This window comes from Rhinolophus hipposideros (genome assembly GCF_964194185.1).
Source record: "Rhinolophus hipposideros genome assembly, chromosome: 16".
NCBI classification, from domain to species: domain Eukaryota; kingdom Metazoa; phylum Chordata; class Mammalia; order Chiroptera; family Rhinolophidae; genus Rhinolophus; species Rhinolophus hipposideros.
The window spans coordinates 60,731,761-60,844,668 of NC_138062.1; the positions used below are offsets into that span (position 1 = coordinate 60,731,761).

General features: G+C 58.1%; 6 protein-coding genes and 1 pseudogene across 17 annotated transcripts; 4 read left to right on the forward strand and 3 right to left on the reverse strand.

Moving 5' to 3' along the window:
* The first annotated feature begins 3,763 nt into the window (after nt 1-3,763).
* On the forward strand, nt 3,764-11,147 carry NDUFS7 (NADH:ubiquinone oxidoreductase core subunit S7). 2 transcript variants are annotated; one of them, XM_081076441.1, is made up of 8 exons: nt 3,764-4,144; nt 5,443-5,476; nt 6,339-6,407; nt 6,894-7,011; nt 8,281-8,460; nt 8,529-8,575; nt 9,319-9,407; nt 10,988-11,147. In XM_081076441.1, the coding sequence occupies exons 1-8, from the start codon at nt 4,129-4,131 to the stop codon at nt 11,083-11,085; spliced, it is 651 nt and encodes a 216-aa protein (XP_080932567.1). In that variant the 5' UTR covers nt 3,764-4,128; the 3' UTR covers nt 11,086-11,147. The 2 variants fall into 2 exon arrangements, with proteins under 2 accessions (XP_080932567.1, XP_080932568.1); XM_081076442.1 differs by having other exon boundaries at nt 4,036-4,144; nt 10,869-11,147.
* Nucleotides 11,148-11,209: 62 nt separating this feature from the next.
* GAMT (guanidinoacetate N-methyltransferase) lies at nt 11,210-14,671 on the reverse strand. Its single transcript, XM_081076440.1, has 6 exons — nt 14,419-14,671; nt 13,447-13,592; nt 13,219-13,282; nt 12,863-12,930; nt 12,580-12,690; nt 11,210-12,095 (listed from the first exon to the last, which is right to left on the reverse strand). The coding sequence occupies exons 1-6, from the start codon at nt 14,597-14,599 to the stop codon at nt 11,955-11,957; spliced, it is 711 nt and encodes a 236-aa protein (XP_080932566.1). The 5' UTR covers nt 14,600-14,671; the 3' UTR covers nt 11,210-11,954.
* Nucleotides 14,672-24,748: 10,077 nt separating this feature from the next.
* On the forward strand, nt 24,749-72,465 carry SBNO2 (strawberry notch homolog 2). 3 transcript variants are annotated; one of them, XM_081076924.1, is made up of 32 exons: nt 24,749-24,848; nt 37,709-37,892; nt 42,654-42,727; nt 43,368-43,476; nt 56,769-56,930; nt 59,052-59,135; nt 59,441-59,537; nt 59,891-60,045; nt 60,154-60,287; nt 60,369-60,459; nt 60,540-60,683; nt 62,213-62,330; nt 62,735-62,840; nt 63,228-63,381; nt 64,254-64,430; nt 64,973-65,070; nt 65,787-65,869; nt 66,269-66,460; nt 66,711-66,880; nt 67,383-67,514; nt 67,961-68,096; nt 68,216-68,328; nt 68,441-68,512; nt 68,593-68,701; nt 68,885-68,959; nt 69,043-69,186; nt 69,680-69,774; nt 69,855-69,947; nt 70,144-70,275; nt 70,541-70,617; nt 70,968-71,158; nt 71,268-72,465. In XM_081076924.1, exons 2-32 carry the CDS (start codon nt 37,773-37,775, stop codon nt 71,756-71,758), a joined length of 4,128 nt encoding a protein of 1,375 aa, XP_080933050.1. In that variant the 5' UTR covers nt 24,749-24,848; nt 37,709-37,772; the 3' UTR covers nt 71,759-72,465. The 3 variants fall into 3 exon arrangements, with proteins under 3 accessions (XP_080933050.1, XP_080933052.1, XP_080933051.1); XM_081076925.1 differs by lacking the exon at nt 24,749-24,848 and adding an exon at nt 28,078-28,116; XM_081076926.1 differs by lacking the exon at nt 59,052-59,135.
* Nucleotides 72,466-73,686: 1,221 nt separating this feature from the next.
* GPX4 (glutathione peroxidase 4) lies at nt 73,687-76,231 on the reverse strand. 2 transcript variants are annotated; one of them, XM_081075722.1, is made up of 7 exons: nt 76,003-76,231; nt 74,898-74,992; nt 74,671-74,815; nt 74,388-74,539; nt 74,259-74,283; nt 74,015-74,074; nt 73,687-73,938 (listed from the first exon to the last, which is right to left on the reverse strand). In XM_081075722.1, exons 1-7 carry the CDS (start codon nt 76,084-76,086, stop codon nt 73,906-73,908), a joined length of 594 nt encoding a protein of 197 aa, XP_080931848.1. In that variant the 5' UTR covers nt 76,087-76,231; the 3' UTR covers nt 73,687-73,905. The 2 variants fall into 2 exon arrangements, with proteins under 2 accessions (XP_080931848.1, XP_080931847.1); XM_081075721.1 differs by lacking the exon at nt 76,003-76,231 and adding an exon at nt 75,347-75,609.
* A 5,594-nt stretch (nt 76,232-81,825) lies between these two features.
* On the forward strand, nt 81,826-82,683 carry LOC308508673 (large ribosomal subunit protein eL6-like; annotated as a pseudogene). The gene has a single exon. The product of its transcript is annotated as a large ribosomal subunit protein eL6-like (transcript).
* Nucleotides 82,684-86,241: 3,558 nt separating this feature from the next.
* POLR2E (RNA polymerase II, I and III subunit E) lies at nt 86,242-97,168 on the forward strand. 3 transcript variants are annotated; one of them, XM_081075723.1, is made up of 8 exons: nt 86,242-86,565; nt 88,177-88,351; nt 89,957-90,072; nt 90,561-90,641; nt 90,766-90,824; nt 90,928-91,006; nt 91,201-91,277; nt 91,414-91,948. In XM_081075723.1, exons 1-7 carry the CDS (start codon nt 86,509-86,511, stop codon nt 91,264-91,266), a joined length of 633 nt encoding a protein of 210 aa, XP_080931849.1. In that variant the 5' UTR covers nt 86,242-86,508; the 3' UTR covers nt 91,267-91,277; nt 91,414-91,948. The 3 variants fall into 3 exon arrangements, with proteins under 3 accessions (XP_080931849.1, XP_080931851.1, XP_080931850.1); XM_081075725.1 differs by lacking the exon at nt 91,414-91,948 and adding an exon at nt 97,052-97,168 and having other exon boundaries at nt 86,271-86,565; XM_081075724.1 differs by having other exon boundaries at nt 86,271-86,565; nt 91,531-91,948.
* Nucleotides 97,169-100,200: 3,032 nt separating this feature from the next.
* Nucleotides 100,201-112,467, reverse strand: ARHGAP45 (Rho GTPase activating protein 45). Of its 5 annotated transcripts, none has more exons than XM_081075652.1 (23): nt 112,250-112,467; nt 111,070-111,400; nt 107,974-108,117; nt 107,691-107,775; nt 107,539-107,611; nt 107,369-107,435; nt 107,111-107,248; nt 106,920-106,984; nt 106,662-106,772; nt 106,509-106,589; nt 104,753-104,941; nt 104,435-104,572; nt 104,153-104,280; nt 103,929-104,053; nt 103,755-103,838; nt 103,497-103,601; nt 103,215-103,387; nt 102,819-103,007; nt 102,595-102,732; nt 102,095-102,321; nt 101,804-102,014; nt 101,156-101,264; nt 100,201-100,834 (listed from the first exon to the last, which is right to left on the reverse strand). In XM_081075652.1, the coding sequence occupies exons 1-23, from the start codon at nt 112,337-112,339 to the stop codon at nt 100,539-100,541; spliced, it is 3,297 nt and encodes a 1,098-aa protein (XP_080931778.1). In that variant the 5' UTR covers nt 112,340-112,467; the 3' UTR covers nt 100,201-100,538. The 5 variants fall into 5 exon arrangements, 3 of the variants coding, with proteins under 3 accessions (XP_080931778.1, XP_080931777.1, XP_080931776.1); XM_081075651.1 differs by having other exon boundaries at nt 104,153-104,343; XM_081075650.1 differs by having other exon boundaries at nt 104,153-104,343; nt 106,509-106,772.
* Between the last annotated feature and the right edge of the window lie 441 nt (nt 112,468-112,908).

Sequence of the window (112,908 nt, forward strand, 5' to 3'; positions counted from 1 at the left end):
GCGGGACCGAAGACCACCTGCTCTCTTGTGTTCAGCATTTGCTGTGTTGCTCGTGTACCACAGCAGATGGATGGAGACCTTTCTGCCCAGTCTCGTGCGGGGAGTGAGTCTCCGCTCCAGCTGAATGCCACGGCACCCTGTCCTCTTTGGGTTTCCATGCAGCTGTCCCAGGGTTGAGTGTTGTGGTCTCGGTAATGGGCACGGGTAGCTGTGATGATCCATGTGGCCGCTGCTTCCACACGGGGACCAGCTAAGGTTACTGTGTGCACAGCCTGGGCTCACTCCCCTGGCCCTTGATCTGGAAGCCACGGAAGCAGGCTTGCATTCCTACCCGAAACATGAGACATGTCCCAGGGCCCCAAAGGCCCCTGGCTAGGGGCCCCAGCTCTGTGTAGGCCCGTGCCTGTTTTCACTGGCTTGTCCTCGAATGGGTGCCTGTCAGAGCAACACACCAAGTGATTTAATCCAAGCTGGTGCAACACTGTATGTGGCAGTAAACGTTGGTGACATTAACTTTGAGGCCCTGCCCCATCATCAGTACCCTGGCTGTACTGTCACACTTGGGCAGGGTCAGCGCCCCCACCGTAGTGACTGGATGGGGCCCTCTCCTGATGTCCCCCTCACTCGACCAGAGTCACTGCAGAGGGCAATCAGAAGGAGATTCCCATGGAATCCAGGGCGGTTGGAGCCCAAGTAGTAAGGAGCTGCAGAGAGCGTCTCAGGTTGGTTAGCGAGGGGGACATGGCATTGAGACGGCACTTGACGTCGAGGCACCAGAACCCGGCCCGCGATCTTCCTCAGTGGATTTTGCTCAACTCTGAGAGCAGGAAATCCAGGTGCATGGCCCAGGCCCTGCTGTGGTCCCTCCCAAGTTGGCCTGAGGGGCATCTGGCAGGGTCCCAGCTCGGGGATGGCCTGGAGGCCAAGAGCTGACATGCAAGGGGGCCACCTGCCTGTGGTGGAAGGCTCTGGATGCTGCAGAGCCTGGCACTGTCCGGGTCACTCTTCTGGACAAAGCGAGGTTCTGTCCCCACACAGGATGACCCCACCCATGCTGTCAAAATGGGCCTTGGCTCCCTTCCAGAAAAGTCGGACTGCGCCATCTGCCGGCAGACCCTTCTCGAGACCAGTTGGCCTGGAACAGTCTGACGTGCAAATGCATGGCTGCTCTTCGTGGTGACAAACATCTATGTGGCCTTGGTGGAAACCCCACAGCCCTGGGACTATCCCATTATTGGGAAGTGTTATGGTCTCATTTCTTTGTGAACCTTCAGTGTTCCAAGGCTGTTCAGATGGGAAGTCAGGGCCCTCTGAGCCATCTTTGCTTTCCTGGGCCCTGCTCACTGTCTCCCTCCAGTGGGCTCTGGGCCTTGTCCAGGGAGTCTTCTCAATCGTGGTCCTTGCTCCACATCCAGGTCCTGCACCCCAACACATTCAGTGCTCACTGTGTTTTTGTGGATTCCGAAGGTGCTTGTTTTCAATCTTCGTCCTGAGGCCACTGGGGCTGTGGGTGGTGGTGTAGGTGGGGGTCTGTTCTCCCTCCAGTGGTTGGTGGCAGTAGTTAAGGAAGTCACAGCCAGCTGAACTGACTAGCTTGCCAAGTGAACGTTCTAGAAAGCCTGAGGTGGCCAGCTGCCTCTGAAGCACAGAGACCAACTCCACCCAGCACAAGGTGGGGGATAGAGCCGGGGCACCTTCCTGCACTTCCCATTCTCCATGGTGACGGCTTCCCTCCAACCCCTCACTCTGGGCAGCTGAGCCTGTGTCCCTGACAGGGTGCTGTCCCTTTGCCACTGCTGGTACTGGGGCTGGTCATTCTTTGTGGGGGGCTGTCCTGGGCACTGCAGGGTGTGCACCAGCCTCCCTGGCCCTGGCCAGGAGCACGCCCCATAAACCCATGGGTTGTGCGTCTTTCGTCACTGTCACCATGTCCATCACCCTGAAGGCAGTGACTCCTGCCTGCCTGCCTGCCTCCACCCCTTCCCACTGGACTTTGTCCAGCTGTTGTCTCAAAGCCTGCACTCCACTTGTCTTCCCCCCACCCCAGGGCCTCCTGGGGCACTTGCCCCGCCCTTCCTCAGCCGAGCCAGCCTATGCCTTCCCTAAGTGGGTTTACTTTCCCCCAGCTCTAGCCCTGGGAGGTAGCAGCAGCACGTCTCTACAGAACCACTTCCCGGAGCTGGGCTTCTCATTGCTGGCACCTCTTCAAGTCTATTTATCTGGAAAGTGGATTTTCAAAAGACAGTACATGCATAGGGTAAGATCTCAGGCCACAGAGAAGTCTGTCTGCACAGTGAACATGGATCCCCTCCCACCCTGATTCCCAGCCTCTACTGGTGTTTCCTGTGCTTCTGGCCCCCACTGCCCACCTTCCCCTCTGGCCTCTCCCTTCCCTCTTCTTCCTCCTCCACTTCCTCCCCGTCCCGCTTCCCCTTCTCCCTCCCTTCTTCTCTCCCTTTCCAGGGAGGCCCTGGGTTCCTGAGACAGGGAATTATTATCTATCACTGAGTAACAAATTATACCAGATACCCAGCAGTTGGAATCAGTGTTCTCACAGTTTCTGTGGGTCAGAAATTCAGGAGCAGTGTGGCGGGGCGGCTCTGGGGTCCCTTGAGGTCTCATCAGATGTGTCAGAAGTCACAGGACAGGAGCCTCAGCTCTTCGGGTACCTCGATCACGGGGCCAGGTCATTGGGGGAAACAGGAAACCCAGTAAAGCAGAAGGTTAGTTAACTGTCCACATTGGTTCAGGAGTTTTAACAATGTATCACACCAGTGTAACATGATAACCACAGGTGTGGGGTACAGGGGAACTCTACTATTTTCATTTCTTCCTAACTTCTGTAAAGCAGAGTATGCTAAGATACAAAGTTTATTTAAATTTAAAAACCCAAATGCAGAGCATGGCCAGTTGTGGGAACTAAAGGGAAAGGGGGGTTGTGCATGCACCAGAATTTCAGAGTCCCATCAGAAAGCCCTCCCTTTTCCTCTGCTCTTCCCTCCTGTGTGTCCCCCCTTTAGTGGGCAGGCTTGGCCTGGTGACACATCCCATGCCCAACCCATGCCTCTCATTCCCCAGGGAGCTTGAGCTCCCTAAGAACAGAGACCAGGCCTGGCTCAGCACCAGCACAGGGTAGGAGTGTCCCCGCTAGGAGGCCAGCCCTGCCACTCACCCGCATTGGCCTGTTTGGGCCTTAGTTTTCCTACATGTGAAATGGGCACAACAGGTAAGGTGTATTGTCAAAATGAAACGACATACAAGTGGAAAGTGTTTTTGCAAACTTTTTCCAGTTTTGGTGTTCAGTAGTGTTTATTGCAATTACCACGGGTTCTAATGCTACCACTTAAAAAATAATGGGAAATTGGGAGGGAGAGAAGGACGTTTGGGCTGGAATCACAGACAGGAGCTTTGAGTGCCTTGCTCTGTCCGTCCCACGTTGGCATGAATTAGCAGCAATCCTGCCTTTCATCTGCAGTTCAGTTTCCGCGCACCAGCCGAATGGGGTAATATTCTGGGTAAAATATGTCACAAACGACACATTTCTGGGGACGGGAGACGCTGGACCAGCTCGGAGGCTCGCTTAAGGAGCCAAAAAGGGGTTGCCGAAACCCGGGATCGAACCAGGGACCTTTAGATCTTCAGTCTAACGCTCTCCCAACTGAGCTATTTCGGCTGGGCAGGAAGCGTCGCTCTTTCCCCTACTTCCTGCTGTGCAGCCGCACCCACCTTCGACTACAGTTCGTCCTACGTGCAACGACGGCGTGTGCTTCATAGGGCCGCGCCTGGCAGCTCGCCGCAGTGCCGTCTCTGTGGCGCAATCGGTTAGCGCGTTCGGCTGTTAACCGAAAGGTTGGTGGTTCGAGCCCACCCAGGGACGGGGGTGGTGTTTTTGCTTCCCCGGATAAGAAGAAGGTGGGCAGCGCGCCTGCTTTTTCTGGGGCGCTCCGCACGGAACCCCTGTTCTTCTACCCTCGTGGGGCGGGCGGCTGGGGACGTCCACGGCGGCGGAACGTTCCGGGCCTGAGTTCAGTTTCCGCGCACCAGCCGAATCGGTTTGGGCGACGGCCCCTAGCACCCGGAGGGCTAAAGGGGACGGACCTCAGAGGTTGTCTGAAGGCCGAGACCAAGATGGCTGCGCTAGCGGGTGAGCGGGTCTGAGCGCCGGGGTCAGGGGCCACTCGGGAAACTGAGGCCGGGGGAGGGCGCCGGGGCGGGAGCCAGAGGGGCCAAGGCTCGGCACGGGGTACTGCCTTGGAAGTTCCCGGGAGAGAGGCGGCGCGGGGATTGCAGCCCTGACGGGGGGAAACTGAGGCCCAGAGCGGGGCCGGGACTCGCCGGGAAGATCTCGTGCTTCACAGCGCCGGCGTCCCACCCTGCCCTGCTCCCGGGACCTTTCCCCTCAGATTAGTGATTAAACGCATAGCGTGAAATCCGCAGTGTTGCCAAGGAAAGCAGTGCCCCGAGACAGGTGTCGGGATTTTGTCTCGAAACCGGGTGGGTGAGTCCCCATCCAGGCACGTGGCTATTGACGCCCGGAGGGGCGAGGTCCGGGGCAGGTCCAGTTGCTATGGTTTTGAAGGCGGGGTGCACACGTCCCTTTAAGGAGCTGTGTGCAGCCCCTGTGACGCCGTTAGGAAACGTCTGTGGTTTCTGTTGGTGAAAACCAAGGGTTCTGCCCCTACGGGTCCTGTGGTTTGTTGGGGACTCTCAGAATTGAAGAAAGGTCAATTTTCAGTGAGCCGTTGGTGACCACATCGAGGTTGTTTTTCTTTGCCGTGCAAATTCCCGGGTCTACTGATGAAGGGCGTTTACTGGGCTGTGAGCTTATGCAAAACCCTAAGTGTTCAGGCAACTGAGGTTCAAAGAAGGGCAACCCCACAGGGGCTGGGCAATTAGGCTGTCGCCCGTGCTGGTGTCTGGGTTCATTTATTCGACAGACATCAGGCACAGCGAAGGCTGGGGGACACCGGGGAGCCCCAGGAGGAAGCACCACACAAGTATGCACAGGCCACAACAGAACAGGGTGACAGGCTTGAAAGGGCCTGGAGGGGCTGGTGGAGACCCAGGTTTTTGAGTTGAAACCTGCCCATGAGAAGGGCTGGCCACGTGCACATGTGGGGCAGGGTTCTCCCCGTGGATGGAACAGCACGTGTGAAGAGCAGCACTGGCACATGTGAGGACGGAAAGGTGGCCCAGGTGTGGAGCCTGGATCTTCTCCCAGGAGCCGTGGGGTTTTAAGCAGGGGAGTGGCACTGTCTGGTTCATATTCTGAAAAATCAGTCTTGGCCAAACGTTTAAGTGGAATTGAGATACACTGGGGGTAAGAGAGAGGGTGGGCCGGGCGGGGTCCTGATGGGCTATCTGGCCGATCCAGGAGCCTGAATTTGTGGCCTCTGGTGCTGTCCGTAACTCACTGCCCCCACCCTGTGGCTCTCTCTGCAGCTCCCAGCCTGCTCCGCTCGATCCTTGCTCTGCGGTGAGTGCCTGTGTCTCTGACTCTGATCACCCATCATGAGAGCCTGGCAGGGAGGGCTGAGACTGGGAGGGGAGTGGGCGCAGAGTGCGTCAGAGCAGCAACAGATGGGCCGGCCGGCAGAAGATCACGCAGCAAATGGGGCAGCACTGGGGCCAGCAGTCTACTCTCCAGCAGGTGGCATGCGGACCCCTCAGTGGCAACAGTACACATAGTGACAGGGCCTGGGTTCAGACCCTCGTGCTCTAGTGTCCTCAGGACTCGTTACCTGTCACAGGAAGACAGTCGGTGCATTTGCTAAGATGGCATCCCCATGCAGGCCTTCTCAGGATAGGAAGGCAGGTGGCCACCAGGCCCTCTGTGAGGATACAGCCTGGAAATTGCACCCCCAGCGCCACGGACCAGAGACAAGGCAGATCTAAGGAGAGGGCCTTCCTAATGGAGGGGAGTTGGGGGCTTTGAGGAGGACATGGATTAGGGCTGACTGCTTTGTTTTGATGAGGACTTTTTCCTAGGAATAAAATACATATTCACTGTAAGACAAACAGAAAATGAAAAAAAATGAGAGCAGTGTTAATTGAAAACCAGGCGCCAGCAGACTTTTTGTTCTGTGAAGGGCCAGGTGGTAAATGTTTTTGGCTGTGCAGGCCACATGGTCTGTGTCAAGACTACTCAGCTCTGTCTTTGTAAAAAGAGCTGCCAACAGCATGGAAATAGATGGGTGTCGATAAAACTTTATTTACAAAAACAGTCAGAGGGCCAGATTTGGCCCCTGGCTGCAGTTTCCCCGTGCCTGCTCCAGGATAGCTCATCACATCTCGGGGCGCCCCTGGCTCCTCCTCATGTACAGTCTGTCCCCTTACAGCTCCGGTGTGGGTGCCGCTGTGGGGGTGCGCTGTGTCCATGCCAGTTTGGCTGCTGATGGTCCAAGCAGGTGAGGCCTTCCTGGGAGTCCACATACCCTGAAGCCCCCTGTCTTGGCACAGCAGCGCCTGTGATGATTCGAATGTCTTCCCACCACCTGACAGGGATACGTGGTGGGGTCCCTACCCTCAGAGCCCTGCCCAGCCCCATCCTGCAGGTCCAGGCCAGTGGCTGCTCATCCCCAAACAAGAAAGGCCTTTGCTAAAGGGTGCGTCCGCTGAGCTTGTTTTCCAGATGGGGAAACCGAGTCCCCAAAAGCATAGGGGCCTCAGGGTGAGCCGAGGCGTGTCCATGCCATCTTTCATTTCTGTGTTGAGCAGGCATGTCCTGACCCAGGCCTGGCCCCACAGCTCCTCCAAGCACTGACCCCGGGACGAGCTGTGACCATGGCTTTGCTCCAGGCTGGGCCCCAGAGTAGGGGCTGTGGGGGTGGCCAGTGCCCATCCCCCGGGGTCCTGCCTGGCTGACACCTCCCTGTGCCTTGTCCCATGCCCAGCATCCAGCCCGCTGTATCCAAGCCCGGAGCTGTGGTCCCCAAACCCAGCGCCCTTCCCAGCAGCCGGGGCGAGTATGTGGTGGCCAAGCTGGACGACCTCATCAACTGGGCCCGCCGGGTGAGCCCCAGACCTCCTCCTGCTACGTGCTCACACACGTGCCCGCCTGTGACCCAGGAGCTGGCAAGCTCCCCCAGAGGCTTGTGATTCTGTCAGGTCTCCCCACCCCCAGCCCCGCCAACTCCTTACCCTCAGTGTCCCTACCCCACCCTCTCCTCCATGCCTCAGCCCCAGTGAAGATGGCCCACCTCCCTTCTGTAGTGCTGTCTTCTGTTCATCCCTCTTTCTTCTCTTTTAATGTAAAAGTAATTTTTTAAACTGGAAATGTAATGCCTGTTGAAAACAGTAGCTCCTTCCCAGCAAAAACCCTAAAAGCTGGCCCTGCCCCCCAGCATCAGCCATGGAACAGTTTTTGTCATGTGTCCCCTCCCTTAAGTTGTGTGCTCAGCCTGTCTTCCACTGGACACATGTCCTGTCTCCCAGGACACAGGCTCCTTTCATTGCCTGAGGGGTGCTGGGCCAGGACAGGCTGCTGTAACAATCCCCCATTGACGGCCGTGTGCTGTCACTGTCACACACGCCACCTCAGCGAACACCCTCCCAGGGCCTCCAGCTCCAGGACAGAGCTGTCCACTGTGGTCTGGTTTGTGACCGTGAACACCCAGCGATGAGGTCAGGGTCAGCCAGCTCAAGTGCCCATCAGGCAGCCCCGCCATGTTGGGCAGCCCTTGTGTCACCTGCTTTAGCACGTCAATGGGGCCACTTCCAGGTCCCAGGTTAGACACCGCAGCAGAGAAAAGTCTGGCAGAGGAGCCCAGACATGGGGAAATCAGGTACCAAACAGATGGACGAAAGAGTTGGAGGGTGGCTGAGGGCTTCCTGGAGGAGTCGCTGGACACCAGGAGGTGTTGGGGACATGACCCTCAGGGTCGGCCTCTGCCACGTGTGGTGCCGGAGCTCAGAGCACTTGGTAGGATGGGGTTCAGGGGGTATTGTGTTACGGGAATCCTGTTACGAAGTTAAATTTCACATGGGGTTTTATCCTTCAACTTCTTTTTTCCTTTTTTGGTAACGTGGCTACTGGGAAGTGTTGACCCACGGACCTCGTTCACTTGACCTTCCTGTCACAGCCCTGGGCCAGGGTAGCAAGCTCAGGCTGGTGATAGGTGTCCAAGGAGCCTGGAGGTCATGTGGTTGCTATGCAGGGGCATGGCTCAGGTGTCATTCTTCGGCAAAGGCTAGAACGCTAGTGTTTCCCACGTGAAATCACCCACTTTTTTGAAACATGGTGTCCAACCATGTACTCAAGGCCGACTCCCCGGCCCCCAGAGCTCGCTGTGGCCCATGACCTTCGGCCTGGCCTGCTGTGCCGTGGAGATGATGCATATGGCCGCGCCCCGCTATGACATGGACCGCTTCGGCGTGGTCTTTCGAGCCAGCCCTCGCCAGTCCGACGTCATGATCGTGGCCGGGACCCTCACCAACAAGATGGCCCCCGCACTCCGCAAGGTAGGCCTGGCCCCCTGCCCGCCGCCGCCCAGGCCCGAACCGTTCACAGACCCTGCCGTCTCTTCCAGGTCTATGACCAGATGCCTGAGCCACGCTACGTCGTGTCCATGGGAAGGTGAGTGCCAGGCGGGGCCAGGGCGTGCCCGGGACACTGGCGTGTATCCTCCCAGTCTCATATCTGCTGTCCGATCAAGGCTGTCGAGGTGTAACTCACGCTCAGTAAACGCCCACAGCTCCAGGGAGCAGGATGGAGACTGAGGCTTCTGTGTACCCTGCCCCTTCCCCAGGACGTCCCCTCACTTAACGTCGCTCCGCCCCCAACAGCCCACTGAATTCCCTCTGTTTCTTTGCTTCATGAGCATAAATGACGTCCTCCTCTATAGACAGCTAGCATTGTCCTCACCATTTTCGCTTGTAGTCATTTCCCTACATCGTTAAAACCTGTTTAGTCACTTAAGTTGTTTGTTTAGAACATTCCATCACCCCAACAAGAAGTCCTGTCCCCATCAGCAGTCACCCCCACCCCGCCCCAGCCCCTGACAACCATGAACCCACTTCCTGTCTGTGGACGTGCCTGTTCTGGACGTTTCCCATAAGTGGAATCACACACTGTGTGTGGCCTGTGTGTCCGGCTTCTCTCACGAGCACCGTGTGTTCAGGTCCGTCCATTAGCTTCTACTCTTCCTGGTCCTACAAAATGTCTCAGGTGGCTATTGTCATTCCTGTGACTTCATGTTCTGTCTTGCCCTTTTTGACAGCCCGGGCACCTGCTTGCAATCAAAGGTGGGTGGATTGGGGGCAGGGGCCCAAAGAGGGGTCAGGCCAGGGGTGGCCCTCACAGCCCTCCTTCTCCTCCAGCTGTGCCAACGGAGGGGGTTACTACCACTACTCATACTCCGTCGTGAGGGGCTGTGACCGCATCGTGCCCGTGGACATCTATGTCCCAGGTAAGCCCACCACCCACGTCTCTGGGCAGCTGGGCCTTCAGGTCCCCATGAAGGAGCCTATCAAGCCTGTGACCCTGTCACGGGTTCCCCACGTCTCCACAGACACAGTAGGCTCCCCTTGTTTTAAAGATGAGCAGATGCAGGTCTAAGAAGAGTGATACCCAGCATTTCCCTTCCGTCATCCCTTTAGGGGCTCCCCAACTTTATCCAGACATTGGACCAGGCCTGTGACGAAGTGGTTAGGTTGAGCTGTATGGAATTGCTGATATTCAGCCATTTTTTAGCTATGGTTTTATATGATTCCACCTAATAGAAACAAAACCAAAGAAATCCAATTCAAAACCAGGAAAAGGTTCCTGAAGGCCAGGAATAGTGTCCAAGAGTTCTCGTCCTCAGGACAGGCAGGTGAGACCCCCTCCGACCCTGGACTGCCAGGGCAGCCAGGTTCAGCAAATAAAAATGCAGGGCACCCAATTAAATTTGAATGTCAGAAAAATAATGCATAATATCTTTTATATGTAATTATGACCCATATGATATTTGGGATATAGTTATACTGAAAAAGGTATCAGTGGTTTGTCTGGTTTGCAGTAACTAGGTGTTCCTATTGTATCCCACTGCCCTGTGGGACTCCCACACCTCCTCCCAGGGCCCATCTGCAGGGTAGGGGTGGCCTCCCGGTCACGTGCTGACACCTGCCAAAGGCAGAGAAACTGGTTTTGACATCGGATTACAGCTCGTTAGGAAATGGAGTTCATTTGTTTAGCGTTCTGCAAATATTTATTGACTGCTTTTCTAGGCCTGGACCTATCTTGGGCAGGACTAGGCCAGGCCCTAGGGAGTCCCCAGGTTGGTGGGAAGGAGCGTGACACAGATGTGCCCAACCCTGCCTGTCAGGCAGCCGAGGGTACAGTGGGTGGGGCTTCGAGGGAGGTATGAGTCTACCCTGCAGGCTTGTTAACCTTGACCTGGAGCCAGACCCTTGGTCAGTTACTGCTTGTCTGATGCATAACCTCAGACAAGTCTCTCCAAGCCTCAGTTTCCCCATCTATCAAATGGACTTGTAATTATACTGTCAGTCACTGCGCACTGCAGGATCAGCTGGGAATAAATGACTGACAGTTGTTTATCCAGCCACCTGTGGTTGTAGTTGGCCTTCCAGGCCTGTCGGGGACAGGGACCAGGTTCCCTTCTGTGGGCTGCCCTGCCCACCGTACTGGCCCAATCCCAGTGGTGGGCCAGATCCTCAGCCTTTGCAGTGCAGACTCATGTCATGCTGGGGTGAGGGACCATCTCAGCCCTTCCCACCCTGTTAAGTGGCCTGGACGTGGCTGCCCAGCCCTCAGCCCACCCACGGTCCCCTGGTCACTCTCCCAAGGCCCTGAGCCGCCGATCCTTTCCTGCCCCACGTGGCCTCTGCTTACTGCTCCCAGCGGGCCCCTGACCTTTGTTCTGGTGCAGGTGCCCATGGCCAGCAGCCAGGGGAGGGACAGTGGCCCCAGTAGGGCCCAGAACCCAGTCACTGGTCACAAGGCCCTGCCTGCCCAGGGCAGGGACACTGAGGCCAGCCCCGCCCCCAGGCTGCCCACCCACGGCCGAGGCCCTGCTCTATGGCATCCTGCAGCTGCAGAAGAAGATCAAGCGGGAGAAGAGGCTCAGGATCTGGTACCGCAGGTAGTGCCACCCACTGCCGTCGTCGTCATCGTCCCAAGATGGTCAATAAACCTGAGAAATCCAGCTAGACTGACTGCACTGCCTGCGTGTTGTGTGGGCCAGGGGCAGGGGTGGGAGATAGAGAGGTGCCCACCAAGCAGAGAGCCTGCTCTGGGCTGGGCATGGGCAGGGTCACTTCCCAAAGATACTGAGGCCCTGGAGGCAGATGGCTGGGTCCACACTAGCCCCTCCTAGGGGTCCTGCACTGCCCCGCCTTGAAAGAGGGGGAGCCGGGTGGGGGCTGGGCTGCCCCTGCACTGGGGCTGGAGAGGAGGGCACAAAGTCAAAGGTTTTGCTTTGAGGCTCAGCCTGATTGGATGGGACCAGAGACCCTCCTCAGTGGCCTAAGGACCTGGGCCTGGGGGCTGCCACCCTCCATGTGGTCCTGACAGTTCTGTCTGACCCCCTTCTGGACCCCAGCTGCCAACCACAGGGAAGGAGGGGCAGCTGGCCCCTGCAGCCTGGGTTTGGAAAGGGCCATTGGTGATTGATTGGCGATGTCTGCCATGGGCAAGAGTGGCCTCTTGGGCTGGCACACAATGGAGAGCAGTAGCCCACCCACTGACTCCCTGACTATCCATTTAACAGACTTATTTCCCCTTTTCTGGAGGGATAGGAGGAAGAGTGAGCATAGTTTTGCGTCGTGCTAATTGGCCGGTCCAGTGTTTATTTCATCCCCATGACCCAGGAGGGAAGCTGTGCTGGTTCCCTTGCAGAGGTTAGGGAAGGTGGCTGGGGTCACACAGCTGGTGTGGCCTCAACTCCCGGGGACTGAGGCCAGAGCCTGTGCTTTGGGCCACAAGGGCACTGAGTAGGAATGTGGGGGCAGCGGGCTCAGTGCTTGGTGACCAGGGGCATGATCACCCGCGGGAAAGCGTAGTAGCGGCAGTCAGCTGGCGGGACCAGCTCCATCACCTCCACGTGGATGTTGTCTCGCTGGAAGCCGGCCTCCAGCAGTGCCGGCACCTGTGTTTCCTACAAGACGAAGGGGCCAGGTCACCTCCAGGCTCTGGAGCCCCATGACAAACACACACCGGCACTCACCCTTGCTTGCACAGCCTTTGCCAGTGCCAAGGCCCAGAGGCTGTAGCAGTCCCCACCGCACACCCAGCTGCTGAGACAAGGCAGAGGCCCAGGCCTGGGTGGCAGGCTCCAGGTGTCTAAACTCGGGCAGCAGCTTCCTGGCTGTCATGTCACCAGTCTGCGCACCTGCTCATCCTCACAGGGAGAGGGAACAGTGTGATTGAATCAGTAGACACACCAGGGTGGAGGAGGGCACAGCTTGTCAGCCAGGTGGGGACCTTGCCTGATTTCCACACACAGTTCTGAATCCACCCAAGAGAGCAGCCCAGAAGCAGGGGCAAGCAAGGGACCCTCCCAGGTCACAGGTGACTGCAGCTGCCCTGAGTCGCTGGCGGAGGTTGGGGAGGAGTGGGCCCAGGGAGCACTAACTGCCCACCTCAAACATGGTGTTGATGTCGTTGTACTTGGACTTCATCAGCTCCCCCCAGGAGGTGAGGTTGCAATAGGTGAGGAGGCCCCCTGGCTTCAGCAGACGAAAAGCCTGGCCCTGGGAGGGGGACAGCAGTACGGAGGGCGGTCAGAAACGAGTGGAGAGGGTGCCCTGTGTATGGACAACGGCAGACGTCCTCACCCAGCCAGATCCCACGCTGGGGGCAGCTTCAGACCCCCCCCACTCTGATGAAGTTGAGGCAGTATGAGGACCCCCGCTGCAGTCCTACCCTGATGAAGTTGAACTGATGCGTGTGCCACGTCTCCTCGGACAGCGGGTATGTGTCATACAGGATCCCTGCACAGGAGGGCAGAGCCACATGGTCAGGGCCAGCGGCAGCCACATCAAGGTGACGGCTGCACACGAGGTGGGACTCGAATGCAGCCTGGGAACCCCAGCAGCTGTGCCCCAAGTTCACGGTGCCTCTTCTAGGAATTGCATCCAATTCAGGTGTCACCACTCTGTTACCGAGCGCCATCCCCTGCCTGGGCTCTGCCGCCCCAGTGACACATCAGCAAGTGAAGAGGGGGCTAATGGGGGGAGTTCAGGCAGAGGATCCCCTCTCAGCCCCCAGACACCTCTCACCATCAAAGTGACCGTCTGGCAGGGTGGGTGCCACCTCCTCCCACAGGCCTTTCAAGGGAACCACCTTGAGGCAGGGTAGAGAAAAAGAGAAGACTGAGGGTCACAGAGGTCCCCGGGACTTCACTGCGGGGGGTGTGGGGTGGGGGGCAAAGGGACTCCCAAGGGAGGAGACCACCTGCCCCTTCTGCACCCCTCCCCCAGGAGTCAGGCGGAGACCTGTAGGCCGACCTTGTGTGGCTGCCGCGGGGCCCACTCCCGGAGCCGCTGGAAGACACCCTCATTGCACTCGATGATCCAGTGCTCGTCAATGGCAGCCTCCTGCACCTTGGTGGCCGCAATGGCCATGCCAAAGCCCACTTCCAGGACTCGGCCCCCTGGACACACAAAGAAGGGGGCACAGAGAAGCTTTTGAGCCAAGGATGGGAGGGAACAGCGTGGGCAGCTAGGGAGGCAGCAGAGTGGCTTTTGGGACAGATGGGGGGGGCGAAGGGGGCGGTCAGACTATGGACTTTGAGCCCGGTTCCCGTTATGTGCACCGGTGGGGCTTATCTCTTGACTTGGTTACTTTTCGCTCCTCCTCCTCCTACCCACCCCCACGATGAAGCTCGCAAGAGAAGGGCTAGACCAGGATTCCAGGCCAGGGCCTGGAACAATCTGGGGGGCAGCGGGAGAGGTGATCCCCATTGGACTACGGACCGTGGCCCAAGGACCGCTCACCCAGCCCCTGGGGGACGTGGGCACTCCTCGGGCTCTGACACAGGCGCGCAGGGTCACCCCACGACACCTGTCTCTCAGCCTCAGGTTTCCCAGAGCTATTCTCAGCCGGAGTGGGCGGGGCCTCCCGATTCCGCTCAGGAACGTTCCCCACGTGCGCCAGGGCAGCGCCCTGTGCTCGCCGCCACTCTGTCCCCGACCTCAGGCGGGGGGCCGGCGGCTGAGTTCCACCCGAGGTCCCACGGCTGAGGACCCATCCCAGGGTCGGGACCTCATTTCCTCTGGAGAGGAAGTTCCCGGTACTTAGGGGCGCCTACTATGCTGCGTGTCCGCAGCTCCCCCTTTTATTTCCCCGGCGCCCCCCGCTAGCAGCCCCATTTTCCACGCGAGGAAAGAGACACCGAGAGGCTCCAATGCGCATCAGCCGGAGAGCAGGCTGGCCCCGGGCCTGGGCGCCCCCGGTCGCTCGGCCGGGCGGGGGGCTACCTTTGGAGGCGGCGGCGGCCGCCAGCGCGTGCATGTAGGGGGTCTCCCAGCGTTCCATCACTGGCTTGCCCAAGATCTGCAGGTGTGTGTCCGATGCATCGTAGGCCGCGGGCGCCGCCCGCCACGCGGGGCTGCAGTTCTCGCCCGGCGCGAAGATGGGGGTCGCAGTGGGGGCGTTCATACTGCCGGCTGGACTGCGCGCCGGAGAATCGGCTCGCAACACCCCGGGCTGGTCCCTGCAGGGCCTTCTGGGCCGGGGGCGTGGCCAGGGGCTGGCGGGTGCGAGGGGGCGTGATCAGGGGTTGGGCCCTGGACAGGGCGGGACCGAGGCGGGGCGGGGCTAGGGGGGAACCCGCGAGCGGACTAAGCGATGGTTAGAGCGGCCTCTAGCGGCCGCTGAGCAGAAGGCGGCACCACGTGGGTCCGGAACCCCAGCGGAGGACCTCTCCTTGAGCTTCCACCGCCTAGTCTGCGAAACCGGCACAGCAGCAGCGAGCCCTCAGAGTCTGGGGCCTCGCCTTGTCACTCTCCTGCCTCAGTTTCTCATCTGTCACTGCCACAGAAAGCTCCCTTCCTTGCTTAGAGTGGAGGGATCGGGCAATTTTACAGAAGCTCTTAGAAGTACCTTAGGTTTTTAAAAAACATTTTATCTTCAGAGATGCTGCAATGGGTTCTTCACTCATTTCACAGACGGGGAAACAGGCTCCAAGAGGCATAGCCGTCAGTCTCATGGCCACGGGGGTGAGGTGTGGGGGCCCAGGATTAGAACCCTGACAGCCCCACAGTGACCACAGGCTGAGCTGCCCGTCCTCTTTCAGGAGTTCATTTCACTTCCCCATAAGCTTGGAGTCAGCTGAGGCCCCAGGAGCCTGATGGGGGGACTCATGGTGCAGAGGCCTCCAATTCTGGGGACTGACATGTGATCCCAGCACTCTACTGTCCCTCATGCACAGGAAGTCAAGCAGGGCAGCCCCGCAGAGACTCTGGACTCATCCCTGCTGCCTCTTCCCCAGCTCAGGGCAGCATGAGCTCAGCTGCGTCCTCTGCCTTCCTCCCTGGGACCTACCCGCAGGCCGAGCTGCGTTGGCCGCCAGGCTCTGTGGTGTGACTTCCCTTTTCGATCTCGCTGCACATCAGGCCGTCATTCATGAACCCTGAACACTCCATTCCTGCCACCCGGTTGAACACGTGTGGAAACTGAGGCCCAGAGAGGCTGAGGTCAGGATTTGAACCCAGGCAGCCTCCTAAACAGCTCTTGAGTTCGGTGCCACTGTGTCCATCTCTCTGACCAACAGGGCTCCAGACTCCCCACACCCGCCACGCACAGCCCTATCCTGGCCCTGCCCACTGCCTGTAGAGCTCTCGTGTCCCTCTTGCTTCAGGGTCTCAGCACATTCTCTTCCCTCTACTTGGGCAGCTTCTCCTCTCTCCTGGCCTGGATGCCTTCGCTCTCTGCTTCATGCTTGAGCCCACACCTGCTCTCTGGAAGGCCACCAGGTGCCCCGAAGGCTGTTTTATCACTGAGCACCTCTCCTTGCCATTTCACTAACTAAAGGTATTTCTTCGTGGCTCTAATGTGTGTCTGACGGGTTTGGCACATAGAAAGTGCTTGGCAAATCCTGAGTGATTGGGGTCTACTGCGGTGTAGATGTGACAGCCCCAATTTCATGAGATCCTCAGGAGGGGCAGGATGAGTAGATGTCATTGGGCACCTGGGGTGCACTTACGCTGCTTTTCACATCAGATGAGTTCATCCCATCTGGTTTCCCCACTGCCAGCCGCTGTCCTGGGCACTTTGCAGGCCTGCACCCCAGCATCCTGGGGACCCCACCCATGACCCCCCACAGGGGATGCTCCCCTGTGCACTTGCTAAATGTCACCCAACTCAAGGGATACCCTGGGATGGCCGCCCAAGACAGAAGAAGGCAAGCTGTGCTCATTAGCCTTCGCTGTGTAACAAATCATCCCAAATGTAGCCACTAAAATGAGGCACGTTTATTATCTCAGTTTCTGTGGGTCAGGAACCCAGTGCCAGCCCAGCTGGGTCCTCTGCTTCACAACCTCTCACGGGCTGCAGGCAAGGTGCCACCAGTGCTGGAGCCGCCTCTGAAGGCTCAGCCTAGGAAGGGTCTTTTCCAAGCTCACTCACTGGTCATTGGCAGCATTCAGTTCTTTTTGGGCCATGAGTCCCTGGGCCTCAGTTCCTGGCCATGTGGGTCTCCCCAGCGGGACAATGTGCTTCATCAGAGCCAGCAAGAGAGGACCTGCTAGCAAAAGGAGTGGGCACCCTTTATGAATTCATGTGCAATGAACTCCAACAGATGTTAGGTGAAAAGGCAGGGAGGGGCGACAGAGTGTAGAGTGTGCAACAGACTGTGTGACAGGTGTGTGTGTGTGTGCATGCGCACATGCACACGTGCACACAGATAGGCCTGGTATTGTCCCTCAGAGATTGCCCTGTAAGGACACTGAAGATGCTGGTCAAAATGCTCCATAGTGTAGGGGGAGATTTCCATCTGGGGACATTATTTGTGTGTTTGTGTGATACAACACATGTAGCGTAAAATTGACCGTCTTAACCATTTTTAAGTGCACAGCTCAGTGGCATTAAGCACATTCACACTTCTGTGCAGCCATCCCCACCATCCATCTCTAGAACTTTTCATCGCCCCAAACTGACACTCTGTCCCCATTAAACATTAACTCCCCTCCCCTCCCCCAGCCCCTGGTCCCCACCGTCTACTTTTTGTCTCCATGGATTTGACTCCTCGGGGGACCTCCTGTGAGTGCGATCACACAGTATTTGTCCTTCTGTGTCTGGCTTATTTCACTGAGCATCATGTCCTCCAGGATCATCCACAGTGTAGCAGGTGTCAGGATGTCCGTCCTTATTAAGGCTGACACTCCACTGTATGGATGGACCACATTATGTTTATGTGCTCATCCATCCATGGACACTAACTCGGGTTGTGTCTACCTTTGGCTGTTGTGAATTGTGCTGCTATGGACTGTTATGTACAGATAGGTATCTGTTTGAGTCCCCATTTCCAATTCTCTGGGTTTGAAAGGAGTGAAACTGCTGGATCATATGGTGATTCTATACTTAACTTTTTGAGCAACCACCAGACTTTCTGCCCAGGAGTACTCCCCCACTTCCAATCCAGTCCAGAGGCTCCTCATCCTATTGGCTAACTCTATACAATCATGTGATCCCAGTTTGCCCAATCAGGCCTTCCATTACCTGGTCATAACAATTGGTTGAACAAGGACATGTGACTAAGGTTGGACCAATCAGAACCTTCCTTGGAACTTTTGCTGCCTCTTGAGGAAGAGGTGCTGACCTTCTGCTGGAGCTGTTCAGCTGATGGTGGGGGTTGACCTATAGCTGTAGCACCATCTTTGTCCCCACAAGGTGGGGAGACTGTTGAGGAAAAAAGCCAAGCAAGAGAGGATGACAGAGTGGATAGGTGGAAAGATGGATGAATCTTTGTGACATTCTTTGATCGTCCTGAATCCAGCTGAGCCTAAAACCAGCTGGACCAGTGGGTCTCAACCAGCGGCAATCTGTCCCCGAGGGGACACCGGGCCATGTCTGGGGACATCTGTGGTTGTTACAACCGGGGGTGCTCCTGGCATTGAGTGGATGGGAGCTGGGAATGCTGCTCAGCACAAAGAACCACCTGGTCCCAAATGTCAGCCATGCTGAGGGGGACAACCCTGAGTGACATCTATCCCTGGGCCTTTTAGTTTCATGAGCAAAAAATTCCCATTAAAAAACCAAAAGCCAGTTTCAGTTTCTCTGAGTGGCAACCAAAAGATTCTAATCAATTTGGGAGGTAAGACATAGGCAGGGGTTTTTGGGGGTGGAAGCTGCTGATGGTGGCCTTGGGGCTCCACCCCCATGGAGCTGAGCACCTGTGCAGGATCAGTGACAGGCTGGGAGGGCATGGGTCCGGCCCTATACTTTATTTTTAAAAATAGGCTTAGTTTTGATCTATAGAAAAGTTGCAAAGACAGTATGGAGCAATACCCGGCAGCCACTTTCCTCTGGTGTCAGAATCTCACATTAGCATGGGACACCTGTCATTGATACATTATTATTACCTAAAGTCCTCTGTTTTTTCAAACTTCTTTACTTTTCCCTGAATGTCCTTTTTGCCACACGAGGACTCCATCCAGGACCCACATGAAATTTAGTCACCACGTCTCCTTGGGCCCCTCTGGTCTGTGATGGCTTCTCAGACTTTCCTTGTTTTTGATGATCTGGACAGTCTTGAGGGGGACTGGTTGGGTAGTTTGTAGATGTCCCATTGGGGTTTGCCTGGTATTTTTCTCAGGGTTAGACCAGGGTGATGGGTTTTTGGAGGATGACCCCAGAGGTGAGGTGCCCTTCGCATCCCATCAGATTCAGGGTCCTTGCTGTCTACATGGCTGATCACAATCAATAGCCACAGAATCTCTCGAGTGTGGGGCCCACTGCTCAGAGCCGAATCCCTGACCTGAACAGCAGCAGGTCGGCCACCTTAGTGTTGGATGTCAGGAGGCCCAGTTGTGACATCTACCACTTCTTTGATGACCAGGGTTGATTACCTTTCTATTTTAATTTTGGTGAAATTCACATACAATTCAGCATTTTAAAGTGTACAGTTCAGTGGCATTGAGTGCATTCACAATGTTGTGCAGCTGTCACCTCTCTCTAGTTCTAGAACATTCCATCACCACAAAAGGACACCCCATCCCCCTTAGCAGTCACCCCTATGCCCCTTCTCAGCCCCTGACAAGCTCTAACCCACTTCCTGTCCCTGTGGATGTGCCTGTTCTGGACGTTTCACATACATGGAATCACACACTGTGTGGCCTGCGTGGCCGGCTTCTCTCATGAGCACCGTGTGTTCAAGGCCCATCCACATTGCAGCGAGTGTCAGCGCCTCCCTCCTTTTCATGGCCCAGTGACACTCCTGTGTGTGGACGGGCCACTCTGTGTTTGTCCATCACCCGCTGATGGACACTTGGGCTGTGTCCACTTCTTGGCTGTTGTGAATCCTGCTGCTGTGAATTTGTTTTTTTAAACATTTTACCATAAAGCCCTCACCATATCCCAAGCCCTACTTCAAACACTTAACACATACTTAACACCAAATTCTCACAAAAATTCACCAAGGGAGGTGGTATGATTGTCTCCATTTTATCGATGGGTAAACTGAGGCATAGAGACTTTAAGTAACTTGCCTGGGATCGCATGGCTAGTGGGTGGCAGAGCTGGGATTTGAACCCCACAAGTCTTAACCCTGGTGCTCTGCTGCGAAAGCTCCATTCTGCCAGTCAGCTTTGCAGCCCTGGGACAAGAGATGACCAACGCAGGAGGAAGAACAACCCAGACCAGTTCCAGTACCCACCCCCAATTCCTCACCTGTTGGAACCTAAATCCTCACCCTTGCTCTGCAGATTGTACTGGAAATGCCCCACCTGGGGTTGGGGAGTCTGGCTTCTTCCACAGCCACTGGGACCTGGACATGAGTCAGCCCAGCCAGGCTGCCCTGGAATTTCCCTGGGGGGCTGGGCAGATCCAAGGTGAAGGTTCAGGAAGTCCCAGCACAGGTGACATCAGCACTGGGGCAGACAGCCCCAGAGAGGGCAGGGTCTCCATCCACCTCCTTGGACCCTCACCTGGCACTCACGCTGCAGGGACCAGCTCAGGAAAGGCCCACATGTTAGTGCCCTGTCCTGCAGGCTGTCCCACTCCCTTGTGGCCAGGGAGCATTGTGGGGGAGACTCTATCCTCCACTGTGTGCCTGGAGCCTGGCCCCAGAAGCACCAGTAAAAGCTTCTTGGATGGCCATGTGGCCTCCCCCTGCCCCACCTTGCAGCCGATATCTTCTCCCTCCTGCATTCACCTGCACTACCCCCCTGCACCCCCCCTAATAGCATCTCCCCTGACTCACTAAACCCCTCATAGCTCTCCACTGACCCGGGGACAAAACCCACAGAGCCCCCTCCTCCGGTGTGGGGTTGGGGGTGAAGGGGCATCCTGAACATCCTCCCCCCCCCCAGCTCTCCAGCTCTAGCCTGTCTCTTGACAGAAGTTCAAAGTCTGGCTCCTACTCTTGGCTTTCGGCAGCAGCTCAGCCTCCATGGCTTTCTCTTGCCACCAAATCAGTTTCAGCAGTGCAGCCCCTGGGCCTCACCCCGTCCAGCCCATGTAGGCAGAGCCAGTGACCTGCAGCCCTTACCTGACTACACTACCTGATTGCTCCATACCCTTCCATGGCTTCCATGCCCCCAGGATAAAGGCTCCCCCAGCTCTCTGAGGGCCCCATGATCCCAGGCACCCTACCCAGCCTAAGTGCCCTGATGCAATGTGCCTGAGTCCTTCCCCTCTGGGCTCCACTGGTGGACAGCTGAGCTTCCTTCACGTCCCCACAGGGCACCCCAATCTCAGGGCCCAGCCCTGACCCAGCCTGGGGGTGCTCGGCCAGGTGTCACATTTGTCTCTGGCAGCCAGTGCCCCAGCTTCAGCACAGAGGCAGGAAGGCTTGTGGGGGTGGAACCCGTCCAACGGGCTCCCTGTTTCCTGAAGCTGTCCTGCTCAAAGGGAGTCTTGGCCTTGGCAGGGCCTGGAGGGTCCTGCTCTGGGCTAAGGCCAGGCTAGGACGGCGCCAGGGGAGCTGCAAGCTGCCAGCCAGGGCTGCCCAAGGACGCCTCCCGGCAAGTGGCAGGTAGGCCGACGTACAAGGAGGGTGTGGCGGCTGGACCAGGAGGAGGTGGCTCGGCTAGGGGAGGGGGAAGGCGCCGGATAGAGACGGAAATAAAGGTTTGGATAGACTGACAGATGGGGAAAGGGAGAGATACAGAGACAGGAATAGAAAGGGGGGGCAAAGGGAGAAGGGAAGGGACCCGCAGAGAGAAGCCAGGCAGCACAGACATGGCTTGTGTGACCTGGGCAAGCCCTGCCTCTCCTGCCTCAGTTTCCTCTTCTGCACCATGGGAAGGGCTTGATTGGGGCTAGAGGAGAGAAAAGAGGGGCACGTGAGAGGGGACGGGAAAGGGGAGGAGCAGCTGGAAGGGGGCGGGAACTCAGCCGCCGGCCAGGGTTGGGGGGCGGCAAGGGGAAGTGGGTGCGGAAAGGAGAAGTGGTGAGGGACCCAGGCCCGGGAGCGCCCGGGTGGGAGGAGGTGTTCCCGCTGCTGGGAACGCCGGGGCTTTCCAGTTTGTGGAGAAACAGGAAGTGGCTGCGTCCCCGCCCCCGCTCGGGCGGGACCCACCTGCCCCGCCTCACCTGCCCAGGTCTGAGAGTCCCCTCCTTCCTGGGCGCGCCCTCCACCTACCTCGCTCTCCAGGACTGCAAGACGGGCGTAGCCGCGGATTCCTTCCCAGCAGGGAAACTGAGGCTGGTGATCTAATCAGTGGCACCCCCCAAATGGTAGCCCAAGAATCTTCTCGTGGGCTCACAGGGAAGCCCCCAGGGGAGCCGACCTTGGAGTCTGTGAAGTTTTCTGCTGTTTGAAGTAATGAAAACAGCTGGACTGCACTGGAGGAGCTCACTGCACACCCTCTCCTGTCTGTGTGTGGGGTCCTCTTACCACGTCCCTTTTAGCGCAGGTGAGGCACTGAGGCTCAGAGAGAGGCAGCCGTTTCCCAGGCCTCTCCTGGCCAGGCTCTGGGACCCCATTTCTGCCTGCAGTCTCCCCATGTAGGGCTGCCCAATTTCACCAAAAATACAGGACTTCTGGGTAGATGTGAATTTCAGATATGGGAGACTACTTCTTTAGTGTAAATACATCCCAAATATTGCTTGGGAAGTACTTACACTAAAAAAATTACCCTTCGTGTATCTGTAATTAAGATGTAACTGGGTGCCGGGGTTTTATCTGGTGACCCTAATTCTACGAGCCTGGTCACAGACCCTGGGGGGACATTTACGGGGTCCCTGCATGGAACAGGGGCAGTGGGAGGGTTGGGGGATGAGGGTCTTTGACTTCAAACAGCCTCACCAAACAGACCTCTGGCCTCTCCTGAGTGCTGTCCCCACCGCAGAGGGGCTTTGGGCACATGTGACCACTGAATGTTCACTTAGGTGACCCTGAGTTTCAGAAACGTTACCTACAGACATGCTAATGGCTAAATACGAGGCACTGCTCACTTAGCTTTCTGAACGTCCTAGGAGGCAGCTGCTAGTATCACCACCATCTCCATTTTACAGGTGGGGAAACAGAGGCACAGAGAAGTAACTTTCTGGGGTCACACAGCACACAAGCACAGCTGCACCAGGGCCCGGCCTCGAGTTCCAGAACCGTGTCCCTCCTGCTCTCCCAGGCTGCCTCTTGCGATTCCCTGGAAATCCCCGAATCTGACTAATTCCCTAGACATCCCCAGACTTGGCAGATTCCTCCATGCTGAGATGGCTGGACCCACCCCAGCATGGGCAAACTGCCCCTACTTCAGGCGAAATTACCAGTAAAGACCTCGTGGTTTCCTGAGGTGGATGTGGCAGAGGTCGAGTCCACACCTCCCAGGCCGCTTGCAGTGACCTCAGGCCAGCTACTGACCAGTTCTGCACCTCCGTTTCCCCACTGGCGAAATGCAGGTAACAGCAGCCCCTGCCTCCTCCAAGGGCCATGGTGGGAGCAGGGCCGGCCTCTCGGGTGTATGACTCGGACTTTGTCCAGGCCCCGCACTCAGGGCTCAGGGGACCCCTGCTCGGTTTAATTTCTGCTGTCACTGTCTTGAAATTCTGAACCCATTCTGAACAAGGGCCCTGCGTTGTCATTTTTCATTGGTCCCTTTGTGGGTGGTGTGTGGGAGGAACTGAGAAAATGCAACCAGATGCCCTCCATCCCTCAAATCGGCTTGTTCGCCCTTTTGAATCTTCAGTGTCTGTTGCTCAGTTTGATTTCTTTTCATAAGCTCTGAGAAATAGTTTCAAAATCACGGTTATAACCAAAATTGCCAAAAACTATGCATACCAAAGTGAAGCTCACTCTGGATAAATCACATCTCCTCTCTGTGTCTCAGTTTCCTTATCTTCTCCCTTGTGCTTGTGGATTTGGGTACAGGAGGTCCTTGGCCTAAATTTTGTAGGGGAAACAGGTTTTAAACATACTCTTCTCTCTTACCAGACCAGGCCTTTGAACAGGTTTTACACTTTGCCTGGACTGCCTTTCCTACTCTTGTCTGTCTGGTGAACTCCTACTTGAACTTCAAAGCCCCAGTGTCAACATCTCCTCCTCCTTGCAACCCTCCATGATGCCCTGGGCAGAGACTTCACCCCTCCCTGAGTCCCATGCCTGATCTTGCAGATGGGAGTGTTTGGGCCTGGTTCTGTCTCCCCTAGACTGGGGTTTTCCTGAGGGTAGGGCTGAGAACTCAGTCTTCTCTGGGGCCCTGGCTTTGCTTAGCTCAAGGCCAGGTACAGACCAATATCCACAAGAGCACATGGAGAGGTGGCCTCTAACTTCAGGGGGTTGGAATGGGTGTAGGAGGCCTCTGGCTGGTGGGGAGGTGGGTCCAGGGAGAGGGTAGCAGCCTTCATCGCTGCTAACCCTGCTGGGGACGGGGAGGTGCCTCCCGCACTGGATCTGCCTGGACTGGCCCAGCCCCCCCCCATGGTGGGTCCAGTGGGCTCCAGTCACAGGAAGACTGCTGTCTGTGCCAGGACCCGTCCCACCCTCTTCCTGGTAGTGCTGTAAATCCTGGCATCATCTGCATCAGGCCCTGGGAAGCCCTAATAGGGACAGAGCCAGCAGGGAGACACCCAGGTCCCCATGGCCCTGCCCAAGAGGATCCTGCGCTTTCTCGGGGTGGCTCCTGGGATCTAACAGACCCTCTGATGTACCAGGCTGTGTTGGGAGGTCCAGGGTCCAAGAACTCCCGTTTGCGTGAGGAGACAGATTAAAGGGCCGAATACTATTGGTGCAGGGGCAATAAAAGGAGGGAGGATGACTAGAGGGCCAGGGGCAATTTCAGATAATTGGGAGGAAGTCTCTGAGAAAGAGGCTTTAGAGGCAAGATCTGGTTTATACAAGAACCCCAATAGTTTAAAGGTCAGGGGTGAGAGTGTACCAGGGGAGGGCACAGCCAGTGCAAAGTCCTGGAGGTTGGACTGGTTGGTTCTATACTCATGCTACATAGGAGAAAACTGAGGCTCGCAAGGGTAAACCACGAGCTAGGCTACGAACGTTAGTTGGTGGGGTCGGGATTCGAACCTAGGGCCTTTGAGTCCCAGCCCCCTCAAGGGGCTCAGGGGCCAAGGTCCGCCTGGGATGGTCCCGCCCCGGACCACGCCCCGCCCCAGAGGCCCCGCCCCGCGGCATGACCGGAAGTGCGCGGCCACCCCAAGATGGCGCCCGAAACCCGGAAGTGAGCGAGGCCGCGGCGAAGCTCGGTGAGACGGAGGCGCCGCGGGCTCCGAGCCGGCCGGACCCGGGTCCGAGGTGAGGCGCGTCCGGCCTGACCCCAACCGAACTCCGCCGTCCCCGCCCAGCCCGAGCCGGGTTCCCCGGTCCGCGCGCGCGCGGGCACCCCGCGGCGGCCCCTGCCCGTGGCCGAGGGTTCCGGGGTTCCGGGGCTGCGGGCGGGGGGAGCGCGGCGGCGTGTCCCCGCCCTCCTCGGAGAACCCCCTGCACCGCTCTCCGCCGTGCACCTGACCCCTCCCTCGGCCGCGACCCTTTTGCCCGGTTCTCCGCCGTTAACCCTCCCTCGACCCCCCCCGACCCCCGAGCCCGCCGTCTGCGCGACCCCCGCCCCTGCGCGGCTGTCCGAACCCTGTTGGGCGCGTGTCCGCGGCGACGCCCCAGCCTTTCCTTCCCTCTTTCCTTGGTGACCCCCCGCAGCCCCGCTCGTCGGTGATTCCCCGGCCACTTCTTGGTGACCCCCGAACTTGACTTTGGTGACTCTTGACCACGCACTTTTCAGCGACTCTCCGGCACTTTGTGACCCTCACCTCCTAACCTTCGCGAGTCCCTGACCCCTTCCTTCCTGTGACCCCAGCTTCTCCCTTTCTGGGGGTCCCCGATCGCTGCCATCTTGGTGGCCCCTGACCCCAGGTCCTTGGTGATGCTGCTCCTTTCTCAGCGTTCCTCCTCCCAGGACCCCTTCTTTCCTGGCTTTGGTTCCCCTACTCCGGGGGGGCAGACACTCTGGGCTTTGGACTGGGGGCCTTGCTGGTGTCAGCTGACCTGGCTGAGCGTGTTGGAGTGGGAGTGTCACCCGGATCTGGCACTGGGAGCCGGCTGCCAAGGACGGCGGGAGTGGGTGGGATGAGGGCGTGCAGAGATGGCCCCCACCCCAGAGGTGGGTGGACAGGGAGGGCGAGGCTGCCAGTCGGGTCCTGCCCACCAGTTCTGCTTCCCAGCACCCCAGAGCAGGAGGCTGGTGAGGCCTGGAGGGACTGGGCGTGGACTGCCAGGCGGGAGCCCGGGGGGGCAGTGGGGTGTCTCCTGGCATGACATTATTAAGGCTGCGGAGAAGGAAGAAGACTGAGTCTGTGAAATGTGTGTCTGGGACAATTCTGCTTCCCGGAACGCGCCCCGGACCCGCCTGCCCCACCGTTCTTCCTCTCCACCCGCTGCCCCGCCATGCCGGGTTTGGCCATCTGTGTGCACCTAGCATAGGAGGGTCCCCAGTCAGCAGCCAGCCTGTGATGGAGCCTGCCGGCAGTCTGAGGGGTGGGGAGTGTTTCACGGCGCTGCCGAGGGGGCTGCTGTTGGACTGAATCTAGCTGGGAGGCTGCCTGCCTACTGCTGAGGGTCTGTCCCTGTGGTGCTTCAGGAAGCTTCAAGGAAAATGGGACTGGGGCTCGGGGACCACAGACCCCAGAGGGAAGAAAGGCTGCCTGTCACAGGCACTGAAACCCCAGAGATGGTCAGAGGCCAGCCGGTCTTTCCATGTGAGGCCTGGCCCTTCCTCCAGGCCAGGCATCCTAGGGCTGGGCCTGGTCCTGTGCTGGCTTTCCCCCCCCTCGCTCGGGCCCTGCGTGCCTGGCTGCGGGGGGCGCTGTGCTGCTGAGGACTCTGAGCCGAGGAGGGATCCAGTGCCCTGTCTTTGAGGCTGAGCCCTGGGGTCCCATCGGCCAGGGCATCCTTTCTTCCAGGAACCCTAGAATTTCCCAGAGGAGGCCCTGGAGGTGGGTAATGGCTGCTCTGGGCTCTGCTTGGAACCACTGTCCCCACAGCACAGTCCTCGAGTCCTTGTGAGGACACTGAATGTGAAATCTGGGTGGGTGGGCCGGGTGAGGGCAGGCCAGGCAGGGGGGCCCCAGGGGCCCCCCATGGTGGGGGAGGTGTAGGCAGGCACCTGTCAGACCCCAGGGAGCCTGGTGAGCGCTAGCCATTGTCGTCCCCAGGGACAAGCTAGTGCTGGGATGAAGTGGTGGGGGTGGGGAAGGTACGCTGGGATTTTGGAAGGCAGGAGGGCGCTTTTGTTTAACTCTTGAGTGTCTGAGCAGATGTCTGCTCACACCTGCCTGGAGCCCGGATGGCTCAGAGTGTGTGTTGGAGTGTGTGTTGCGGGGAGACGTTTGTGCTGTGGCAGAGGGGTGGGGAAAGCCCGGGGGCCCAGACCAGGGGCTGGGTTTCCAGAGGAGGCAGTTGGCTTTGAAGTTGGGAAGGGCAGGTGGGCTGCAGGTGGCAGGTGGGCCGCCCAGAGCCATGCTCTCCAGCTGTGTGACCTTGGGCCAGTCACCACTTTCTCCTGGGGGGAAACTGAGGCTGGACCCCCACAGCCCACAGCCTTGTCCCCCACCAGGGTGTGACCAACTTGGTCACACTTGGTTCAGCTTGGATCTAGCAAAGTCTCAAACGCCCCTCCAGCAGGGGCCGAGCCGGAAATGCTGACCGGCGCAGGGCTCTGGCCGCAAGCTCTGGCCGCGTGAGCCGGCTTGGTGGGTGAATAAAGAGGCAACTGTGTCCAGTCCCCTGAGGCCACCTCCCCCTAGGACGGCCTCCTGACGAAGCCTTTATGGCCCTGGGCAGGGGTAATGTGATCTCAAAGTGTAAACACAGTGCCAGGCTGACACAGCAGGGTGGGGTGGCAGCCCCCCATGGCACTGCAGTCCCAGGTATGTGTGTGTGTCTCTGCGCGTAGATGTTTGTGGCATGTGCACACGCATGGGTGTGAGAACATATGTGCATGTCATCTGAGAGCATTGTGTGTTTTGTGCTGAATGCACGCATGTTTGTGTCCATGTGAGTGTGCTCTTACATGTGTGGGCATGCATGTGGACACGTGTCATGTGTGAGTATGCACGTGCATGCACGTGCAGTTGTCGTGGGCAGGCTGGGCACGTCTCCAGCCACCGTTTCCCCAGCCAGGGGCGGTGTGGTCAGACTGTAGGCAGGCTGGGCACGTCCGGCCGCCGAGGGGGCTGTAGCGTGCGGTCACCAGACTCGGTCCAGGCCCAGCCTGCCCCCTGCTCAGGCCCAGCTTCCTGGTCTGCCCAGGCCCGTGCTTGTCTTGGAGTCTTGGTGTCCACGGGGCACCCGGCAAGCACGGGTCCCCTCTCCCCTGACTGGAACCCCCAGTTCCTGTTCTTTGGAAGTGCCCTCCCCCTCTCTTGCCGCTGGCAGGTCCCACATGACAAGCCATGGCTGGGGCAGAATGCAGACTTCCTTCAGGGTCCTTCCGATGGTGACAGCCACCCCTCGGTCGCCAGCTTCCATCACTGAGAGGTCTGGCCACACTGCTGGCAGGCGGGTGACTCAGGTGAGGGCCCAGACTGTGGTTTCTGTTGCTGGGGCTCTGTCACCTGCTGCCCTGGGCTGCCCAGGCCAGGTCCCCTGGGGAGGCAAAGACAAGACCTACCATTTGTTTATTTTCTATAATATGGGTGGACCTCAAAAATGATGCTCAGGGAGAGACGCCAGACACGGAGGGCCACAGTGTATGATTCCATGTATGTGAAACGTCCAGAACAGGCACATCCCCAGACAGGACGTGGGTTAGTGGTTGTTGGGGGGGTAGGAGTGACTGCTGATGGGGACGGAGCTTCTTTTGGGGTATGGAATGTTCTGGAACTAAATAGAGGTGCTGGGTGTACGACTCTGTGAATGGACTAACGCCACTGAGGTGTGTGTGCACTGAATGGGTAAGTGTGTGTAAGTGTAAGTCTTGTCTCCATAAAGCAAAGTGTTACAAAAGGCAGAGAAAGGAGAGCCTGTGCTGGCCCCGCCAGTGCCCATGTGTTGTGGCCTGAGCATGGCTCCCACTGGCAGCTCACATGCAGGCACTTCTCACGGCCCCGTGGGGAGGGCAGAGACGGTGCCATTTCCCATTTTTGGGGGGAGAATGAGGCTCCCTGTGTGTTCCTCACCAAGCCCCCGGTTTGCCCCAAACCACTGCTGGGGAGGAGGAAGCGTGCGTCCTGCAGGAGGTGGCCCAGGTCCAGGGGCACCGTGGGTGGGATGTGGGCGGCTGGGAGGGGAGCGGCCCATGGGGGCGGGCCCAAGAGGCAGCTCCTCCCTGAAGTCAGGCCCAGTAGGAGGTGATGGGCTAGGGGCTGGCACTGCCCTGGGTGTCCCATAGGTACCCCTTATGATACCAGGTGACAGAGGGATGGGAGTGACCCCAGGAAGTTGAGTACGTCCTGGGTCAGCTGTGGGGGTTGCTGTTCCTCTGTGCTACCCAAGGGTCAGAAAGAGTGTCCTTAGTGTGGCCGCTAAGGACATGGCCCAGGGAGTCCGAGTCCCCTAGAGGGAGGCGGACCCTGAAGGAAGGTGTGTGTATTTGGCCCTTCGCTGTGTGCTGGGTGGTCTGCCCAGCGTCTCCGAGGGCTCAGGATCTCTGATGTTTCTGTCAGGTGTCCCCTGCGAGCCCAGAACCCAGCTGTTCTCCATGTACAGGGTTCCCCTGCCTCCCAGAACGTGCTCGCCACTAACCTGCAGCCACGCTGCACCCTTCCCTGTGGCTGGGTGGGCATGTAGAGTTGGTTTCCCATCTGATTGGCTTCTGTCCCCGTAGGAGCAAATCCCAAGTGAAACCAAAACAGGCCTCACTCCCCTTGTTCCCAGGTCTGGGGAGTGATGCCTCCGCGCTGGAAGGAGGTCACCACGCATCTGGGGCGTCCACTCCCGGGTCAGAGGTTGTTTGTTGACACAGGAAGCTGGGATGGTCTGAAGGAGCTGGGGTCAGCTGGGGTCCCAGCGGGCAGTAAACTTAGGGCCCTGAGTCATCAGTTGCTGCGGCAGAGGTGGCCCAGAGGCACTGGGAGTCACTGTGTCGCTCCTGGCTGAGTCTGGCCAGAGCAGAACGTATCTTCTTCCTCTGCATAAGAGGGGAGCTGCCAGGGAAGGCTGGTCCCTGGGGGCTGGGACAACGCACGTGTCAGGTGGGGGAGTCGGGGGCTGCTCAGCGGGGCTGCTCCAGTGTCAGGGTGCCGTCCTGGGCGGTTTGGTACACCTGTGCCCTGGAAGTTTTGGAGTTGGGGATGCAGGACCCCTTCCTGCCCCCACCTGGCTTGTGGGTCTGAGCTTGGTCCTGGCGGCACAGAGCCTCTCCTGGTATCACCAGTGAGTATGTGAGCTGGCCTGTCGAGCAGCATTTTTGGGGGTTTCCATCAGATTCTGGCCCACCAGGACCTCGGCCCACTGTTTTGGGGAGACTCAGAGTGAGTGAGCACCCCCCTCAGAGTGAGTGAGTCAGGGACAGCCTTGGGGGTTCTTGGGTGGTAACAGGAGGGCTGGGTGGCTCTGTGGGAACCTGGAGGAAGGCGCCCCAGAGGGCGGGCTGGGTTTGAGGCCTGGACTGCCAGCTTTGAGAAATCAGGGGCTGCCACCCCCAAATCCAGACCTGCCACTTCTCTTGAAAAACCAGCCCGTCTGGAAGCCTGGGTTGCATTCCTGCGCCAACCGGCCCCCCCACAGCCTGGCCCCTCTGCTGGCCCTGGGGAGGCTCCCAGGAGAGGGGCCACCTGGGCTTCACTGCTCCAGGCACCTTCAGGGGGCAGAGCCGGCGTCCCCAGAGCCTGGTACTGTGCAGGGCCTTGCTGCCCGCTGGTCCACTCACTAGCGAGCTGTGTGCTTTTTCAATGACAACCCCAGAACCCTCGCTGTCCCAATCCTGGGACCTGTGGACATGTCACCTCACGGGAGGGGTGATGATGGATTCCCAGGGAGACCAGGGTCCTCATAAGCAGAGAACTGTCTGCCCTGGAGGCTGGAGGGGAGTGGGAGACTTGAGGCTTGAGGAGGCTGCTGCCGGCCGGCTGTGAAGATGGGGTCAGCATGTGGACTGGGGTGTGAGCAGGTGGCCTCCAGAAGCTGAGACCCAGGCCCTGCCAAGCGCCATGCGCTGACTGTCCCTGGCCCTGTGGCAGCTGCCTTCACTGGACTCTCCCCAGAGGGCGCAGCACAGATCCCAGCGTGGGAGCCCGAAGCTGAGGCTGCGGGCTGGCCTGGATTTCCCGCCACAGGCTGAGTGACGGAGGACCCACGTGTGCCGTTTTAAGCTGCCAAGTTGTGGTCACTCATCACAGCAGAAGGAGAAACAGGACCAGTCTCCGTTGGCAGCTCCTGGGGTTCCTGCTACTGCAATTTAGGGGCCTCTGCCTTCTTTCCAGAGAGGGGCACAGGGTTTAGCCCAGCGCAGGTGTCTCTCGAGCAAGGTCACCGTCCCCTAGCCCAGCCTGAAGCCAGGAGGGGCCTGCTCCTCCTTTGGGACACCAGCGCCCTTCAGGCTGGGGCAAAGGTCCATTGTAATGATCTTGGCACCAAGCTGGATCGAAGGAGGCCGAGGCGGGTGCTGACTGATCAGGCCACTCATCTGGGATTAGTGTGACCTGGCTGTGGGCAGCACCAGCTGCTGTCCCCCTCAGGGCACTCCGAGGGGCTGGGGGAAGGGACCTGCCATGCCGGATGGCTCGAGGCACACCTGACATCAGAGGGATGGCAGCAAGTGCCAGGAGGGACAGTCCACCCTCTGCGTGGAGCCTGACACTGTGCACATCAGTGTCGAAGGACCAGGAAGCTGGGGCCCGTGGGATTTGGCTTAACATGTGCTCCGGGGAAGAAGATCTGGGGGTTAGAGAGGACCACAAGCTTGGTGTGCCTAGACCCGCTTAAAGACCACAAGGAAGCCCAGGACCTGAGCAGACAATTCCCGGGAGAGGAAGCCTCACGGAAGACGGCTTCTGCTGGAGGCTGGAGGACTGTGCCGTGTACTTGGGAACTCAGACCCTGACCCTGCTGCCTGAGCTGCTGTGTGGGCCCCCGCCTCACCAGTAGCTGTTAGAGCATCGCCATTCAGCCTCGCCCCTTGTGGGGCCGTCACGAGGGCCACTGCCTGGCCAGCTGATCTGTTCTGGATAAGTAGACGGGTCTGTGAACCTGTGGTCAGTAGATGCAGTGGCCGGAGACAGCCAGCCACAGGCGACTCAGAAACAGTGCCCCTGGAGCCCAACCTGAGGCCTCCTTTTCTGCATAAGTGTTTGTTTCGCCGAATATCACTCCTTAAATATGGGCTCAGTTCTGCTTTCCCAGGTGCAGTTTCTCCTGCTGGCTGGCTGGCTCTTGGGGTGTATGTGTGGCTGAGAGTGGGGGCATAGTGCCAACATCGCTGCATGCTTTGCCCGCTGGGTCTGTCCTCAGGCACATGCTTATCCCTGAGCTGGGCGCCCAGGCCAACAGCAATGTTCTGGGGTGGCATAAGGGGACACTGTGTGTGTGCTGTGTGCCGGCCCCCACGTGGTCAAGTTCTGCTGCTTTTGCTCTTGGGGGTCAGCCTGGGGTGACAGGCTGTGAAGCCACCCCCCTACCAGGGCCTTCTCCGTTCACTGTCTGCTTACTGGTCCTCCATTCAGCCAGGTGTTGACGGTGCCAGGGTGTCAGCTGAGCCACCCCGTGGCTCGGCTCTTCGGAGAAGCTGTGGGATTCCCCCTCTTGCTGGGTAGGGTGGCCACCTGTTGCCTCGGCCTGGAGCATGGGGGATCCATATCCAGCAGTACAGGCTGTGTCAGTTCAGACAACCCCTCTGCGTGAAGCGCCTGAGCTCAGCCCTGTGGGGAATCTGTGGGTGCCATGGTGTCCTGCAGGCCACCTTTCACCACCTTGAGAGCATAGCTGGAGGCTCGGCCCTGGCCTGCACTCTCGGGGGGGCTTTCGAGCCGCCCACCTTGTGCTCCTTGTCCCAGATGGATGGGCTCACCCCCATCCCACCCCACCCGCGTGTGCATGGGGCCAGGCTCCTGCTGTCTTTGGCATGCCAGAGCTGCCGCAGTCCAGACATCTCCTGGGGACTCTGTAGAAATCCGATGTTACATGCTTGATGCCATTCTGGCCCCGTCAACCTTGCTCCCGGCCCCCAGGCATCACTGGGATTCGGGCCGAGGGTCAGAGTGGCTCCAGCTGGGTTTTGCAGCCGCCTCCTGTCCTAGTGTCCTGGGGTAGCCATGCAACTGACCACAGGCAGCTTACACCACAGATTTGTGCTCTCCAGAGACCACACATCTGAGATGAAGGTGTCAGAGGGCTGTGCTCACTCTGAAGGCCCCAGGGAGCGTCCTTCCTGCCTCCTCCAGCTTCTGGGGGCTCCTGTGTCCCTGGGCTTGTGGCCGCAGCACCCCATCTCTGCCTCTGTCTTCACGTGGCTACTCTCTCACCATGTGACTGTGTCCTTTTCCCCCTCTTACAAAGACACCAGGCTGTGCATTAGGCCCACTGTGTTCCAGCATGACCCCATCTTAACCAATTTCATTTGCAAAGACCCTGTTTCCTAATGAGGACCTGTCCACAGGTTCCCAGTGGATATGAGTATGGGAGTATGGTTGCCCCATTACACCTCATCTATCTCACTGCTTCCCCCTGCAGCGTGGGGCTTCCTACAAATCTGCAACTCCATCGTCGTTCACCAGCTGTCATCCAATCCCCTGCTGGCTCTTGGGCGCTGGCGTCTCACCCTGGCCCCATGTTCCCCTTTTCCTGCACAGGAAATACTCAGGATATACTCCTGTGCTTTCTACCCGAGTATATCCTGGCCTCAGTTCAGCATTCAGTAGGTGGGGAATGGGCGCCTGAGACTTTGGGGAGGAAAGAGCCACCACATTCCGCAGACCTCCCCCACTTCCTTTTGTCCTTGGGGTAGCCCACTCACGGAGGTGGCTGTCCAGGGGCACATGCCCCTTGGGGAGTCCTGGGAGAGCTGAGCTGTGCTGTGCGAGCTGTGCCCAGGAGCCCAGGCAGAACGTCATTGTGGGGCGGGTGCCCTCACGACCAGCCAAGGGTCTCACCTCACGCTGAGTGCTGCTGGCTGGGCCCCTCTGCCCAAGCCTGCCCATGTCTGCACCCAACTTCACGTCCAGCTGCATCTGGGCAGCTCCATGTAGGAGCATAGCAGCCTGTCCCTTGTTGGGTCCCTCACTGGGGACTGATCCCAGGTTGCCCCTGGCCCGTGAGGCGAGTGGGAAGCTGCCCACCACAACTCTGCAGACTCCATGATGGCCCTCCTCCCAGATAGTCCCAGGGCCACGCCAGGCCCGGCCAGGCCTCCGGTACCACCAGGGCCTCTGCCCTAATAGCTGAGCCCTGGGAAGCCTCGGCCAGTCCCTGCTCCGCCCCGTCTGGGTCCCAGGGTCGTCACTCAGAGCCTGAGGGAAGGGCGGCTGGAGGGGCTGCCGTCCTGCATCCGGCAGGAGGTCAGCATGTCCCTGTTGCCTGAGCGCTGGTTCTTTGGGGACAGCCTCATCCTGGCTTGGCAGGACCCACATGAGGTGACAGGTGGCCATCGGGGTCCAGGCACCACCAGGTGGGGGGTCTGGGCAGCTGTCTCATGGTGCTTGAGGGCTGAGCCGGTAGCTCAGTGTGTGGTGACACCCTCGGTCTGTCCTGGGGCACCAGCCCCAGGGCCATGCGGGCACAGCGTGGAGGCCAGGGCATGCCCGGGCGTCAGACTTTCCTAGATTTCGGCCTCTCCCCACCTTCCACCCGCAGTGGTCCTGTCTGGGCGACTGCTTCTTGATCTTTGTCTTCTACGATGGTTCATATGAAAACCTGATCTCAGAGGGAAATCCTGGGAGCATGAACCACGGTGGTGACTGCAGGCCCCTCCCTGCGGGCAGCACCCACACTTTACCTGTCATGAGCGGCCGGTCTATAAATACCAGGCCCAATGCTTGGCGCTCTGACCTTTGGCCCTAAGAACCTGCCAGGTGCCTTCTGGGGTCATCCTGGGGCAGCTGGGAGTTCCCAGGGATGAGGCACATTCATGCTTTGGAGCTCGGGGATGGGGGCAGGGTCCAGAGCTTAGGGCTGCGGGGTGTGTCAGCAGAGACCAGAAAGTAAGGGGATGGGACAGGCTGTGTTTGTGGGGCATGGGGGGAGCAGGAAGCCTGCGGAGTAGAGTTTCCAGGGCAGCGACAGTTGATACTTGACCTGGTTATCAGAGGAAGGGGGCACTGTAGGGGTGGCCTCTGGCATGAGGATGGTGGTGGGTAAAGTGTCCACCCCTCCTTTGCAGCCCCCTACCCAGCCCTTAACCCACTTCCTGTCTGTGGACGCGCCTGTTCTGGACGTTTCCCGTAAGTGGAATCACACACTGTGTGGCCTGTGTGTCTGGCTTCTCTCATGAGCACCGTGTGTTCAAGGTTCATCCACGTTGTGGCGAGTGGCAGCGTCTCCTTTTCATGACCGAGAGACACTCCTGTGTGTGGACGGGCCACACTGTGTGTATCCGTTCGTGTAGGTATGGCCACTTTAACAACAACAAAAGGTTGTTTTGTTTAAACAACAAAAGGTTGTTTCCACCTTTTGGCTGTTGTGAATCGTGCTGCTGTGGCCTTCTGGGTACAGGTTTTGTGTGGACACAAGTCTTCATTTCTCCTAGGTGGACACCTAGGAGCAGAATTGCTGGCTCTGTGTTTAGTCCCTTGAGGAACTGCTGCCTTCCAGGCACCCACCCCACTTTACACTCCCGCCTACCACGTGTTTCGTCTGCCCTGAGCCTGGTGGCGGCCTTGTCACATGGCCACATCGCTCCCCTCCCCATACTCCCAGGTCGAGGTCTGAATGCTGTTTGGTCAGAGAAGCCTGGCGTCTCCCTCATGTCTTGACCCCCCCAGGTCTTAGCCCCCAACCAAGTCTGGAGCTCTCCCCACAGGTGACAAACCTCTTGCTCTGAAGGAAAGTGATGGCTGGACAAAAGGTGAGGACACAGTGCCCAAGCCTCGTGGGGCTGCCACTCAGAACGGGTTCCATGGGGTGTTTGTGGATGCAGCTGACCCTGGGTCCTGGAATGGGCCTCCGGGGCTCTGGAGGGGGTGGGGGCGGCCATGCAGGCCAGAGCGATGCATGAGGGGCAAGTGCAGGGCCGGGCCCGCTGCTTGCGGGGTCTCTCGGGCACAGCACACCCTGAGGACTGGCCAGGGGGCTCTGGGAGCCACCTGGTGCCCCTTGTGGTTGTCAGGCCGTGGGCTCTGGATGGTGCTTTCCAACGGAGCAGCTGGGCTCCACAGTCACAGCCGAGAAGTACCCGGTGTGAGACGGGGTTGTCCAAAGAGGGGAGCCGTGGCCGGGAAGGGTGCAGATAGGGATTTTGGGGAGCAGGGATCTCAGGCAAGGACATGTCCCAAGCGCTCACTGTAGAGAAGGGATGAGAGCGAGCCAGCCAGCACCCCTGGTCAGCTCCAGGAGCTTTCTCTGTTGAGTAGAGGTGGTTCCTGCCTGCCTCCTGTCCCAGGTGTTGGGGGCAGAACTCCCTTGAGGGATATTCCCAAATCAAGGTGCTTCCTGGGGCCTTGAGGAAGGCAGCTCTCAGTTAAGTGACCACTGAGTTGCAGAGGCCCAGGCTCTGTGGAGAGCCCGACCAACCCATTCTCCAGATGAGCAAGTAGAGGCCCGAGGAGCTACAGTGCTGTGAGCTGCCCAGTTATCTAGCCGTTAGAATCTCTGACCCTGTCTGCCGGACCCCAGAATCTTTATAAGGACTGGCCAAGACTCCGATCACAGAATAGTCATGCTCTCTCACAGGTGACCCCAGGGCCTCCCACTTTCATCATCTAAGCCTGTGTCTCCCTGGTCCTGGCCTTTGGGAGCCTGGAGGGCACAGGCAGGAGGTGGCTGGCACTTCCGACGGTCCAGGTCTCTGGGGGCTGTGGGAAGTGGCGTCCTGCCAGCAGGCACCAGCCCAAAGGCTGCAGCAGACTGGCAGGCGGGGGCTGCAGTAGAGTCGGGCTGAGGGACGAGGGGTGAAGGCGCTGCCCCCACCTCTCGGGATTGCACAAGCTGCCCCATGGGACTGTGATTACTGGAAGTCCGGAGGATTTCTTCATTCAGGGCTTGGCTGGGAGTGGTGGCCGCCTCCCCTTCCTGCCTCCCTGGGTGATTAATGTCCCTGGACGAACATGCTGGCCTGCCTGCTGTCCCTACTCACAGTCGTGAGAGATGGGGTTCAGGGTAGGGCGGCTTGATCAGAGGCCACAGGGCAGATGGAAGTTGTGGGGGGTTGTAGTCGGCGGGCCCTGTGGCTACAGGCACTTTTCCGAGCGGGGTCTGCACTGTGTGTTCTTTCCCTGAACCAGGTCAGGGGCTCTTCCTGGGTTAGTTTGGGCTTGACCCCTTCAGAGAGACTCTGGCAAGCCTCTCCTGGCTGCTCTGGGGCGGGACTGGTCCATGACCCCAGTGGGCGCCCCCAGCTTGGAGGTGCTGGCCAGTTGGACTCTGTCTCCCAAGCAGATGTGCTGGTCACAAAGCCAGGTGTCCGGGGGTCAACCCTCAGCCCTGCTACTCACACCAGGGGTTCCCGAGCTCATTGCTCTCTTTGTGAGTGTCAGGAGCGCCCCCCCCCGGGAGGCCCACGTTACTCTGTATTTTGTGGGCGAGGTGCCTGAGATGCTGCTGTGACCAGCGGAGGGAAATGAGGTGGGGGGTGGCTGGCCACACTGAAGGGGCTGCCCCCATCTCAGAGGTCCAGGCCCAGTGTCCCCTGGGGGTGTGGTTCGGCAGTAAGCGAGCCTTGTACGGGCTTGGACTGTGGAGGCAGAGTGAGGGTCCTGGCCTGGAGGCTGAGGGATCCCCCTTCCTCAACACAGCCCTGGGAAGAGGGAACCGAGAGGTCCCCAGACAGCACTGTGGTGTGGGGGGGCCTCAGCTCACACCCCCCGTTGAAGTGGGGCAGTCAGGGTTGGAGTGGGTGTGGGGTGTGGCCCCTGGGGTCCTCTCAGCTGAGGCAGAGCCTGGGGGAAGCGCCCTGACTTCACTCCCTCTGTGCAAGCCCTGTCACTGCCCTTCGCCCACTGTGTCTTGTCCCCAAGGAGGGGTTCTTCGCTCGTTGGAGTTAGTGTGACTTCAGGACCTTCCGTGTGTCTCCCCAGGTCATGATGCCGCCACCTCGGAGCAAGAAGCCCAGATAGACGCCCCCAAGGCCCGGAGCCCCCAATGCTGGCAGTGGGGCCTGCCATGGACGGGGAGCTCCCACATCGCGAGGCCCCGCCGGCCGGCAGCGTCCTGTACAGCCCGCCGCCCCTGCAGAGCCCGCTGTGTGGGCCCAGCGTCCAGGTGAGTCCAGTCCGCAGCCCTGGCCTTGGGGTGCGACGCTGCCCGCAGTGGGCCCGTGCCACCGAGGTCCTCAAATGGGAGCCACTAGGTTTCTTTTACAAAGGCCACAACTGGCCCTCCGACAGCTGCCGTGGCCTGGCTGCCACCTTCACCTGTGGGACTTTGAGGGCTGGGATCCCTGTGACGGGTCGTGGTCATTTATTTTCCTTCAATGTTGTTTTCTTTGTAATTTAATTTCTTAAGTAGTTTTGGATTTGTAGGAAAAGGACATGGAGACTTCTCATGCGCCCCACGCCCACTTTCCCATTACCAACATCTTGTGTCACTGAGTGAGCTACATTGTTACAGTAGATGGACCAACTGTGGATATGTTGTTATTAACTCAAGTCCACAGTGCACAGCAGGCCTCTGTCTTGCCTGGGTGGTGGATGGTCTATGGGTTTGGGCAAAGGCACAGTGACACGGATCCACCATCCCAGAGTCATCAGAGTAGTGTCACTGCCCTAACACCCTCTGTGCTCCCCATGTACTCCTCCCCCAGCCCCGGCACCCACGGCTCCTTTTCTTATGTCCGCAGTTTTGCCTTTTCCAGAATGTCCTGTGGTTGGAACCATACAGCGAGTAGCCGTTCAGACCGGCTCCCTTCACAGTAATAAGCACTTAGGGCTCCTCCGTGTCTTCTCGTGGCTCGATCGCCCGTTCTCTTTAGTGCTGAGCAACCTTCCATCATCTGATGGACCACAGTTTGTGCACCACCCTGGAGGGCATCTCGGTGGCGCCCAGGTTTTGACAACTGTAATAAGTCACACGTAACAAAACCACCACAAGTGCCAGCTGGCCCCTCATGTCACAGGCACGAGAGGCCCTACGAAGAGAACGGTCCAGGTGCTCCAGTGAGTCAGGCCTGGTGTCTCCTTTCCTGGACAAAGGTTATCTCTTCTACTGTAAAAAGAAAAACTGTGTTTCTTGGTGGGGAGACCGGAACTGCAGGGGTAGGGGGGACGGGGGAGAGCAGGTGGGGTACTGGGAGCCAGGGAGCAGCCTGGGAGCGTCAGGGATGGGGGGGCAGGAGAAGGGTTGGGCTGAGGGAACGAGCATCAAGCTCAGGGTGCCGAGGAGTCAGGAAATGCGCCCCCGCGTCAGGGTTGAGCTCCCGGAACCACTGGGAGGCCCCCGGCCCATAACCAGCGTGTCAGAACGGGCTGGGAGGGCACGGACCCTGATAACCTCCGTGCCTAATGTGATGGCACGGAATCCCAGCTTCCAGGGTCAGCCTCAAACACGGGGGGGGGGGGGGGGGGGACGACACGACGACAACAGAGAATCAGGACTGTGATACCACCTGTGACTCAAGGCTGGCTGACATCCAGCGCCTTCAGCCAGGGTCCAGGCACTGCCGTGACCAGTCCAGCCTCCTCTCCCCTTCCTGGTGAAGCTGTGTCCACATGTCCTCTGCCTCTTTCTAAGCCTCTGCTTACGGCTGCCACCCTCCCGTCCCCTTGTGGTCCCCACCGCCATCCCTGCGTGGCAGCGTGTGTTTTTCCTGGGGTCCCATTGCAACTGTTTCATAGGCTCAAAGCATGCCTGCTGTTCTGTAGTGAACAGGATTCCTTCTGAGCACCCCATAATTTGCCCACTTATTTCCCTAGTGTTGGGCTCTTGGGGCGTCTCCAGTGTTCCTCTGCTATACATAGCATGCTGTTCTTTCCTCACTGGGCTTTCCTCCCTCTCATGGACTCGTCATCCCTGGGCTGTTTCTGGAATATAATTCCTGGGTCATAACCCACCGGGCGGGTGGCAGAGGATGGAGCCGTTCCGCAGGAAATGTGCTCCTGCCATGTTCCCTGTATGGTGACCTAGGAAGCCAGCCAAGGGCCAGGATGTGAGCTCTGCCTGGATAGCCTGTGGGGACCTTAGGGGCTCAGAAACTGGAATGACAGAGGGATATTGGGCCATAATTGGGACCCTGGTACAAGGGAGCTGCCGGTCAAGCCCTGGCTTTGGCTCTGGGCAGTCGGAGCCTGGCAAAGCGGGCTCCATGGTGCTGACTGAGGCTGGGCTGCCCCTCCCAGGGCCGTGTACCCAGCTTGTTCCTCTTGAGCGACCAATTGTGGAGGTTGCCCCTCAGGCCACACCAGGTCTGGCCCAGGAGTGACCGGCAGACTCTAGCCCTTTCAGGCTGCGGGTACGTGTGGGTTGGTGTGGGTGGCACACTCCTTACCTCTCCTGTGTCCTGGCGGGTGGAACTGAGCTCAGGAGGAGGCGCCAGGGAGCGGGCAGGAGTGCAGCTGGCCTCAGGACTTTTGGTGTCACTAAAGTGGCTAGATTTAGCAAATAAAAACACAGCTGTCCAGTGAAATTTAAGTTTCACATATAATTTTTTAGCATGTGTATCTCCTACAATACTTACAGTAAAAATTCTTTGTTGTTTATCAGAAATTCCAGTTTCACTAGACGCCTTGTATTTTGTTTGCCGCCTTAGCAGGAGTGTCATCTTCCTACATCAGCTTACAGGTAGCCTTGGCAGCTTCCGGCTAGTGAGCCAGGGCCTGGCCCTCTCCAGCTGGAGAATCCCCAGGCAGGCTCTGATTGGCTGGCCAGTCATGTGTCCATCTCTGGGGCCAGTCACCTCCCAGGGGCCTGCCCTCTGAAGGCAGAGCCCCACCCTCTGGCTTCAAATAGAAAGTCCCCCGGAAGCCTCTGATTGATGGTGTGGTGCTGCAGGCCCTCTGTGGGTGGCACTGGGGTGTCCTGGACTGGCCGCCTCACCGTCCTTGATTAGAGCCACGTGCTGGGGGAGGGTGTTGGAGTGCTGGGTAGACAGAGCCACAAGTGACCCCCACCATCCTGCCTCGCCAACTGAGGCCTTGAGGACCTGGGGATCCCCTGGCCTGGGAGCTCCGTGAAGGTTCCCCCAGGCCTGATCTAGGTACATGTGGAGAATGTCAGGTGACTGAAGGACCTCCTCACCCCAGTGCCCCCTCTTGTGGGCCCATAGTGCAAGTACCCACCCTCTGGATCCCCCTGGCCCGAGGCACTATCACATGCCCCCAAGACCATTTATGCTAATTCACCCAATGAAGCCGAGCACAGTCTGGAGTTAGAATGTTCTGGAAGTGCCCGTGGCCTTGGGAAGTTCACATCCTTCTCTGGAGCTGGATTTCTCTTCTCAAATGGGGCTGGAGCAGACAAGTAATCCTGGACCAGGGCCCTGGGGAGACCCCATCCTTCTCCCCAGGCCACAGGGCCGCAGCTTCCTTCCGGAGGCTTCCACAGCAGATTCCTTGTAAGAGTATTCATGCTGCCGCTTTTATGCTGGGGAGAGGCCCCGTGCTTGTTTTTCCCTCTAGCGATTTTGATTTTTTATATTTTGCAGCCTGTGCAAAAACTGATGACAGGCACGGCCCCCCAGGGTCTCCACTAGTCGATAACATCTGGACATGTTTCTCTCTCTCCTTCTTGTGCACTGGTTCTCTGGAGCTGGATATCTGGAGGCTGGCAGGCCCTGTGAGGGGCAGGGGTGGGGCGCAGTGATGGGCAGTCACCACTGGCTCCTCCCCTCTGCACAGAGGGGTCGCAGGAGCAGGACGAGTGAGGCTCCAGCTGGGATATGCTGGAGCATGTGTAGGCTGCTTCCTAGCCAGCTCTGGGTTAGGGTCTGAAAGAGGGAGGATGCAGCAGCCTGGGGAGTCGCACCCCGTGGCCTGACTGAGGGCAGGACCTGCATGGGCTGGGTGGTGCGGGGTGGGGAGTGGCTGCCAGCCTCTGGGCTCCCTTCCCAGACTCGCCGTCCAACTGGGACAAGTGAGGACAGTGAGTGTAGCCAGTAGGCCTCTCCCCAGGGATAGCTGGAGACCTCCCTGATGGGGTCCCGCTGGTGGGGCTGTGGCCTGTTTTAGGGGTGGGGACCCCTGCTGAGTTGGCCTGGTGTCAGGGTGGGACATGCCACCCCCATTCTACAGAGCGGCTTAAGTGTCCACACCCCAAGCTGGTGCTGTCAAATTCCAGTGCAGGCCCCTCATGCCCCCGCTGACTTCAGGCTCACCCTTTCAGCTAACCGCTGGCCTTCCCCAAAGTAGGTTCCCTGGACCCGTTGCCTGTGCTGTGCACTCAGACCAGACAAGGTTGGCTGATGCCAGGAGGCCCCTCGGCCCATGGGAGCTGTAGGAAGTGTGGCCTCCAGACGTGCCTGGGAGGGGTTGGGCCGTGAGGGACTGGCTAATGCAGGGAGCCATCCATGGAGCCCCTGGCCTTGGCCTTAACCTCTGAGAACTCCCCTTTCCCCGGGCAGGCTGCACGTGTCCCTACAGGGACTCACACTGTTTGGATTCGCATTTGGTCCCATCCTGCACTTTGTAGAATGGGGGTTGGGGGGAGGCCTCCAAGTAGGGTCCTGGGTCACCAGCACCTGGGTCCTTGGGAAATGCAGGTTCCTGGGCCCCAGGTCTGGGTGTTAGAACCTCTGGTGGCTGGCTCCCCAGGCCTCTGGGATCACATCCACCTATCCTTTCCCATCCCGTCCCATACCTTCATCTTCACTGCAACCCCCTCAGTGGGTTCTCCCATATACGTGGGGAACTGAGGCACAGAGCCATTGAGTGACTCCCAGGTGACCCAGCTGGGAGCCAGAGGTCGGGTTCATACCTGGACAGTGGAGCCCCTGGCTCTGGACCGCTAGAAGCCTCCCCTCCCCCCTCCCCTCTCCCCTTCTGCTCCCTGCCCACCCAGCCCCTCCCCCTCTGACCGCTTGCTCCATTGCAGAGCGCCGTGCTGCACTACCCGTGGTGGAGTACCTTCCCGCCCACGCCCTATCCAGCCTTCTCCAGCGAAAGCCAGTAAGTGCCTCAACCTGGGCTCCGAGCCAACCCCACCACGTCCTGTGGCCACATCACCCTTGGGGACTTCACTCCACTTCTGGTTCTGCAGTCATGGCCTCAACAAAACTAGGGCTCGCAGCTGCGGGGACTTTAGCATTCTGCTGAGGGGGCTCTGAGCCCAGTCCTAGGCGCTCAGAGGCAGCTGAGACGGACCAGCTGTGGTCTGTCTTAGTGAGAAGCTAGCAGGGTAAAGGGCGGGTAGTGAGGACAGGGGCCACGGAGGGCTGTATTGCAGGGCTGTCACTGGGTGAGGGGGCTCAGAAACTCTGGGGGGGCTGGAGAGGTGAAAGGAGCCAGGAAGGTACCTTCCTACAGAGGGCAGCAGGGAGCTGGATTTTGTGGGGTAAATGGGAGTTTGCAGGGAGCAGGCTTGGAACCAGGCAAAGGAACGGCCTATGCGTGGGGCTTGGAGACACGTGTAGCTGCAGCCTCTTTTTTCCGCAGCACCATGTCCTGAGATCCAGGCCTGTGGTCCCTTCCTCCAAGCTGAGTTTCTGAGAGGTCAGAGTTCCTCCTGTGGGTAGTGACCTGCATGTGGGTAGGAGAGCAATGCCCCTGCCACACCCCACAGCTCACCTTCTTCCCTGTGTCCCTCCAGCCAGTTTATGAACTCCACCTCCTTCCTCCTGGACCAGCCCTGTGCGGACACCAGCTATGGCCACGCGGCTGCCACCCCCAGCTTCCTGCCAAAGAGCGACTTTCCTCAGGTAGGAGACTCAAGCCCCCAGGGCCCAGCGCCTGCCTGCACGCAGGACCCCGCTGTGTCCCAGGGTGGCACTGAGGACCTCAGCTGGCCCACAGATCATGTGGAGACATGGCTTGTTTTGGGTAACCTTGGTTCCCTTCACCCCGCCGGTCTGAATCTTGGCCCTGACCTTCCAATTTGTGGGAGGCCACTTCACTGCAGTGTAACGTTTGGTTGGAGGTCACGTAAGGAAGGATGGGGGCCGTCCCCATGTCCCTGTCTTTCCATCTCACACCGGTGTGTGGTTGGTGGGGTCACTTCTCAGAGCACCTGTTTCACTTTCCTCTCTCTCAGCATCTCCTTCCCGGCAGAGGCCCAAGCTTGCTCGGTCCAGAATCTTAATGTCCCTGGGAGTGTCCCTAGTGTCCATGCCCTCATGCCAGAGCGATGCCCATCAGTGAGAGTCTGTGTCCCCAAACCCAGGGGCCATTTGAAAACATGACCCACACCAGTTGAAGGAAGAGATAACATGTGATCCATTCTCGGGAAACATGGAGTGGCTCAGCCCAGTGGGATCAGGCGGACCCCACCCTCGTGGCCTTACCCTCGGGGTTCTGGCATTGTGCCCGGGTTTCCTCATGGCATTCCTTGAAAACTCAATGCTGACTCCTTCACTCAGTTGCTGGGGGCCCCGCAGTCTCAGCGCTGTTTCCCTCGGAAATTCCAAATACTCGGGCCAAGTGGGTTCTCTGCGTCGGGGTGCCTCAGTGCACAGTTTGGGAACTATCCAGGTGGGATAGCTCCGAGCCCCATCAGGGGGTAAGGGGGTCGCAGGCTCTCAGCTCCCCTGCCGTGGTGTTCCCCTATGAAGTGGGGGCAGTAGGGCCCAGCAGGTAAAGGGCTGTGGAAGGACGTGGCCCAGAGCAGCCAGTTTAAACCCACTGAACTGGCTCGGACCCAGACAGGCGCCCAGCCATCCTCCGCACCGGGGGCCACAGCGGGACCGGCAGAGTGCTAGACCAAGGACTGTGTTCTTGGGTCACCAGTGTCCCCCCAAATCCACACCCACCTGGATCCTCAGAATGGGGCCTGTTTGGAACTAGACTCTTTGCCAAAGCGGCTAAACATGGAGGTGAGAGGGCCCCGGTTATCCCAACCAGCCCTAAACTCAGCGAGTCCCTAGAGAGACAGAAGAGGAGACACAGACATAGGACAAGGCACATCACCGCAGCGGTAGAGACTGGGCCTGTTGCCACAGCCAAGGACGCCGAGAACTGGGAATGGCAGGAAGGACCCTCCCCTGGAGCCTTGGGGAGTGAGGGGTAACACTGTGTCCGGGAGCGTCTACCTTCCAGAGCCGTGGGAGCACGTGGCTGCTGTTTAAGCCCCCCTCAGTGACCCTTTGTGATTACCCAGGAAACAGTGGGGCTGGCTCTCGCAGAGATGGGAACGCTGGGTACAACTGCCTCTTGAGAATCCCATAGATGCTGTCTGGGCCTCTGAGTTCACCAGGGTGAGGGTGGCAGTGTGACAGACATAAGAGGCCCCTGTGGACGTGGCCCACCAGCCTTTTCAGACACATTTGCAAGTTGTCTTGCAAATGTTTGTAAGTTGCTTCCTCCAGCTTACACGGACACCCTGGGACTCTGGTTTGGACGCTGTCATCCCCCAGCCCAGGGAGGCCCAGGTGTCCAGAGAAGAAGGCCCCGTGGTAGTCAGCCTCCCAGGGCACCCTGGCTGTGGACCCGAGACCCTCCCCTGTTTGCCTCATCTCTGGGTGTTGGTTCATCACGCAGGGCCAGTGGCCCCACACCTGGCTCAGCTCCTTGGAGCTCTGATTAAGTTTCTTCTATGTGTCTCAGACTCAACTCCACATCCAGACTTGTTATCTCCTGACACTGTTTCCCCAACTGGGGCATCACGCACCGTCTGGATGGGGAAACTGAGGCACGGGGCCTGCAGAGTCCAGGGCCCACAGAAGCCTCTGGACCTCTGCAGCCAACCTCTAGGGGTCACTCTGTCTCTCTCACTGATGCGTGTGGCTCCCACCTCCTCTCCAGCTCTGCTAAGAATCGTGTGGTTTCTCAGCCACGAGCGCCTTGGGCACGTCTTGCAGCACCCGGAGTCCACGTGTCCACCCAGTTGTTTGAGTGCCTGCTGAACGCACAGTGACCCCCCCCCCCCGGCCCCTTGCTGTGGCACCTTCCATCCAGATTTCCCCTTTAAAGTAGTAGAACCTGCCATTGAAATCTTACCCTGGTGCCGAGTGTGGGATTCGACATGCGTGAGACGAGTTCACTCAAGGGTGGGTGTCCTGAGGCCCTGTCACTCAGGCTCCTGTACTGCCCCTGGGGCCCCTGGGCCTGCAGGCTGAGCCAGGAAGGAGTCCAAACCAAGTCTGGCACCCAGAGCCCTTCACATCCCAGGCCCAGCCCACCGAGCCGACCACAGGCACGCTCGGCTCCCACCATGGTGCCTTTCTCAGGGGCAGCCCCAAAGATGTCCCCATGCTGGCCCCAGGACCTGCAGACGTGTCTCCTCACATGGCAGAGGGCCTTTGCAAATGGGATTAAATCAAGGCCCCTGAGACGGGGATGACCCTGGATTCCCCAGGGGGCCCAGGAGCGTCACCTCTGAGGCACCCTTTCCTCTGTCCTGGCCCCTGGAGGAGGCATAGGGCTGAGGGCTTCTCTGTGTCAGCTCCTGGTTGGGCCAAGTGCTCCCCAGACCCTTCTGGCACCCGGCTCATAAAAACCAGTGCATGTAGTTGGTTTCAGGGCCCCGGACGTGGGATCTGGCAAAGCTCCACAGAAAGGATGTTTGCATTTCACTGAGTGGGTGGGTCAGAGCACAGCCCCAAGGATGTCTCCATCCCAGTCCCGGGATCTGTGGACATGTCACGTCTCGGGGCAGAGGGACTTTCCAGGTAGATTAAGTCAAGGTCCCTGAGAGGGAGACCACCCTGGATTACAGGGGACACAGTGTCATCACCGGGTCCTCATAAGAGGGAGGCAGGAGGCTCAGAGTCAGAGATGGAACACGCTGCACTGCTGGCTGTGACGATGGAGGAGGGGCCACGAGCCAGGGACGCGGTGCCTCTAGAAGCTGGAAAAAGCCGGGAACGGTTCTCCCGGGGCCTCTGGAAGGACTGGCCCTGCCCGCACCTGGGTTTAGCCCCGAGAGGCCCGTATGGGACTCCTGACCTCCAGAATCATAAGGTAATAAATGTGTGTTATTTTAAGCCAGGAAGTTTGCAGTAATTTATTGCAGCCGTGAGAGGAACACTCTAGAAGTGTCCCCTGCTGTTGTATGAATTAAGAGGAATTGTAGTGGAGAATGCCGAGCTGGCCTGGGGACAAGGAGTGAATATAAATCCGTAGGCCTCAACATAACCTTCTCGTAACTGAACTTGAGCCCTGAGTTTCCCGGCAGCCAAAGCAAAAAGAGAAAGGAGATGGGCTGTGTGACTCCTGTTACCTGCAAGGAGGAAGCTTCTCCTGATTTCCCTTTGGGGCACAGAGCAGTTCCTGGGGTCAGCATCCTGCCCCCACCTCCCAGGCACTGTGTGGGGACCTGTGGTTCTCCGGCCTGTGATTGTTAGTCTTGACCCTGGCTTTGCTGTCTGAGATCTTTGCTCCTTCTCTTGTCTCTTGGGCTGAACCCTGGAACTCCAGGGGTACTGGGTCCCTCCTCCCTTGAGTCTGCACATGAGCTGTCCCAGGCCCACGCCTATTTGTGGGGCCCCCAGTTCATAGATCCTGGGGTGCCTCTAGCCACTACAGACTCTGCTCTGCAGAGGCAGCTGTGCTGGGTGTGGCCCCCATCACCCTGCCTGGCCCTGAGTCTGGGACCTGGGTTCCAGTGGGGAGGGGGGGCACGTGTACCCAGGGTTATCTGAAAATTTAAACTCCGACATGCGTTTTTGTATGTTTGAAGATTTTCACGATGAAATGAATTTTAAAATGTAGATTGACAGAAAAGTTGCAAAAATAGTACCAAGAATTCCCAGCTACCCTTACTCATTTGCCCAGCTTCCCACATGTCATTGTCCTGCGTGACCTCGGCCCATGTGTCACAGGGCAGAAATGAGCCTTATGTAACGCTGGTGACAGACCAAGTGCCAGGTGGGTACGGACACCTCTGAAGGACACTAGTCACCTGTGGAAGGGCCCTCAGTGCCGGTTTGCTGGGGCCTCACACTGAGGCGGGGCTGTGCACTCGCAGCAGGAGTCCCACACACAAGACGCCGTGTCCTTCTGTCCATGAGTCTCATTGCCAATGATGTTGATCTTGATGGGCAGGTTCCTTCACTGCCCATTGTTAAGCTGCCACTTGTCCCTTTCCTCCTGGGAGAGACAAGGCCGTGTAAGTGTCCTGGCCCCTCATGGTGGGGGCGGGGATGGCCATTTCATCCACTGGTGGGTGTCGGCTGCCACGATGATGACTGTGGCGTCTGGCAGAGATTATTGTCCTCTCTGGTCTACTGATCAGCTGGTGTTCTACAGGGAGAGCTGTCTCCACCCCTGACCTATCCGGTCATTTTCTGTATCAGCGTGGGCTCCTGGACTATGAGCAGGTGCTGTGGTGTTGGCCACCGGGAGTGTCTGCTCGGGATTTCCTGTGTCTCTCTGTGTCACCATCTGGAGCACTTCCTCCCTTGCAACCACTTGGGCTGGCCCAGGCTCACTGCCTGTCTTCCTTACCGTGGCCCTTGGGTCACCCGGCCCTGCTGGCCAGCCTCTTTGTCCTTCAGACTCCGCTTGGTACTGGTTCGTTCAGGCTCCAAGTCCTGGGTGGGCAACCTGGGCGACCTGAACAGCTCAAGGAGCCTCATGGAGGGTTTCCCACACGCAGTGTGCCAAACATTGGGGGGTATGGACAAGCACCTTTTCTTCTGTCCTTTGTTTTTAAATTGAGATAGGATTTGTGTATCGTGTGATTCAGTGGCTTTTTTTTTTAAAGTTATGTAGCAATGGTATTTTGTCATCTTTTTTTACATATAATTTTTTTAAAAATTTTATTGGCGAATATCGGGGAACAGTGTTTCTCCAGGGCCTGTCAGTTCCAAGTCGTTGTCCTTCAATCTAGTTGTGGAGGGCGCAGCTCAGCTCCAAGTGCAGTCGCCCGTTTTCAATCTTAGTTGCAGGGGGCGCAGCCCACCATCCCACGTGGGAATTGAACCGGTAACCTTGTTGTTTGAGAGACAGCGTTCTAACCAACTGAGCCATCCGGCTGCCCCACGATTCAGTGGCTTTTAGTAAATTCAAAGTTGTGTCATCATCATCTCTATCTTCTATCAGGATGTTCACTACCCCAAAAGAAGCCCCGTCCCCATCAGCAGTCACCCCCACCCCGCCCCAGCCCCTGACAACCACTGACTCACGTTCTGTCTGTGGATGTCCCTTTTCTGGACGTTTCACATAAATGGAATCAACACTGTGGCCTTGTGTATCTGGCTTCTTTCACTGAGCACTGTGTGTTCATGGTCCATCCATGTTGTAGCAAGTGTCAGCGCCTCCCTCCTTTTCACGGCCGAGTGACTTCATTGTGTGGACGGGACACATTGTTTGTCTGTTTATCCGTGGGTGGTTGTGTCCACCTGTTGGTCATTGTGAATTGTGCTGTGGACATTGTGTGTAGTCCTTTGTGTGGACGTATGCTCCAAACATGGGTGAATCTGATTTGGGGGGATATTTGGGGACATGCAGGGTCAGGGTGGGGATGAGGGACTCAGCATTCTAGACCCCCTGACGCCTCCTCCCTGGACCCCTAAAATCTTGGCCAGGCTCCAGGGAGGGCTCTTTCCCACGTGCTGACCCACTCACACAGTCAGCGTGGCGGCATCCACCCTGAGGGTCCCTCCAAGCATCTCAGGGGGGTCCCACATCCACCCAGTGAGGTGCTCTGTCTGCCAGCCCAGGACTTCTGGGAAGCGAGGATGAGGTCGCGGCTCAGAAAAGTGCTTTGCAAACTCTTGGCAGCTCCCTGCTCACGAGGGGCAGGCAGCATCGACCGCACGTGCGGCAAATGGATTTCACTGGGTCAGAGGGCTGAGCCTGCCTGCCAGCAGGTTCCCAGCAGTTACCGGCATTGGCCAGAAGGGAACAGGAGCGCGGGGTTTCTTCTCACAGGAGTCCGTTGGGGCATACTGCACCAGGGCGGGAACCCCTTTCTATGGTCTGCGCCGAGGACTGTGGCCCTGTTCCCTAGTGGAAGTTGGGGGACTGGGCCCCAGCGGACAACGAAGTGAGCGGGAGGCTGGGGACTGCCCCACAAACAGATTCTTAGAGGGGACCCTACAGAAGCCCGTGGTCCAGTTGTCCTCTCCCGACTGCAGTGCTGGAAAGCAGTTGCGGCAGTGTGCTGCTGATGCAGTCAGCCCCCAACTACGGCCTATCGGGGCAAAGCTCTCTGGGGAGCTATCGGAGCGTCCTGGGACCAAAAGCACCAAAGCACCGCAAACCAGGTGGTTTCAAACCAGAGATGTACACTCTCATGGTTTTGGGGCCAAAAGTCCAAGATTAAGGGATCGGAAGCCCGCTCCCACCCGAGGCCCCAGGAGAGCGTCCTTCCTGCCTCTTCCAGCCTCGGGGGCCTGCCATGTCCCTGAGCTTGGGGCCGTAGCACCCCAGTCTCTGCCTCCATGGTTACTTGGCCTCTCCCTGTGCGTCTGCGTCCAAATATCCCTCTTATAAGGACACCAGTCATTGTATTAGGGCCACCCCACTCCAGTGACCCCTTCGTAGCTAATTTCATCTGCAAAGACCCTATTTCCAAATAAGGCCCCGTTCATAGGTTAGGACTCGAACCTGTCATTTTGGGGGATGCGATTCAGCCTTCAACAGGAATGTTTTAGCAGTGAGGTGTGCCTGAGGGGGGACCTGCAACACGCTCTCCACTGCCCAGTGAGCTCTGCCCACCCCCCACCCTCAGTTTCCTTGGCTGTAACTTGGGGATGGACAGGCCACCTGCGGCACAGGCCAGTGACGCCTGAGACCTCAAATGTATATGGAGAAACTGGCGGGGAAGGTAGGGAGGGCAAAGGGGTGATACCCCCAAGAACTTAATGGGGGGAGGGGTTCTTGGGAAACCTGAGGCACCTGGGCCACACCCGCCTCTCTGCCCGGCCACACAAGAAAGGGTCACCCTGAAAGTCAGAGAGGGTCCCACTAGCTGGGTAGCACCATAGCTCAGACACAGCCAGACAGGGACCAATTGCGCTTGTGGGGCAGGATCCACTAGTACCCATGTCCTCGGGTGTGGCCCTGCCCACACTCACCCTAGTCACCCGTTTCACTCCACCGGGGCCTCTGCCCGGACCCTGACTCAGGCCCTCCACCCCCCATCCAGTCCAGTCACAGACCCACAGCCTGTGGCCACCAGGGTGGCAGGGCCATTGGCAGGACAGGCTAGAGTGGCCAAGGTGCCTAGTGGGTGACAAGCTCCCCAGGCAGGGACCCCCTCCTTGTCCTCGGACCCCCAGCTGTACCCTGATCTTCCCCATATCCTCAGGATCACTTCTGCCCATTAGCCAACCATCTGGTGACAAGATACTGGGGACAGAGTCAGAGTTTAGAAACTATGCTGGCAACTTGACAAATTTCATGTCGGTTAAACCTAGTAATAATAAGTGTGTGTTTGTGCTTGGGATGTTCTCTTTTCATTTCAGTTTTTTATATATTTTGAGACAATTTAAAAACTTTAAATTCACTTTTTAAAAATACATGCACAGGGTTTTGCACTCATTACCTCTATTTAATAACAGAACATTCCATCACCCCAAAAAGAAACCCTGTCCCCATCAGCAGTCATCCCCAGCCCCCGAAAACCACGAACCCACCTCCTGTCTGTGGACGCGCCTGTTCTGGACGTTTCCCGTAAGTGGAATCACACACTGTGTGGCCTTGTGAGTCCGGCTTCTCACATGAGCACTGTGTGTTCAGGGTCCATCCATGTTGTAGCGAGTGTCACACCTCCCTCCTTTTCATGGCCGAGTGACACCCCATGTGTGTGGGTGGGCCACGCTTGTCCATGGGTGGACACATAGGTTGTGTCCGCCTTGTGGCCATTGTGAAGCGAGCTGCCGTGGATGTGCGTGTGCAGGTGTGTGTGGACGTGTTTTCATTTCTCTGGGTGGACCCCTAGCAGGGGCGCTGCAGGGTCGTGTGGGGAGCGTGACCTCGGGGGAGGAACTGCTTACTGTCAGGCAGAGGCGCCTGCTGCACGTTCCCATGTGTGCTGGAGGTTCCGATTTCTCTGTGTTCTCGCCAGTACTTGTCACTGTCGTCTGAGTGTAGCCGTCCCGTGGGTGTGCAGTGGGTGTCACTGGTTGTGACCTGCAGTTCCCTGTTGCCTGGTGGTGTCAAGCATCATTTCATGGGCTTCTTGCCATATGTACACTTCCTTTCCTGCTCACGGTGGCTATGGCCTGGTGGGGTGTCCCACAGAGCTCACTCCATTGCTGGCGTTAATGTTGTCCCTTGGCTATGGGGGAAAGACAGGGCAGGAGCTGTGAAGGTAGGCTTACAACTGCTCACCCTCCTCGAGCCAGTGGGTGGCCCGGGCCCTCCTTGGCCAGCTCCCTCCTCTGGGCCTATGTGGGGGATTCTAAAACACAGTGGTTCCCCACTGATCCTGCCAGCTTTGTGAGCCCCTGCCCACCAGCCCTGTCTGGTGCCTCCTTCGTGCTACGTTGAGGAGGGCAGGGGCAGGTGGGAGGCAGGAAAGGGGCTTTAAGGGCAGGCAGACCCCTTGGCAAGGCTGGAGGAGGAGGAGCAGCGTGGGCCTCTGTGGCCAGGAAGTGCTCTGGGGGACCCAGCCCCATGGCCTTTGCCCATGCTAGGGCCCACCTGCAGTGCCCGGGAAGTGTTGAAGACGGCTCCAGCGCAGCTGGTGAAGGCCCGTGGACCTGTGTGCAGGCTGAGGAGCTGGGGGCTGGGGGGGTTGGACCTGCGAGGGCATGGGGAGGGTTGTGCAGAGACGTGGGATGGGCCCCAGTTTCCTTCCTGTGTCGTGGGGGCCTGTGCCCCTTAGAGTACTGCTGTGGGCACCTCAGGCACAGCAGTGGGTCCCTACTAGGCCTACCAGTGAGGTGGGGGGCTGGTAGAACAGAACCCAGTGCACCAGTGGTCTGGGGAAACTGAGGCCAGGGCTGGGAGGGGCTATCTGGGTGTCCCAGCCTGTGCCCCCCCACCCTACCCCTCATCACCCCCCCCATCCTATCTGAACCCCGAGCGCCCGCGGAGGGGCTGGGCCGTGGCTGACAGTTTCCTGGGGATAGGGTGCTCAGGGAAGGGGCGCCAGGAGCCCGCAGGGCAGGCGCGTTGTTGACAGCCGTCTGTGGCTGGATTCCGCCCCGTACAGTAATTGTCCGCGCTGCCAGTAATCGCCCTGACTTACCAGGCAGACATCATTTCCTGAAAGTCAGCGGCCTTAGGGGAAGTGGGCGCCGGTGGTGACTAAACCAACATGCAAATGCAGCTGGGCTGGGAGAAGGCCCATCCGCGCCCAGCACCCGCGGTCATGAGGGAGCGCTCTCGCGCCTTCCAGGGGACCTGCCTGTGGCCACACCATGTCCCAGCTGCGGTTCTGGCTGCAGTTTGCAGCGCTCAACAAGGTAACCTGCTTGGCCCTGGGTGGGGGTGCGCCTGGCCCCCTCCCACCTTGCAGGCAGGTCGGGCCACCTGCGAACTGGGAGGGACATGAGGACCCCCGACCCTTTCCCCTCCTCCTCCCAGCCTCCCGGCAGCTTTGTTGGCAGCGGCAGCGCTGCGGGAGTTTCCTGAACGAAAGTGGTGGGGATGGGACGTGGGGCCGCAAGGGACAGTCAGGGAGGCTCCTCAAAATGAAAGTGCTTGTGGGAGGTGGGCGGGGCTGTCTGCTCGCCGACAGGCCCTGGCTTCTCTGGGACGGCCATCAGTCATCAGGGTTCCGCTGGCTGTTTGGGCTGGGCTTTGGTTGGACAGGTAGGAGTAGGGCCTGTCCCTCCTCGGACCCCTGTGGACCCACGCGGCTGTCCTGCCGGGTCCCATCTGAAGGGCATTTCTGGGGTTGGCTTCAGCCGGGAGGGGGTGCTGAGCCCTCCCAGGCCCCCAGGGGAGGCCAAGAGCCAGGTCTGGGTGGGGGCCGTCCAGTCCTATCCCACTGGGCTGGGGGTGGTATGCTGTGCGGGCAGCTTTACCAGGTCCTGCCAGGTCCTCTCCTGGTCCAGGAATCCCTGAAATGCTGCAGATACGGTGACCATGCACCCTCCTGGTCCCCCAGAACTGTTGGGGTGTCCAGCCGGCTCCCTCCCCACTTGGGGGCTGCAATGGAAGGAGCAGTGTTGGGGCCTGGGGTCCTGGGAGCAGATGCTCCCGGTGGGGGCCCAGGAGGGCAGTTCTGGGTTCGGATGGTTTTGGATGTCTGCTGGTGGTTGCTGGGAGTCAGGTCTCCACAGAGGCGGGTAGGTGGGTGGTCCACCAGGGAGGGGTCCTGTCTCACCCAGCTGGCCACTCTGCACAGGGGATGGAGCTGGGGGGACTCTTGGGGGCCCCAATCCCCTGACCCCAGGTGACATACATGAGGCCCCTCCTCCCTTCACCTGAGAATTGAGGGTCCCCCACTGGAGGCAGCTTCCATGGAGCTCCCACTTTTTAAATAAACTTTATTTTAGGACAGTTTTAGATGCACAGAATTACTGTGATGGTGCAGACAGATGGTGTCCTCCGCCCCATCCCCCTGGTCACACTTTCGTCAGTGTGGTACCTTTGTGACAACTGACGAGCCAGGACTGAGACACCATTAATAACCAAAGTCCATATTGACTCGAATTTCCTCAGTTTCCCCTGACGGCTTCTCTCTGTCCCAGGCCCCATCCGAATCCCACGTGGCACTCAGTTGTCACATCCCCTTTGGCCCCTCCTGTTGAGACGAGATCCGTACCTCTCCTGTGTGGACGCTCTGAGCCGGCGTGTCCTGCAGGACGTCCCTACTCTGGGGTTTTAGGTGTTTCCCCAGGATTGCACTGAGGAAGGTGCCCTGCTCGTCCGTGATGTCAGGGCCCCTGCTGTCCCATGGGTCCTCATGGCTGACGTTGACCCTCGTCTCCTGGCCGGGTGCTGGTCAGGCGTCCCCACTGAGAGTCCCTTCATCACCCACACTGTCCTCTCTGGAAGTGTTGCAGTGTGCAGCCCACAGAGATGGGGTCCCCCTGCGTACCCAGTTTTTACTAGGGCTGTTCCTCCTCCTCTGCCCCTACATCCTGCCCACTACTCGGGGACTGGATGGCCTTCAGGAAGCAAGGCCAGCTCTCAGGGCCCCAGGAGCTGGTGTCACTCTGACCAGGCTCGGGCAGTGCCCCCCAGGAAGAGGGTGCTCAGATGTGGCCTCAGAGGAGCTTCAGCTCTGTCTGCACCCAGACCCCATCCTGGCCAGCCTATTGGGGTCTCTGCCCCTGTCACCGGGACCGGGGGGCCAGCTTTTGCAGCCTGTCATCCACCAGGCTTGTGCTGGACCACCTCTGACCCCAGCTGCCAGGGGAGGGCAGGGCCCAGCGGAGGTCCCAGTGGGCGAAGGGCAGGTCTCAGGTCTGCAGGGTCTGCCCTGCCCACGGCCACCTCAGTTTTCCCCAAGGCAGCTGCTCTGGCCTGTTGAGTTGCCGGGGTCCTGCACAAGGGGGCTGAGTGCCCCAGGAGCGTCAAGGTGTGCCCCCTCTCTCTCCTGTTTCTGTCCTGGGGCTCCAGGCCTTTATACACTTATCCAGGCGGCCTGAGCTGGTCCCGCCTCCTCTCCTGGACCTGCCCAGGCCGCAGGGTCCTAGGCTAGAGGCGGTGGGGGAGGCTGGGTCTGCCCGCCAAGGGTCCAGGCTGCTCTTAGCTAGGAGGCAAGGGTAAGAGCGGGCCTGGTGGTCTGAGCTCCCTCCTTGCTCACCTTGGGAACAAGCGACCAGCCCCTGTGGCTCCCTGTGTACACCCATGGCCCGGGCTCCCCCGGGCAGGGGAGAGGCCCAACAAGGCCCTGGCCTCATATCAGCCGACTTGGCCGAGGATTATGTTTCTTGCATATTCCCTGACCCCCGCTGGCGCCTGGACTGGTCGTGTCCAGTAGATGGGCAGCCTGAGGCTCTTGCAACCAGCTGTCCCCAGGGAGGCCGCTGGGTGGACTCCAGCCCTATCTCTACCCCACCGCTTCCCTTGGGGCCCTGCTCTCCTTTTAGTGCAGTGGCAGAGCCTGTCTCGTCCTGGCCACCCCAGCAATAGGGATCTGATTCCAGCAACGATCACTGGGGCAGGCGGCCGGTCTGGGCCTGTTCCCAGCTGTGGCCTCATGGGCACAACAGGTGGACTCCAGGCACAGGTGTCCCCTTCCTCCCTGGAGTCCATTGACTGAGCCCCCGGGTCCCAAGACCCGTACTGGTCAGCCCATCTTCCTAGTCTTCCCCGCTGATTGGCGGGTCCCAACTTGCCTGGCCTTGGCCCTCCAGTGCCCCCGGCTGGCTGGGATGGTGTGAGTGGTGCACTGGGTCTGGGGCTCCAGGGGGCAGCTCCCCTGGCCCCTTGGTGTGGCCTTGGTCAAACCCACTGGGCCTACCTGCTCGGGGGAAAAGCTCCCTGACTCGACTCTCCAAAAGTCTGAGGGCCAGACATCAGCATGACTGGTCCCCTGCAGTCACAGCTGGGCGGGCTGGAGCCCCTCCCAGTGGAGGCAGCCAAGGGGTACTCCCTCGCCCCTGATCTGGGTCTGTACTTCCCTCAGCTCCCAGGTCCCTCTCTGTAAACGGGGCACTGACTGCCCTCTCCAGGTGGCAGGCACAGCAGGGGGGTGTGGTAAGGGGCTCGTTCCCGCTGATCTGGGAGCCGGAGGGGCTGGTCCCCACATGTCTCCTTGTCCAGCGCAGGCCGGACACACGCAGGCACGTGGTACCTCTGACTAGGGGAAGGGGAGGGCCGCACAGACCCCTCTGGTACTGTGTCTGAGTTTCTTTAAATTCAGTTTTATAAACTGTGTGTAACCTTTGTGCAGCAGGCTTCCCCCGAAGATGTGGGGTCTCTTGAGTCTTGACAACCCTGCACTGGCGTCCCCTCCTCCACAGTGACGGGCCAAGGAGGGCACAGGGCTGCTATAACCCTCTCCCAGTGTCACCTCAGTGGGGTCCGGTGCACAGCCATGGGGCCTGGCTTCTCTCACGAGCGTTGTGTTTTCAGGGTTTGGCCACGTTGGAGTGAGTGTGGGAGCCTCATTCCTCTCATGGTGGAGCAGCGTCCACTGCGTGGCTGGCTCTTGCGCACCTGCTGTGTGGCTGCCCTGCTGCGTCCTCACCCACCTGTCTTCTAGGACTCTTCGTACCTTGATGACCTCTCCAACGCCTCCATCTTCTCCTCGTCTGTGGACTCCCTCTCCGACATTGCCGACACACCCGACTTCCTGCCAGCCGACAGCCTCAGCCAGGTGCCCACCATCTGGGATGTGAGCACTGGCCCCTCTGCCCACGACAAGGTCAGTGGCCCATTCACGGGCTGATCAGACACTGGGGAGGCTTTCGGTCTAGGGCCTTCCCGTTTCCTACGTGGCTCAGAAAATGCAGGGTGTGCAGGGGAAGCCCCTGCCCTGGCCTCCTTGCCCCCTCTCAGCATGAGTCCTGTCATGGCCGGGTACCCCGTACACCCGCCTCCAATGGCTCGGTCTCCATGCCCTGCTCTGTGCTGGGCCTGCTAGTGAAACAGGGCTCCGCAGGAGATGAGCTAAATGTCATTTCTGATACTAGTTCTCACCTAATGTAGTCTTGCCCCCAGGGAACACTGTCTGAAGACATCTGTGATAGTCACGACTGGGGGTGTCCCTGGCATCGAGGGGGTGAGGGCAGGGGTGCTGCTTAATACCCCACAGCGCCCAGGATGGCCCATCACAGTAACCAGAGAGTAACAGGCCCTAATGTCAGCTATACCAAGGGGGAGACCCTGGGCTAGAGAAACAGTCACGTGATGAGCTAGAGACAGTTGGCAAGGAACGGTCCCTCTGGAGAGACCATGTTTGGGCTGAGGGCTGAGTGATTCTGAGGGGAGCAGCCCCTTCCATCTGGTAGTTGGATGGAGACCTCAGAGCCTGCCAGTGGCCACACACTAGTAGACATGGATGGCACATGCCCACCTGGCCACCTTGAAGGTCCTCAGTGCCCACAGGCCCATAAGAAGGGTCTGTGACTGGACAGCAGAACAGACGGATGTGCAGTGTCCAGCTTGGGGCCCAGAGGTAGACAGGAAGTGTCCAGGCAGCCCGGCGAGGTTCCCTGCCCTTGGCAGACTTGGTAGGTGGCCTAGGCCTGTCCCTGTGTCCGGTGCAGAGGCCCAGAGGGACAGTGGCATTGCCACGCCTCCCTGGGCCTTCTGCCTCCGCGGCTCCGAGCTCCTGGGAGGAGGGCGTGAGGGCAGCTGAAACCTGACGCCCACTGGGAACCCTGACTCAGCCTTCCAGGAACCTGGCTGAGGCTGTTTGTTTTTGTTAATTCAAAAAATAAGGAGACGGACTTGAGTATAGGATTCTGACTTCCTTGTACTTCGCTTCCATTTTATTTTATTTTTTAAAAAACACTTTTTTTTTTTTTTTTTAAATTAAACACTTCACGAGTTCGTGGGTCATCCTTGCTCAGTGGCCATGTTAATATTCTCTGTATCGTTCCAATGTTAGTGCGGCTGAAGGGAGCACTGGCTGTGTTCTGAACCTTTGGAAACAGCAGGAGTCATGAAAAGCAAGTCGGTTATCACGTGACTGAATCCCCTGGTGACCCTTGTCCCCCTGAGACTGTAAATGACACTGTGCTCCGGGGCACCCAGCACTCAGGGCCATCAGTCTCATGATGGTGGGGGTCCGCATGGGGCCAAAGAGGTGGAGGATGGCTCCACGTTACTTTCAGGGTTTGTTTTGAGAGCGAGCATGTTTTGGACTCGCCTAGAACTGAGTCTGGGTGCTGCCGTGCCCTCACTCACACAGCCACCCCTCCCAGCCTCAGTGTGGCCACCGGACAATGTGTGTCCCCACTCCCTGGGGGCGGGCAGGTTAAAAGCCAGTGTGTGACTTGGCCCTAATGGTTTTGGGTCTCCGGTGCCAGCCCATCTGTCTGCCCAGTCCTTCGGGTGGGACTGTGGTCTGGGACATCCACATGAGGGCATTCCAGCCTGTTCACCCTGCAGAGGCCCCACCCCCACGGGCCACCTGTACACCAAGTACTGGGGGCCAGTTAGGGAGCGATGAGGCGTGGCCACCACCATGCCAGGGTCACAGGGCTGAGAGGCCCAGTCCACACGGCCCCAGGCCCCTCTGCTGGGCCCCTAGGATGGTCCTGCTGGCTCTTGTCCCATCCCCCATATATCCTACCACATTCCCTGAGTGCTCGTGCCTGGCACACAGTAGGTCTTGGCCACCAGACCCCAGGAAGGCCTGTCCTCAGCCTGGACCTCAAGGGGAGGGCTCTGTCCTTCACCAGAACCAGCTGGCAGGCAGCTGGGCCGAAGGAGGGGCACGAGGACGGCGTGGAAAGCCCCAGTGGCCAAGGCGGTGGGCCCATTGAGGTGCTTTCTGTACACAGCTGGCCTACAGGCTCATGTCCACTCTCCCCTCCAGTTGTTCCTGCCCAGCGGGCCATTTACAGGCCTTGAAGAGCCCGTTTCCTCCCTCCCCAGCACCCCACTTCTTGTCAGCTACCAGGTGAGCTGGGTCTCTTCCCCAGCCCTGCCCGCTGCCCTTCCTAGGACTAAGGAGGGCCATTCACACACACACCTGCCATGTGTCAGACCCTGGGCTGGCTTAGAAGCTGGATCTGCCCATTTTACAGATGGGGCAATTGAAGTCCCGGGAGGCACCATGTTGTGGGGATGGGGAGGAAAGGCAGGCCCTCTACCCTACTGCCCCCATCATTGGCTTGGCTGGTGGACCAGGTCCCTGCTCCTTGGGGGGTGGCTGGCTATGCTAGGTGGATGGACAGTCCCCTCGCTGAGGACACCGGCCTTTAGTCTCAGACTCAGCCAGAGGAGGAGGACGAGGCGGAGGAGGATGAGGCTGAGGACCTGGGCCACACAGAGATCTACGCTGACTATGTGCCATCCAAGTGTGAGTCCGTGGCCACCCCTTCTCCTTGCATGCCCAGGACACCCCCAGCAGACCTCGGGGCTCCTGCTCCGTGGTCCCTGTAGCAGTGAAGGCGGGCCGGTAGGGGTGAAGGCGAGGGGCAGTCGTATCCAAACCTGGCACAAAACCACGTAGCACAGAGGGTTCAGTGGAAAATAAGCCCACTTCCTACTAGCCCAGCGAGCGTGCCATGGGTCTGCCCCCCTACCCTAGCTGCATAGCAGTGATGGGCCCCCTCTCTCCATCCTGCTCTGCCCCTCACCCTTCTGGGAGCGTCCCCACCCCCATCCTGGTCCCCAGCTGCTGACCCTGACACCCTGACCACATCCCTCCAGCCAAGATTGGGATGCAGCACCCGGACCGTGTGGTAGAGACCAGCACATTGTCCAGCGTCCCGCCCCCGGACATCACCTACACCCTCGCCCTGCCTGCCTCGGACAGCGGGGTCCTGTCTGCCCTGCAGCTGGAGGCTATCACCTACGCCTGCCAGGTGACCCCAGGGTCTCCCAACTGACCCCCTCCCGCATGGGGGTGGTCTCAGTGCCCACCTGATCCCGTCCTGAGTGGGGGATCCTGACTGCTTTCTCCACACACACAGCAACACGAGGTCCTGCTCCCCAGCGGGCAGCGCGCGGGCTTCCTGATCGGCGATGGTGCGGGCGTGGGCAAGGGGCGCACGGTGGCCGGCATAATCCTGGAGAACTACTTGCGGGGCCGCAAGAAGTCCCTGTGGTGAGCGTCCTGTTGCACGCAGGGCGGAGGTGGGGGGAGGGGGCAGCGGGGCCTTGACACCCGCCGGCCTTCACCGCCCAGGTTCAGCGTCTCCAACGATCTCAAGTACGATGCGGAGCGCGACCTGCGGGACATCGACGCCCCCAGCATCGCAGTGCACGCGTTGAACAAGGTGGGTGCATCTCCCTGCCCGTCGCCCAGTGGGGGTTCCCCTGCGCCCTGGCGCTCACACAGGCCTGCGCCTCTCCCCAGATCAAGTACGGCGACAACACTACCTCAGAGGGCGTCCTGTTCGCCACCTACTCCGCCCTGATCGGGGAAAGCCAGGCTGGCGGGCAGCACCGCACACGCATCCGGCAGATCCTGGAGTGGTGCGGGGCGGCCTTCGATGGCGTGGTATCCTGGCAGGACGAGGCGCGGGGCTGAAATGGGTGGGGCCGAGGGGAGGGAGAGGGGGCTCAGCGGAGGGGCTGATCGGCCTTGAGTTGGGGGCGCTGGAGGGATGCAGGGAGCCGGGGCTGCCTGGGACCGCACCGGACCGCACCGGTGCGTGCGGGAGTTCTGGTCAGAGGACTGCTCCCGAGGCTCTCCCCCAGTGACTGCTGCCATCACCCCTCACGGTGTGGCTCCACCTCCTGGCTCCATCCTGCTGGACTAGGATGGGACTGGCACCACAGACTGGCACCGCAGGCTCGGAGTGGTGTTTGGTGGCAGGAAGGTGCCACCCAGAGGGAGGTGTGGGGCACATAGCATCTCCTCCTGCTCACCCCACAGGATTGGAGGGTTTCTCTCTCCCTCCTCTCCTAAAACTTGGATAACTTTTCTGCTCTGCAGCGTGCGGCCCTGGGCTGGCCTGGTGCACGGATGGCCTTGGGGGAATCCTGTGGGTTGCCCGCCCTCCTGTGCGCTGCCTCCCCAGGTTGTCCCCCGCGTGCCATCTCACATCACTTCTCCCCGCCTGAGCCCCAGGCTGGTTTGCTGGCCACTGCGCTTCATGTTGCTCTGTCCTGTCCTTATTGGACCATTCCCCATCACGGGGACTTTCTGGGAATTTCCAAGCCTCTGCATTAGCGTCCCGTCACCCTTTCTCACTGTGTCCTCGGGGCCATCCCCAGAAGTGGAGTAACTGACGCTCCTGGTCCCAGTCAGAAAAAAGAAGGGAGACGTGGGCCCTGTGTGTACTTCCTGGTCACTTGGAAAAGTGCATAGATTTACTGGTTAGACACCTGCTTTAGCGCAGAGCACCTCCCGAGTGCAGAAAGAAGAAATGAGGTGACTGGTGCACCCTGGGAACCTGTGTGACACCTTACACAGCTTGGGGGAAAGATAGTGTAAAAAAAAAACAAAAACAATTATTAACATTCGTCCCCAGGTCAGCACCAGATTCCCATTTTCTCTGGGATTTCGTAAATCTTCTGTCAGTCCTTTGACACACATCATGTGTACACATGTATAGACACCCACTTTGTTTTTTAAAATAGGCTCATTATAGGTATACTTGCCTATAACTTTTTTATCTTAAAATGTTAAGAACTTTGTACATCTTCCAGTTTGTTTCTTCAGGGTCACTTTTTTAACGATCAGTGTAGATTTGTGCAGAGTCATAGAGAGACCCCAGCTCCCCATGGAATCGGTCATGGCCCACCCCTCTTATTCAGGGGCCTTGTTTTCTTCATGCTCATTTGTACGCATCTGTGTCTGCATTGTCTGTAAGGTCTTTTCGAGACCATCACACGCCACATTCCTTCAGTCACCTGGGGTCCTAGAGGCTATTTCCCACTTACCCTGGTGGCCTCACACACCCCAAGGCCCTCACCTGTGGTCAGAAACTGCCTCCCAGGTGCCTTGCTGAGCTCCCCCAGCTAGGAAGTAGCAGGCTGGGGCAGCCACATCCCAGAACAGTCCTTAACCCATGCCTGCCCCAGATCGTGTTTGACGAGTGCCACAAAGCCAAGAACGCCAGCTCCACCAAGATGGGCAAGGCCGTGCTGGACCTGCAGAACAAGCTGCCCCTGGCCAGGGTGGTCTACGCCAGCGCCACCGGTGAGGGGCAGTTGCCAGGGGCAGGGAGGGAGCCTGATCGCATGTGCTGTCATCGATTAGCGATTTCTGTCCTGGTGCAGCCATGGAGGGCGTCCCATGTGCCACCTGTTGGCCTTGCTGGCCTGCACCTCTGGCCCTAGGAGGCACCCTGCAACCTGGCCCAAAGGCAGCGCTCTTCCCTCCAGGCCAGTGGTACCTTCCACAGCTTCTCAGGTGTCAACCACTATCAGAGCCTCCCGTCTGCCAACTTTCCAGCACCCTAGCACCTCTGTCTGTAGCTGCTTTCCTGGGACCGTCAGGGCCCCGTACCTTGTCCTTGGGTCATTTCTGGGGCCATGTACATGGCCCCCCAACCTTGCTGGGCCAGAGGAGCTGACAGTGACTCCCACCCCCACCATCCCCAGGTGCCTCTGAGCCCCGAAACATGATCTACATGAGCCGCCTGGGCATCTGGGGTGAGGGCACACCCTTCCGAACCTTCGAGGAGTTTCTGCATGCCATTGAGAAGAGGTGAGTGCCACTCTGCCCATGACGGAGGCAGCGGGGGTGCCCACCGAGGCCTGATGTCCGTGTGCCGTGCTGCGTCCCGGCCCATACTCCTACAGCCATGAGAGGGATCTTAAAATGCAAATCCCACCCTTTCTTTTCCCAGCGCTTCCCAGCACTCCTGAGGAAAGAGCCCCTCCATGCTTTTCCCTCATCTCCCCCCCTCCTCAGTCCAGGCAGATCAGGCTGATGGGAGCACAGGGCCTTTGCACATGCTCTCTGCACTCCTTCTGTGCACCTGGCCCTTCCTCACCCTCCAGGGCTCAGCTCCCGGTGTCAGCCCCGCCCTGGAGGTGCTCATTACTCGGCGAGACCCAGCATATCCTCAGGCAGTCCTGTCTCCTTCCACAGAGGCGTGGGTGCCATGGAGATCGTGGCCATGGACATGAAGGTCAGTGGCATGTACATCGCACGCCAGCTCAGCTTCAATGGCGTCACCTTCCGCATTGAGGAGATCCCACTGGACCCGGCTTTTGAGTGTGTCTACAACCGTGCAGCGCTGCTGGTGAGTCAGGCGTCTGGGGTCTCTGACGTCGTGGACACGCTGCATTTCCCTTAGAATTACAGCCCTGTCACCTTTAGCATCTGTCCTTAAAGATGCCACAGGGGTTCATCAGGTCACAGAAAGGAGGAATCAGCCAGCCCGCCTGCTGTGGTCTTGGCTGGAGTCCAGCGACTCTGTTCTTTTCAAGGCAGGGATTCTTAAGTGACTGGAGTGAGGCGGCACACAGCTGGCCCGCCACCACACTGTCACAAGCACTTGCCCCCAGGCTGTTTGCAGTGTTCACGTCTCTGTGCGCTGTAGCTCGGACCTCATCTTCACCACCCCTCCATGTGCACACGGGTTCCTGTGTCCTCACTGTCACACCCACATGGGACAAGCTTGGAGCATTGGCCCTGCCCGTGCTGTATATTTAGCTCAAACCAAGACGGGGTCTGCCCCTCGGCACTGCGCGCACTGGGGCTGGGTCATCTCTTGGGGGGGCCATACCGCACACTGTGGGGGCTGAGCAGCTTCCCTGGTCCCACCCACTCGATGCCAGGGGCACCCCCAGTGTGACAACCACAGACGTCCCCAGACATTGTGCCCAGTGTGCCCCGGGGTCAGAATCGACCCCCTGGTCTAAAATGGCAGGAGTGGAGTGACTGCTGGCAGGAGTCACAGCAGATGTCCCCACGGCTTCCTGAAATTTTAGCCCACCCTCCCTGTGCCAGTGTCACTGTGGCCTTACAGGCACCATAGGTCTTGGTGTTTTTAACGTTTCTGACTGCTCAGGCATCTCCAGAGCCTCTGCCCCGGCCCCCCATTCTAGTAGGGTGGGAGCTGGGGGCAGCAGAGCAGTGGCGAGCTCAGTCAGCATGTGTCTGTCGTTGCAGTGGGCCGAGGCCCTGGGCGTGTTCCAGCAGGCAGCCGACTGGATCGGCTTGGAGTCCCGCAAGTCGCTGTGGGGTCAGTTCTGGTCTGCTCACCAGCGCTTCTTTAAGTACCTGTGTGTGGCCGCCAAGGTGCGCCGGCTGGTGGAGCTGGCCCGGCAGGAGCTGGCCCAGGACAAGGTGAGCAGGTGGCAATGACGGCTGGGCCCTCGGGGCTGGGCAGGGACTGAGGCCACATCGCTGTACCCGGGACCCTGCCTCCGTGCCTGAGGGCTGAGCAGGCAGGACTGGCACATGTCTGTCTCACGGTCACAAGCCCAGAGAGCATGGCTGGGCTGAGCCCAGGAGGGTGGGTGGGAATGGGGAGCTGACGTCCAAAAGATAGCAGTCCTGCCCGACTTGAGCCCCGTGCAGCAGGTGCACGTGTGGCCTTGCCCCTGGTTCTTGTCCAAACTGGGCTGGCGCGGCCCCAGAAGGAACAGGCTGGGGGTTAGTGAGGGGGCCCAGGAGGGCTGAGGCTGGCTGCTACGTAGGGTTCCCAGGTGAGAGTGAGCGTGTTGAGGGCCTGGCGTCCAGTGGGACACAAGGGGTGGAAGGAGGGAGAAACTCAGGCAGACTGGGTTTCTGGCTGTGGGGGCTTCCCTGTGGGCCCCTCTGGGGCCATGCTCCGTGGCTGGGATGGGGATCCCAGCACCTGCTCACCCCCAGCCCATCCCCCTCAGTGCGTGGTCATCGGGCTGCAGTCCACTGGCGAGGCACGGACTCGGGAGGTACTGGACGAGAAGGACGGGCAGCTCGACTGCTTCGTCTCAGCTGCGGAGTGAGTCACGCCTGTGGAGGGAGGGGTTGCCACCCCTAGGACCCGTCACCTGTGGCTCACTGGGTCTCCCTGGTGGTGACCTGGCCCTGCCCTGTGACCCCACATGTGGGAGACTGGGGTTGAGATGCTGAGCCCTGTCCTTGGAGACCTCAGGCCCAACTTAGTCGTAAAGCCACAAGAATTAATCATGGCCACTCACAGAGCAAGGGTGTGAGGGTGTCAGGGGTGGTCCCAAGATTTCAGACCAAGGCTTCCAGGAGCCCATCCCCCAATTTGGGGATGGTACTGTTTTAAGGAGGACTCCTCGCAATTTAGGGGCTGGGCTTCAGAGTTCCCCCAAACCCCCAGCCTCTCTTCTCAGCCCATAGTGAGCAAAAGTCCCAGCGTGAGGCCACTCTCATCCCAGCTCCTCTTCCATGCCCAGCGTTGCCTCCCTTCAGGAAGCCCCCTGCCCCTCACACCTACCCCACCTGCCCCAATCCTAGGAGCCACTGTATGTGGCCACCTCCTTGCCCCTTGGAAGTGGTCAGCCCCCCCCCAGCCCCACACAGTCCATCGCAGCAAAACTGCTCACTGTAGCCATGGGTTCACTGAATGTGGGTTGAGTGAGACCCTGCGCCAAGGTCCTCAGAACATGCACGGGTGGAGGCCCTTCCGGTCTCCTGGCGGACAGCACACCATCCTCATAGTGAGAATAAACTGCTTCTCACTCTCAGGGGCGTCTTTCTGTCACTAATTCAGAAGCATTTTCCTTCAACTAAAAGAAAGCGAGACAGAGGAGTGGGCAGTAAAAGAAAACGTAAGTGCCCCACCTCACCTGCCTGCCTCAGCTTGTGCTGCTCCTGGGCCTCCCACTCATCCTCCTTCCCGCTGACTCCCTGCAGCCCCTCCTTCCTGAGCATGTCCCGAGCCAGACAGTCACTCCCACTGGTCCCTCTACTGCAGGCCTGACCACCACCCCACCTCATCCCTCCAGGCAGCCCTAGGGTGGGGGCTCCCCTTTCCTGGCATCCTCCTGCAAAGGAAGGCTAGGGAAGGGGGAAAGCACAGACCTCTTGCAGGATGGACCGGGGGAGGGGGGCTGTCCATAGGTTCCCAAGAGAAACCCGTGAGGGCAGCCCCCAGCTGCACTGCCTGTGTGCATTGCCATGAGCTGGACCCTAGGCCTTGCCCAGGTGACCCTGGCTGGTCTCCGCAGGGCGGCCGCGGGGCCGAGGGGCCAAGGCGTCCAGGCAGGTGTCCGAGGCGGTGGGCGTGATCCGCATCAGCGATGACAGCAGCACGGAGTCGGAGGCTGGCCTGGACAGCGACTTCCACTCCTCCCCCGAGTCCCTGGCAGATGACGATGTGGTCATCGTGGACACCGTGGGGCTCCCGGCTGACGACCGGGGTGAGGCCCGTGGCCCAGAGCTTCCCCACTTTGCAGATGGGGGACACGGGTTCAGCTCAGAGGGTCAGTCAGTGGCAGTGCTGGGCTCACAGGGATAGTCTGGCGTGAGGGCGAATGTCTGCACCCCTTCACCTCTCTGCATCCGGAACTGGCAGGGCCCTCATCCTGCAGGGCCCAGGGCTCAGTTCCACTGGGAGTGGGGCTGTGGGCGGCCCAAATGGCCGGTAGCCCCTGACCCTCTGCCCCGCAGGGCCCCTGTGCCCCCCACAGCGAGACCCGCATGGCCCCGGCGTCCTGGAGCGGGTGGAGCGGCTGAAACAGGACCTGCTGGCCAAGGTTCGTGCGCTGGGTCGGGAGCTGCCCGTCAACACCCTGGATGAGCTCATCGACCAGCTTGGAGGCCCTGAGCATGTGGCAGAGGTGCGCTACCCCCACCTGTCTCAGGCTCTGGCGCCCCCTGGTGGCCATGCCAAGTCCCTGCCAGCACCGGAGGTCAGGGGGCAACTGCAGGGTCCAGTGTTCAGTGGGGGAGCATGCCCACCTCACCTGACACCCACATGTGCCCCTGGACCTCTAGGTATGGGTGTGGTCTCAGGCCCCAGGCTGGAACCCCACCAGTCTTCCCTGGCCATCTTCCCTTTCCACCTGCACTATACTCTTTTCTGGGATGTCCCTGTGGTGCCACCTCAAATCCATTGTGGCTCCAGACTTCTGGTTTACTATAAATGACTGAGGTAGTGACAATCCCTGTCATGCGCCCTGTGAGCAGCCTGAACCCCAAGTCCACAGCCCCCCCCCACACATACACACCCAGAGGTGGGGGCAGGGCACAGAAGGGAGACAGGAAAACAAGCATGCGGGAACCAGCTCCTGGGCAGCCACAGAGGCTGACAACCTGTCCCTTGCCCTTGCCCTGCCACAGATGACCGGCAGGAAGGGCCGTGTGGTGTCCAGGCCCGACGGGACGGTGGCCTTCGAGTCACGGGGGGAGCAGGGCCTCTCCATCGAGCACGTGAACCTCAGGGAGAAGGAACGCTTCATGAGCGGGGAGAAGGTGCGGGCCGCCAGGCAAGAACAGGCCATGGGGGCGGAGCCTGTGTGGTCCCGCTGCTGGGGAAGGCACAGGGGTCCTGAGTCCTGAGGGGCTGGCGAGGGGACCACCCACCACCCCAGTCTGTGTGTGTGTGTGTGTGCGCGTGTGTGTGCGCACATCCGCATTCCATGTGTGGGCACCCACAGGCCTCCCTGGCTACCCCACCTTCAGTCCCCGTGGAAGCCACCTTTGGAAACTCAGTCGGATGGCCACTCCCTCCATGAGCAACGTGGGGATGGTCTACACTCCATTCTAAGACCACATGCCCCCCCCCCCCACGGACACCTGCCTCAACTTGCTGTGTGGGTCACCCACACACATCAGGGTGACCCAGGGTGTGTGGGGTCCTCTGGTGAGGAGCAGGTAGCTGTCCACCCTACCAACGCATCCCATCCTCATCCTCCCAGCTCGTGGCCATCATCTCAGAGGCCTCCAGCTCTGGTGTTTCCCTCCAAGCCGACCGCCGAGTCCAGAACCAGCGGCGCCGGGTCCACATGACACTTGAGCTGCCCTGGAGTGCTGACCGCGCCATCCAGCAGTTTGGTGAGCCTCAGCCCCGCCCCAGGCCAACCCTGCCCAGCCCCCCCTCCGCACTTGCCCTGGTCCCACCCTGCTCTGCCCTGCTGGGCCAGCTGGTCCCTGAGAAGCCTCTCTGTCTCCAGGCCGGACCCACCGGTCCAACCAGGTCTCAGCGCCGGAATACATCTTCCTCATATCCGAGCTAGCTGGGGAGCGCAGGTTTGCCTCCATCGTCGCCAAGCGGCTGGAGAGCCTGGTGAGTGGGGGTGGGGAGTGCTGGTCAGGGCAGAGGCTAGTGAGGGGAACTTACCGAGGAGGGGAGCAGGGAGGAGCGTGGGCAGTGTGTGACAGCACTTCATCCTGGTTAGGGGGCTCTGACTCATGGGGACCGCCGTGCCACCGAGTCCCGCGACCTGAGCAAGTACAACTTTGAGAACAAGGTACCCTGGGAGAGAAGGGGCCGGGAGAAGAGGGGTCCACGGTGCCCGAATCCAGCCTCTGACCTAGTCCCTCCACTCAGTATGGCGCCCGGGCCCTCAGCTGCGTTCTCACCACCATCCTGAGCCAGACGGAGAGCAAGGTGCCCTTGCCACAGGGCTACCCTGGAGGGGACACCGCCTTCTTCCGGGGTGAGCTGCGTGCATGGCACTTGGGAGTCTCCCTGGGGGAGCAGTTTGGGACACCGGATTGGTAGACTGTATTTGTGTCCAAAGATATCTCCAACACACACTCACCAAGGGGACACTGGTGGCAAGGGAACCCCCAGGCAGGCTGGGGCAAAGGGCACGTGTGAAAGCCCTCTCTTCCTGCAGACATGAAGCAAGGTCTGCTGTCAGTCGGCATCGGCGGGCGGGAGTCCAGGTCCGGCTGCCTGGATGTGGAGAAAGGTGAGTTCCCCCACACCGCCCAGGTGGGCTGGGTGGAGATGTGCTGGACGTGAGGAAGCCTGAGGCCCCTCCCACCTCCGCAGACTGCTCCATCACCAAGTTCCTCAACCGTATCCTGGGGCTGGAGGTGCACAAGCAAAACGCGCTCTTCCAGTACTTCTCTGACACGTTCGACCACCTCATCGAGATGGATAAGAAGGAGGGCAAATACGACATGGGCATCCTGGGTGAGTGCCACCAAGGGAGGGGGTGGGGCCTAATGGAACTGACAGCTGGCACCCCACAGTCCAGGCCCTCACCAAGAACACCAAGGGACAGGGGCCTCCTGCCAATAAAACTTTATTCATAAAATCAGGAGAGGTCAATCTGCTGACCCCTACTTAATTATCCCCAGGACTGCTGTGCAGAGAGGGGCACTGAGGGGCACGTTGTGTGTGGTCACACCTGGCATAAGTGGCCAGCAGGGAGCTGTTAGCATCCCAGGCCGTCACACTGCAGGGGCCACTCACCATCCAGGGTGCTGGACAAAGTTGGGGACGGGCTGACTGCTGGAGGAACCCCCACCTCTTGGCACCTCCAAGATCCTGTGATTGATGCCCCCCAAAGCCCAGAACCTGGAGCCTGCTGAGCCACACTAGGCCCAGGGCATGCTGAGACCCACGGAGCAAGGAACTGCACAGCCCCCAAACGGGACCCCACTCACCCGTGTCCTCTCCCCAGACCTCGCGCCAGGCATCGATGAGATCTACGAGGAGAGCCAGCAGGTATTCCTGGCGCCTGGACACCCGCAGGATGGGCAGGTGGTTTTCTACAAGGTTAGTGGACACTGGCCCTCCCCTCCCCCCCCGCCCCTACCCCAGCTGCTGCCCTGCCTAACGCCTATGTGCGGTGGCAGATCAGCGTGGACCGCGGCCTGAAGTGGGAGGAGGCATACGCCAGGTCACTGGAGCTGACAGGTCCCCATGACGGCTTCTACCTCTCCTATAAGGTGGGCACCCTGCGTCCAACATGTCCCTGGGGGTAGGTCCCAGGTATGGGAAGGGGAAGGGCGCTGGAAGGCGGGGACAGCACAGAGGGCTGTGGTCTGGTGTCCAGTCACCCACCCTCCTGGCATGGACGCTGTGGGGTTCCCCCACTGGGGAAGTACAGCGGCCTACGCAGGCCTCACGCACCCTCCTGCCCAGGTTCGAGGCAACAAGCCAAGCTGCCTCCTGGCAGAGCAGAACCACAGCAAGCTCTTCACACTGTACAAGCCCAACATCGGCCGGCAGAGCCAGCTGGAGACCTTCGACAGCCTGTGTCGGAAGTTCCACCGGGTAGGGGCAGGGGCAGGGGAGGAGGCAGGCAGGGAGGCCCCAGGATGTGCATGTCACTGGGCATATGTACCCCTATTACTTTAGCTGCCCCTGCTGCAGTCTCCAAGCCGGCTCTCCATGCGCAGCCCAGCTGGCCACCAGGAGGTAGCTGCCAGGTGCAGGATGAGCCAGCCTGAGGCACTGTAGGCCTCAGTTTCCCCGCTAGAAGCACTGACAGCATGGATGGGCTGCTCGTCTAGGCTCTCACTTGGCTGTGTGTCCCTAGGTGACTGCAGAGGAGGCCAGGGAGCCCTGGGAGAACAGCTACACCTTGTCGCTGAGGCACTGCAGCCACACCACTTGGTGAGGACCGGTGGTGGAGGGAGGAGAGGCGTGTTGGACATCCCTACCCCATCGTCTCTGGGCAGCTTTACGAGGAATGGTCCCTATGCACCACATAGGCGAGGGGGCCCATTGGGCATCTGGGACATCCCAGCACCCCTGAAGAGGTGGCTCCGCAGCCCAGATTGAAGCTATGAGCCAAACTAGGAGGGGGGAGGAGCCCGCAGGCGTCGTGCAGACCCTGGGAGGGTGGTGGAGGGAAGGATTGGGGCAGGACGTCCAGGAGGGGTCTGTGGATGGAGCCTGCGGGGTGTGTGGGGTGGACGCGTGGGATCAGCGTGTGTGAGCCGCCCTTCCTGCCCCATGTGCAGGAACCGGCACTGCCGGCTGGTGCAGGAGGGCAAGGACTGCGTGCAGGGCCTCCGCTTGCGGCACCACTACATGCTGTGCGGGGCGCTGCTGCGCGTGTGGGGTCGCATTGCTGCTGTCATCGCCGACGTCACCAGCAGCAGCTACCTGCAGATCGTGCGCCTCAAGACCAAGGACAAGAAGAAGCAAGTTGGTGAGCAGGCGGGTGGGCCTGCTGGCATGGGTTGGGCTGCATGTGCGGAGGTGGGGCCGCATCCCAGTTCCTGAGTTGCAACCTCCTCCCTCCCCCGCATGCTCCGCAGGCATCAAGATCCCCGAGGCCTGTGTGCACCGTGTGCTACAGGAGCTGCAGCTCATGGACGCGGACGTGAAGCGCAAGAACAGCCAGGGCCAGGTCTTCCCGGCACCGCCGCTGCCCCTGCGCCCGCTCACGCTGCCCTGCGGCCCTGGCGAGGTCCTGGACCTCACGTACAGCCCGCCGGCCCAGGCCTTCCCAGCGCCCTCGCCCTTTACTTTCCCGCTGCCGGCAGAGCCCGCCCCCGGCCCCACCGCCAGCCTGCTGCTGGGCGCCCCCGCTGCACCCGACCCCGCAGCCCTCGTGCACCGCCAGGGCTGTGACATCAACTTCAAGGAGGTGCTGGAGGACATGCTGCGCTCCCTCAATGCCGTGCCGCCCCCGGAGCCCCTGGGGCCGCTGGGTGGTGGTGCAGGGCCAGCGGGCGCTCCGGGAGCTGGCGGGGGCCGCGAGCGACAGAGTGTCATCCAGTTCAGCCCCCCCTTCCCCAACTCCTAGGCCTGGGCCGCGGACGTGCTTCCTGGATGCAATTTATTTATCTGTAGTAAGCCACTTTTACATGGACACGGGCAAGGTCTTGTACCTAAGCGGGTGGTGAGCAGGGCTCAGGTCCCTCTGCCGACTACTGAGAGGAAGGGGGGCGGGGCGCCCCTCGTCCAGCCCATCGAGGCCTCCACTGCAGTGCCTTTCCCCCGCCAGTGCCTGGGCAGACCCTTCAAGATGCTGCCATCCTGTGGGGCCTTCTGAGGCCCTGCCTGGTGGGGCAGCGGATCTGCACGTCCCACTCAGGACCACTCCGGGCCAGGGGCTCTGGCAGAGCCTGAGGGTGGGGCCCAGGGGCCACCCACCCTCTGTGCCTCTCTCCTCTCCTGCCCTCCAGGCCTGGGCCAGACTCCCCTCCCGGCCTGGAAAGGCTGGAACCCCTGAAATACACAAAACTGGGTGGCCCCAAGAGCTAGAAACTCAGGAAACCCCCGGTGCTCAGGGCCCCACCTTCTCTGGGGGCCTGTTTGGGGCAGACCCCCATTAATATATGCAATCCCCCTTCCCTGCTATCTGCTCCCTAAATTATTGCCCAGCTGCCTCTCCCAGGGCTCAGAATCTGCCTGTGGAGCTGGTGGGGTGGGTGACCCCTGGTTTCTATGTGTATTTATAATTCAAGTGTATATATGTAAAGAGATCTTTTTTAAATATATGTGCCTTTTCACTACTTCCCAGGCTGTCTGCTCCTCGGGCCCACAGGGACAGTGAGGAGGGAAGGTAGGGGAGCCCTGCATGTCTCCTCCAGGAGGGGCATTTAGGAGGCAGAGGTGCCTGGCCCCCCCTTGGGGAATGAGGTCAGAGAGTGGCTGCTGCCTGCGGAGGATGGGAGGCTGGTGTGTGTGTGTGTGAAACAAGCCCACACCCCTTGAGGCCATTGCTTTCAGTCACAAGGGCTCCTCCCACTCAGTGGCAGTGTGGATGATGGGCCAGGTGGGGGAAGACATCTTTACCCAGCAGGGCCATAGCCCACCATGTGGTCCTGTACCAGTTGAGCCAGGCTTATGGTGTCTTGGACCATACTGTCTGCCTCCTGCCCACTAGACACGAAACCCACCTGGGACCCTCACAGTGGTGCCAAGAGCAGTTCCTCAGATCCCCTGCTGTATTCCTCCCAGAGATTCTGCAGGGGGTGTTGGTTCCCACAGGGATGGCGGAGGAGGGGCCAAGAGATGGGTCCAGTTGGGAGGGCAGGAGTAGATGCCAGACCTCTCCTGGGGAGCCATGGGGAACACACCAGGCCTCTGGCCAGAAGGGGCTGCCTCTAGCCAGGGGACAGACAAGTGGGTGGGAGCTACTTCGCTCTGCAGGTCCCCATCTCCTGCTGCTGTCCTTCCCTGGGAATACTGGAAGTGGGGTGGCTTAGCCATGCCACCCCAACTCGCCCCCACACACACAGCATAGCTCCCCAAGCTACAGGCCAGCTATGCCCACAGCCTCCCAGACCCTCCAGAACATCAACTGGTACTGGAGCCTCTTGGCTCAGGCCGTTCCCCACCCTCCTAGGGGCCGTGGATGACAGCCCTGCTCCCACCAAAGGAGGCCCATGAGCAGGCTTGGCTGCCCTGGCTCAGAATCCCCACCACAAAGTCAGCCCTGCCTGGCGAGGCTATGTCCAGAGCAGCTTGGCTGACGCTGGGCCCCAGGGGCTCACTGGGTAAGACCAAGGCCCTATGCAGGCCCTGAACAGCTGTCCCATCAGGTTAAGGCTCTGGTCTGGGAACAGTGCCAGTTACGAGGAATTAGCACCTTCAGGATCAACATACCTCCAGGATTAATCAGCCTGTGCCCCAAGGGACAGAGCTGCCTAGATTAGGGGCAGGGCTACAGGGCGGTGCTGCCCTCTCAACCCGAGGACTTCCCAGGGAGGCAGGAGCACTCAGAGGCCAATTTGTATGTTTTATTCCCACAAGGCAGCCAGGGGTGGGGGTACTGAGCCGCAAGCCAGGCCGGGCCGAGGGGCCTTCCTCCGGCAGGAGTGCACGCCAGGTTCTCGGGTCTGCCCCACCAGTGGGCTGGTTTCCAGGCAGACCGTCATGGGTGCCGGGTGGAAGGCTCCGAGGGGCACGGGTGGTGGGCTCAGGTAGGGGGGCACACTTGTGGGGTTACAGGTAGCAGGGCAGGTCCTTCTCGATGACCTGTGGGGAAGGAGTGGGTCAGGGACGCCTCTTTCCATGGCCCTACTCAGAGCGGCCTGTCTGCTGAGGCACCTACCAGGGGTTCTTCCATGGGACCATACCGCTTCACCACGCAGCCATTCTTGTCAATGAGGAACTGCCAGAACACATGGTGTCAGGCAGCACAGGCCACCGTGAAGGGGGTGCCCAGCAGGGGGGCTGGGGACAAGCAAGCAGCCCCCACCTGCTGCCCCATGTGGGCCAGGCCTGGGGCGTTAGGGCGGGGCACTGAGATGGCCCTGGAAAGTCCTGGCCTGCCACCCCCCAAAGCTCACCCTTACCTTGGTGAAGTTCCATTTGATGGCACTACAAAATAAGGTGAGTCGTGAGTAACCCCACAACTGTGCCGCCCCCCCGCCCCCCACCCGCCTACCATGGCGAGCCATCCTGCCCTCCCCTCTCCCACTCACTTTCCCAGGGTGCCCCTCCCCTTGGGCTGGACTTTCATCCACTTCCACAGCGGGTGGGCATCGTCCCCGTTCACACAGATCTTGCTGTACATATCGAATTTGACGTTATAGCCTGCGGCGAACTCTTTGATCTCGGCATTAGTCCCTGGCTCCTGTGATAAGCGGGGTGCTGGGGTGAGTAGGGAGGGGCCTGTACCCCCTTTTGGTCCAAACTTCCACAGATCTAGGCCCTCTCCCCATGCCCCAATACAGGGACACCAAGGGACACAGGCTGGCCACACACCTGCCTCCCGAACTGGTTGCAAGGGAAAGCCAGGATCCGCAAACCGCACTCAGCATATCGGGCGTGCAGGTCGACGAGCTGAGTGTAGTTTACGTCTGTTTTGCCTCATTGGGAGGCCACGTTGGTGACGATGCACACGAAACCCCTGGAGGTGGGATAGGGCAGTAAGGCTAGGTCAGGGCAACTGACCTTCCCCCGTCTATCCCACCAGGCAGGCAGGTACCCACCGGTACTTGTCCAGGTTAACCATGTGCTCGTCGATGTCCTTGGCTGAGAATTCGTGCATGGACCGAGCACAGCGCCAGTCGTCTCGGGACGCACACTGCAAGGCAAAGGTGCGCTGAGCGGCTGGCGGGGCGTGGAAACCCCGGACCACTCGTACAGCCTGTGGTCCCCAGGAAGGAGGGGGTCCCAGGCAGATCCCTGCCGAGAATGACAGGGACCTGGGGCAAGGAAAAAATCAGGGCTCCTCTAAGGTGCACGCACCCTGTGCAGCGGGGAACATTTAACTCGAGACACCGAGGCCCGGGGAGGGTTGGGGACCCCGCTAGGTGCCCCAGTAAGTGGGGTTGCCGCCGCCAGGTGCCCAGTGGGCCGGGGACGCCGCCGGTGGGTGTAGGGGCCCCGGTTCCTGGTACACAACACAGCAGCCACTGTCCGAGGCCCCGCGCTGTACCTGCCCCAGGCTCTTGGGACAGGCCTCCTTCCGCCCGGGGCGCGCCCTCCTGCGCCTGTACGCTGCAGCCTTCCGCCGCCCCGGGGCTGGGCGGCGCTGCCGCCGCCTGCCCGGCAACCCGCATCGCTGCCTGCAGCGACCCGAGGAGCCGGCGGCTGCGCGGCCCATGCCCACCCTTCTCCGGATGCGCCTGTGCCCACCGAGCGCCTCTACCCGTGGACAAAAGGCCGGTAGCCAGGGCTGCCGGTCGCCCATCTGTGACGCCACCGCGCAAGGGCCCCAGGGCCGGGAGAGGTGGTGACGCCCCGCGGCGCGTGACCCCGGACTGCCAGCCCAAGGGGCGCCTCCGCTCTCCAGGGTCCAGCCACTGCGCCCGTGGCCGAGGGCATCCCCAGCTGCCGGCACGCAGCAGCTTCTGCACAGCCGGGGGGTGGCCCCAAACATCCCGACCGCCCAGTCCCGTCCCAGGACCTACGGAGCCCTGGACCCCTCTCCCCGCCCCAAGCCATGACCGGCCGCCCGCTAGACACGGCTCCGACAGCCGCCCAGCGTGTGTCCCAGGCGGCGCCCCCTGCCCAAGGTCAGCGCAGCGCCGCGAGGAAGGCCGCGCGCCCGCCCCAACGGCCCACCAGCCCGGCAGCCGGCGCAACGCTCACCATGGTGCTAGCCAGGCCGGGCGCGGCCAGAGCACCGCACAGCAGCGCCGGCTTCAGCAAGCGGAACAGGCGGCTGAGGCTCATCGCGGCGGCGGGGTTACAGGGAAGCAGCGGCTCCTCCCCTCACCGAGCGGACCAATGGACGCGCGCCGGCGCTCCTCTCCTCTCCTCTCCTCTCCTCCCCTCCCTCGGCCACGCCCACCAGCATCAGTGGTCGGCCGCTCGGGTCCTGTGACGCACGGTCACGCCAGCCAATGGGAGGCCGGGGTGAGGGTCGGGAGGGCTGCTTTGTTGTTGTGTGTGACTGCGCATGCTCGCCGCGGGCGTGGCTACGTTAACGGGGGCGGTGTCTTTGGTGGCTCCGAGATCGTCGTGCGGGTGGTAGGCTTTGACGCCGCAGGATGCACGAGTTTGAGAAACTACTGGGAATTCGTGGGGACGAGGGTCGAACTCGCAGAGAAATCGAGCCAACTCTGAAAACTGGGGGGTTTTGATGTAAATAAAACCAAACTGGGGGCCAACTCCCGCCTACTCGAGGCTGCCGTGTCGTTGGGGGTCGCCTCAGCCCCACCTGCGGCACCTAGCGAGGGCCTGGGGGTCACCCAGTGGCGGGTGCCCGGGCAGTGTCCGCCGCAGCGCGCCGTGGCCGGGGCATCGCCGTCCTTGGGAACCGTCGCTTTAGCCCCTTGTATAATTTGTGAGCCCAGTGTGTGTGTTGGGGGCGGTCACGTGGGGACACCCAGGTGTGTACTTACATGGAAAAACAAGCCCAAAGTGATGTCTCCGCTTCTAACATTACAGGAGGTACTCACACGGCACAGGAGGGACCCCAAGTCTGAGCTCACAACCCCTGAATGTCACTCAGGCAAGGCTCAGGCGCTTGGCTGCTGGGGGCAGAAAAACGACCTGAACTGAGTTGGAATTCCACAGCAAGCCCGGCTGCTCCCCGCCGCACCCCGTACCCCAGCCATGACAGGGCGCTGACCTTTGGACAGTGGCGTGGTTTCAGCTTTTTGTGCCCCATCTGCATCTTATCTCTTTCTCGGACCCTTCCATGAATATTAATGCAGAGGTCAGAAGGCAGGACTCTGGGGGTGCGGTCCTTTGGGGGAGCCGTTGAACCCTCCCTGCCTTAACCCCTGACCCAGGCCTGTCAGAGGGAGAAGGGGCTTGGATGGCTAGGTTGGGTGGTAAAAGGCAATGGAGGGAGAATCCCTGGGGCCGGTTGCTACATTGCCCTTCTTGCACAACCGTCTTCATGTGGCTTCTTCATTCCAGCCTGGTGACCAAAGGCCAGAGATCAAGTTCTATGTCACCACTTGGCAGGGAGGCCCTATTGTCTCAGCTGGGCCTCTTCACTTCTCAGGAAACCACCCCCGCACTTCCAACCCCTAGCCGCACTGGGTGTCCTGCCACACTGGCCAGTCTGTCTAGCCCTGGGGAAGACTCGTTTTGATTCAGTTGTGATCTGTTATTTGCTCTTACTCATTTCAGTATTGCCAGAAAAACAGCACAGGGCAATGGCACCAAGGGTGAGAGACTCAGCAACCGGCTCCACCCCATTCCTGATTTGTGAAGGAAGTAAGAGCAGAGGTGGGGAGACAGAGCCTGGAGGAGGGGCAAGTGGTGCCAGTCTCTGGTGGGGGGGTTGCCTTTGGAGTTTCACAGCTATTGCCAGAGGGAACCCATTTTACAGATGGGGTAGTGGAGTTTTGGGGAGGTCTCAAGGCTCCATGGAGCCCCCCCATGGCTGAAGTAGCAGTGTTTCCCCCAATAAGGTGACTTGCCCACTGGCCAGAGACATTTCAAGTGGCCACCAGCTCCAGGAAGGACTGGATAGGACTTGTCCTGTGGCCTGATTTCTTCTTTTTAAAAAATGGAGATAAAAATCACATAGCATAAAATTCACCATTTTAATCACTTTGCACTGTACAATTAAAGTGGTTTTTAGTATATTTACAATGTTGTCTGACCTTCACCATAGCTAAGTCCTTGTGATTATAATGCTCCTAGTATTTTCGGCAGCTAGAATTAAATAATTTCATTCTTAATTAGGATATAGTTATAGGATTAACTAAATGTTTCAGTTGCTTTGATTGTCACGTAGCTTATGGTCAAAGAAACGCAAATCCCAGGAAAAACTTTTGAAAGTACACTTTGTTTGAGATAATAGAAAAATGTAGCTATTAAGCACAAAATGACTCTAGCTTAAACAATGGCAATCATCACAGATGTCTAGTTTCTGCTTTTTGCTTAAAGATATACTGGTATTTGCAGACTCTTGGTTCTTCAACCCAGCTCCCCTTGTTCTCACAGTATAATTCTGGGTTGCTGATGTGCTGTCTCTTTGTCAAACAGGATGAGATAACTCCAGGGCCACGAGAATTTCTGAGATTGTTTTTCAGGAGGACGGAATGTCTTCAAGTTAGCTGCTACCAGCTGCTGGCGCCCAGTAGTCTGATGCCTTTCTCCCATCAAGACCCACCCGACCCTCTCCCTCTCCAGCTTTGTCCCCTGTATTCCCCTTTGCAACTAGTCTACACCTCCAATTCCTTTCCTCCTGCAAACCCACCCCGGCCCTTCCTTAGATCTGCGCTCCTCATGGTCACGGACAAGGTCTGCTTGGCTAAACCCCTGCCCAATCCTCAGGCCTGCTCAGCCTCACTGCTTGGTGGCTTTGACAGTTACTCCCTCCTCCTCCTCCTCCTCCTCCAGACATCTTCTTCACCTGGTTGCAGGACACCTGGCAACCTCCTACTGCCCTTTATTTTATGTAAGAGCACTTATGTAACACCAGTGTCAGGCGCTGCAGTCATTAGCCGAGTCACCTAGGAAGTGGGTGCTGTTCTTGGCAAGGGGCGGGGGGCGCAGAGGCGCAGAGAGGTTAAGTAAAGTACCTCAGATCACACAGCCAAGACTGGAGCCCAGGCTGGTTGTCCAGTGTCTGTGCACACCTCTGCACCTCCTGCTGCTCCCTGCCCCCTCCCGGCCTCTGGTCTAGACCTGTTCAGTGACCTCATCCAGGCTCCCAGCTCCAATGTCTACCATGTGCTCAAGGCGCCTACTCGTCTGTCTTCACTCGAAATTCACCCTGAATTCCGGACTCCTATCCTCCCAGCTCAGCAATATCTCCCCTTGGGGTTCCATCAGAGCCCCCCAAGGTCACCACATCCAAGACCACCTCCCCATCTGCCCTCTGGGTCTTCCCACCCCAGTCAGGCCAACTCCGCTCCCCCGTTCTCTCATCTCCACAACCCACCTTCAGAACTTCAGAACACCCAGAACCAGCCCATTGCCATTCCCCACATCTCCAGGTAGGATGTCTTCCCCAGCCCCTTCCCTGGTCTTCCTGAAAATGTCTGAAAATGAAAACTTTGCCACCCCACCAACAAGGCCTCCGGCATCGGCCCCACCTCACCCTCTGACCTCCCCTCCTACCCTTCGCCACACAGGCCTCATGCTGCAAATGCCAGGGACTTTGCACAGCTGTACCTTCTGCCTGATACACCTTCCCACACGTAGACCCACGCCTCCCTCCCTCTCCTCTCCCGCTTTGGGCCTTTGCTGGAACAACTCTTTGCCTTTCCTGACCTCCCAGTTGCCACTGCAACAATCCCATTAGCCGGCCCTGGCTGTCCTTCCACAGCATTGTCATCTTCTCACATCATTGTCTTGTTGACAACAACATCCGGCCTAAGAGGAGGAAGCCTAACGGGAGGAAAGCTTATAAGGAGCTTATAAGGAGGAAAGCAAATAAGAGTTTATTTGAACCAAACTGACAATTGCTGGGAAGTAAAATCTCAACGGATTGAGAAAATGCTCCGTGAAATGGTGGTTTGCAGCTTGTTTTATACAGAGAAACAAAGGAGGAGGGTTACATGAAATCCACTGGTGGTAGATTAAGGAGGTGGGAGAAAGCAAAGCAGGGAAATCTGTGGGATTGGATAAAAGTAAATTGGACGGACAGGTGCTTCTTTCACATAGGTGGGTACAGGATAGTTAATAGTTCTCATAGAGATGTTAACCAAACGGACAAGAATAATAATGATCGTGTACTTTCGTGCTCTGGTCCGGAAAAAGCGATTACTGACATTCCAAGGATGTCATCTTAGGTGCAAAAAGACAATAGACAGGCCCTCTTAAAGGCACAGATTAAGTTTATGAAGGAAGTTTTGGCTAAAGATATGACTTCCTCCCATGGCCCACTTAGTTATGAAATTATTTTTATGCTCATGCCATCTTATGTGGGCATTTTCAGTCTCCTGAGCTTGTCAGGTTTAATATGTGGTCCCTTTTTCATCCACTGTTTCCTATTTTGGTCATAAATCAGTCTGAAGGATGCACTGATGACCAACCTTTTGGTTGGATAGTGTGGTCCCACGGTGCTAGAAAGGCTCATTCTTAGAAAGTCTTAGTGTCAGCATTTGTCTTGCTGAATGTTGGACCGTTGTGGGTGGGGCAAGACCATCTAAGGTTATGGCCATCTAAGGTTATGGTCTAAGGTTATGGCAGTCAAAGCCGAACTATTTATTTTACTGGGGAATATTGGGGAGCAGTGTGTTTCTCCAGGGCCCATCAGCTCCAAGTCGTTGTCCTCTAGTTGTGGAGGGCGCCGCTCAGCTCCAAGTCCAGTCGCCATTTTCAACCTTTAGTTGCACGGGGTGCAGCCCACCACCCCATGCGGGAATTGAACCGGTAACCTTGTTGTTGAGAGCTCGTCCTCTAACCAACTGAGCCATCCGGCCACCCCTCTGGAAGCTCAGCAGCAGCTCGTTGTCTTCAATCTAGTTGTGGAGGGCGCAGCTCACTGGCCCATGTAGGAATCGTACCAGCAACCCTGTTGTTCAGACCTCGCGCTTTAACCAACTGAGCCATCCAGCAGCCCCTTATTATTTTAAATAACTTCCCTACCATTAAGGCTGTTGCTCTCCTGCGAGGGAATGTCTCAACCCAATGAGACGACATACAAATCATGACTAATACATATTTGTATCCTTGAGATGGTGGCCCTTGGATAAAATCCAATTACTATACCTCAAATGGACCTAAAGGAAATGGGAAATGTCCATGGGACCCCTGGAGTGATTTTCCAGGGTTATATTTTGGACAGATAGGACATCTGCTATACACTTTATGCGCTACAGTAGGAGGTTTCTAATATTCTTTTCTCCATGAAACTATCTTTCCAAGACCCCAATGCATTAGCTTACGTACATGCTAAGCTATATCTGTTTGGGTCCAAGTTCCCACTTTTGTTGCCATATTTTCTTTTCTTCTGCAGCTGCCCATTTGAACTGTAAAAGTCTTTTATTGATTTAATAGGGAGAAGAAACATTCTCAAGTCTGGATAATTTGGCTGTTTATTGCTGCCAGTCTAGCTGCAGTTATCAGCTAAATTATTTTCTTTTCCTTCTATGATGGCAGCCTTAGAATGTCCTGGAATTTTGATAATTGCCAATTGTTTTGGTTGCTGTATGACATCTAAATTAAATTCTGCCGCCTGTTTTTCCCAACCCCCTTCTTCTGCCTCCCCCTGCAGCCTGTTTTCCATCCTTAAGGGCTGTCCTGAGGAAGTTAAGAAGCCTCACTGCTTCCACAACAAGTTGTGAGCCACACCAAATGTATAGAAACTATTAGAGTAAATATTGGCTATTTGATCTTTGGCTCATTTACAAGCTCCTGTTAGATCAATTAATTCAGCTTGTTGGGCTGATCTTATTCAAGTAAATAAGAAACTCAAATTTATGTTTACCATGGAAGCTATTGCATATAGCACAAGAATAAATCATCCGGGGGCCTTAGTTCTCTTTCCCAACTTGCAAGATGGCGGGTGAAAAAGCTGGGAAGCCGGACTAAGGAGAAGAAACCTGAAGCCAAGAAGGCTGATGCTGGGGCAGGGTTAAGCAGGCGAACCTCAAGGCCAAGACGCCTAAGAAGGGGAAGCCACACTGTAGCCGAAACCCTGTCCTGGTCAGAGGAATCGGCAGGTATTCCCGATCAGCTATGTATTCCCAAAAGGCCATGTACAAGAGGAAGTACTCAGCAGCTAAATCCAGGATTGAAAAGAAAAAGGAGAAGGTTCTTGCTACTGTCACAAAACCAGTTGGTGGCGACAAGAATGGTGGCACCTCAGTGATTAAACTTCGCAAAATGCCTAGATACTATCCTACTGAAGATGTGCCTGGAAAGCTGCTGAGCCGCGGCAAGAAGCCCTTCAGTCAGCACGTGCGAAAACTGCGGGCCAGCATCACTCCCGGGACCATTCTGATCATCCTCACTGGGCGCCATAGAGGCAAGAGGGTGGTTTTCCTGAAGCAGCTGAGCAGTGGCTACGTGTGACTGGACCTCTGTCCCTCGATCGAGTTCCTCTGCGTAGAACACACCAGAAATCTGTCATCGCCACCTCCACCAAAATTGCTATCAGTGGTGTGAAAATCCCCAAACATCTCACTGAGGCTTACTTCAAGAAGCAACAGCTGCGTAAGCCCAGGCACCAGGAGGGGGAGATCTTCACCACAGAGAAAGAGAAATACGAGAATACAGAGCAGCGCAAAATTGATCAGAAAGCCGTGGACTCGCAAATTCTGCCAAAAATCAAAGCTGTTCCTCAGCTCCACGGGTACTTCCGCTCTGTGTTTGCTCTCACAAATGGGGGTTTACCCTCACAAACAGGTGTTCTAAATTAATTAAAAAGAACCTAATTAAATGCCTGAACTGTTAAAAAAAAAAAAAAGAATGAATCATCCATATATTGGATTAGAGTAGAATTTCTGGGAAATTCAACATTATTCAAATAAGCTTTTAGTATCTGAGAGAAATAGGTGTACACCCCTGGGATATTACTGTCCAAGTAAACTCTGATCTTCCCAGGTGGAAAAGCAGAGATTGTTTCCTGTCTTTTTCTTTTTCTTTTTTTTACATGAATGCTGAAAAAGGCACTACATAAATCTATCACTGAAAATATCGGCAGTACACACAGGAATAGCTGACAATAGGGTATGTGGATTTGGAACCACAGGATATCTATTTATAGCTCTGAGACCCTGCGCAAATCTCCATCCTTTGCCATTGGGTTTCTTTACTGGAAGGATAGGAGAATTACAGGTGCTCATACCTGGAATGATAAGCCCCTTTTAAAGGTACTCTTGTATAATGAGCTAATTCCAGCTGGTGTATCAGGTCTCAAAGGATATTGGCAAATAACTGGGTAGAGGCAAAGAACTGTCAATAGCTACTTTAATGGGAGTGGCTAACTTAATCTTGCCAATCAATATCTATACTGGAAAAAGCCTAAAATTGTATTGGAACATCCTGTAACAAACACTCCGTCAGTATCAAGACTAGTTTCCTCTCATATTGTTTCTTTTAAAATCATTATTTTCCCAATCTGATTCATTTAGTCCTAAATACATTTCATCCTTCTGGGAGGATACGTGAGTATCATTGGTGAGAAAGTCTCACACTATCAGCTGAATTGGGGCAGATTCGAGTAGTAAAAATAGATGTTGCCACTTAACATTTCCTAGCTAGAGAGGAATAGGTTCTGATTTAAACAGACATCGGTTGATTAGATGTCCCTACCATTTGTACAGAAGCTTTACTCCAAGGGAGAGGGCAACTTAGCCTGGTGGTGTTAACAGAGAAAGTAGCCCCAGTGTTAGTAAGAAGAGGAAAAGCCCTCATAGTTCTTGGAGCAGCCCTATGCTTGTTTCTATTTCTTTTATTTTTCTTAATCTTATTTTAGTTTTCTACAATCCTTAAGGTGACTTGTCTTTTTACAATAAAAGAAGATTCCTCTACAGGACTTTCCCTAGCAAAATTTTAACCGCGGATTCCCCTCCGCCCAAGACCAGCTCCTCTCCAAAGGGAGCTGCAACAGAGCTGCAGAAGACAGATGGAGGAAAAGGAGAGCAGGTCCAGACAGGTAAAGCACACAGTGGGACAGCTGAAGAGGGAAAAGTGGGGTGTTGACATTGAGCAGCTTCAGAAACCTTCTTTAGTTCAGAGACGGTATCTAAAATTATCTTACTAACTTCCTGGAGAGAAGAATGTCTCTCTATTCCATTTCAGAGGCTTCTTTCTATTTGCCAATTGAGGTAAGCATCCCATTCCATTTAGTTTGGTTTTTAAGCTGGCTTTTTCTAATTGTGCACAAAAAATATTAATTTAGATGTCGAAAGAGCTCCATTTTGGCCATCTTAAGTCGATATCACTTCAAGTTGAACCTTTCCATGTCTGTAAGTACTTGCAAGTAGACTCCCTATGAACTGTACATCTGCAGGGGAATTGATGGGGGTGGGGTCTGGGAGCTTGTCAGCCTTAGAGGCACTATTTCCCATGTTAATTTTTAGTTTTCTTTTGAGATCTGCAGAGTCTGAACAAATTTCTAGTGATATTGTGTAGTGAATTCAAGTGTGCTGCTTATGGGTTGAGCTCCAAGGGGCTGTCACCTCCCAAGTCGTTTCAACCCTCTTACATGCCTCAGTTTCTCTCTCTGGCTGTCTAGTACAACCGTGAGGACTCGGAGTGCTAGGTAAGCAGCCTTTATGTGGGCGTCCCGGACGAGTCAATTATTTAATTGCAGTTGTGTTGGAATTCCCTCTGGGGCCACTGCACTTTTTGAGGAGTACCCTCAAACACCACCACAAAGATTCTTAGTCACCTAACAATACCTGAAATTCGAGCTGGAGGGAGTAAATGCCCCTTATCTTCGGAGTTCAACAAGTTCAGACCCTCATTTATCCAGCAAAAAGTTTTGTTCAGACTCGCAGTAAACGATTCCAATTGAAAAGCCAAAATTAAAACCAGCCACCCATTATTCCTCCTGTCCCCAAGTTATCTTAACTCTTTGTCCTTAACCTGGGTTATCTCAACCCTTAACTTTTAACGCCAAGTTGAGGGTTAAAAAACAAACAAACACCTCAAATAAAGTCAGGACCTCCTACCTTAAAACAGGGAGGTCCAGAATTCCAAGAAAAACTCACCCAAGTTCACCTGATGAGAAGCAGGAAGACAGTGGGGCGCAATGGGCCCCTGCTGGTAGCTAGCACCGAATCCTGGTCTGCAGGGTGGTCCTGAGTGGGTTTCTTTGGAATCCTGCTGACTACGCCAAGAAATGTCAACGAAAAACATCCAGCCTAAGAAAAAGCTTTATAAGAGTGTACTTGAGTCAAACTGACGACAATTGTTGGGAAGTAAAATCTCAACAGATTGAGAAAATGCTCCATGAAATGGTGGTTTGCAGCTTGTTTTATACAGAGAAACAAAGGAGGAGGGTTACATGAAATCCACTGGTGGTAGATTAAGGAGGTGGGAGAAAGCAAAGCAGGGAAATCTGTGGGATTGGATAAAAGTAAATTGGACGGACAGGTACTTCTTTCACATAGGTGGGTACAGGATAGTTAATAGTTCTCATAGAGATGTTAACCAAACGGACAAGAATAATAATGATCGTGTACTTTCGTGCTCTGGTCCGGAAAAAGCGATTACTGACATTCCAAGGATGTCATCTTAGGTGCAAAAAGACAATAGACAGGCCCTCTTAAAGGCACAGATTAACTTTATGAAGGAAGCTTTTGGCTAAAGACATGACTTCCTCCCATGGCCCACTTAGTTATGGAATTATTTTTATGCTCATGCCATCTTATGTGGGCATTTTCAGTCTCCTGAGCTTGTCAGCTTTAATATGTGGCCCCTTTTCCGTCCACAGTCTATTATGTTCACTGTGTATACTCTCCCTGGAATGGAAGCGGGTGCTTGGCTTGTTCCCTGCCCTGTGGTGGCTGGTATCTGATTGAACGAATGTATCCGTGAAGGAGAGGTTACTCACGGTCTCCCACGTGTCAGGGGCCGGGCTGCCGGGTGGGCTTCCTGTGAGGACGGGGTGGCGGGGTACCCAGGCGGAGGCGGGCTGGGGTTCAGGGGACGGAGTGGGGCGGACAGAGCGGGGAGCCCAACAGAAGCAGCAGGTGCTATGCCACGTCCTCCCACGCGCGGGCGCCCCTTTCGATCCTCAGCCAGTCCTGTAAAATGGGCACAGTTTATAATTTCCAGTACAGACGGGGAAACGCGAAGCTGGGGCCATCAGGTTGGACGTGATCGCGAGCCAACCGAGAGGCCCCCCGAGTCGGATGCGTAACTGGGTGTGTAGCGTGTCCTAGGCCACCCACCGTCCCCGGGAGGGGAGCCGCCCCGAGCCGCCCGCGCCTCAGTGGCCCCGCCCTCCGCGTTCCCGCTTCCGCCCGCAGGGCTTCTCAGCGGCCGGCCCGCGGCGGGCGTGGAGCGGAAACTACAGCTCGCGCCCAGAACCGCGCGAGACCTTCCGGGGCGACGGCGGGCGGCGCCATCCGCCCGTCTCCTCGGGAGGCTCGGGCTGCCCGGAGGTCGCTGCGTTCAGGCGTTCGCTGGCGACAGCCCCGAGCGGAGGGGCCCCGGCCGGGCGGGGCCGGGCTCGGTGCGCGCGGGTCCCGCGGGCGCAGACGCCGTGAGCGTGCGTGGGCGGCGGCCATGGACGACGAAGAGGAGACCTACCGGCTGTGGAAGATCCGCAAAACCATCATGCAGGTGAGCGCGGTGGCGGCGGCCTCGCTGCGCCAGGCGAGCCGGACACGACGAGCGCACGGGCTGCAAACGGCAGCGGCCGGCGCGGTGCAGGCGGGGCCCGGGCGGCCTGGCCTCAGGAGCCGCACAGGCCGGCGGCCCGGTCCGAGTCCCACGTGCTGGAGTCGCGTCTGTCCGCCCAGGGTGGGCGCCCGCTCCGAGTCGGGGCTTGTGCAGTAAGAAAGGTCCTAACGGCTCAGGACAGTTTCTTTGACGACAAGCCAGGAAGCACATGCTTCCGTCCCAAGTGCTTCGAGTTCTGCAGTGTCTCTTGTGCATTTTAAGTTAAGGAGGGAAGGTAAGGAAGATGCCGGGCAGGTGGGAGAAAGCCGGGCGGAAGTGGATCACGGGATAGGTAACGACATTAACTCTTGGGAGGGTGGTGACGCTTATGTCAAAGGTGTGTGAACCCAGACGCACGTGAACAATGGACAAGGGCTGCTTAAGGCAAAGGCGAGCCTTTCACTAAGAAGACTGGGCACCAGGGGTGTGACTGCCCCCCAGGACCGCCCCAGTCAGGGGGTTGTGATCAGGTCACCCTGTGAGGTTAACGTCCATAGAACCCGTGTTTCACCCACAGCCTTACTTGAGCTGGAGACAGAGGGTACACGGAAGACCCCCTGGTCTTCCACGTCTTTGCTCCCTGGAGTCCTCCAGCATTACCCCAAGTACGTCACGCAGGATCCCAGCCTCCGGGGCTTGGAGGAAACCCGGGTCCGCTGGTCTGGCCTGGCGTCCAGTGCAGGCATCTCTCTCAGACCTGTGTCTGGTGGCTCCTTCAACACCTCAGCCAGCAACTTGGAGTCACTCTACATGCTAGTCACAGCAGCCAGCTGCCCAAGCAGTCACCATATGCCACGTACTTGAACGCACCCCCCGGAAGAGGCCAGGCCGATCCCCGGAGGCCCACAGAGGTGTGGGGCCCTGACCGAGAGCACCCGCGGCGCAGGAATGCTGCGGGGACTAAGCCTGCGCAGCCGCAGCCCTCCTCTCCACGGCTCCGACAAACACCGGGCCCAAAGCACATGTGCTCCAGGCTGACGTGGGTGTTGGGGATCCTGCAAGGGAATCAGGCTGTGGGGACTTCGCAGAAGAAAGGGGATGGGTGGAGGCCTGCTCTCTGACCTCCCCTTTCCTCGTACAGGTCTCCTAGTCAGCCCATTCAAAAAGCCCCGCTGTCTTTTTGAGACCCAGAAGTGCCAGCCCTCAGACTCCCTAGAGTCCCCTCCCCGCCTGGCTGTCTTCCTCTGCCCCAGACCCCAGGGCTGGCTCTGGCCTCAAAGAGCCCCACCTGAAGCTCCAGCCTTCCTGCTGTTGCTCCCCAATCTCGGCTGCCCCGAGGTTCTGCGTAAAATGACAGTGTGGATGGCGCTTGTCACCGGAGCAGTGCAGGGGCAGCCTCACAGGCACCCGCTCTCTGTCCCCACCTGCCCTGTCCCTCTTCTCTGGCCTCTACACACACCTGCCACACGGCCCCAAACTCCCTGCATCGTACTCACAGTGGCTTCATCACCCCCAGGCTCTTGCTGCGATTCCCCCTCTGCCCTGGGGTCACCGGGCTCTTTCTGTCCACAGCTGTGCCATGACCGTGGCTACCTGGTGACGCAGGATGAGTTGGACCAGACGCTGGAGGAGTTCAAGGCCCAATTCGGGGACAAGCCTAGTGAAGGGCGGCCGCGGCGCACAGACCTCACAGTGCTGGTGGCCCACAATGATGACCCCACTGACCAGATGTTTGTCTTCTTCCCAGGTGAGGGCCTTGCCAGTGCCTGAGGTGTCATGGTTCTAGTGGGGCCAACCGAGGACCAGCTCAGAGTCCAGCTCATAGCAGCCCCGTGCTGTGTGACTCAGAGTCAACGGTGGCCCTTTTCCTTCTGCCCACCCTGAGGAGAGAGCTCCTTCATGCTGTGGGTGATACCACTGACCCCTCTAAGTGCCTTTTCCAGTTTCCTCCTCAATCCACTTCCCCATTCTCTATTCCTCAGCTGTTTATTCCCGACCAGGATTATCATAGACCTTCCCGCCAGGGCCCTAGCCACTCCTGACCTCAGACCCACCCTGTCCTCTCTGGCCCACCTCCCACCTATGAGTGCAGCTTTCATTCCCACCAGCTCCTTCCTGCACTGCTGCTCAGGGCGCCCCCGCTGAGCCCCGGATTGAGTGAAGAGCCCACTTAGGGGTGTGTCAGGGACCCCTTGTTCCTCTGTCTTAGTGTCTAACTCTCTGGTGTTGACTGGCTCTAAGGCCTGCAGAAGTTAGGGGCCAGCAATGTCCAGCATCTTGGGGCACCCTGCACCGAGAATCAAGGGGGTGGGCAGACAGTGTTTGCAGAGCGGAACCTTGTCGCACTTTTTAAGAAAAGTGTCCTGTGTATGAGATGTGGTTATTGCAGCCCTTGATGCCTACTCATTGGCGTCCCATGGAGCCCTTTCCAGATCTTCAGGGCCAGGACTAGGAGGTTTTACGGCTCTTGTGGGTCTTTGGTGATGCTGGGGCCACTGCCCCAGGACGTGCTGCAGAACAGGCTCCTGCCTCTGTTGGTTTGCTTCGGCTGCCATAACGCCAGCACAGAACAACAGCCATTGCTGTCCCTGCCACTGGAGGCTGGAAGCCAACCTCAAGGTGTGCGTTGGGTTGCTTCCGTCTGAGGCCTCTGTCCTTGGCATGTAGATGCCGTCTCGTCCCTGTGTCATCACAGGGTCATCCCTTTGTGTGTGTCTGTGTCCTCATCTCAGAAGGACACCGTTCAGATTGGATCAGGGCACACACATGATCTCACGTTACCTTAAGCACCTCTTTAAAGGCCTCGTGTCCAAACACCGTCACATTCTGAGATCCTGGGGATTAGGACTCCAACATGGGGGTTTTGGGGGGAAACAACTGGGTCTGAGGCACTGCCCATCCATGGAGTGAGGCGCACTTCAGGGAGTCCTGCCCAAATCCTGGTGGCCAGAGCCCAGTCACTCACCTGCTAGGCTCATAGGGTCCAGTGGTTCTCAAGCGACAAAGCCCTGGGCCCCTGGTACCAAGAGCAGGGGGACCCCCGCCCCTGGGGGGATGGGCAGTCTGTCTCTGGGAGGTCAGTTGACCTCATCTCACCTCTGAACACCCAGCCACCGTCTCATGGGCAGACTGCTTAACCTGGGGGTTCCCACACCTCCCAACCGCTGAGGCACCTGACCAAACCCAGACCCCCAGACCCCACATCCAGACAGGAACTCCCGAGGGTCCTCTCAGCTGCCAGCTGACCTGGAGGCAACCTGTTTTGCGCGCCGAGCACCTGCGGCCCCGGAGGGGGGTGTGCAGGGTGTGGGGGCGGAGCAGGGGCCCGCGGGGACCAGTGCTGTGTCTGCAGAGGAGCCCAAGGTGGGGATCAAGACCATCAAGGTGTACTGCCAGCGCATGCAGGAGGAGAACATCACCCGCGCCCTCATCGTGGTCCAGCAGGGCATGACGCCCTCTGCCAAGCAGGTGTGCCCCGCGTGAGCCCACCCCCTGCAGGAAGTGGCCAGCGCGCAGCTCCCTTTGCTGTGTGGCGCCGTGGCTTTCACCTGGGGGGTCTGGGCCCAGTGTCCCTGTCTGGCTGCACAGGTCTGAGGGAGGTTGGCGATCGGGATGGAGGAGCTACAAGCACTCGTCCCTCTGCCTGTGGGGGATGCAGAGTCCTGTCAAGGGACTCTGCTGGGAAGGGGCCACCACACCAGCTGGGGGACCACCCTTGGGTGTGTTTCACTGATGGAAACTGTCACTTCCTGACACGGGCTAAAGCCTAGAGATGTGTGGAGGGCAGGCCTGCGGGCTCCACCAGGGGAGAAACCCCCCACCAGGTGGGTGTTCCCCGCTTTGGATGCGCGGTGGCAGCTTGTTAAAAGTGCTAGAGGGAAGCGTTTCAGCAGCAGCACCCGGCTCCGGCTGCTGGGCTGGGGATATGGCTGAGCCTGGGCGGTGGTCTCTTCCAGTCTCTGGTCGACATGGCCCCCAAGTATATTCTGGAGCAGTTTCTGCAGCAGGAGCTACTCATCAACATCACGGAGCACGAGGTGGGGCCCTGGGGGAGGTGGGGAAGGGGCCGGCTGGAGAGGCACCCCCAAGGCCCGTCCCACATGTGGGGGACGCAGTGGGAGGCCGCTGCGGCCCCCTGGAGACCTGGGTTCTCTTTGGCAGCTGGTCCCAGAGCACGTCGTCATGACCAAAGAGGAGGTGACAGAGCTGCTGGCCCGGTAGTATCTTTTCTGGTCTCCCTCATCCCATCCCCTCCCTGCTTCTCCATCCCAGTACCCCCTCCAGTCAGTCCAGTGTGGCTTTTTCCCTGACTGAGCTTCCCAGTAAACTCCGAGAGAACCAGCTGCCCAGGATCCAGGCTGGAGACCCGGTGGCGCGCTACTTTGGGATAAAGCGGGGACAGGTGAGAGGCCCCTCCGGGCTCTTTTCCTCTGGGGTAGGGACCTTGGGACGCCCTCTCCAGCCGGCTTTAGAGCCAGTGCTGCCGGGCAGGGCGCCAGGTCTCCGGGAGCTGGCCACCTGCCCTGCCACCCCCCCACCCCTGTGACCTGAGTCCCTGGCGAGGCCCCACCCAGCCCTACTCGCTCACTTACACAGGTGGTGAAGATCATTCGGCCCAGCGAGACTGCAGGCAGGTACATCACCTACCGGCTGGTGCAGTAGCTGCCCCACAGGTGAGATGACTGCCAGAGGGTGGGGGTGCAGGAAGGGCCTGGCCCTGGCCCGAGCAAGCTCCGCTGGTTACACACCCCTGCTTCCTGCACTGCCTTCCTCTGCGCTCCTACCCTCGCCTCCCTCGTTCCCCTACAGCCCTCAGGCCACCGCTGTTCACTGCCCACCTGTGGGTCCTGGAGGCATGTCCAGCCTGTGTGTGCCCAGCCCAAGTGACAGCCGTACCACCCAATGACCCTCTCCACTCTTTCCCAGCCCTGGGACATGGACAAATGGACTGTGACCACCCTACCCTGGCAGTGGGTGTGCTGGCAGCCCGCCTGGAGAGAATCTGTTCGACCTGACCCCAAGGCAGGCTACCACCCATTTGCCTTTCCTGGGCTGAGGGCCATCGTGGCCTCACCTGGACACGGAGCCCACCTGGGATCCTTACTGACTCAGGAGGGGATAGGACACTGAGAGGAGGCTGCTGAGGCAGCTAGTGACCAAGGCAGCCCTGGGTCCTTCCTGCGCTCCTCCCCCCAGGTGGGGCCTGGGTCCAAGTCTCTGGTCAGCTCCCTCTTCCTCTCAGCTTCACATTGCCGTGCCCTCCTCATGGTGGCTGTATCCCCAACCGTCTGTGAGCACTCAGGGCACCTAGCAGCAAGATTAAAACATGTCTGGATTCTCAGTTGCTGTTGAATGCTGAGTGTTTTTAAATTAAAGATATTTTGAGGGCCGGCCTGGTGGCTCAGGCAGTTGGAGCTCCGTGCTCCTAACTCTGAAGGCTGCCAGTTCGATTCCCACATGGGCCAGTGGGCTCTCAACCACAAGGTTGCCAGTTCAACTCCTCAAGTCCCACAAGGGATGGTGGGCTGCGCCCCCTGCAACTAAGATTGAACACGGCACCTTGAGCTGAGCTGCCGCTGAGCTCCCAGATGGCTCAGTTGGTTGGAGCGCGTCCTCTCAAACACAAGGTTGCTGGTTCGATTCCTCGAGTCCCGCAAGGGATGGTGGGCAGCGCCCCCTGCAACTAAAAACAGCAACTGGACCTGGGGCTGAGCTGTGCCCTCCACAACTAAGATTGAAAGGACAACAACTTGACTTGGAATAAAGGCCTGGAAGTACACACTGTTCCCCCAATAAAGTCCTGTTCCCCTTCCCCAGTAAAATCTTAAAAAAAAAAAGAAAAGATATTTTGAGTAAACAAGTTTGCTTGTATGAAAAACTAAAACGAGAGAACAGGTTTGCGATGGGTGCCATGCTTGGGCTGAGGCAGGGTCTCCATGTCCCCTCGTGGTCCCAGCCCCACTCCCACTGGGGGCAGCCACAGCCATGCCTGGCTGGCTGTCCAGTATCCACAGTGCAAATGTGTGTCTGTCCCCTCCCTCACCTTGCACAAAGGGCAGGAGTAAAATGGCTAGCGCTGGCTTCCGGCTGTGCTCTGCAATGCTTATGTAGAAGTTTGGGATCTGATGAGCCCCTCACCCCTTATAGTGTCTGTTCCCTAGGGCCTTCCCTCCCCAGGTTAAAAGCAGTCGTGTATTTTTTAGTTTCATTGAGGTAATTCACCCATTTGCAGTGCACGACTCGGTGGTTTTTAGTACATTCCCAGCCGTGCACCCATCACCACCATCAGTTCTGGAACATTCCAACATCCCAAAAAGCAAGCAACCTGTCCCCTGTTGGGAAGCATGCCCTCTTCTCCTTCCACCTTGTCACCACTTAGGCACTGCGCGGGCTGCATTGAATTGTGAATCCGTCTGTGTTTTCCTAGTGGGTGGATGTGTCCACGCCTCCTCCTCTTTGATGAGGCCAGACTTCACCCTCACCCTGTGTTCTTTACAAACGTTGGTCTTGGAGGTGGAGAAGATTGCCAGCTGCACAGAATTGCAACCGTTTGTGCTGCATTTGTTTTTGAAAACTCCAACGTTTTCTGATCATGCTGTTGGTGGTGCTTGGGATTCCTCAGTGCCGGTCGGGCTGGGGTACAGACGTGATGACGGATCTCTGACTGTAACACGGAAAAAATTGCTCAGCCCATGGTCCTATTACATTTCTTGTGGAAATGAAAAGGGCTGGTCTTCAGATGAAACGCAAAGGTGAGCGGATTTTCCTCAGATGGGGTGCATGAAGGCCATGCAGTGAACAGGGGAGCTGTCGGCACCCAGCAGGCAGGACCTGTGCCCTCTGCCAGGCTCCTTTCCCAGTGTTCACAGGGCCGGCTCCCTGGCCATTAGGACTTTGCTCAAATGTCACCTGAGGCTTCCGTGGCCGCTCTAAACTGCAAGTTCCCCATCCCTATTTCCCTCCGGCAGCCTATGTATGGTACACACTTATTTTAATTCTGTTTTGCCCAGGAGGGCATGAGGTCGGTTTTTCTTCACTAGCATTTTGTGGATAAATCATGCCTCAAATAATGCCTGACATGTAGTCGATACTCAGTATTTATTTAAGGAATGACGACCATGAGGGCCATGACTCCCACACAGCAATTCCTGAACTCTGTCTTTTCCTACCGCGTTTCCCCGAAAATAAGACCTAGCTGGACAGTCAACTGTAACGCATTTTTTGGAGCAAAAATTAATATACAACCTGGTTTTATTTTACTATAACATAAGACCGGGACTTATATTAATTTTGCTTCAAAAGATGCATCAGAGCTGGTTGTCTGGCTAGGTCTTATTTTCGGGGAAACATGGTATATGTGTATATAGATTCACATGCTACAGAGACCTTAGGAAAGATTTTTGAAAACGGGGTGGGGGGGAATCTAAGGAAAAAAAAGGTAAGTTTATGATAATTCTAGAAAAGAAAACTCCGTGTAGACAATTGAAAGCCCTCCCCACACCAGAAGCCCACACAATAGGGGTGATTATTTTTGTGGGTTTCTGTAAATGAACTTGACAGCAGACAGTTGCTTAATGGGTCCCATGGTCACAGACACACTGGACCCATTAGTATTGCTCACCCCTGAGCCAAAGTGTGGGTTCACCCCTGCCGGCCACTTTCTTGCAAAACACATGTTCCCTTTACGTAAAGGACCACAATGGCTGCTGTGGTGACTACCCATTAAGCTCAGTTGTGGGTACCGTGTTTTCCCGAAAATAAGACCTAGCTGGACAATCACCTCTAATGCGTCTTCTGGAGCAAAAATTAAGACCTGGTCTTATTTTACTCTAATGTAAAACCGGGTATGTAATGTAATGTATAATATGATACCAGGTCTTATATGAATTTTTGCTCCAGAAGATGCATTAGAGCTGATGGTCCGGCTCGGTCTTGTTTTCGGGGAAGCGCGGTATTTGAATGCACCTTCTCCTTAGCTGTTCACTTACACTAGGTACACCAAACAATGAATTGATGACAAGTTTTGAAAACTATGCAACAAACAGCATTTTTATTTCCTAGTGGCTAGAAAACTAGGCCTTTTGGATGAAAATAAATATGCCAGTAAACTAGAGAAAGTAGTAAGGCTTACGCGCAGTAAGCCTTGGGCTAGGATGTTACAAGTCATCGTGGAGTTTTTGGGCAAAAAACAGTCTTGATGGTGATTTTGTAACCATTAACACAATTAATTAGACATTGTTTAGTAAATCCAACAATCTGTTGATTATAAGTTTACCCATCAATCTTAAGAACAGCTTTAGAATTAAATGGCTCCAAAGCATATCAAAGTTGAGATCTTGCGTAGACTCTATTAACCTAATCTTAGTGTTTTCTTGATTTCATTATCTTTATTCTTCGTGTTTGTTTCTTGGGGTTTTTTTCCTTAATAATTATTTTCCTCAACACCATCCATTTATTTTGCTCTTATGTTTTTAAATCTTTGTGTCTAAAATCAGTTGATTTCGGTGGCTTTCTATTTCATGGTTATCTCCTGGATTTGTCAATTCTTACATTGTAGGGTAGCCAAATAAACCTTTAATATGACCTGATAATGCCCCCTCGCTGTAAGGACTGAGTTCACTATTCATTTTATTTGTCAAGAATATTTGCATATGTGTTTTTGACCAATAAATTGCAGAAGATTTTTTTTCTTTTTTTCCCCTTCTTCCGCCTCCCCCACCCCCAGTCCGGTTCAAGCCGCTGTCTCTCAGTCTAGTTGTGTAGGCCGCAGCTCCCTGGCCCTGCTGCTGTTATGAGCCTTGCGCTGCGCCCCCACCCTGCTGAGGTCGTCGGTTGCCAGCCGTCGTTGGGCCGCTCGCAGCTGCCCATGGCAGCTCATGCTGGCTGCCGGCCACTCACGCTGGCCGCCGGCCACTCACGCTGGCCACCGGCCACTCATGGTGGTACACAGTAGCCCACAGCAGCTCACAGCAGCTCATGCGGGCTGCCGGCCGCTCCTGGCAGCGCTTGGTCGCCTGCAGCAACTCATCGCAGCTCACAGCAGCTCATGTCCACCTCTGGCTGCTCCCGGCAGCCCAGCTCCAGGGAGAACTGTTGTTCACAGTCTTAGCTGTAGAGGGCACAGCTCACTGGCCCATGTGGGAATCGAACCGGCAACCTGGGCATTAGGAGCACGGCGTTCAACCACCTGAGCCACCCAGCCGGCCCTTAATATTTTAAAATGGAAAAAAAAATTATTGACCCCATTAGCAGTCACCCCTCAACCCCCTCCCCAGCCCCTGACAACCGCTAACCCACTTCCTGTCTGTGGATGTGCCTGTTCTAGAAGTTTCACGTAACTGGAATCACACACTGTGTGGCCTTGTGTGTCCGGCTTCTCTCATGAGCACCGTGTGTTCAGGGTCCATCCACGTGGTGGCGAGTGTCAGCGCCTCCCTCCTTTTTACAGCCGAGTACACTCCAGTGTGTGGACAGGACACACTGTGTGTGTCCATCATCAGCTGAGGGAGCTTTGGGCTTGTTCACTTTTTGGCTACTGTGAATGTCCTGCTGTGAACGTCATGCCCAGGTTTTGTGCAGACCTGTGCTCAGTACTCTGGGTGTGCACCTAGGAAGGGAATTGCTGGGTCAAGTGGAAACTGCCAGATTGTTTTCCAAAGCGGCCACCCCGTTTTGCATCCCCACGAGCCCCGTACAAAGATTCCACTGTTTCCATATCTGTGGGACCCTTGTTATTGCCCACCCTGGAGTGGGAGTGAGTGGGCGTCTCCTATGGTTACAGTGATTTTCCCGGATGACTGATGTCAGCGTCTTTCACATGCTTATGGCCATTTGCATGTTATCTTTGGAGAAATGTGTACTTGTGTCTTTTGCCCATTGGGTTTTTTTGTCTTTTTATTATTGAGTTGTAAGAGTTCTTTATGTGTTCTGGATACAAGTCCCTTATCAGATACACAATTTGCAAAAATTATCCCTGTTTTTCTGTATTGCTTAAATACCTATTCCTAGGTGTGGTTTTTCCACACATGTCTTGAACCCTGGGATTTGCTTCTGGGCACCATGTGACCCAGGGATGTCACCTTCCCCCCAGATGGTGTTCCTGACACTATAATATCTGGCAGGTCCTTTGGTAGCCGCCCTGGATGGCTGCTGTCCCATGTAGACTCACAGATGGTGTTTCAAAATTCTCTCTTCTTGGGGCCGGCCTAGTGGCTCAGGCAGTTGGAGCTGCTTGCTCCTAATGCCAAAGGCTGCCAGTTCGATTCCCACATGGGCCAGTGGGCTCTCAACCACAAGGTTGCTGGTTCTACTCCTCGAGTCCCACAAGGGATGGTGGGCTGCGCTCCCTGCAACTAAAATTGAACACGGCACCTTGAGCTGACCGGCCACTGAGCTCCTGGATGGCTCAGTTGTTTGGAGTGCATCTTCTCATCCTCTCAACCACAAGGTTACCGGTTCGATACCTCAACTCCTGCAAGGGATGGTGGGCAGTGCCCCCTGCAACTAACAACAGCAACTGGACCTGGAGCTGAGCTGCGCCCTCCACAACTAAGACTGAAAGGACAACTTGACTTGGGGAAAAAAAAGCCTGGAAGTACACACTGTTCCCCAATAAAGTCCTGTTCCCCTTCCCCAATAAAAATCTTTTTTAAAAAAATGATTCTCTCTTCTTTTCCATTGATCAATTTAGGTTTTAAAAAGTAGTGTTTTACAGTATGTCTAATGGTAGAAAGTCTCCCTTTTTCCCCTAAATATGCATACATTGTTTTCCAAAATCATCTTGGCCAAAATAAGCTAGACACAAAAGGACAAATATGGTGTAATTGCACTCATAGGTGGTCCCCAGAGGAGTCAGATTCATAGAGACAGAGAGTAGATGGTGTGGCCAGGGGCTGGGGGATGAGAAGGGAGTGAGTGTTTAATGGGGACAGAGTGTCAGTTTGGGAAGATGGAAAGTACTCTCTGGAGATGGTGGTGGTGATGGCTGCACAACAATGAATGGACTTAACACCACTGAGTTGTACACTTAAAAATGGCAAATCTTACGTGTATTTTGCCACAATAAAAACAACCAAACAGATGTATATGGTAAGTGCTTAGAGCACAAAGAAAATCACTCAAAAAATATAAGGTGAAAAAATTATTAAAGGTGGGGCTGGCCCGGTGGCTCAGGCGGTTAGAGCTCCATGCTCCTAACTCTGAAGGCTGCCAGTTCGATTCCCACATGGGCCAGTGGGCTCTCAAGGGTACCGGTTCAATGGTGGGCAGCGCACCCTGCAACTAAGGTTGAACATGGCGCCTTGAGCTGAGCTGCTGCTGAGCTCCCGGATGGCTCAGTTGGTTGGAGACAAGGTTGCCGGTTCGACTCCCGCAAGGGATGGTGGGCTGCGCCCCCTGCAACTAGAAATGGGACCTGGAGCTGAGCTGCGCCCTCCACAACTAAGACTGAAAGGACAACAACTTGACTTGGAAAAAAGGCCTGGAAGTACTCACTGTTCCCCAATAAAGTCCTGTTCTCCTTCCCCAATAAAAAAAAATCTTTAAAAAAAATTATTAAAGGGACTGAAATGCTAGTCTAGAAAATACTCATTTAATGTGAAAGAAAGGATTAACGGGCATAAAGAACAAAAAGACACATGACTAGTGAAACGGCAGAGGACAACCCAAGCACACCAGGAACAGTGTGAATAGACTGAGGAGGCAACCAGCCCTGCTGGGAGGGCGCCTTCCTGGAAGAGGGAGCAGGTGTGCAAAGGTCCTGGGGTAGAATGAGCTGGGTGCTGCAAAGAGAAAAAGCCAGTGCTCCCCGAACCCCCATTGAGCCTCCCATCCTCTCTTTGGGAAGATGAGACAGTTTTGGAGATGGATGTTGGGGACAGCTGAACAATGTGAATGTGCTTAATGTTACTGAGCTGTGCACTTAAAATGGTTAAGATGGTCAAGTTTATGTATACTTTACCACACACGAAGTGTCCTGGCTATTCCTGGCTCTCTGAATACAGTTAGCTGACAAGTGTCCGTGCAAAGTCCCGTGCTGTGATTGGGTTTGCCATGTCTTTTAAGCTGGTACCTGCTGTGTCCCTGTGTGAAGGGTCCAGCTGCCCTCAGTTAGGTTTCCAGCCAGAGAGCATGGACATGGCTGTCAGCTGTTGGAGAGTTGGCTGACAGTGCCCTCACCCCAGCAGCACCTGGCTCCCTGTTGTTTCTTGGGGACCGATCCTGCCTGTGCCAAGCACGGCCTGTTCTAAGCTCCTCTGAGGTTGGCTCAGGGTGGGCCATTGCTCTGACAGCCACCTCTGGGTCGGAGGAGGGAACCCCTCCTGGGGGGTAGTGGGTGAGGTGGAGAGGGGGTCTGGCACTATCGCCGCCTGTTGCCCCACCAGCCATGCTGTGAGCCTGAAGCTGGATGGGCCCACTGTGAAGTTGCCTGTAACAGGTTGAGACTGGTGTTTGCAGGGCCGCCAGGCTCCTGAGATGCTTCACACCTGAGAATGGGGTGCTTTTCATGACAAGTCAGTGGGAAGCTGCCGTCCAGCTGAACTCTGGACTATCAGGTAGTTTTTTTCTGTTAACTCTTCTGACCTTTCAAAAACATAGATCAGGGACAGCCAGTTAGCTCAATTGGTTAGAGCGCTGTGCTCTTAACAACAAGGTTTTTAGTTCGATCCCCACATGGGCCACTGTGAGATGCGCCCTCCACAACTACATTGAAATAACTGCTTGACTTGTAGCTGATGGGTCCTGGAAAAACAAATAAATAAATAATTAAATAATTAAATAATTAAAAAACACACACACATAGATTAGGAATACAAGTTTTTTGTGCAAAGTGCCAAACAGTAAATGTTTTCGGCATTGCAGTGACCAAGCTCTGCAGGGCACAAGTGGCATGGCCAGCGTGTCAACGAGAGCATGTGGCCGGCATCGGGCTGTAGTTGGTCGGCAGATGGTCTCCTTTTCTAGTTCTTTCTTAGAAAACTTCTGCAGGGGAAGGCCAGCTGTGGCAAAGCACCCTAACAGGCTCTTATCTGAGGCTGGGACATGCTATGGTTTTGGGGGGCTGTTCTGAAGTGGGAGGGGAGGCACCTGTCCTCCTGGCTACCTTGTCACGACTGGGTATGGCTTCTGCCTAATTCTTCTCACCAAGAAATTGGGGCTCCTCTCTGCTGGGCCACCCTCCAGGATAAACTTGCTGTGGGGTCTCTGAACTGATGGTGAGTAAGTAACTGGGGCGAGTCCTCGCCTGTCCCTGACAGTGGCCCCTGACCTCCCAAGGCTCTTCATTCTAAGCAAACTAAATGACATGTGAACTTGGTCCTCGGGCATGCTAGGCCACTTCCAGTGCTCAGCAGCCAGGCAGGCTTAAAGAATTAACAGATGGATCGTGTTTGTGTCTTCTGGAAGGTTCCCCTGGGCAGCACTGAGTGGACACTTCTGTGGTCATCTGACACCTGCGTGTCTGCATGGCCGCTTCAAGGACCCTGGGCTCATGCACCCTGCTGCACCTTTTGGGGTCATTTCCTCCCTCACACCCTTCCCAGGGAGGAATTGAAGGGCCCCATGTCCCCACTCCCGGGCTGTCACTACCAGAGAAGACAGGCTCAAATTAACAGCTTTATTTTAAGCAAAATACAGGCACATATCAAGGGGAGACCCCACCATGTATCCAAGCACCAGTGCCCCCACCCAGCCCCTGCTGGCCACCTGGCTGTCAGTGTGGCCTCCCACAGCCGGGTGATGGAAGGTCACAGGCGGGGGTCCTGCAGCGGGTTCCTCTGTCCATACAGCCCTCCGGTGACTCCCAAGAGCAGAGTTCCCCAGCTCAGCCGGGCAAGTTGTACGTGGGGGCAGACCCAGCCTCGCCCCCCACTCCTGGGAGGGGCCCAGGGACAGCCACGGGGATGGGTCAACAATGGGGTGGTACTCAGGCCCAGCTAGACAAACTCCGGCCCCCTGTCCCGGCTGCTGCCCGGCCCATGGAGCTTCACACTGGTGCACTGGCCGCTGTGGCTCTGGGACAGCCCCTCCCAGTTGCCATCCTCCCCAGTGGAGGGCCCCAGTGGCTCCTCACTGCTGCTGTCCCGGGCCTCTTCCATGCTGGCTGCGCTGCCCTGCATCTCCAGAAAGCTGAGGCCATGCAGGCTACCCCCAGACACCGGGGACAACACGTCTGGGCCCTCCTCCGGCTCTGAGTCAGAGTCGTTGGAGGCGATGTGAGATTCTGGTGGGTCTGTGAGGGACACATGAGGAGAAATGGTGAGAGAAGGGGGCAACAGAGATGGAGGGAGACGGGAAGAGAGATGGAGAAAAAGAGATGAAGATGGAGAGAGAGACAGAGAGAGTTGGAGAGACAGAGGCAGACATGGGGAGAGAGGGAGAGACGGAGAGAGAAGGGGAGACAGAGGAAGAGATAGGGAGAGATGGAGAGAGGGAGATGGAAAGAGAGGAAGAGGGAGGGAGAGATGCAAAGGGAGAGAGAGATGGAGAGAGGGAGGGAAAGGGAGAGGCAGAGACAGGAACCCCACTGGGCACCCAAGGCAGCACCACTCACCTAGGCCCCCATCCCCAGCCTCCTCTTGCAGGGGAAAGGCAGCCCCCTCACTGGTCAACGAGTAGGGCACCTGGAGCAGCACCTCGGCTCGCTGGGTGGTCGTCTGGTCCTACAGGGGTGGCAGGGAGTTCAGGGAGGAACCTGGCGTCCAGCCCATTCAAGCTGTGTTTCTTGTCTCATGAATTAGCCACATTACAAAAGACCCTAACAGTTGTCACCACCCACTGCAGCTGAGGACCTGAGGACCCTGCTTCCACGTCACGAAGGGCCCTGGCACCGGGGGAAGGAACCTAAACCCGGAGCAGCTGCTCGGACAAGAAACAGACAGTACCTGCAGAAACCGAAACACTGGGCTTGAAATTAAAACCCATCAGCTGGGTCAAGTGGTAGGTTGGACCCAGCCAAGGGACAGGAGCCAGTGCTGGGTGAGCTGTGGGGGCCTTGAGGTGTCTCCCCCAGATCTGAGCCCACACTTCATCAGTTCTTTGCTTAAAGGATTGCTCAGAGGCTGCCTCTGAGAATGGGGGGAAGCCAGACACCTCCCAGCCCTTCCTCTGTACCCCACAGCAGGCAGGGTCCAGCCTCAATAACGTAACCATGGCCCTTTGCCCTCCCCAAGGGTGCCCAAGGGTCCACCTGCAGCCTCACCGGGCCCCCCACCACTTCCTCGGGCTCCTCCTCAAAGACCAGGCTGTACTGGGTGATAAGGGTCTCCACGATGCGGGCCTGGTGGGGGTAGTCAACGAGGGACGAGAGGGACACGGTGGCCTCGGTAGGCCGAGGCCGCAGCAGCGTGGGCCCGAATACGATGCCCAGGTTCCCGGGTGTCATCTTATTGTCCTGCTCCACCTCTACGATCCTAAGGGGTAGGGGGCAGGAGCGGGTGAGAACGGCTCCCTGGACCTCGACCCCCTGGTCCCCTGCCCGGCCCGCCCTCACCTGCGCAGGTGCCGCAGCAGGTACTGCAGTGAGGCCCGGTTCTCGGGCGGCAGGTCACGCATGAGTTCCCGCAGCCGGCCCACCGTAGCCAGGGCCGCAGCCTCGCTCTCGGCCACGTCTGGACGGCCCCGGGCCGCCGCCTTGGCCTCGGCCTCGGCCTTCAGACTGTCCTTGGCCAGCCCCACGAGCTCGTGGTAGAGGCGGAAGGAGATGAGCGGTTCGGGAAGCTACCGGGAGACAGGCCGGGGGGTCAGCGGGCCTGCCCCAGCCCAGTTCGGTCCTGCCCTGGCCCTGCCCCCGGCCCAGCAGCCCCGCCTCTGCCGGGCATGGGTCCCGCCCCCAGCCCCCAATCAAACCAGCCGCTGCCCTGGCCACGCCCCCAGCATCAGCTCCGCCTCTGCAAGGCACTGGTCCCGCCCAACCCGCACTGGCCACGCCTCTGCCAAGCACAGGACTGGTCCGACCCAGCATCTGCTCTGCTCCAGCCCCATTGGGCTCACCTGACGCAGGTAGAGTTTGAGGACATTGCTGATGTCGTGAGGTGACGCCTGTGATAACTCCACCAGCTCCTTGCCGTTCTCGAAGGCCTGGCACAGCTTCTCCACACGCGTCTTCACCCCATTCACGCGGTAGATGCCCTGTGGGGGCTCACGCTCAGCCTCCTCCCATGCTTACCTCCCTGCGTCCCCAGTACCCACCCCCGCTGCCCCCTGGCCGTGATCACCTTGGTGCGCAGCGCCCGCCGCTCTATTTCGCTGACGCATTTCTTGATGATGAATGGCACTCCGTCATGCGTGCTTAGGGCCGCCTGGCCAAAGTCCTGGCCAAAGAGCTGCAAGCGTCCCTGAAGCTTCTTGTGGCCGCACTGAATGGCCAGGGTCTCCAGACACTTCTTGTGGCAGGCCAGGCAGCACTGGGGACCGTGCAAAATGAGAAGAGAGCTCTGGGGACCCCTCCCCCCCCTCTGAAGTCCTCAGGAACCTCCCTACACGGCAGCGTCGGAAAGCACAATCCCGATTGTCCCTCTCAAAGTCCCCCGTGTCTGCATGGGACCTTCCTGAGCACATATGCAGGTGCCTGGCTCCCCTGGGGCCCAGCTGTCCCTGGGGCCCCCACTCACCTCCTCACACTCAGCACCCTGGAAGTATACATAGCTGTTGCACTCCCGGCACTTGGCTGGCGAGCGCAGCTTCCGGAGCCGGTGTGTACGGGCTGCCTTGGACAACCCCATGTGGCGGAAGGGCCCGCTGGGCACAGCCACTGGGAGTTCAGGGGTCATGCCATCGAGATCAGCTGGGGGACAGGACAGACGGTCAGTGTTACGGAGGCAGGTCAGGACCAGGCCCACAGACCGAGTCCAAACCCCTTCTTGCCCCACTGTGGGGATCAAGGGCCCCCTCACCCTGCTCAAAGGCTGAAGGCCCTGCACTGCCCTCCTGGTCCACCAGCTCCTCACTAGATGACATGGTGCCACTGGACGACATCCGTTCCAACTTCTTAAAGTCCCCTGAGCAGGAAATAGGGGTATCAGACACCCTGAGCCAGAAAGGAGCCAGGCCTCTGTCAGCCAGATGCTTCACGAGCCCTGGGCTGACACATACTCGCCATCACCCGCCCGCATGGCAAGCTCCGCCCCCAGCCAACTGTGTGGGCCCTCCACCTGAGCCAGGGCTGGGGTCCAGGCTGCCCTCGGAGTCTGACATGGAGATGGGCCATGACTTGTGCACCTGGTGTCCGCGCCCACCTGCGGAAGGGGGCGTCTCCAGTGAAGGGCAAAGAAGAGCTGCTGGAGGCCTTGTCCACCCCTCTGCCCCCACCCCTGCCCGGCACTCACCCCTGCGCTCCTTGGCAGGTGCCCCATCGCTGGGCCCACCTTCCTCCGGGGGACTGCCGGTGGCCTCTGCTCCCACAGCATCACCAACGTTGAAGCTGCCCTTCCTGGCTCGCACGACCAGGGACCTGGTGAGACCAACAGCCAGGAGGGGCTGTGAAGGGGGTCACGCTCGTGCCCATATCAGACGGGAAGCCAGCTCCCCAGGTACACGCCCAGGGCTGTACCAGGTGTTGGTGGAGACATGGGGCTCAAAGTCATAGTCCACGTCAGGCTCCTCATCGCGCTGCAGCTGGCGCACGTGGGAGGCATACTGCTGGCCCGGGTCGTACAGCTTGCTGCTCTCACACAGCATCTGGAAGTGCACGGGCAGCGGGGCCGTGTGTGTGTGCATTGTCTGGTAGTAGGAGATGGTGGCCTGCGGGGTGCGCATGCGGCAGGGTCAGGAGGCTGCGCAGGCGGCAGCCCCACCTGCCCACGGCCAGAGCATGGGGGCACCTGGCACCCACCGACTTGATGGTCTGGTCACTCTGCCGGATGACCTCCTGGATCTGCCGGAGCACCGTCACTTTGGTGTCTTCCAGCTCCTGCTTCTGTGTCTTGGCGTCTGCCACACATGTGCGGTACGTGGCCATGGCTTCCTCTGCCTGGGATAGGGCCGAGGGGTACACAGTGAGGCCTCAGCCCGGGGTGCAAGCCCCACGCAGAAACCCAGTCAGCAGAAGGAGAGGGCTTTCCTGGCAGGACACACAGCCTGGGCAAAGGCCCAGAGGTGACTGCCACTATGGGGCTTCATCCTGTGTTGTCCCCTCCCCATGTGCCCTCACCTTGTTCTTGGCTTCTTCCTCTAGGCGCCGCCGCTTGTCCAGGGCCTTGGAGGCCGTGCCACCCGCCCCAGGCCCAGTGCCCGCCTGCTCCTCTTCCGCCTTGGCCACCAGGAGGAGGGCCTTGTCGTGGTCCTCACAGCGCTGCCCGTAGCCCTGCTTGGCCTTGCGAAGGTTGGACTCTGCCTCTTGCTGTGGGCGTGGGAGTGGGGAGACCGTTTCCAAGCTGTCCTCTAACTGGACTCAGTGTCCCTGCTTTCCCCTTCCTTCCCACCCCGACAGACAGACACCAAGGCAGGGACCTCCCACCCACATCTCGCCCTGAAATCTCATGGCCCAGTCAGGCAAACAGGCCCCTGCCTAAGCACTAACAGTGGAAGAATAGGGAGTGACGCCTATAGCAGGACCCCAGGAGGAAGCAGCATCTGCTGGGCCCATTTGACAAGCCAGAAGCTGAGGCCCAGCTAAGACCTGAATAAGGCACAGACCATATCACCCCCTGGCACCAATGCCTATCCCCGCCAGAGCGGTGGGTGATGGGCAACGTGTGATCTCTTTCACTTCCCCTCTTGCAGGCAAGAACAGTGTAGCCGTCTAGGCAGGAAGCCAAGAACTCTCTGGATTGGCAAGTGGAGCACTTAGTCAAAACCCATGTGCCTTCCGGGGCCACACTTCACAGCCCACACTATCAGAGGCTTAAACATAAAGAAAAGAACTCATACAGGTACTAGGAGAAACCAGGGAGGGGGTAGTTTTTTTAAATAACTGCAGTGTGGAGAAGGACTTTCCATGCGAGACACAAAGCCCAGAAAGTATAAAAGACCTGCTGGCAATCATGGGTTGCTACCTGGCAAAATAGGTCACAGGTCAATTCAAAAGGCCGAACAATAGACTGGGGTGGGGGGGTCAGGGGCTGAGTTCTCTAACATGTAAGAAGCGGCCACAGTCCCGTCCAAAGGGAGCAAAGGGTATGGGCAAGAGTTCTCAGACGGAGAAAACGTGCCTCTGATTCAGGCAGACAGTTCGTACGCTCACACCCTGCCCCAGCCCTCCCCTGTTGGGCACAGATCTGGAAGAAATGTTTGGTCACACAGCTGAGAGACGGGCACAAGCTTGTCATAGCAGTGGAGTTTGAAACAGCAGCAGCTCAGCAACAACTAAAATGTCCATCAGCCAGGGTTTAGTGAAATAAGCCACATGGCCTCCAGCTGGGCACCTGTAAAGGGCTGAGAAAAGGGAGAGGGTGCTTCACGTGGACTGAGATGGCTCAAACCTCTGTGGGGTGAGTGTACAAGCACAGGGTGCTTGGCCAGCTGTCATCAAATACACAAGAGGGGGGGGGACGTGGATTTGATGGTACGTGTCAGAGCTGGGTGGGGGTGGGGGTGGGGGGGCATGGCCCAGAAGAAAAACAAGAGAATAACATGGAGGGATCTGAAGCGTCCACCAGACCTGAGCTTCAGTCTCCCTCCAACCCAGACTTGCTCCTCCCAACCACAGTGGCACTCTTTCTCCCTAAGTCTGACCCCACAACAGCGGGTGCTGGGGGCCTGGGGCTCCCATGAGCACTAGGGCTGATGGGGCTGGAGCATCTTTAAGGCAGGACCCACTCCAACCTGGGATAGCATGGCCAGCCCCACAAAGGCACAGGCCACAGCGCCCTGTGCCCATGGAACAGGAAACCACTGCACAGTCTGCGCCTGGGACTGCAATTGCTCAGAGGCCAGCCTGCCCGCCCCCTGCCTGTCCCCACAGGTACCAGCTTCCTCTGGGCGCGGTGCCACAACTCCTTGATCTCCTTCCTACGCTTCTCGTGCTCAAGCCGCCGCAGGTTCAGGGGCTGGAACAAGACAGGCCGTGAGTGGGGGACCCCAGCACCACCCAGCAGCCTGGCTTCCCGGGCACAGCCCACCTGCATGAAGGTCTGGGTCTGCAGTGTGCCCACCGCCTGCACCATGCCGTAGCCAAAGTCCAAGTCCTGCTCCAGGGCCAGCGAGTAGATGGACAGGAGGGGCATGTGGGGCTGTGGGGGTGGGGCACGTGGTCAGCGGACAGCACCTGGCCCTCCTAGAAGCCCTCCCTTGTTCCCTTAGCCGCAGAGCAGAGATAGGGAGCCCCTTCCCTTCATTCCTCCTCGGAGGGACCCCTGCCATGTGTCCCGTGACCCCACCTCCTGCATGACGCTTTGTCTGCAGTTGTGGACAATCTTCTGCAGGCCTTTGGCGAAGTCCATTTCTGCTGGGCGGGAAGGGGAGGGGAGTGAGGGCATGGGCGGGGCAGGAGCAGGGGTGAAGAGACAAGGCAGGGGAGGAGGGCCGGGGTGGGATGTCTGGCCTGACCACACCCCGGGGCAGTTCTCACCTAGAGCAGTCCGTTTCTCCAAGTAGCCTATGAGGTCCTTCATGTACTTCGCCATGTTCTTGGCGTAGTTGAGGGCTGTGTCCACCCCGCCCTCACAGCGCTGCAGCAGCTTGTCCACATCCTCGGGCAGCAGGCAGCCTGCGGGGTAGCCACTCAGCCAGGGCTCTGGCCCCAGCCCACCCTCAGCCCCAGTGCTCTGCCCCTCAGTCCACCGGTCAAGCAAGCGCTGGCCTGCCTGTGTGCAGCTCAGGGACTCACCTGCATCACAATCCTCAGTGCTGGGAGGGGTACCCTCTGTGCCCTGTCCGTACAGGTTCTCCATGGACTGTGCAAGGGGAGACCCAGGTGAGTCCAGCCCCGTGCTGGTCACTGTCTGTTGCCCACCCTGCAGGAGACTGCCACCGCCCCAAGAGGCCACCTCTGCTCACCTGGCTCGGGTCCCCAGGAGGCACCGACAGGAGGGTGCTGCTGTCCACTTCGCCCATAAGGAACTCAGACACACTGCAGGGTGGCGGGGGTCAGGCCCAGGAGCACACAGCCCACATCCCCGAGCCCCTGCCCCAAAGGCCCCCACGCTCACGTGCTACTGAAGGAGACAGCGATGGTCTCCAAGGCCTTTTCAAACTCCCGCTTATCTGCCTCATTGTTGCATTCATAATGGAAGGCTGGGGGCCAGAAGAGACAAGGAGAAAGAAGGTTAGCCCACTCTGGGAGGTGCCCACCGTGCAACCAACCGAAGGGGACCCTTAGCCCAGGGGGAGCACTGGAGCAAGAGTGCCTTTCAAAACCCACTTCAAACATCCCCTCCTCCAGGAAGCCCTCCTGGGCAGAAAGCCCTTACTGCCCTTTCCTGGCCAGCTGACCTTTGACCTTGGCAATGAGGGTGCCCGCAGCTGTGAGCGTCTCCACAGTGTTCAGCAGTGGGTACTTGCAGATGACCTGGCGCATCACTCGCAGGGCCTCGCCCAGGCACTCATGGGCCAGGGGCCGGCGGGCCTCTAGGAGTTCTGCTGAGCAGAGTGGGCATGAGAAGGGAGGGAGGAGTCCGGCTCCAGGGAAAGCCTACCTATTAGTTCCTCAAAGATCTTGTCCCCAGGTGGGGAAACTGAGGCACAGGCGAGCGAGGACAGCTGCCTGAGGCTCACTGTGGAACCTTAGATGGGGCACTGTCCCTCTCTGGGCTGATGACCGGGGCAACAAAAGTCAGACCTTGGTCTAGGCGGTTCCTTTTGCTCAGAACACTTTCCTTGTACCTTCAGAAAGGAAACTTGCTTGTCCTTCAAGTTTTGTCCTGGTGCCTCCTCCACCATGCCGCCCACCTGGCCCCTTTCCTTCCCCAACCCCTCAGGGCTGCTCCAGGCTCCGTCCAGCTCTCCCTGCCTACCTGGGCACCTGGAAGCAGGTGCCCTGTTATTTCACTCTCTACCAAAAGCTACCCCGTGAGGCAGGCACTGAAGAAGAAGGCGAAGCAAAGAGAAGGGAAGCCATTTCTCAAGGATCATGAAGCTTTTCCATCCACACTATGAAAATGGGAGACCGCCAGGTAGAAAGACCCTGTCTGGCTTTATCTTGAGGTCAGTGGGGAACCACAGAAGATGGTAGAGCAAAGGAGGGTTGAGGTCAACACTGCATCTTAGACCTGTGGCTTCAATATGCCCTCCTCAAATGTTCTTAAAAGCAACGTGAGCCGGCAGATCAGCACGGGCAAAACACACACCATCTAGTGGGAACAAAACTGTGCAGTGCATGGAAGCGGTGGGTGGCACTGAGACCAAGGAGGGCCTGGAGGCCAGCTGGAAGACAGCTTTGACACCTGTGGGCCCTCTGACTCTGTGCCTGGTAGGAGCTGCTCAAAAACGTAAGTGGAACCTGAAAATAGGTGCCCTCTTTTCAATGCTAAAGACCCCCTTTGGATGGCCCGAGATTCCACCTGGGCAGCCCCAGCCTTGGAACCTGAATCTGTGGCCAACTCAAAAAAATGGAAGGGGCTGCAGGAATCCAGGGAAGCCAGCTCTGGAAAAGCCAGGTATACACCTTCCCAGGACATTCCTTTCACGGACCCCGCCACTCACATTGGCTGGCCTCAGCCACCTGGGTCCCTACAGCACCACCCAGGAAGCTGACAGCTAGCTGGTATGACTCTGGCAAAGCCCAGACATGCCAGCTCAGCACAGCCAAGCCAAACCAAGCATGTAGCTGCTGCTGCGTCCTGAGTGGCCGCCACCAATGCCCCAAGGACTAGGTGCTCCTGACCAGGCTGGGGAACCCCCACACCCGGCCCTGTCCCCTCACGTTGGGACCCAGAGCAACAGTACACTAGGCCCTGGTTCAGCGCGCGGTGCACAGTCTCGCAGATGCACATGGCCCTGCTGTTGGGGTGCAGGGACTATGAGGGACAGTCAGGGGTCTTGGGGCCAAACCAGCTCTGGCTGGTCCAGAGGTCTGGCCCCCAACAAGAGAAGCCCTGCTCCGCCCCAGAATCCTGCTTGCCCAGGCCAGGGTCCTTTGCTCCCCCTGACTCAGGCAGGGTGCAGGAGTCTGGAACCCTAGGCAGCAGGATTCAGGGTGGGGTGTGCCAAGGGCAGGCTGGTAAATTGAGGCCCAGCACCAAAGCACAGCATGCAAGGAGGTACCGGGAGAGCCTGCCCTACCCGCGTGCGCTCATCCCCTCTTGGACTGACAGCAAGAGGGTCTTCAAGGCACGGCGTGCATCTCACTGTCCCCACTACAGTCACAGTATTTGGAAAACACCTGGCTCCAGTCATTAACCTGGGGAGGATCGTCGCCCGTTTCACAGATAAGGCACCTGAAGCTTGGAGAGGGCAGCAGCGGGCCCAGGGTCTCACAGCTGGGCAAGCAGGGGCGGCATCAGGCCTGGAACGGGCATCCTCTGCTCAAGCCCTTCCCCCAGCCTAGGATGCCCCAGGGGCAGAGAAGGGCATCCCCCCTCATCCAGACACTCTCCCCAGACACCCCTTAGGACTCAGCCCCACCCAGGCGTGGCCTCCAAGGAAGTGCCAGGAAAGGAACCGAGATTAGAGTTTCTCCAGGAAACAGCTCTGGCCTCAGCTCTGGGACCAGATAACCCTGGAGGCTCCCACCCCCACCCAGCAGGGCTGGTCTCTGCACAGAGTCCCTAGTTAGTGCCCTGAAGGTGTAGAGGCTGCAGACTGAGGTTGGATCTGGCTCTGGCCCCTCCCTAGCTGGTCAGGGCCCCACTGCAGGCCTCAGTTTCCCCGTCTGTAAAACTGGCACCTGGGGGCAGTGGGTTAGAGTATTTGGCAGAGCCCTGGTACTGCAATTTCTAGGAGAGTGGGCAGTGCACGAGATGCTGTGCCTGCCCACCAGGGCTGCCAGGGACAAACAGGAAACAGATGAAAATAACCCAGCAGGAAGCCAGGCTGTCAGTTGAGTGGAGGAGAAAACGGAACTGCCATCCCACAGACTGCTCACGCCTGTAGCTCACAAGCTGTCCTGTCCCTTGTCCCTTCTGACTCTCCCCATCCAGACCTCAACTTGTCTCCAGTCCACCTCGGCCCAACACACAGATCTGACTTTGTCCTACTTCTGCTCTAACATCTCCTGTGACTCCCCACTTCCCTCAGGGTAAAGTTACCCAGGGTCCTTCTGCCTGACGTCCTCCATGCCGTCAGCCTCAGACAGTTCACACACCACTGACACCAAATCTTGTTCCCCCCAATGCAACTTCATCTCATGCATCTGAGGCTGTGTGCATGACATTTCCTCTGCCTCAATGCCTTTCCCTCCCAGTTGCCACTGCACTGCCATACATCCCTCTGCCTGAGCGACAGTGGCTTCTTCCATGAAGCCCTCCCTGCGACCCCCTTCTGAGCCTCCCCAAGTCCGTCCCTCCTCCCTGCCTTGACCCTCCAGGGTTTGGGACATGTGCGTTTGTCTCTGTCTTCCACCCAGGCCTCCGTGTCCCTGCCAGCTCTCACCATCATGCAAAACACATTCCTTCAGCTTCTCCAGGCCCTCAGCAAAGCGGGCCACATCCGCCAGGAGGTGGGAGATGTCCTCCACAGGGTCCGTGCAGGGCCCCTCAATGGGCGGCTCAGCAGGGCTGGCTGCTGTCAGTGGGCTGCGGTGGCCCCGGCCTAGTGTCCAGGAACTGGTGCCTGACAGCGGGAAGCCAGCAGCACTGGCATGGCGGCTTAGGCTGGTGGGCCTCTTGAGTGTGCCTGTGGCCTTGGCATTGCAGGCCACGCTCAGTGGCTCCAGGCTGGGTCCCAGGTACACAGCATCGGACCCATCTTTCCTGAGCAGCTCCTGGTGGGGGGGGTGGTATAGCAGGTGCTCTGGCCCAGACACTACCTCAGTTTCCCCAGAAGTGAAGTGAAGCTCTGGAGGGTCTTCAGCCTCACCTCACAGGGGTCAAAAGCCAGAGGTCAGAGGGCTGAGATTTTGGGCCGTGCCCCCCCACACCTGTTACCCAACATCCTCTTCCCCAGAGCTTTCACAAACAACGGTCTCTGCCCAAACCACAGCCAGGGGCGGGGCCTGCGGGGGCGCGGGCACCCCACTTCCTGGTGGGGGGAGGGAGGGCCAGAGTAGGGTCTCAGCTCTGTAGCCCCCCTCAGGCTGCTGCAGACACACCCACTCCCTGGTAAAGATACCTCTGTTGATTCCTATACCCTAAGAGTCCCTGAGACTCCTGAGTCCCATGGACACCCCCAAACTGTGCAGACCCCCTGGGACGTGGAGGCCCTATACCCAGGGATCCTGTTAGAGGTTCTGCTACACTCTAAACCATCTGCCCCAATGGCTGTGCCATATCTCTCACGTCTAATGGCGCCGGAGCCCCCAAACTGCCTGAGACCCCATCCTACAGAGCCCCTGACTCAATACCCCCCAACCCTGGCACTCTACACCCCGGCCTTACAGTGGGCCCTGGACAGGACAGGGGTGGCACTGGCCATCCCAAAGGGCTCCTACCATGAGCTGAACGCCAGGGTCCCCACCAGTCCTGCCTGGCCCTTGCAGTCCCGCCTGGTGGGGACTGTAGCTGGCTTGAGCCCCCCACCACCGGACCAGCATGTTGCTGCCAGGCCTCTGCCCTGCTGCCCAAGCAGAGGGTGCGTCCCCGCCCGTTCCACCTCCCCAAAGAGGCTCACTCACCCCAGAGGGCTGCGGGCTGGGGCTTCCCGCCCGGTTCTTTTTCGAGATGGAAGGGGTTTTCATGAGTTCGCGCTTCTTCCTGGAGAACATGGTGGGGCCGGCCCAGAAGCCCAGGCGGTGGGCTGGGGGTGGGCAGGCCAATGGGTCTCAGCGCAGCAGCTCCTGGAGCTGACCACCTTAGGACCACATTGTCACCAGCCACCCCTTCCCCAGCTGTCAGGCCCACGTGACAAGCCCAGCCCTCATTGGCGGGCCCTCCCCCCACAGGAAAAGGCCTCCGGAGGTGGTGACGCAGACCTACCCTCCCATCTATCCCAGCCTCAGCCTGCCCCTCCGCAGAGTGGGCTTGAAGGTGGGGTCCCAGGCACCACCCCCAGCCCAGGCACCACCTCCAGCTTCCACTTTCCCAGCTCTGTACGCATTGAACTGGGCACTGGCACTTGGCACTGGTGCCCCTGCAAGCACAGGGGAAGCACACAGTGGCTGACTGCACAGGTTTTGACCCTCACTTAGACACACAGACGCAACCAGGAGTACAGACAGGGGCACAATAACGTGAGCATGATTACACTCAGGAGCAGAGACACTGACACTCACAGACACAGGGACACTGACACACACACAGGGACACTGACACACACACACGGACACTGACGCAC

Coding starts and splice junctions, on each gene's coding strand:
- NDUFS7 (XM_081076441.1), top strand. Junction 6,408..6,893: donor GCTGCTGATGGTCCAAGCAG/GTGAGGCCTTCC, acceptor TCCCATGCCCAG/CATCCAGCCCGCTGTATCCA. Junction 7,012..8,280: donor TCATCAACTGGGCCCGCCGG/GTGAGCCCCAGA, acceptor CCCGGCCCCCAG/AGCTCGCTGTGGCCCATGAC.
- GAMT (XM_081076440.1), bottom strand. CDS start 14,599: ATGAACGCCCCCACTGCGACCCCCATCTTCGCGCCGGGCGAGAACTGC. Junction 13,593..14,418: donor GGCCGCCGCCGCCTCCAAAG/GTAGCCCCCCGC, acceptor TTGTGTGTCCAG/GGGGCCGAGTCCTGGAAGTG. Junction 12,096..12,579: donor ACATCAACACCATGTTTGAG/GTGGGCAGTTAG, acceptor TTCGTCTTGTAG/GAAACACAGGTGCCGGCACT.
- SBNO2 (XM_081076924.1), top strand. CDS start 37,773: ATGCTGGCAGTGGGGCCTGCCATGGACGGGGAGCTCCCACATCGCGAG. Junction 60,460..60,539: donor CAGTGCACGCGTTGAACAAG/GTGGGTGCATCT, acceptor GCCTCTCCCCAG/ATCAAGTACGGCGACAACAC. Junction 66,881..67,382: donor GCCCTGAGCATGTGGCAGAG/GTGCGCTACCCC, acceptor GCCCTGCCACAG/ATGACCGGCAGGAAGGGCCG.
- POLR2E (XM_081075723.1), top strand. CDS start 86,509: ATGGACGACGAAGAGGAGACCTACCGGCTGTGGAAGATCCGCAAAACC. Junction 88,352..89,956: donor GATGTTTGTCTTCTTCCCAG/GTGAGGGCCTTG, acceptor CTGTGTCTGCAG/AGGAGCCCAAGGTGGGGATC. Junction 90,825..90,927: donor ACAGAGCTGCTGGCCCGGTA/GTATCTTTTCTG, acceptor TGAGCTTCCCAG/TAAACTCCGAGAGAACCAGC.
- ARHGAP45 (XM_081075650.1), bottom strand. CDS start 112,339: ATGTTCTCCAGGAAGAAGCGCGAACTCATGAAAACCCCTTCCATCTCG. Junction 111,401..112,249: donor CCAGCCCGCAGCCCTCTGGG/GTGAGTGAGCCT, acceptor CCCCCCCACCAG/GAGCTGCTCAGGAAAGATGG. Junction 102,733..102,818: donor GGCGGGCGCTGCGCACCAAG/GTGATCACGGCC, acceptor GAGCCCCCACAG/GGCATCTACCGCGTGAATGG.